At 47.8% G+C, this 143,078-nt stretch overlaps 2 protein-coding genes and 2 long non-coding RNA genes across 16 annotated transcripts; 1 reads left to right on the top strand and 3 right to left on the bottom strand.

Annotated features, from left to right (window-relative positions):
• Positions 1-17,538: 17,538 nt before the first annotated feature.
• On the bottom strand, positions 17,539-34,356 carry LOC136164547 (uncharacterized). 2 transcript variants are annotated; one of them, XR_010662375.1, is made up of 3 exons: positions 34,251-34,356; positions 19,267-19,336; positions 17,539-19,122 (listed from the first exon to the last, which is right to left on the bottom strand). It is a non-coding gene; the product is annotated as an uncharacterized lncRNA (long non-coding RNA). The 2 variants fall into 2 exon arrangements; XR_010662376.1 differs by lacking the exon at positions 34,251-34,356 and adding an exon at positions 26,299-26,595.
• On the bottom strand, positions 27,581-32,405 carry POU3F3 (POU class 3 homeobox 3). The gene has a single exon (XM_065929648.1). The coding sequence runs from the start codon at positions 32,366-32,368 to the stop codon at positions 30,866-30,868; it is 1,503 nt and encodes a 500-aa protein (XP_065785720.1). The 5' UTR covers positions 32,369-32,405; the 3' UTR covers positions 27,581-30,865.
• Positions 34,357-34,570: 214 nt separating the features above from the next.
• On the top strand, positions 34,571-102,705 carry LOC136164545 (uncharacterized). Of its 12 annotated transcripts, none has more exons than XR_010662365.1 (10): positions 35,910-36,344; positions 64,490-65,143; positions 67,816-68,051; positions 68,474-69,025; positions 72,647-72,793; positions 75,214-75,395; positions 76,084-76,478; positions 78,668-78,843; positions 85,852-86,153; positions 101,614-102,705. It is a non-coding gene; the product is annotated as an uncharacterized lncRNA (long non-coding RNA). The 12 variants fall into 12 exon arrangements; XR_010662366.1 differs by lacking the exon at positions 68,474-69,025 and adding an exon at positions 61,419-61,534 and having other exon boundaries at positions 101,614-102,703; XR_010662368.1 differs by lacking the exons at positions 35,910-36,344; positions 68,474-69,025 and adding an exon at positions 34,571-34,663 and having other exon boundaries at positions 101,614-102,702.
• On the bottom strand, positions 41,458-43,549 carry LOC136164544 (atherin-like). The gene is made up of 2 exons (XM_065929649.1): positions 43,314-43,549; positions 41,458-42,819 (listed from the first exon to the last, which is right to left on the bottom strand). Exons 1-2 carry the CDS (start codon positions 43,492-43,494, stop codon positions 42,197-42,199), a joined length of 804 nt encoding a protein of 267 aa, XP_065785721.1. The 5' UTR covers positions 43,495-43,549; the 3' UTR covers positions 41,458-42,196.
• Positions 102,706-143,078: the final 40,373 nt, after the last annotated feature.

A 143,078-nucleotide genomic window follows, 5' to 3' on the forward strand; every position in this document is an offset into this window, starting at 1 on the left:
TCTGGCAGGTAATCGCGGGGCAGACATTCAAGAAGGGGGTTTGGCAAATGGACAGTCAGCACCAGGAGGCCTGGACAGCAGGGAACTTGGAAGTGGAAGACAGTGGCCAAGAATAGGGCCGGAACAGGTACAAGGCGCTGTGTGGGGACAGTCTGGGCATCGCCGCCTCAGGACTCGGGATTTCTGGGCTGTCTGTCTCCCAGCCCTCCTGTGTTCCCATGCGGGTTAGACCCAGACCTGGCCGGGTAGGGGGACCCTGAATTCACTTGCTGCCTCAGCCCTGCATCTGGGGGGGTGGATTGCTGGTCCCTGTCACCCCCACACCCCCGCAGTTACTGCATTCTTCCCAGGCTGTGGCGTGGTCTGGGCAGCACAGCACAGTCCAGAAGTTTGGGGCCAGACCAGGTCCACTTCCAGCTGGACTAAGGGCCCTGTATGATCCTAAATCAAAGACCCCCATGGCCCCAGGAACTTGCGATGAAGACAGTGTGAGAGAAAGCTGGGTCTCTCCAAGTGCAGTCAATGGCAAGACACCTACATCATCCCCCCACTTCTGTACTGAGTGTTGTGTGTGGTGGTTGTTGTTTAGTCCCTAAGTCGTGTCCGACTCTTTGCGACCCTGTGGACTGTAGCCCTCTAGGCTCCTCTGTCCATGGGATTCTCCAGGCAAGAATACTGGAGTGGGTTGCCATTTCCTCCTCCAGGGGGATCTTCCTGACCCAGGGATTCAACCTGCGTCTCTTGCATCTCCTGCATTGGCAGACTGGTCCTTCACCACTAGCGCCATTTGGGAAGCCTGGTGTAAAGATAAAGTGCAGGTAAACCTCTCAAAGAAACCTGTTCTCTCTCTCTCTCTTTTTTTTTTAAGTGGGAGTATAATTGCTTTATAATGCTGTGTTAGTTTCTGCCGTACAACAACGTGAATCAGTTATATGTCTACATAGATCTCCTCTTTTTTGTATTGCCTTCCCATTTAGGTCACCAGAGATTGTTGATTAGAGTTCCCTGTGTGACATAGCAGGTTCTCACTAGTTATCTCCTTTATACATAGTATCAACTATGTGTATACACACACACACACACATACATCAATACCAATCTCCCAGTTCATCTCAGCTCCCTTCTTTCCCCCTTGGTGTCCATGCATTTGTTTTCTACATCTCTGTCCCTACTTCTACTTTGCAAATAAGTTCATCTATACCATTTTTCTAGATTCCATATACATGTGTTAATATACAGTATTTGTTTTGTTCTTTCTGACTTACTTCCCTCTGTATGATAGTCTCTAGGTCCATCCACTTCTCTGCGAGTGATCCGATTTCGTTCCTTTTTATGGCCAAGTAATATTCCTTTGCATATATGCACCACATAGAAGCCTGTCCTCTTCGACCTTCATCACCCACCTGCCAGCATATCAGTCTGAAGCTTGAGTCTGAGACAGCTGCATCTTCATTCACCACTGAGATCACTGAGAGCGCAGGTGACCTGAGGAGCTCGTGGGCTGCAGCTCCTCTAATTCAGTCCCAGACCAGGGGAAGCACCTGGGGAGGCATCTGGGTGTGAAGTGGGCTTTCTCGGTGCCCAGGGAGGTGAGTAGGCATTTTTAATGCCTCTCTCAGGGGGCCTGTCTTCACCACCGAACTTGACAGTGACAAGATGATGGAGTCAGAACACAGGACGTATGGCTCACTTGCCTGACCCTGAATCCTGCAGGTGCAGAGTCCGGGGTCCAGACCCCAGGAACCCCAGGGGAGGTTCGGGCTTCCTGCCCAGCCCCCGAGCCCAGGCTCACATCCTCCGTGGGTTTGCTCTGAGCGCATGTGTGGACTTGAGTCGCCTGCAGGGAAAATTTTGCTACTGATGTGTTTCTCTTTATTCCTCAGGAAGACTGTGTACTTCATGAACCATGTGCGTGATATGCTTTAGGCTGTGTCTAAATGATGTATTTCTCCAACCCCAAAGTGCAACATTTAGACGATTTGTACCATATTTTTGTATATTTAGAAACAGCTGGTTGATTGACTGAATTTTTAATTTTTCACAGAAATGTTTGATGTTGGGGAGACTGTGCCTTTTAAGTCCTCAGAGGAGAGAAAAGATTTGTATAAAGTTTATTTTTTCATAAATATTTATATTGTGATTAATGACTCTGAGCAGAAACTCCATGATGGACGAGACGATCCTGCCCCACACATCAACTAAAGGTTCATCTTGCAGAGTTCTGGTGCCCATGCCCACTTTGGGAGTCTGCCCCTAAATCCTTTAGATTTCAGTTGTCGTCAAACCCTTCCATCCCATTTTGGAATTGGTTTTCAAATTCATCTGCGGTCATTTGCTGCCATAATTTTAAATAAACTGTCCTGAATATTCCATTAGCTGAGCTGCAAAAGATACTCCATTACTGTTGTCCTTGCTTTACATGTAATAGACGCCCAATATTTACTCATTAGGTCGATCAATATTGAATATGTATTAATTTTAATGTACTAAAATATTAACATATATTGTGTTACATAGTGAAATACTATTCATGTAAATTAATATATATTTAATAATATAAAATATATTAAATTGAGTTGAATGCATCTCTCAAGACAAGTAGCTATGGAAAAGTAAAATGACTCCATGATCTACAAGACTCTGAATACTGAGTATGGCATGCATGTTCAGTCACTTCAGTTGAGTCCGACTCTTTGTGACACCATGGACTGTAGCCCGCCAGGCTCCTCTGTCCATGGAGATTCTCCAGGCAAGAATACTAGAGTGGGTTGCAGTGCCTTCCTCCAGGAGATCTTCCCAATCCAGGACTCGAACCCAAGTCTCTCATGCCTCCTGCACTGGCAGGCAGGTTCTTTACCACTAGCGCCACCTGGGAAGTCCCCGTTAAATATGCAGTAGGTGCCCAATGCTTCACTAAGGATCTCATTGTGATATCCACAAAAACATATCGGGTGGGGCCCCCACTCCAGCTTCCTGGAAGGACCCTAACAGCTCAGAGAGGGGGAGGAGCCCCCTCAAGTTTGCACAGCTCACAGCTGTGGGAGTCTGCAGGTTAAACCAGCCGGTCTGCATCCAGAGCCCACACCTTTACCCTCTTTGTGCTCCCTAGAATCTGCTCTCTTAGCCCTCTGGAAATTTCCCCGGAGGCCCACCTGGCTGGAGGGAGAATCGGAGCCAGGGCCTGGCCTCCTGTGGCCCATGGTGGGCAGGGCTCTGTCTGCCTCCCGCACCTGGCCATGGAAGGGCACACCAGATGGACTGTCTTTACACACGCGTCAAGGCCCAGGTTTGAAATGATGGGCTCAGAACTTCCCAGAGTTGTTGAAGAGCTGACTCAGCACAGCCAGAGAAAGAAGAGAGAATAGGTGTCTTCCACCAGGCCCCAGTGAGTTTAGACAGTTGGAGCAGGTGACCCCATTTCTTTCCCCAGGTGCTTGGGGAAACACGACCTCCTGGTTCTGGATGTGGAGTTGGGCTAATGAGGTCCCTCAGACATCTGACTGTGGCCACAGGCGGAAATGACAGAGAGTGGGTGTGAATCTTGGGCTGTGAGAGACCCGAGCATCAGCCACCAGGAAAACATGTGCAAGGAGTACCCCTTGAAAAACAGGGGTGAACCTGACTCAGGTGAGGATAGAGGGTTCCAGCACAAACCAGCTCCTGATCACACCTATGCTGGGCCCCCCACCCCCTTGTCCTGTGTGTGACTTCCCTATGGATTCTGATGTCAGTGAATAAGAAGAGAAAAGATGACTCAATAACATATGACCTATACATTGTTGTTGTTCAGTTGCTAAGTCGTGTCCAACTCTTTGTGATCCCATGGACCGCAGCATGCCAGGCTTCCCTGTCCTTCACTATCTCCCAGAGTTTGCTCAAACTCATGTCCATTGAGTTGGTGATGCCATCCAACCATCTCATCCTCTGTTGCCCCTTATTCCTCCTGCCTGCAGTCTTTCCCAACATAATGAGTCACCTTTTTGCATCAGGTGGTCAAAGTAAGTATTGCTATATATTAGGAGTGTCTATTCATTAGACATGTTAAACTTCTTCCTTGAATTAAAGACTCGGGAGTTTTGCAAAAATTGACAGCTAATTGAGTTTAATTGCATCTAGGTGCATTTCCTAGGCACTTGCTATGTACCCTGCATGGTGCCAGGTAGAAATAGCAAGGTGAGGAGGACTTACCTGCTGGATAATTGAACCACGATGGTGGTCCTTTCAGTGTGGGTCTTGGGCTCAGAATCCTGGCTCATCTTTCAGCTGAGGCCCTTATGGGAGGGGAGGGTCCACATGCCTCAAGAAGAAAGGGTCCTGGCTTCCAAGGGATACACCCTACAATATTCCTTCTGTTCATGGTTTTTGTTTTTGTTTTTTGGCCGCAAGGCATGTGGGCTCTTAGGTCCCCCACCAGGGATCAAACCCATACCCCTTGCATTGGAAGGTGGAGTCTTAACCTCTGGACTGCCAGGGAAGTCCTTTGACAGCTTTTTAAAAATAATTAATTAATTAATTAATTTTATTTGGAGGCTAATCACTTTATGATATTTTAGTGGTTTTTGCCATACATTCACATGAATCAGCCACGGGTGTACATGTGTCTCCCATCCTGAACGCCCCTCCTACCACCCTCCCCATCCCATCCCTCAGGGTCATCCCAGTGCACCAGCCCTGAGCATCCTGACAGCTTATTTTTAAAGAGCATTATCAAAATTTTGATGAAAGGTCACCGACTAGGACAACTGGAAACAAACATTTTAGGGCTCTGCAGCATTGATGCAGAAAGATTTTCCCCCTCTTTTCAGAGGCATCATTCGGGAAGCGCTGACTCAAAGTGTTTGGATGACACTTTCAGGAGAAAGGAGGTGGGGGGCGCTCAGCCAACAGTCGCAGGTGTTATATGGAAACCCCAAATTGGTTACTGTGACTCTCCTGAGCTCGGGGAAGGAAGTGGGTGGGTGGACGGGTGGGGAAATAGTGGCAAAACTGGGTTGGAAACCATGGGCTCCATCTGATGAATCTTAGCAAATATTCCTCTCTGTTTCCTTCCTTCTCCTGGGGGCGGGATTTGCATAAGCATTTTCTAGAGTCCAGATAACAAAACCATGCCTTGAGGGACGTTTCACTTTCTCGGCCCATAATCTAGGCCGATCCTTTCCAAGATGCAGAAATCTTTGATCAACAACAACAAAATATGTACTCACCCTGTTCAAGAAGCTTTCCAAATCGCGGCACAAAGGAGGGGCTGATGTTCGCCAACTGCCCGCCTGGCGTCCCAGCCGCCCTTTCATCCCTTCATCCTGGAATATTTTTCTCACAGCAGAAAGTACTTAGACTTTCCTCTTGGACCTTAACCCTTTGCAGAGTATTTAATGTTTGCCCCTGAGGGCGTGTAGACTTGTGCCATTCAGCACACAGGGCCAGGCTGCCCCCAGGAAGATGCAGGGGTGTGTTTATCATCAGAGAAGGTGTTTTTCCCCAAGACCAGCAATGTTTAGAGAACAGACAGGTTACCTCTGAAATGGATGCACTGTGACAGACAGCAAGTGCTGGCACCTCCTCAGTGTGGGGACTGCTCTGCCCTCTTAGGAAAACGGTGCTGTGTGCCAGCTACAAATTGGCACTTGCCATCTGCCTCTACGAAGATTAAATCACAAGCTGCCACGACCGCTGACCTTCAGCACCCCTGAAAGGAGTTCAGGCGGGAGATCAGGAATGAGGCACTCTGTGATCTGGGAAAAACTGGCAGAAGAGATCTTCAGATAGTTAGATGTTCTCAGGAGATTTTATGAGCCCTATTCTTGCATCTCCTCACATCTAGAAAAGCACTAAAATCCTTCACAGTGACATCTGCTCTTCAGACTAGCAATAACCTTCATGAGGTTAGCAGAAACCTTCTGCAAAAATGTATGAATTTCAATGAATATTCAGGGTTGATTTCCTTTAGGATGGACTGGTTGGATCTCCTTGCACTCTAAGGGACACTCAAGAGTCTTCTCCAATACCACAGGTCAAAAACATCAATTCTTTGGTGCTCAGCCTTCTTTACAGCTTCTCACATCCATATATGACTACTAGAAAAACCATAGCTTTGACTTATCTGACCTCATCAGAACCATCTTTCTGGGTGCAAAGAAGACCTGGATGCTTTTATTTATCCTTTTCTTCCTTCAGCCTCACCTGGTCTCTCCGTAGACAGGATATTGGAACTAAAATGGTGTTCGTCCTGACTTTTAAGATTCCACACATTGACGGTCTGAGTAATCCCGGGAGTTCCTCCATCCTCATCTGATATCCTGTGATTGAAACACTCAGAAATCTGGCTTCAGAAACAAATTCACACTCTTTAAGTGCTTTGAGAGTTACGTCCACCTTTTCACATGATTCTTTCCTCCTCTTTTTAAAATTGGAATTTAACTTTCTTCCTCTAGGAGGGGACCAAGAAGAAATATCACAGAATGAAATGATAGCTTTGCCAAGTGTATTTAGGACAAGAATGAAGACCAGAACAACAGGTGAAAATGACAGGCAGCAGAAAGAGAGAATACTGAGTATCAGAAAATAACAGCATTTAAAGGTAATTCTGAACCTGGCTAGGACCTGGGGAGGACATTATCCCCCCATCAGTTTCTGAGGCAAGGCCCTCACTGAGACGAGGGGTGACCAGAGTGGCTTCTTTGTGGAAGGCAGGTCTCTCCCTTGGAGAATTGCATGGATTACCCCCTAAATGGATTAAGCAGAAGTCCTGGAGGAAGAGTGCTTGCATCTTCTGACCCGCGTGCAGTGAGAGGCCCACCCGCAGTGGCCTGGGCAACAGAAGGGCAGGATGCCCCGGTGGCTAATGCACTAGTCACACAGAAGCCCAGAAGGAGCGCCTGCCCCCTGCCCATCGCAGCCTCGGCCTTGGGGCTTTGTGAGGCAGTTTAAGACCCCGGATTAACTTTGGGCCATGGAAGCTGCACACTGACAGGCCTGTATTTTCGCCTTCTAGTTGGGCATGGACACATGTTGTTCTGTCATTAGGCAGGGCTGGGGTGGGCCGGTCTTCCTCAGTGGGAGCTTTGTGTCACACGCTATCACTTGGAGAAGATCTGCCAGAGAAGAGTCAGAAAGGGTACCCAGCCGCTCTGGAGCTGCCGCAGCTCTTCATTCTTGGCCCAGCTCTCTTCTCTTAGCATCTGGAAGACTCTGACGCTGGGAAAGATTGAGGGCAGGAGGAGAAAAGGGACAACAGAAGATGGGATGGTTGGATGGCATCACTGACCCGATGGACATGAGTTTGAGAAAGCTCCAGGAGATGGTGAAGGGCAGGGAAGCCTGGCATGCTACAGCCCATGGGGTTGCAAAGAGTCGGACATGACTGAACGACTGAACAACAGTAAAAAAGACTTGAAAAATATACAAACAACCTTTCCTTCTGAAACCATGTAAATTGCTTAGAAACCTCCCTAACCGCAGATTTTATCTGCTCTCATCATCTTCTAGCGAGTCAATAGCTACCAATTATCATGGACAATAATAAGATATCAACTTGCTTCATTATTTTCCCTGAAAGTACTGATTTTATTTCTTCTCTCATTTTCAAAGAAGGAAGAAAAAGAAGAGCAGTGTAGAGGCCCAGTGGAGGGCAGGGGACAGTGACAGTCTAGAGACAGACATTCCAGTGGTGAGCCATGTCAGGGGATGTCCACCTAGCACTGACCGCCCATCAGAGGCGCCCCCAAGCCCTGTGGGACCCTCCACGTGAACCCACCCAAAAAACCACCATTGTCTAAAATTTGCATCAAGCTTATTTTGCTGAATTCAGGAAGATGATAGTTTTTATGGACACACTTAAGACTGTGTCAGAAGAAAGTAGAGGCAACCAGCTGAAACCAGTTTGAAAAAGTATAAAATATTTTATTTGTAGAGATCGCACTAAAGTCTATATGTATCATGTACATATACATGTACATATGTGAGACAGAGACAGAGACAGAAAGAGACAGGGCGCACGGAACTTCACTGTGACCATTGTATAGAGAAAAAGAGGACTGGATATGAATAAAATAATTATAAGTGTAATAACTAGATGTGAAATTAAAAGGTTATATGTGAAATACATTAGATGTCCTTTATCCTCTAAGAGTCTAAAGCTGCTAAGAAATAATATTTTCACTCTGTTCATGTAGTAATTTGCTTACGATACACTGTCCTTGCCTCATTGACTTTTCAGAGTGTTTGAATGATAACCCTGAGTCTAATTCCACAATCTCTGCTCAGGGCAGAGCACAGCCTTGTATTGGTTTATCTAGTGCAGTAGCACCCAAGCCATCCCTGACCAGACAGAGAAACTCTGTCCAAACCCTCGGCTGTGGGAAGAGGCAGGATTTGTGCCCTCTGGCATCGCTCTGGACCACAGCAACGGCCACAGGGTTTTCAGAGGATGCAGCCAGCCAAACGCACCCTGATGTTTAAGAGAAAAAAGGAGAACAGGGTGGAGAGGTTGTTCTTCTCTGGGTTCTGTACCCACTCCTTGGTTCAGAACAGAGAACAGATCAGACAGGAATGAATGGTGCTGCCCAAGAAACAGCAGCGAGTCATGCAGACACTTCTTAGGGAAGGAAGTGATGACACCGGCATCGCATACAAAGGCGATCAGAGACCCGGGCAGGGGGCTCGGTGGGGCACAGAGTGCGCCGTGGTGCAGGCGGGAAACGTGAAGGTGCAGGGCATGGGGGGAGGGGGACGCTGGGCTGCTGCCCCAGAACACGGTGCCCCTCCAGCCAGTCCCACAGAGTTAATCGCTGTACAGACTGTGCTCCGTCCAAGCAGAACCTGGAAGTGGAGCCAAGGGAGCTCTCTCCTCCCGTCACGTTGGAGGGCATTGTTGCAGGATGAAGGCGAGAAGCTGGCAGGAGGAATCTTTCCATCCTCCTGGCTGGGGAGTGAACAGGTGGCCCCAAATCTGTCTATGTGGAGGGGGGGGATGGAGGTGGGTGGGGAGAGGATGAATCTTAAAATATAATGTCCTGAAACTTCAATCCCAACCTCATAAAGGAAGGAGGGGATAAGCTGCAAGGCAGTATTCTCAAAAAATTTCCACCAAAATATCACTAATGTCAGAAGAAACTGCACGTGCCTTGAGCTGAAAGGAGGGCCAGGTCCCAAGCCACCGTCACCAATCACAAAATGCATCTGAAGTCTTGGTTTGGGGTTTTAAATCACAGGATGGTTCTGTATGCTGAGTTTGATGTAAAGGTATAGTTTGAAATTATCTCTCAGTTAAATGACCTGACTTGTCCCCTAAAGAATCACGTGGTACTCTGATGCTCCAGGAGGACATACGGCTGGTCTTGGGACCCCGATAAATCACCTGCAGCCTTGGCAGATGTGAAGTGAACCTTGGTGGCCACCAGACAGGACCCTGTGATCAACACAGGGCACAGAGGCTGTGGTGGCGGGAGGAGGCCCCGTGGACAGGAAGGGACCCGTGCCTCCTCCCTGAGGATGCCCCTCACTTCCTGACCTTTGCCACATTCTGCTCACCAAAGGCTAGGCAGTCATCTTGAAGTGTTCTGGCCCAAATGTGGGGAAAACTTCCTTTTGGGGATTTCTCTTAGCCTGGCTGAGATGCATAATGTGATTTTTCCCCCAAAAACATTTGAAAAAAATGAGAGAACAAATAGCAAATTATGTATAAGAAACACAAAAGGCCAAAGGGACTTCCCTGGCAGCCCAGTGGTTAAGACTCTGAGCTTCCACTGCAGGGGGCAAGGGTTCAATCCCTGGGCGGGGATCTAAGATCCCGCATGCCACGCAGTGCGGCCAAAACCCCAAACAAACAAAAGGCCAGCTTTCTCACCTCTTCTACTTGCTACTCACCTCAGATAACCACGCTTCATCTCAGAGGCCGGCGAGGCTGGGCAGTCACCTCACCCCCTCGCCAGCTCACATTCCCTTCAAGGATCCCATCTCCTGGACATCTAGGGGAGAAGGACCCCAGGGGTTGGGGCCCCAATGCAACTTAAGACACACACACATGTGTTTTATGTGTTGTGTGTGTGCATGTGTGCACTGTGTTGTGAGTGTGTGTACTGTGTGGTGTGTGTGTGTGTACTATGTGTTCTGTGTGCATGTGTGTGTTGTGTGTGCATGTGTGCACTGTTGTGTGTTTGTGTACTGTGTGTGTTGTGTGTGAATGTGTGTGTTGTGTGTGTACTGTGTGTGGTGTGTGTGTACTGTGTGTGGTGTGTATGCATGTGTGCACTATGTGTGTTGTGTGTGTGCACTGTGTGTGTTGTGTGTGCATGCGTGTAGTGTGTGTACATGTGTGCACTGTTGTTTGTGTACTATGTGTGTTGTGTGTGCATGTGTGTGTTGTGTGTGCATGTGTGCACTGTTGTGTGTTGTGTGTGAATGTGGGTGTTGTGTGTGTACTGTGTTTGGTGTGTGTGCACTGTGTGTTGTGTGTGTGTGCACTGTGTGTGTTGTGTGTGCATGTGTGCACTGTGTGTTTGTGGACTGTGTGTGTTGTGTGTGAATGTGTTGTGTGTGTACTATGTGTTGTGTGTGCATGTGTGTACTGTGTGTTCATGTGTGCACTGTTGCATGTTTGTGTACTGTGTGTTGTGTGTGAATGTGTGTACTGTGTGTATTGTGTGTGTACTGTGTGTGTTGTGTGTGTGTGGGTGTATTGTGTGCTGTGTTTGTGCACTGTGTGTTGTCTGTGCATGTGTGCACTGTTGTGTGTTTGTGTACTGTGTGTGTTGTGTGTGAATGTGTGTGTTGTGTGTGTACTGTGTGTTGTGCATGTATGCATGTACTGTGTGTGCACGTGTGCACTGTTGTGTGTTTGCGTACTGTGTGTGTTGTGTGTGCATGCGTGTACTGTATGTGCATGTGTGCACTGTTGTGTGTCTGTGTACTGTGTGTGTTGTGTGTGAATGTGTATACTGTGTGTACTGTGTGTGCTGTGTGTGTTGCATGTGTGTGGGTGTGCTGTGTGTTTGTGTACTGTGTGTTGTATGTGTGTGTTCTGTGTGTGGTGTAACACACACACAAATCATGGGACGCAGTGCAGTGAATCTTGTGCTCCAACAGAGCTCAAACCTGTCTTTTCCTCCCACCCCAGAACTCTCCCAGTCAGTAATTTGATCGGAGAGGTCTATTTTTCTTCAGGAGATGGTAAGGACAGAGTGACTGGCAGATTAAATAATCCCAACCCTTAGACGAGATGCCAACTCCTATATACAGCACTTGCCTCAGCCCTGTATTCTATCGAGTGTAAAAGAATGGATCCATGCACTAAATGCAGCCCTCACAGAATTCGAAGTGCAGAAGAGTTCCGGTGCAGCCTCATCAGAAAAGCAGAACGCAGAATAAAAGCACCAAGCTTCCACCCAGAGTATGAGAGAGGCTGAAAATAGTTTGGTGTGATTATTTCACCATGGTCCATACTGAGGTATAGGCAGGTAGACAATATTTATGTAACAAAATCGATGATATGTCTTAGGCTTTCTCAATACCACCAGGAAGAAATTGGAAGAGAGGGAAAAGAATCCACTTAGTTGGAAATCATTCATCCTTATTTCCAGACCAGATCTTACAAGCGAATCCAGTCTCTGAAATCAGGGTAAATCGCAGGATTTTGTTTTCACTCTGACCTTTGGAATCTGGCTCATTCAGGTTGGGTCTGTGAGCCCAGTGGACCATCCTCGTACTAAACTGACCTACTAGAACCCAGCCAGTTCAGCTGGACAACCAGCTACCAATCAGCCCGTGTCTGGTTAATTTTCACTGCTCATGAGTTTCCAGGGTTTTCAACAGCCTGCATGCAGGTGCCGAAGGGGACTTTTGCCTTTCTCTTTGTCCTGCCTGGTGGGGACAGGAAGAACAGCCTTCCGTGGGAAACACAGATGAGATTCAGTGACCGTAAGTGAGCCCCAAGGCCGTGGCCTCCCTGCCAAGCCACTGGCAGAGGGCATAGCCAGGGACTGCCCCGCTACACCAGGTACCCCTTCAGTCTCTCCGCTGAGGCTGGAACAGAATGTGGAGATGTGGGTGGCATTAGTGACATGGTGCCATCCGTGGAGATCGGGGATCGTAAAAAGAAGACACCCCAATTCCCCCACAAGTCCTGCCTGTGGTCTCAGGTATACAGGAAGGACACTCTGCGGGGTAACCGTGTGTTGAGGATGTACTTTGGCTGTCTCCCCTGGCAGGGTCATTGGAGGAAGAGCTCATCACTCAGTAAACAGAGAAGGGAGATGCTTATACTTAATAAGCCATTGCAAATGGAAAAAGCAGGCTCCTACCCAACGAGATTCTCTCTGAAAACAAATGGCTTGGATCCAAACACCACAAAGCCCTTTCAGAAGGCCTTCAGCCCCAGTAACCCCAGGACGTATAATCCCCTCGCATCTTCTCTTTCACACGGAAGCAGCTTTAACCAGGGAAGAGGGAACGACTATGTGTGCCTGAGTGTGGCACAGTCGTGATTTTTTTTCTTTTGTCTTAAGTTGCGGAGCCCCTGATGGGCAGTGCATCCTTCTCTCTGGGGAGCAGCCGCTCCAACTGAAGGAGAGGGCCAGATACAGTGACACCAGTGCCTGCACATCAGCCTTCCCAAAGGGTGTGCTCAGCCCCCATCCTCCACAAGCCCAGCATCACCACGGAGCTCTGGCCCTGCAGCAAGGCGCAGGGTTGGCCTGGCGGCAGAAGGCAAGTGGTGGTCTCTGCCAACACTGGCTGCTCTGGTTTCTCTCATCTGTGTCCTGGGCCAGACCTCCTGTTGGATAAAAGAGACAGTGTGGTTCGGTGGCCCAAGGTGGAGCGTGGGCCAGGAGCTGGGGCCTCTGACCCTGGTACCACAGTCCTTGCCACTGATTATCATATGCCCACGCTAGATATTTTCACTTAAAATGTGGGCAATAAAAATACTGACCTGTCTCCACAACCTGTAATGTTGAAAGGAAGCAGAGAGGAGGACGGGACACTTTCTAAATACGCCACAGATGACTTCTAAATAAGCCTGGCTGAGTGCACCAGCGACCAGGGCCGAGCAAGGCAGCGTAAGCAGAGGTTGCCCGGCAGGGAGACAGCTCCCAGCCCGGGGGTCGGGGAGGGCCAGCCGCCCCCTCCCCGTACACTAGCTATTTCTCAGCCCTCTTTCAGGAAAAAGGACTTCAGGGGTTTCTACCAGCCCCCACATGTGGCCAGCGTGGGGGACACTGGCGTCTCTTCCAAGTGGAATAAACCAAAGAATCCAGGAAGAAGACAAACACACTTTCTGTCTTCTCTCCTCTCGACTTAAGAGGTGCTGAATCTCTGGTCTCTTTCTGGAAACAAAGAAAAGAATAGGGCTCCCTCATACAATGGCCCTTCCATTTTTCCAGCTTGTGATTAGAAAGGGAGGTGATTAGAAATGATTATAAATGGTGTTAGGTCTGTGTGCCCCTCTCTCTTGGCCATTTTCTCCAGATTGTACAACTGGACTCAAAAATGAAAGAGCAGAGGTTTGAAATAGTCATCAGGGTGTTTCCACTCTGCTAAAATCCACAGCCAATTTTCCTTATTAGTATTACTTCATTAGATTTGCAAGTGTGCACGTGTGCTCACTTGCCCCAGCCCTGTTCAACTCTTTGTGACCTCATGGCTTATAGCCCGCCAGGCTCCTCTGCCCATGAGATTCTCCAGGCAAGAATACTGGAGTGGGTTGCCATGCCCTCTTCCAGGGTATCTTCCTGACCCAGGGATCGAACCTGTGTGTCCTGAGTCTCCTGCATTGCTGGCAGATTCTTGTCCCCTGAGCCACTGGAGTAGGCACCATAATCGAAAATGATTCAGCCTTAACAAGAATGAGTACTGACACAAGATACACCAGGTACATTACATTAAGTGAAATAAACCAGTCACAAAAGGACAAATACTGTATGCTTCCACTTATACGATGGACTCAAAAGTCATCAAATTTATGGAGACAGAAAGTAAAGGTGGGTGCCAGCGGCTGGGGGAGGGGGAGTTAGTGTTTAATGGGGACAGAGTTTCAGTTCTGGACAATGACAATGTCCTGTGGGTGGTGGTGATGCCTGTACAACAGTAGGAATGTCCTTAATGCCACTAAACTGCACACTTGAAAATGGTTAAGATGGAGAATTGCATGTGTCTTTTACCAGAATAAAAACTGTTGATCTGACATCATTTTCTACTCTTACTACATACTTGGGGGGTAGGGGTAGGGTGTGGGGGGACAGGCATTCCAGTCCCCAGGAAGGGTGGGAGAGTCCTCTCAGTCCTTCACCACCTCTGGGCTTAGACCCGAAGATCCTCTGCTTTTCCTGGGATCTAGATTCCAGCCCCTCTGGTCTCATCACCAAGGCCAAGCCAGGGGTCTCACTCAGGCTGCCCACCCCGCTTCCCGCCTCTGGCCCTTTGCTTCAAGGTATGGAGACAGGTCACCCACACTGGAAACATCCGGGCAGATGGCAGCTGCGGGGTCTGAGGAGAGGGCGGTTTGGGCCTTGACAGGCACTTCGGCTCCCTTCTTGTCCTCCCTTCGAAGCTGTCCAGGGACGCCAGCCCCTCTGCCAACTTCGAGACTCTGCGGAAATCCCCTGAGCGGACAGGAGCGCACGGCCACCACGCGTACCGCCCACATTCGGGGCCTCCACGGTGGCCTGGAACGCTCAGCCCACCTTCTGGGGTGCTGGCTGTCTCCCCTCGGTCGCTCTCTGTGCCCGGCTTCCCGCGCCCTCTCCAAAGGCCCCTGCAGGACTCCCCACTTGTTAAGTCTTCTCCAAACAGCAGCTCCCGAGAAGCAGCCGCCTGAAGCTCCCCGGAGGCCCTGCAGGACCAAATCGCCCTCAATGAGGCAATTTTGTTTTGTAGCCTTTATCCTCTCCCATCGCCCTTCCCCCATCCCTCTGGAAGCTTCTTCGGCTGCAGACCTCTTCATCATGTGGCTGTTTCTTTCCGGAACCTGGTGCTCCCTCCGGGGACTCCTTGGTACTTTCCATCGCTGGCCAAAAGGAGAATGAGAACGCGCGAAGGGCACCAGGGCCCTATAAGGCAGGTGCGAGACGATCTTCCGCCTCCTGTGGCCTGGGGCGCACAGAAGGGAGGACAAGGCGCAGGGGACGGTCCCGAGACCGCAGACGGCCGCTGCACCCCCGGCCCCCGCCGCCGGGAAGTGGGCTTCGCGGGGCTCCGGATTGCCGAGCGAGTGTGCGGTGCGCGCGCCGGAGGTGGCGTCCGGCCGGCGAGGGAGGAGGCGGGGAGCACCCGCCCGGGGCCGCGCGGCCAGTCCCCACCTCCGCTCGGCCTCAGCTGCGGCTGCTCCCGTTAGATGGCGCTCGAGGCTTTCCGACCGCTCGCGAAGGTGCGCCGGCCGGGCACACAAAGCCCCGCGGGCCGGGGGCGGACGCAACCTGCCGGCGAGGGCGCGCGAGGCCGGGCCCCCACGGCCGCACACAGGGCCCTGGGCGCTCCCGCGGGGACCTCGGCGCGCCGGCCTCAGCGTCCACCCCTTCAACCCTCCGCCCATTCGGGCTCGGCCCCGGGGCCCGGCTGCATTCCCGGGAGAGAAGCCGCGAGGCCGCCGCGGGCCTCGCGTCGCGGGGCGCGCGAGTGGGAGCTGGGGCCCAGACACTAGCCCCCAGATCGCCCAGGCCCGCTGCTCCCGGACAGGCCGGCCGGCTCTCCGTGAGTCCGGCCTCTGCTTCGCGGGGCAGCAGGCAGGTGCGGGGCTGGTGGTTGTTGGAACCGTCCGCTGAAATTGTGGTTAGAGAAGAGGTTTAATAAACTTCGTGCGTGCGCATCTCCAACAGCTCCGGGCAAACTTTCTTACTGCCCCCGTTGCCGGTGGATCCCGGGGAGGGAGCTCCAACAGCCTCCTTTAAAAAAAAAAAAAAGAAGAAGCAAGCCCCGGGGACTGGCGCGTAAGATGTTTCGGCCAATGTCTAAGTAACTGTAGGGGGGATCGGGGAGCGAGCTTTCTTTCCGCCAAGTTCAGCTCTCCTTCCACCCCCTCCAAGAAAAGTGACTCGATCGCGCTCTCCCATCCCCTAGGCCCCTCCTCGTGTCTCCTGAGCGAGCCCCGCCGTGGAGAGGGGTGCATTTCTCGGAGTCGGAACGCGCAGCGCCGAGACCTCCTTTGTGCCTGCCCTTGGCTGTGAACTTTCCCGCGCGGCGGGTTCTCCTTTAAGAAAATAGCAATCTCCATGAATATTTAATGCAGCGCGAGGGCCGTCCAGGCGGAGGGGAGCCCCGCGCCCGGGTCCCCACGGCCGCGACGGGGACCGGGGGGCCAGGGGCGCGAGCCCAGCCGGGGAGCGAGGCCCGGCGCGTTCATTTCCATAAGAAAGCCGGCGGCGCGGTCGGAGAGAGGATCTGGCCCCCGGCCGCCCTCCCCTGGGGACCCGGGTTTCTGCTAGAAGCGGGCTCGGGAGCTCAGAGTCCCAAGTGTGCGCTCTGGTCTTTGATGCTATCGACAAAGTGTGGTTTCAGATGTTGCCCCGGCTGAGGCCGGTTTCCTGTCTGTGTGTGGAGTGGATGGAAGGACCGCGCCGGGTGAGTCCAAAGCGGCAGGCCCGCGGACGGAGGTGGGGGCGGCGCCTGGCGGAGGAAGTTCTTCGGACCTCAGGGTTCTGAGAGGGGGACCAGGTGGAGACCTAGACCCCCGCACAGAGGAGCGTGTTGGGGGTGGTGGTGGAGGTGGGTGATGAGGGACGAGGGGTCGCGAAACCCCGCGCCCAGGCGGCCGCTGGTGGGAAGGCCTGGCGCGCCTCGCCGCCGGGTCCCTCTGCAAAGACCCAGGCAACTTTCCCTCGCCGCCGCTGACCCTCTTCCTGCGAAGGAATAAAGTGAACTTGCTCAGATCCCCGATTTTGCTGGAGGTTCAGTTGTTTCTGCTTTGGTATTGAGTTTGTTTCTGCCTTTCAGTATTAACAGCCATGTGTCCTCAATTCTCTAGTGTGTGTGTATATTTATATATTCTGTAGTGTGTGTGTATGAAACCTCCTAGGTACTTTATGATATATACATATATAATACACACATATATTCTGTAGTGTGTATATATATGTATTCTTTTGGTGTATATATATTCTATAATGTGTGTGTATATATGTATTTTATTGTGTATATATATTCTACAGTGTGTGTATATGTATATTCTATAGTGTGTGTGTATATATATATATACATATATATATATAACACACACATATATATGAAATCTCCTAGGTACTTGATGATCTCATCTGGATAAATTAAAACCCAGATCTGTAATGTTTATTCTTAGTTTACAAAAGGCAGGAAAAAAAATGTGTGAGACACATGTCTGCAAATATATCACAAGTACTTTCCTTCTGCCTGAAAAAGTTGCTGCAAATTCTCCTTTGCTGATCCTGGACCACTTCTACTGGGGGAAACTAAATCTGGTCACCAGTAAAGCCCCCATCTGATCAAGCAATTAAATACCAATTATGACTACTAATGACTGTATACTAATGACTGGAGTTGAGGACTCCAAACCCAGCTCCAGGTAATCAAGCCGTTTCAAAATTCTGCCACATCAGATCTTTACAGCACACCACCCCAGTAAAGGAGGTAAGAAGACAGATGATGTTCCCAAAGAGTTCTCCAAGGAGGTAGACCATGGTCAGAGTCAAATTTATTTCTTTCTGTAAAGTCGATGTTTACTGCTGGTAGATAACGAAGTCTTCATTTCTGGCCGAATGAAGTGATGCAAAGTGTAATTGATCGTGGTGTTTATTTGGTGAGGATGCAGAATTGGGGGGCAGGCTAGGAGGGGAGGGTGCATTCTCTCTCCAGTTACTCTGGTAAATGCTGAGAGCCCTGGACGATTTTAAGAAACAAGTGTTTTAAATCTTCAGCTGGGGTCATGGATATCAAGATGGCTGGGAGTTGAAGAAATGAGGGATGGTGAACTCAGGGGGCAAAGGAGAAATAAGGAACTTGGTCCTGGTTTCAGTTTTTCTTTTTGCTCATGGATTCGCATGGTTTTAGCCTGAGTGACTGTTCAAATGAAAAGTTGAGTGAGAGTCATCTGCTTGGTGAAAAAGCTACTGAGGCTGAGGATGGTTCACCAGCCTCCTTGCCTCTTTAATGGCACCCCCTTCTTATCCCAAATGGAAATCCATGCTCAGTTCTGGTATGGGAGGATGAGGCATGGATGGAGGGAGGGAGGGAACATATTGCTGTTGGGAATTCATAGTGAGAGGACAGGGCAGCTTGCAGGGGCCCTGACCAGCCACCATGAGGCAGGCAGGCTCAGCAAGGGGGCAGTTGGAAGTGTCCCTCCCCTCTGCTCCTTGCCAAGATTTCAGCCCTTCCAGCCAGCCTGTTGGGACTCTGGGAGAGTTGGGGCAGTGAATGTGTTAAGGACATCTCCCCAGCTCTTTGCTGGCTCCCGGTGAAAGCCAAAGCAGCAGCATACACCTGGTTCTGATGTCTTTACCAGGGTGGTATAATGCCCAGGCTGCACGCGGAAACTTGAGCTGCTCTTGACCAGCAGACTCCTCGGCTAAGGAGCATAAATGTGGGGATGGTTTGAGAGTGCCTGGCCGCCCCTGCTCTCCCTGTGAAGCATGTGACTCCGCCCCATTCTATTCTGTTAGAGTTAATTGCCCTGCAGTGAGGATATCTCACACCTCAACCTAGGAATACAGCAGAGAAAGGATCCCCCACAGGTAACTGGATGGTGCGGGGTCAGCTTGGACAACTGACGGGTCCCCAAACCACATCTGAATGAAGTGGGCCTGTGGCATGCCTCGCTGGGGGCTCCTTTTGCCCGGCTCAGGCTGTCAGCCACCCCCATGAGACCCTGTGGTTCCAAGGAGAGCTGCAACCACCCCTGGGAGTGGGCAGGTGATCCCAGAGGCAGACCTTAACAGGATAGCTCCCCTGTCAACAACTTATTCCCTGCTGACCCTGAGAATCCCACGGAAGAGGGGGCTAGAGGCTGGCATACAGCTCCCAGAAGCCGGGCAGTGTGGGCCGTGCCTACCACAGGGCCTGGCAGCTGGTAGCGAAGCAGGCCAGGGCTGGGGCAAAGGGCTCAGGAAATCTGCTGTTTCCTTTGCTGGGGTCGGCTGCACACAGGTCTGAAACAGCAAATATCTGTGAAGAGAGGCATGAGTGGAGGCTGGAGCTGGCCCTGTGTCCTGCCAGGGTCCCAGGGCTCCGTGCTGGAAGAAAGCTCCCCCAAAGGTGGCCTGGGCAGATTCCAGAGGCCTACCCCCACACCCATCACTCCCACCTTACCTCACAGAAGGCCGGCATCATCTAGGTCTGAGAGAACTTGCTTTCCCAGGAAACCTGGTGGTGGGGGATTCTGGTGAGAGTTGGAGGCAAGTTTATTCACTTAGAGATTGTTTTGAAAGTGACATAGAAAGAGGACAGTAAACACGTTACTCACATAGGGCTCCTTTGGTGTCAGAAAACTGCCCCCGCCATAAGCCTCCACTAAACGACCCAAACACATGGTTCAAGATAGGTTAGCCGGGGGGAAGGGGTTTGCTCTGTCTCCTCCCCCCAAGTCAATATAGTCGAATTTTGTTCTTGAAAACAGTGCTGGAAACTTTTCCCCGCCAGACCCACCTAAGTTTCATCAAGGTTTCTTGTCAGCCACTGTAACCCACTCCCATCTCCTTTTCCTTTCTTGTTTGTGGCTGGAAGTTGCATTTGAGGAGGGTTTATACAAATGTTGTTCATGTCAGCAAGCCTCCCCTTCGCCTCCTCTCTCACCCATCCCCCTGGGTGGAATGGAAGCTGGAAACCACACACACACACAGAAAACATTCTCTGTAAAATTTTCTGCTATTCTTCCCGACTAGAGGAGTTGACAAGACGTAGACACATTAAGTTGCAGAAAATACAGTGGACTGATCAGCCAAAATGCATCTCATTTGCACTTGTACGTAGCCAGGGGTAGGAGCCAGTGTCACTCACTGCCTCCAGCCCTCTCGCCATGCTGGGCTGACTGGCTGGAATTTCCGAGCAGGCCGCACTGCAGGGGCCGTTTGTGGGGTCGCAGCCCCAGCCCAGCCTAGGCCAGCGGGAGGAGGTGAGGGTGGTTTGGGGCATTTGGAGGCCTGGCCTGAGGGCTGCAGCCGACTCTGGCAGGTGCTCTGCTCTGGGCAGCTTGGGGGCTGGGAGGCCTGGAAAGATGGGTGCTGGCCATGGGGTGCTCAGGTCGGCAACCATTGCCAGTGAAGAGACGGCCACTGACCACATATCCACATATTACATCCCCTCCCACCTCTCTCCCAAGGTTCTGCCTTCATCACCCACTCTGTGCTCCCACGGTGCAGGGACGCCTCTGCCCGTGGTGGGTACTTCCACCTGCTTCTGTGTCCTCAACTGGGACCCTGAGCTTTTTGCTCTTTTCCTGCCTGTCTCATTCTAAGCCCCCCGAGTTCCCAGGGAAGTCAGTGGGGACAGTTAGGGTGAAGTCACAGAACTTGGAGGTATTCCCGCTCCCCAGCCACCCACCCACCCACTCTCCAGTGCTGCCTTGAACTGTTCCAGACCCTGGGGCTAGGGCACAGGTTGGCATCCCGTGTGTTCTGCCACCCCCACCCCCAGCAGCTGGAGGCCCAGGCCGCGCTGGCGTGCTGGGTCATGCCGGGCCTCGCCGCCTGGCATCCAGGCACCCCTAGGCCCCACCACAGCCCAGCACCTTCCCGGGACAACCAGGTGCTTGCTCAACAAGACCAGCGCTCGCCCGCCCGCCCGGGGATCAGCCCCGAGGTGGCCTGCAGGAAGGAGCACAGGGCCGAGGTGGAGAATCCGTGCGGCGGGCCCCGCACCACGTACAGCCCCGGCACGTCCACAGAGCCCCAGGGGCAATCAAGGGACTCCTGTCTCAGGAGCTGGGGACACGCCTGGAAGGTGTGCAATCCTCTGGCGATCCCTGGTGCTACTTTGGCACAAATCCTTTGTTACAGCTTCGGCAGCCTGCTTGCCTGTCAGCGGCTCCAGCTCCTGGGCCCACCACCTCCACCTCCCCCTGCTCCCTCCTGCAGAGAGGGCCCGGTGCAGGGGAGCTGCCGGATCAACTGTCCTGCTCCACATCCCCCCTGCCAAGTGCTGGTCCCCCGGGGGGTACGTCTCCCCTTGGTGCTTGGGGGCAAATGAGCACGGTTTGCACCACCTTCGCCTTTGGGGCGAGGTTCTCCCAGAAAAACAGGCTTTTTGGATGTGACCTCGGGCGGCAGCAGGCCACCTCCCGCTGCTGGTGAAAGAGCTGCTCTACTGCCCCAGGCCAAGGTGACCGGGTGCGCACCGCAGGACCGTGGGCAGGGGCTAACCTGCTCTCCCACAGTCAGGATTTGAGGATTCTGATCAAAAGGGCGGGGTGAGGATAACACAGCTGGGACCTAGGTTGGCTCCTAAGGGCTCCAGGGCCGCCAGGGTCTGGATGTTCCTAGGTAGGAAGGTTCTCCTCCAGCCTCCAGATTAGGCACAAGTTCTCTTCAGCCAGAATACAGCTAGAGGCAGGGTGTTTAAAGGATGCTCCAGCACAGGCACAGAGGAGGTGCAAGCTATGACTGTTTCCATGCACATGGGCTTGCATGCATCATCGTACGTGGTCACACTTTTCCCATCTCTCACAGTTGTTCCATTTAATCTGTCTTCATTCCTTTTTTCTAGGCCTTTCTGCCTACACATAGTCACCTGGGTGAGGGCCTATCCCCACAGAAAGTTCTATGCGTTATATAACACACGCACACAGGGATTCCTTTGGTTACCAATTTGCTCCAGTCCACTAGCACTTGGCTTTCTGGCTGGGATGGGGGTGATGTAAATAAAGGTGGAGACTTCGTTCCCTGGGGGGGCTTCCCAGTCCCCCCCCCCACCCCAACCCCCACCCTTGAAGCCCCAGTTCAGGCCCAGGGACAAAAGGGTAGGTAAGTGATCCATCTTTGGTCTCTCTCTTCACTTCCACCCGCCTCGCTTACAGACCTGCAGGCCTTGCCTTTTGATAAACAGAGGACAGCCTATGAATTCAGGTACACATGTAGGGAGTGCTGAGCTGTGAGGCACTTCCCAGCATTGAAAATCAAAACTCCCATTTTAGGTGTGGGCTGCAGGCTTGAGCCTTGAGTCTCCACCACCTCCTCTCCCCTCACTGGACCTAAGGCTATTTGCTTAGCCTCCCTCTCTCGTTAAAATAGTTCCTGGAAGAGCTAAAGACATCAGGTTCGAAGCATTTTAAAGCCCTGTTGGGAAAAAATCTTGTAGGGGTATAAAACACAATCAGTAAGATAGCCTGAGCAAGTTTGAAAGATTTTTTTCCCCAAATGTTAATGAAAAATTGTTTCTAGGTGGTGTTTCGTTCACAGATTGTTGTAACCTATACAGCCTCAAACCCAAGTTCGTAAGATGTTTGTTTTCATATTGTTCGTTTCTGGGTGATACTGTACTTACTAATTAGACCTAATTTATTTTTCATTTTAAACTCTGCTAGAGAGTTTTCAACCTTGGAAACAGGAATGAAGAATAGACTGTCTCCCTCCGAGACTGTCACAGGGGCAGAGTGGAAGGACCCCTTCACACCTCCAAGCTGGCCTGCTTGAACCTGGGTGGACTGAGGGTGGCAGGTGTGTGCACCTGATATTTCAGTGCGAGTATCTCTTCTATTTCAGTCTGCAGTGTTCCAGTCAACTAAATGGACTTGCCTTCAGCCAGGAGGGAGCCAGTTCTGCCGGACAGAACTAATATTGGATCTCCCAGGAAGCTCTTCATCAAAACAGCCCTGGTCTTTTTGTTTTTGTTTCTGAATTAAAAAGATGCGTTTGCCTTCCTCTCAGTATTCATCCCCTTATTTTGTAGCTACAATGAAAAGTGGAAATCACTTCTTGTTCTTTATGTCCTCTGTTAATGTCTCATTTGGGGGGCCTCAGGAAGCTCCAAACCTACCTGTGCTTCTGACGGTTACTCACTACTCCCTGGGTCACCCGGGGAACTCACACTGGGTTCATCCTCCCCTTGGGTATCACCTCTCTCCTGAAGGATGCTCCTCTCCCAGTTCGCTGGGGAAGGAGCTCCCTTAGAGAAAGCATCCCCAATTAATGAAGACTAGACACAGCTCTCCAAGGAAATGACACTGGCTTACACCAGGGATAAGAAAACTGAGAACCAGCACCATCCCCAGGTATGACTCTGGTCAGGAAGGATCGAGGGCAGCAGGCACATTGCCACAGACATTTCTAAAACTCTGGCAACTAAGTGAGGTTTACAGTCAGATTTTGCTATATTCTCAGCCAGCTCAAGTTATTTAAAGTTTAGTTTTGTTCACAAGCGCATGCGTGCACACACACCTCCAACTAGGGTTAAGTTACCAGTGCAGTTTCACTGGGCAACTCTGGTGACAGAAACCACTGCCAACAAACTTAATTTTCTGAAGAGTAAAAAACGCATACACACAAAGGCCTCCCCATGTCTTTTAAAAGATATTTTATACTATTTAACATCTCTACAGACAGGAATTGGCCCAGACACTATTGCTTCTTTTCCTAGGAACAGGTAAACTAACCATTCTTCCTCCCCTCCCCAGACCCAGATATTTTTAAAAGCTAAAATTTCTCTTTCCAAAGGCAGGAGAAGGAACAAATTCCATTAATGAATTACGTACAAGGAATGTGGCTTGTCGAGGGCAATTATATTTGTAAATAAATGGCTTCCTGTTTATTATGTACGTTTTCCTGAGGACTCTGATGCCTCTGGGCACTTAATATAGCAAATATTCAACTTTTGGTTTAATTTCCACTTTTCAAAAATATTCATTAGAAAGAAATCGGGTTAAATTGAGGCAGCTGTGATCCTGCAGGGTCCAGGAAAAGTGATCTCTCAGTTCTCACTTTCGCTAAAGTGCGATGGGGAGGGGGGATAGCTCCCTGGGAATGCTGCTGGAATTAATATGGGGAGTTTCACTTTTGCCCACCCCGCTCCCCGGTCGCCCCCCATCTTTTTAGAGCTGACCACTGCCTCCTGCGGCAGCTTCAGAGGCGAAGGCGGCGCGATCCTCCTGGCTGGCGGCCTGGACACCCATCCGCCGCCCAGCATCCCCTGTTTCCCGGCACCGCGCTCTCCCACCGCCCGTTCTGGGTCGCCGCGCTGGCCCGGGACCCTCCGCCCCGGGAGGGGGCCGCGACGGGGCTGACCCCAGCCTTCGTGGAGCGCTTGCCTTCCCCACTCCCGGCCAGGCCTGGCGGCCCAAACTCTACCAAGCCTCGGCCTCCCGCCCAGCATCCTGCGCCCCGGGACCGCCCCGCTGACCTCTGCTCCCCCTCCTTCCTCGAACTGCAGCCCGGGGCTGGACCCTGTGCATCCCCTCCGTAGGAGACACCCTTCGGGAAGGCACACACCGTGCCTACAATGGAAACCCCAGGCCCTGCTCTCCGGCGCAGGCCCAGTCCTTGGAGACCCGGGGTTCAGCTGCGTCTTTACTTTTCCTCCAGGGCCCTTGGGCGCGGGGACTGGAGAGGGTCGGTCAGCAGGCCCTGCGCTCAGCCCTCTCAGCTCCACGGTCACCGAATTCTGGGCAGAAGAGGCCGGGCCCAGAAGGGAAAATCCGCAAACCTGCAGGACAGGGATTCAGACCTTCCTTTCCATCCCGTGCCTTCCCAGACGCGGTGTCCAGGCTCCCGCAGCCTGAGCCACGTTGAGCTCAGAAGCCCCCAGCCCTCCCAGGGAACTTCCACAAGTTCATATTTCTCTTGGTCCTCAAGTTCTCAGGTTTTCGCCAGCTACTGGTTTTGTCGATTGCTCGGCCAACTGTCCTTCGTCTCAAGGGCTCCTGAGGCCCGAGTTGGTCCTGAATTATGATATTAATTGTTATTATCTGGCTGGGGATGGAGCGCAGCATCAGAGGATGGGGCTAGGGAGAGAGCAGAAATGTTGCTGAAGTGGGATATTTCGACCTGTTTCCAAAAGTTTCAGATGACAATGATCAGTAACCCCGATAGACAACTCCATTAAAAAAAAAAAAAAAAGAATTTACTACTGCTCTTGAAAAGCCGTTATTTTTTACATCGCTTTTAGGAAGATAGATGAACAAAACATCGCGTTTCAAGCCATTTTGATCTGTAATTAAATGGCAGGATCGGTTTGTATTCTCCTACGGCTTTTACAGAAGTTGCAGTGATCCAAAGTCGGGCTGCTGTGTCAGAGTGGCATTTTTATTAATGAGAATACAAAAAGCTTGCATATTCTTAGCCCTGCTTGAATTTAGTTGCTAAGCAACCGGTGTATGGTAATTCATCCGCGAAATTTAAATCTTTGAGAAAGGATCGTGCGTTTTGCTGAATGGTCGCCACGAGGAAAACAGCTTGTGGGACTGTCCGCAGCTGTTACGGCCGGACCGCCGCGCAGAGCCGGGCCGGGCAGGGTCGGGCCAGCCCCCGCCCCACGAGCGCCCCCGCCCCACCCGGGCGCCGGGCCCCCGCGCTGCGTTCCCGGGGGACTCTGGGCGTCTGAAGCCGGAGGCCTTGGGCCGGGCCTCACCCTCCTGCGCTCCTCCGAGCCCCACCTCCACCTGCGGCCGGTCCTAGATGCCAGGGTGGAGAGGCCGGGTGGCCGCCGCGCAGCCCCCTCCCCGCGGCCGCACCCCGGGGCCCGCGGCCCGCGCACACCCGGCCGCCGCGGCGCTGCCAGTTGCCCTCTTCCCAGACCCCTCTGAGGTCACTTCCAGACGGACTCTTCCTCGAGGAAGCCCCGACTTAGAAAGAACGCGGCCCGGAGCCCTCCAGAAGGCCAGGCGGCCGCCGCCGGCCGGCAGTGACATCACTGGTTCCTGCTCGCCACGCTCGCGCCCACATTTTAGGAGACAGGAACAAACACGGATGTGAAATCAAGAATGAAAGAGAGAGTAATCTAATTAATAGGCCATGAGCCAGGCTAACAAAATCAAAGAATCTTATTACACAAGTAGCCCTCTCGCTATCTCCGCCGCCCCCGCCCCCACCGTCTCTTCCAGCCTCCGCACTGCTTCCTCTCCTAGTCTGGAAAGTTCTGGAGGCAAACCCAGAGCCCCCCGATTTCCTCGGAACGGCCGCCCTGAGCAACTGAGATGACCAAGCCACCGAGAGAACGTGGACAGCTGAGGGATGCCCCCACACTTCCTGCAAGTATCACTCTCACAACGCAACAACAGCAACGCCGGCTGCAACCACCAACACCATCACCACACCTGTACTGAGACTCGGGGAGAGAGAGTCTGCACTCAAAAACACTTTAAGAGGATCTATTTACAAAACAAAACACATAACAAAATTCCTTTTTCTACGTCACCTTGCTTCTGATCACCGGGAACTTAAGAGCTTTTAACTTTCCTTCAATGTCCTTCCCCACCACAGGCGTCTGAGCACAGTCAGGTACTAGGTTTTATCACTGAAACATCGCATCTGTTCTAATAGGTCCAGTCAGCCACGTGCATTCATGAAAGAACTGGATTCTCTCATTTCTATCCTTCTGCCTTGAAAAAAACCAGGTCCACCTCCTAAATAATTAATTTCAAGTCTGCATCCAGTGCCAATACTTGTTGCATGCATTTTAGAGTTTGATTAATTACCCTGGAACTTGGGCAAACTAAACTCCATGTGGAGAGAATGTTTCTTCCTTCAATTTAGTCCTGAGAGCTACAAGTTATTGATGGATCTCACTCTATTTACATACAAATTGGTGCAAATATGCCCATCTCTTAAAATGCATTTTGTATAAATATATAAAAGTGTCATTTTTGATTTAGCTTGAAGAGGTTGATCATTTATTATAAAAATAAACGAATAAATACAACAATATATTGTTGCTTCCAACAGGATAAATACTTTACAAATATATAATTTAAAAAACAAATTTAATTGTTAAAATTATTTAAAATATTACACTTATCGATAAAACTATCAATAGCATATACTGCATTTAATATTAGAACCGATTATTCTCTGAATGTTGAAAACCATTCATACAAAACAGATTATGAGCATGGTGATGAGCAAACACTGTGAGCTACAGGAAAGCAGAGGGAATCTCTAAGATCAATAATGAATAGTTCTGTTTTGGAACAAAGAAGTAGTCCTTGGGTAAGTACTTAAAGCAAAAAAAAAAAAAAAAAAAAGGCAAAGCAACAACAGCAAAGTGACTATTTTAAATACACCTTGAATGATTTATCGCCCATACTTGCAGGGGAAGATGGCTGGGTGAATGAGATGGCTGTGGCTTGGACAACTGATCAGAAACCACAGGAGACTGCAAACTATAAATGGGCCTAGCTCAGGATTAGCCAGATTGATGGAACAGAACTTTGTCACTCCTCTGGGTTGGAAGGGGAGGTGGGGGTGGGTTGAAATGGAGGAAACAAATGGACACTTGAGAAGCACAAGACACTTGCGCTACAAAGGAACACAATGACCAAATTCATTAAAAAGATCTGGTGATATATAACAATGTTTTCATTATTTACATGTGTAACAATATAAGCCTTAGCACAAAACTGATCAGTTGTATCTGCCCTCTTTTGTTTTCCAACCACGAATTTCATTTTGTAAATACATTCAAAAGGTTGATTTAAAAAAAAAAAAATATGGAGTGCAAGCATGAGCTCACTTTAAAAAAATACAAAATAATGAAATAAAATGGACTATCATTCCCAGCTTCTCTGAATTCTTCTACCTCTACATCAGAGCTTCTTCCAAAGTAAACAGCAATGGTTACTTTTTAATAGAAAACAGTGTGAAATTCAATGTTAGTTCTTTTGTTGTCAGCCAAATCAAGTAAGCAAATGCCTCCTAACCTTTGAAATAGACCCATTCTCTGTCTGATCAACCACTACCAGTCCTGAAGGGAAAATAGGATTTCACCTCATGGGCCAGCAGCCTCCACCCAATATAAACAACCACACCCAACCCTCAGCTTTCCAATAAGGCCTTCTGTGCTTGCCCCTGCACACAGACCCTCAAAAATTGATGAAGTTTGTGCCCCCCCCACGTCTCCCCCAGGTTGTAAATCTGCTGGGCACAGAGATTACAATAGCAAGAGAAATAGGAACCAAGAAGGCAAAGAAAAGTAAATTGTGGTTTCTTGTTTTCATTTTTTCCTTGCCCTCTGTTTAATAAATATGGCCTTTTTCAGATTTCACAAATCAAAATGATTGTGATTTTTAGTACGATTTGGTGTTTAAAATAATGCAACCCAATACACGGCCATCTGGCTGGGCTTGATTTATGAAAGTGACACAGGGTCTGTCTGGAAGAAATAACTATTCCTTGTTGCTCACACAGTTTTCTGTTTTTTTTTTTTTTTTAAACTCGTGCATCGATGTTACAGGGAGACGGAGTAGATGAGAGAAGAAAAAGTGAGTGACAGCTCAATGAGATTAGGGGGAAATTAATCTATACAAATCACTGCTTTATCACCCCCAAATACTTGTTTTTAAAAATACGCTACAAAAGGACTCAACAGAGACTTCTTCGTCTTGTTCCTTACAACCTGAGGCATTACACTTTCATTTTCCCATGTTGTAAATATTGATATGTTAACTTGATAAATGTGACCACTGGCAGGATGTATCTAGAGAATGAGCAGGAAGTGAAAACCCCCAGCACCAGTAAAGAAAGTATAGAATCATACTGGGGAAAGGCCAAAACACAGAAATCTAGACTCTGAAGTCTAAGCTGGTACTCACACTGAGGGTAACGCAGTGTGGACCATAATCAGGATGTTAGAGCAATATTCTTCCATCATTAAGAAAAACAAAGCAAAACCCTCCCCAAACGGCTTAATAATTTATAATTAATTACATATAGTTATTCATGGGAAGTAAGTTATATAAAAATATTTCATCAACTTGTAAGCTATTCTTCACAACTGTTAGTCTTCAGAAAAAAGAGGAAAGAGATGTAGTAATATGGTGGGGTGGTGGGGGGGAGGAAATGAGTGGAAAAAGAAAGGCTAAACTTTGGTGGTATGGGGCAGACTCTGTATTAACCATTAATAACCAATTGGCACATTTTTTACTGGGGATGTAGTCCAACATTCTGCTAAAGATGATAAAAGACACAGGTATCTCTGGGCAAAAGGACTAGCATTTAGACAATTTCACCTAAAAAAAACCCCAAACAAACACTAAAAACACTCACTAAAATTAAGTGAGGGGGAATATTGTGAAATTAACAGGCTAACAAGGAGGGACTACTATGTCAATGACTATCTGTTTCTGTCATCGTCTTTTATTCTAGATTTGCAAATATGCCTTAGGTGGAACAGACTCTGCTCCCTCAGCGCTATCCCTTAAGGAGTTGCATTAGTAAAAAAATATTTTCTAAAGGACTTTTTCTTTCCCACACAGTGTTTATGCATCAGACACAGACTATTTCATTCTAACAAATTTATTTTCTCGATCAGCTCTTACGGAATCACTACTCAAATTAAATTACAATCAAATAATCACATCAAAAGATACCCTTATTACCTAGCAACTGTCCATATTTTCATTTCATTTTGATTTGTGCTCGTCTGAAAAAAACACGTAATACAAGATCTGGGGAAAAATAAATTACCGTTTTGCAGCAGTTCATAAGTATTCTGAATAAAATATTAAAAGAAGTCATTTAATGAAAATATAAAGCAAATATTTTTAGATCAACAACGGATCTAACAATTCTCTATTGCCGTCTTTTGAAAAGTCTGTTTATTAAAACCTACCAAAAACACTGCATGGAAACGGCAGTATGTATCAGCACGTCCACAGCGCCCACTCAATCAGAGTCGGCGACGGGTGAAGGCGGGAGTCCCGACAAGTGCTGTCTCTCTAAATCCCTCCATCTGAGTCAGTCCAGAAATAAAAAATAAAAAATATTAATAAAAAAAATATTAGCGGTGGCATCTTTAGGCGTCGTCCACCGGAGCGGCAGCAGATAAGGCCGGAGTTGGTGGCCAGGCCTCGCTTGGCGGCCAGTCCGCCCGGCCGGGCCGGGATGCGCCGGGGCCTCTCTCACTGGCCGGTGGGCATCTCCTGCTCCCTCGCCCGTCCCTGTCCCTCTGCTCTCTCTTGATACTTTTATTTCCAAGGTTACTTTGACGATAGGTATTGTTTTTCTTTTGGCTTTACTATCAGTTTGTTAATTTCAGAAGCTGTGAATACATGTGTGTGTGTATATATATATATATATATATATTTCTTGTCTTCTGTAGTGTTCTTTTTTTTCGCCTTCCCATTTCATAGTCAATTTGTTTGTCCCCAAATGACTTTAATATGGACAAGAATCACGGGGTTCGGGAGCACAGAGTCACCTCTGATTAAACCCGGTGCCCCTGCAGGCCTTCAGGTCGCTCTCAGGAAACAAAGTTATGGTGGATCTCTCCAGGCTGGAGGGGGCCCTTTGGAGAGAGGGGGTGGAAGGGAAGGGTATGCTTTAAAAAAAAAAAAAAAAAAATTTTTTTTTTTTAAGAGGAGAGGACGAGGCAGGTGCTAAGTGCTATCCACCGTCGCCGTGTAGGACTTCTCAGGGTGGGAAAAACCTCGAGAGTGCAGTTTTGGTGCGCTTGGCATCTCCACCCTTCTTTAAAAAGAAAACCAAGAAAACGAACCACCACCACAGTAGAAAGAGACCTCAGGATCGCCCCTTTTTCTCTCGGTTTTGCCATCTACGTGTATATAAAACTGTCAGGGCATTCGTAGGCTTTGTTCGCTTGCTTCGCCCCTCCTTCCTTGGACTTCAAACAGCGTCTCCTCGGTGCGCCCCTCTCTGTTCCCCCGAGAGCGGGCAGGCCTGTCTTTGGGCGGAGGGGAGGGCGGCCCGGCCCGGCCCGGCCCGGCGCAGCGGGCGCGGCGGGGGTGACAGCGGCGGCGCCCGGGCCTTCACTGCACGCTGGTCTGCAGCCCGTGGTGCGGCGGCGGCGTGTCGGCACTCACCGGGCCCACCTGCGAGTACACGTCGTCGGGCGTCTGCTGCTGGATCCCCGGCGGCGTCATGCGCTTCTCCTTCTGCCTCCGGTTGCAGAACCACACCCGCACCACCTCCTTCTCGAGCTGCAGGCTGTCGGCCAGGTTTGTGATCTCCTGCGCAGAGGGCTTGGGGCACTTGAGGAAGTGGCTCTCCAGTGCGCCCTTGACGCTCACCTCGATGGAGGTCCGCTTCTTGCGCTTGCGGCCCTGCGCCGCTATCTTGTCGATGCTCGTGGGGCTGCCGGTACTCGAGTCCGCCTCCTCCAGCCACTTGTTGAGCAGTGGTTTGAGCTTGCACATGTTCTTGAAGCTCAGCTGCAGGGCCTCGAAGCGGCAGATGGTAGTCTGCGAGAACACGTTGCCGTACAGCGTGCCCAGTGCCAGCCCCACGTCGGCCTGCGTGAAGCCCAGCTTGATGCGCCGCTGCTTGAACTGCTTGGCGAACTGCTCCAGGTCGTCGGACGTCGGCGTGTCCTCGTCCGAGTGCGGGTCGTGGCTGTTGAGTCCGGGCCCCGCGCCGCCGCCGCCGCCGTGGTGGGGGGGCCCCTGCGCGTGGTGCGGGTGCGGCGGGTGCGGGTGCGCGTGGTGGTGGTGGTGGTGATGGTGCTCGGCCAACTCGGGCGTGTCCCCGCGCACCAGCCCTGGGTGCACCAGGCTCTGCGCGCCACCGCCGCCCGCGCCGCCCGCGCCGCCGCCGCCGCCCGGGCCCGGGGGCGCGCTCAGCATGCCGTTCACCGTGAAGCCCCCGGGCTGCGAGTAAAGCAGACTCTGCGGCGGTGGCTGCTGGCCGCCGGCCATGGACGGGAGATGCGCGGCGGCGGCGGCGGCAGCGGCGGCGGCGGCGGCGGCGGCAGCGGCCCCCCAGCCCCCGGGGTGGCCCTGGTGCGGCGGCGGCGGCGGCGGCCCGAGGTGCGGGGGCCCGCGGTGGTGCAGGGCGGTGCCCGCGTGCAGGTCCTCGCGCCCCGCGCCGCCCTTCACGTCGGGGCCCTGCGGCGGCGGCGGCGGCGGCGGCTGCTGGGGGCTGCCGGCCATGCCCACCGCGCTGCCAGACCACGGCGAGCTGGCCTCCACGGCGGCGGCGGCTGCTGCCGCGGCGGCGGCGGCGGCGTGGGGCAGCGCGGTGACCCACTGGTGCGCGTGGCTCAGCATATGGCCACCGTTGCTGGCGGCCATGGCCCCCTGCATGAAGTCGCTCTGCACCATCTTGACGGAGGCCGGGTCCCCTCGGTAGGCGCCCGAGGTCACGGCCGCGCTGCCCGGCTGCATGCCGCCCCCGCCGCCCCCAGCCCCGCCGCCCCCGCCCCCAGCCCCGCCGCCCCCGCCGCCGCCGGCCCCCGCCGCGTCCGAGTGGACGATGGAGCCGGCCGCTAGCAAGCTGTTCCCCGGCAGGTAGGGGTTAGAAGCCGCCGTGGCCATGCCGCTCCGCTCCCGCCACCCCACCGCCGCCACCGCCGCCGCCGCCGCGCCCCCCCGCCTCCCGCCGCCTCCCCCCGCTCCGCCCCCGCCCCCGCCCCGGGCCCCCGCCGGCCCCGCCGCCGCCGCCGCCGCGGCCGCCGGGTGCAGCTGCAAGGCCGCTGGGCAGGGCGCGGGGGTCGTTGGCCGGCCTTGGTCAGCAGCCGCCGCCGCAGGAGCCGCGCTCCGGGGAGGGGGGCTCGCTTCTCGGCGGGGCGCGCTCCGTGGCCGCCCCCCTCAGGGGGGGTCGTGGCCGCCCCCCAGCCCCGGCGCGAGCGGCTCGCTCCAGCGGGGCTCTCCGGGAGGGGCGCGGGCCTGCGCCGGGGCTCTTCGGGCCGGGCGCACCGACCGGCGCTCCTCCTTCTCCGGTCCTCGGGCGAGCGCGGACTCTGCCCGGGGCGCAGGGCCCGGTCCACCTGCTAAGTGGCGACTTCACCGGAGGCAACAAAGAAAAGAAGCCGCTCCTTTCTGCTGGACCACAGCGCGGACGATCGGCCGCTCCTCGCCGCCTCCTCGGGAACGCCCTTCACTCGTCTCCCCTTGGAGGAGGAAAACTTTTTTTGTCCTTGAAGGCGTGGTGGTGCTGGCCGCTCGCGTGCCGAGCGGAGACGCGGGCTCCCGCTCTCCCCCTCCGGTCCTCTCGGCTCGACTTTGCTCTGTCCTAGGAAAACTTCTCGCGCTGGTGCATTGCTCTGAAGTTGCTATTGCCGGAGCTCTCGGTTGCCTCTGAAACAAGAGTCCTCTTTCATTCTCCTCACGACAGTCACAGTCTGATGGGACATCTTTCCTTTTGGGCAGAGAGTAGGAGGCAAATATAACAAGGAAAAGGCTGCACAGGCGAAAACACGAGGTCGCGTTTCTCTGTTACCTTGCTGCTGACGGTTGGGGTTGGTGTTTTATTTTTTTCCCAGCAGAGGTCTGGAGGAGGATGAGGAGGAAGAAGAAGAAGAAGAAGAGTGCATTGGTGGAGGTGGAGGTGTGTGTGTGCATATAGGGGATCCTTGATACACAACCAACTCCAGTGGGCACGACGCACGGCGCGGAGGCTGCACCGACGGCGCGCGCGCTGGCCGTGCCGGAGCGGAGTTGCCGGGGGAGCTCGCCGTGCGCCCCGGTTCGCGCGCTCTCCCTCGCTCCTTCCCTCTCCCTCCCTCTCTCTCTCTCTCTCTCTTTCTCCCTCTCTCGCCCGCCGGCTCGGCTCCGATCTGACAGTCCTCTCTCTGTCCCTCCCTCTCCGAGTGGGGACTGTCGAATGTTTACCCTCCGCCGCGAGCGCGCACCCACCACCACACTTTCCCAAACACAAGGAAGTCGAGCACCGGGGCCCCCGCTGATTGGCTACCCGCTGGGTGACTGGCAGCCCCGGAATGACTGGCTCAGGACGCGCGGCCCCCCTTCCGGCGGTTCCGATTGGTTGCTTTTTAATTTAGGCAGAGCGTCGTAGAAGCTGGAAATCTGTCGTTCCCCCTCCCTTACCCTCCCCAAGCCACCTCCCTCCCGCTCGCCACTTTCTCCTCCCCGCCCCTCCCCCGCCGCCCCCTCCGCCACATCTTAACTCTTAGTGTCCGGCCGAGACGTTGGCCATCCCTCCTGGGCTGTGGGCAGCGCGATAGGTCTGGGAAGGCGGGGGGGGGGGGGGAGAAGAAAAGGGAGAGACGGCGGGGGTGAGGTAGGGGGGCCAGGCAGGGGAGGGAGGGAGTCACAAGGAGATCGTAGAGAGAAAAATCGCGAAAAATAGCAACCTCCACAGTCCACCTGGCACTGCCTTGTGCCGCCCTCCCCTTCCCCCACCGCATCCCGGAGATTGGTACCGCGCGCGGCAAGGACGCGCCATTCACGCTAATACCTATAGGCAGCCGTGTCCCCAGCGGTTTCAAAGTTCCCTTCTCCCTCCACTGGCCGTCTCCCGTCCCTACCGAGGCGGGGGTGGGAAGAGGGAGCTCGCGGCGCCGAAAGCCCGGGTCGCAGCCACGCTCCTTGGAAATCAGCCACCGCGACTTTCCGCAGCCGCTTCGCGCCGGCGGCGGCGGCCCCCTTTGTTTAAGGTCTCGGATGCCATCGCCTGGGAGACCGGCAGCCCGGGACCGGCGCGGGGCCCGCGCGTGCGAGACGGACCGCAGCCCGCCGCGCGCTCCCCACCCCCGCCTCTCCTCCCCCGCCCCTCCGCCGGGATTCCTGCGAGGAGCGCGCGTGCCCTTGCGAGTCGGGGGTGCCCACGGGCGGCGGAGAGATCGGCCGACCTTCCCCCCTAGACACACCGTAAGTGTGTCCCCCCACCCGCCCCGAGGCGTCGGGGAGCCCGCCGCAGCGGGAGCGGCCTAGGGGAGCGGGCCGCCAGGCGCGCCCTCCACCGCTCTCATCGGGCGCGGGTGCGGGTGTGCGTTTCTTTATTTCGGTGCGGTGGCTTTTAGTGGTATTTCGCCTGGGCTCACTATTCTTAGGCACGGTGGGGGCTTTCTCTGTTTCTCCGGCCTCGGATGGTCTGCTGCGCGGCTGGGGCTGGCGGCGGGGAGCGCGATCGCAGTCTAGCCCGGCGGAAAGAGTTAAGGGGGCCGGGAGGAGGGGAGCGCGCGGGGTGGGCGGGAGGAGCGGGGGTGGGGGACGCGGCCGAGCGGAAACGCTGCACAGAGGAGCCTCAGCGAACCAAGAAAAAAGAGAAAGTGGCAACGAAAACAAGGGCAAATTGAACCCTCCTCGGGGATTTCCAGTGAACTAACCCGACTCGGACATTCAATAAATACATCGTCCCTAATGAGTGTGCGTGCGCGTGCACCCCGCACCCGGCCGCCCTGGACGCAGACGTTGAGCTGATGGGGTGCTGGGGGCTGCCCTTCTCCGGCGAATAATTCCTCTGCCGCGCGCAGTTAGTTCCGGGGGGGTGGGGGGGTGGGTGGGTGCGTTGCTCGGTTAGGTCTGGAGCTCCCCAGCTTAGCCGCAGCCTTGAAGCCCTTGCGAGGTCTCGTGATGAATGGTGGGCGCGGAGCACTTGTGTGTGATGTGGTCCCTCTCCTGCGTGCAGGGGGAGAGATGCCCTCCTAGGTGGGTTTTAGGGGATCCATTATTGCAAAGGTATAGATCTGAAGGGCAGCGGTAACCAAACCCCAGACAGAACGGATTTTTACCTCTGCGTGCCCTTAAGGTTCCCTTTCCTATTTATGTATGCGTGTATGTATATATGGAAGATGGAACACAGATTTCATTCAATAAATCTGAGATCTCCAGGTGCAGGCGTTTGAATAGTCGGTGCCAGCACCCCGTGTTTTCCTTTCCTGCCGATTTTGCTTGGATCCGACTCAAAATCCGAGAGAGTCTCGTGGTTTTGTTTACACTGAATGGGGAGGGTAGGAACAGAGCCACGGGGCCCCTTTCATTAATATACAGTGAGGATTTTGTCTAAATTACCGCTATGAATTTCACAGTACACGCTTTCAAAAGCAGTCTCAGGTGGCCTGATGAAACGGGAGAGCGCCTCCGCAAACACATCCACTTCTTTCTTTTCAAGGAGGGTGTGTGCGCGTACGGGAAGCCCCCCAAAACGCCGTGCTCCTCGAAATCAGAAATGCACTTCTGTTGCGAGCTGGGTCCCCTCGGTCCTCCGCCTCCGCGTACTTAGTTCTCCAGTCGCTCCCCAGCCCCACCCATCCGCCCCCTCCCTCTGCCGAGTGTGATTGTTTTGTCTGGAAAAAAAAAATCCAAAGTATATAACAAGGGGAGAACAGTTAGTGCTGACTTTCATTTGCATACATTTTCATATATTTTGGTGAAAATAATAGACGAGTGGAGAGCCGGGCTTAGAGGAGTCAGAGGAAAGAGAAGGCTGAGGAGGTACCGCTTCTGGGGAGTTGAGAATATGTCTTTTCCCCCCACCAGTCACCTTATTTATTTTTTTAAAATAAAACTTCTTCCTTTATTTTAAAATGTAATCCTGGAAGTTTGCTCGGTAAGTGTTTTTCATTTTCTTTCCCTGCGTTCTCGTTTCTGCCCCTCCTTTTCGTTTTCGGTAGGCTCTCGTAGGCTTGGGGGCTTATTTTCAGGGCTTGGGACGAGAGAGGGCTCGCGGGCAGCTGTTTTGAAGGAAGGAAGAGGAACAGTGTTGGGGGGAGAGTTCAAAAACCCAGCCCTCCGAAAATATTACATAAAAGGTGGACTCCTTCCAGGGATCGCCACACCAAGGCACTTTACTTTTTTTTTTTCCTGGGGAGGAGGAGGAGAGTGTTATTAATTTTAATTGTTGATTGTTAGGGAAACAGGAAGGCCCCAGAAAAGAAGTGATGATGAAGCACGCAGTAGTATACATATTTCTTGCTTTTGAATTTCTCCCCCCCCCCCCCCCCCCCCCCCCCCCGGTCCCCCAAAGAATCTGGACTAGAGGGGAAGAAGCCCCTTTTCTGTAGCTGATGCTGAGGTGTTGAACTACGTGTGCCTGCCTGGGATTGGGGTGGGGGACTCCTGCTGGGAGAAGAGGGGTGGAGTGAGGAGGGGGGGCTTGGCAAAGGGAGGGCAGAGAGGTGGAGAAGAAGGAGCAGGGGAGGAAGAGGAGGCAGGAAGTCGGTGCCCCCTTGGTTATCGCCGCGTCTGGCGAGCAGGCGGCAAACTGCAGCCTTTCCACTCGGCAGTGAAAGTCCATCAGAAAGAGGGTGATCAATCAAAACTAACCGGGACACCCTACACTTTATTCCCAAAGGAGGCTGGAGCTTTAGTGGTTTACTGTGTTTGCTATTCTTGACAGCTGCCCTTGCTTCCCCCCACCCCACCCCCTTGCCTCTGGCCCCTGGCTTTTAGTAAAAATGAAGGGTACAGTTACTTGCTAGTTGCAGATAATTAGAGAAAATTGGATGGTGGAATTAGCTAGGCCAAGTCCAAGCCCGTGTGAGCACCTTACTTTAGTGAAATGGGCTGGAGAGGATGCTAAAGATTCTTGGTTTTGTTCTTTTTAGAGGAAGTCGAGCCTCTGGAGTGGTGATGGTGGTGGGGTAGTAGCATCAAATAGCTGGAATATGATTGCACTTTTGTCTCCAGAACACCTTGCAATTGGAAATTTGTAATTTCTCTGGAAACAGTTGATGCCAAATCAATGAAATGGCTTGTCAGGAGGGAGGAAGAGGTTTCAGTTGGGGAGGGGTAAGGATCGCCAGTTTTCCACTCCCTGTTTGCGTGCTTGGCAGCGTCGCTTTTGACTGAGGTTAACTCTCTGTGCTCCATTGGACCAGATGCCATATAGAGCTGCTCCCTGAAGATCATTTGTTTCCTTGATGGGGAACATTTCTGAGCAGAGCATATTGGTTGCCATAGAGAGAGAAAGAAAAGGAAGAACACTGGCCACATTAAGCTATATGTTTGTGCACTGGGCTTTAGATAAAAGGACCGTGGCTCAGCCAAAGAGAAGAAGCCAAGCTAGAGATTTCTAGCGCCACCAAAACTAGCTTTATTTTGTTTTGGACTTTTACAGTTGAAACATATAAGCTAATTTTATTGGTTGTTGTTAATTTTATATGACACGGTTTACTGAACAAAATAAACTTTGGAAGTGCTCAGGAGTCGAAGTCTTGACTTGTCAGCAGGGGGCGCGCTGACTCGTCTTAGCAGGTACGCTGTAAAATGTAGCTGTTTTCAAAAGCTAAGCTTGCCAAATGCACAAATGGTCCCTACCTTTCTATGCATATTCACAACCAGGAGCGAGTTCAGTGCATAACACAGGGCCTTAAAATAGGGGGACAATGACTGCCCCATCTCCCACTCAGCCCCATCTGTGAAATGGCCTGGGAAAGGAAAACCGGCTTAAAACAGTATTCCTCCATGTCTTTCTGTGAAGAGGATATAAGTATGGAAAACAGAGTTGGGCAGTGAAAGCCGAAACGCTGCGCAAAATTCTTAGGGGTAGGCGGTAAACCCACTCCATAGGTTACCTTTCAGGCTGTATCTTTGGGGAAACAGTCAAGAAGAGAAAGATGTATTCTAAAGGTATTATCTATTAAACCGTCAACAGTCTTCAACTTGAGGCAGGCTTTGACTTCTAAATAAGACCCCAGCTCCTGGAGACTTAGTCCAGGCTTCCTGGATCTCTTTTACTCCATTCGGTATATAAAGGCATCTTTAAATCTTGGCACCTCCTCTGATTGTGGCAAGACTCTGAATTTATCCTTGAAAGGGCTTGTTAGGGAAAAGGAAATATGAAATAGCCGACGGTAAGAGGTCACTGTGGGCTTGAAACTTTTTAGCACAATACGACTTAATGCAGTTGCAGAAAAGTTTTCACAGAACTCAGGGTTTCCGCCTTAGAGATTTTTAGATATGGCCAAGGAAGACTGAACTTTATTGTGGTGAAGGATGAAAAGATTCAAGGAAAACTTCCTAAATTAGTGAAGGGCAAATGCTACCCGGTTCTGAGGAATTAGTCAGTTTGTCACTAACAGTTTTCCCAAGGAGATTTGGAAAGCTTGACTCAGAAAGGGGAGCTGTGAGTGACTGGAAGTGAGAAGCTGGTTTCCACGGTTCAGCAGCTCCGGGCACCTGTGTGTCTCGGAGCCTGGAGGAAGGGCCCTGGGCTGGGGGCTCTGCAGGAGGGGGAAAGACACCTTATTCTTTCGAACTTGACTCTAAGCCAGCCAGCATCCAGCCAGAAGTTTTTCTTTGAAACTAACTTGCGAAAGTCAAGGTTTGGATGTAAGTGGTATTTCATCTAGGAGGGTTGGAGATTATGTGAGTAACATATGCAAGGGAGCACTTTGAAAAAGATTTTAATTCCAGGATTTTTATCCGCCAGCTCTCACATTTAGAGTCAGGAAATGTACAGACAGGTTTGTGCAAACAGCACAAAGTAGAAAATGGAAGAAACGTGTAATCTGAACCCAAACATTGCTTTTTCTTCAGCTCTCTGGACATTTCAGACAAAAGATTTCTGGGGGAGATCCACAGGCACTAGACCAGTGCTTCAAAGCTCTAGGTCACTTTGCATGCCCTGAGCTGCTGAATGCATTTTTTAAATTACTAAGGAAAAAGGCAAGTTTTCTATTTAGCCGGGCATTTTGCAAAACAATGGTTAAGGACTCTACATATTTGGAGTGTGATTTTCGGTATCACTTTTCAGGAGATCTGGGATCGTTCCTATCTTGGCTGCTGCGTACGTTCCTTTTTTGCAAAGTTACTTTTTAAAAAAGCCTGTAAGAAAAGAAAAGCTTGTTTTTCATGATATCTGCATTCTTAAGGTTATCTAAAGTAAAGGAAATAGAAAATAATAATTCTGGGTAAAGCAACAAGTTAATTCGAGAACTGACATATTATAGAGACCGTGTTAACATTCCGTAACAATTTGGAGGTGAAAACAATCAAGATGGATATGAATTAAGATCCAAAGAGCCGGGCCAAGCCACAGACTTTTAATTATTGGGGATGGTGAATTTGCTTTTGCCAAATGAGAGAATGAAGAACACTACCTGGGTCAAGTGTACAAAATACAAGCAAGCTCTCGCTTGCTCCCATTTGAGAGCAATAAAGTGCTTCTTCGGATACCGTGGCAGTGTAGAAGCACACTGCCATTAGCATTTACAAATTAAAACGTTCTACACACTCTCTACCCACACTGTGTGCCGTATACAAAGGGAAGGGTTCTTCAACAGTAGCTTTTGGGTGGAGACAGCATTTGTCGCCTGGCTTGGCGGTGGGTGAGTTATTTCTCCGTCTTGCTAAGTTTTTGGAAGCGTCCCAATGGCTCCCCCTCGTTCTTCTTCGTATCACTTTGATAATGACTGATCTGATCCGTAGGAAAGGAGCAAGCACTTGGTTTTCTTAGACGGTCTGGAAGGAGCAATGATCACGTCAGACACGTGCTCTCTCACCCTAAAGCAAGAAGCTTTACTTCTGATGCCTGTAGGAAAGCTTTAAACTACAGACTATCGCAGATTGTGGGACCTAAGTTAAGAAGGCGTGATAAGTTGGCACTTGAGTGTATGCTTTAAAAACAGCCCATTTCCCACAGTTTGCCCATGGTAGCTGCATTCACGCACCTGACAAGTCTGGTAATGAAAGCTACCAATCGCTACGGAAGCCGTGGCTGACACGACATGATGGACTATTCTGGCCTGTCCCCCTTCATCCCCCGCCCCCACAATGTTCTTCTTAGAATTTAAATTCGAAGGGCTAGGTAACTGAGGGCCCAGCTGATGGATTGGAATGACGATGATGATATATTAACAAAAACATGTGGGTAGGTCTAGCTAGAAAAATATTCCAAGGTCAACTTGGTGTTTTTCTGTCTGTGTTTTGAAAAACAAAATATTAACTCGGCTTTGTCAGGGGGGTGGTTGGATTCCCGCTCCCCCCAAGCTTGTGGCCTTAACAGAAATAATTCTCTTTCTTGAGGACACCCTTGGCTCAGAACCCCCCAGATTCCCTATACAACTTCTCCTGAGTTGGAACTAGGTAGTCCCCTGATGGATGAGTCTTTGTGGCACACTAGGAAACAATTCTTACACTTGGGTGCCTCTGGGTGGTTTTTTTTGTGTGTGTGTTTTTTAATTCGATTTTTTGACACTTGAACTTAGCTATTGTCTGAGGAGCTGGGTGCAGATCACAGCTCATCAGGCTGGAGGCTGCTCTTTTGGGCACTTTCCCCAAATGCTGCTTCTATAGCATGTTCTCTCCTGTGAATATGAAAACTCCCACTTCACTGCCCTGCTCCCTCCCTACCCTGGACCACCAGCCCTAGGGGGTCTTCAAGAAAGGTCGGCTGTTTTGTTCACTTTCAGAATACAGTTCCAGTCATCATTGCTATCTGTTATTTCAGATACTCCTTGGTTTGCAGCAATATCATTTCAGCACTGAAATATCTGGCAAAGAGACTTTGGCAGTAGAACTTGCTCACCGTAGCTTCATGCAAACTGGGGCTGGTTAGTCCCCAGTTAAAAGTTTTGTGTCTGCTTACAGTTTTGAAGGCCCACCTCCTCCCCCCAGATTTTGAAGTAGGGAGCTTGGTTGCCCAGTAGAGCCTAAGGGGAGGATCCCAAGCTTACAGTGCTGCTGGTCAGACGTCAGATTTTAATATTATATCAGAGTGCAGAAAACCTCTGGAAGTCAAGACATGTATTGTCCAAATGGCTTAGGCTGTGTTCCTTTTATTTGAAATTCACATCGCAGAAATGAAACAAGTAAAAATTCACTTGGAAAAACAGTGACTACTAAAATCTTCTAAACCTGAAAAACTCTAGGATGTCAGCGCTGGGATCTGGCAAGCGATTCCTTTCCAGGGTTAGGAAGCCAGACTGGGGCGTTCCCTAGGAACGTTCGCCTTGGGGGCCTCTCTTCCCCTGCCCGCCTCCTGCTGTGATGTGCGACCCTGCGAAGCCCGTTCTCTGGCAAGGGCAGCGGTTTGTGGGGTTCCCAAGGCCGAGCTCCGCTTCCTTAGACTGCATTTTATATTATTGAGAGCACCGTTTGCATAATAAAATGAAGGGGACCCACTACTCCCCTTGTCTCCATAAACACTGTCCTCAAGGAATTTGAGACTGTCATCTGAACACCCAGAGCGATCTTCAGAAGTTGAATTAGCCTTCCTTTTCTAGGGAAAAAGAAAAATGGAAAGCGATTAAAAGCAAAAGGGCCGGGGAGAAAGAGTAGGGTAGAAGAGTGGGTGGGGGAGAAAGCGGGAGGGACGGAGAAGAGCCGGTCCAGCAGTACTGGGGGGAGGGCGACCAGAGCGGGTGCGGGATGGAGAGCAGGGAAACGCTGAGTCACCCTAACCGGCCACCGGGGACACCGCGGCGACCTGCCGCAGCTCGGGGAGGGCTGGGCATCTCCTTAGAGGCCTCCTTCCCGCCGCCGCCGCCGGACCCTGGCCGTGGAGCTCGGCGCCGCCCGCCCGCCTTTGTCACCGGCTCGGTGCGCGGCCGCGAGCTCCCGCGGTGGGCTTTGTTCTGGCGGAGCAGGGTAGGACCCCTCGCCCCGCCGCGCCCCCGCCCTCCGCGAGCTGGGGACGGTGGGGGTGGGGACCGGGCGCCGGGGACCGGGACCCGAGGAGCGTCGGCGGGCGCCTCGGAGCCCATGATTTCTTCCTGCGCTCCTTTCGTAATTGAGCTGTTCTTCGGGGCGGGGGCCGGGCGGCGCCGGAGGAAGGGGAACGGGAAGGGGGCGCCCGCTCTCGGCCAGCCGCAGCGGCGAGCGCAGGTCCCCGCGCATCCGCATTATGTGCGTGTGTGCACGGCCGGAGGGGTGCGGGCGTCTTTGAGGAGGGGAGCCGCTGAGGCTCGGCCCCGGGTTCCAGGTTTCTGGCAGCGGCGGGGCGCCTCGGGTCGGCGCCTGGTTCTCCCCTAAGATTTGCTCTCGAAGTGCTTGGGGGCCGCGCGTGGGCGCTGTGGACGCACCCTGGGTCCAGGGGCTGCCCACGCTGAGTGCGCAGATTCCCCGGTCGCCGAGGCCTGTGGCTGGGGACAAAGAGGCAGACGGTCGGAGCGAGCAGAGGGCGGGCGCGCACAGGATCCAGGCGCGCACCCATCGAGGGTACCTCTCCAGGAGCCCCCGCGCCTCGGAGCCCCGGGGCTTTGCGTCTGGAAAGTTCGCCCCTCACAGAGCCCGCTCCCTCCTCTCACCCTTGCACTTAGCAAACGGCGTGGGATCGCGTGTTACCTTCTTCCTAGCCGCCCCCGAAGGTGTGGGCCAGATTGCAAGAGTTGCTGCTGTTATTGTTTGTCAAACAGGCCCTTTCTCCTGGGAGAGGGGCGAGGGGCATGTGGCGGATCCTGGGCCAGGATTACATTAATCAAAGCATTATTTCCCCAGAGAAGCCCAGCACAAATGAGAGTAAATCCTAATAAAATTGGATCGCGGAGAAATGGTACGCTTTAAGTAATCTGGGCCGTCTGATAACAATCTCACATTTATAAGATGTGGGTGGGTCTTTAAAAAAAAATCTGCACACCTCTGGCCTTGGCTGCTGGGTCTAGATCGGGACGGGGGACAGTCCTCACCCCGAGCTCAGCTGAACATCTGGAGTGAGAAAGGGACGTGGGCAGCCCTGGAGTTCGAGGTTCCGCTCCGAAGGCACTCTCGGCCCGAGTGCCCCCCTGGAGCATCTGCAGGGGCCCTGGACCTCCCCCCATCCCCGTGCCCTGCGAGGACGCGGCTCCGTTCCTCTGGATCGTGACCCCGCTGTCGGTTTCCAGCGACCCCGCAGGGTGCGCGTTTCCCGCGGGTCGCGGCGCGGAGCCCACCAGGCGGTCGGCGGGACAGCCAGTTTTCTCCGGCTCCCGGTCCAGGGCCCGCCAGGCCAGGGAAGGGGGTGACTGCCGGGGACGCCGGGGGTGCTGCTGGTTGGCGACGCTTCTGGTGCTTTCCGGTTGTCCCAGCCTGGCAGCAGGCTCGCGCTTCTTCCGCCTCCGTCCTCCGTGTGGTAGAAAACTTTCCGAAGCCCCCGCGCGGCCAAGCCGGAGAGACGAGCTCCCCTTCCCACCCCGAGCTCCAAGCAGGCAGGTGGAGCCCACCGGCTAGGAGGCGGGCTCCCCGGGAGCGCCCATGCCCCCTCCTGCCGCGGGACCCGACCGAGAGCGGGCTAGGCGGTGACAAGTGTGAGAGCGCCGTCACCAGCCCGTGGGCGAGCACCAGCCTCCCGGCTCCGCGCACCTTCCGGGGACGCGGGGCCGAGCCTGCTTCGGCGCCTGCAACCCGGCCCCTCCTCCGCGCCCGAGGCCAAGGCCCCGCGAGCGGCGCCCCCTGCAGGCCGGCGCCGGACGAGCCCGGGAGGCCCGGCCGCGTGGGGTTCACGCGCTGCCCACGGCAGCGCCGGGCCCGGCGGCCGCGGAGGGGTAGAGGGCAGGAGGACGGCGGGGGGCGCGCCCGGCCGCTCTTCCCCGGCCCTTCCTCCCGGCTCCCGGCCCCTCTACGGTCGGCGCCTGGCAACCCCCACTGGAACCCGCGGCGCAGCGCCTTGTTCCCGGCCCGCTGGGTCCGGAGTCCAGAGAGCATCGCTGTCCCCTCGCGAGGCAGTGCCAGGCACCTGGGGGCCTCCCTGCGGAGGAGAGCGGCTCGGAGCGGCGTGCGGGCGGGTGTGCGTGCGTGCGAGGGATCGGTATGTGTGTCTGAGTATGTGTGTGTGTGAGTGCGGTGTGCGCCCCTGTGTGCGTGTGCGGGGTGTGTGTCCGGGTGTGTGTGTCAGGGTCTGAATGTGTGGGTGCGTGATCGGTGTGTGTGTCGGGGGTGTGTGCAGCGTGTGTGTGCGCGGTGGGGGTGTGTGCGCTCGTGCGGAGTGTGTGTCCGGGTCAGTAGGTGTGCGCGCCGCATGCGTGATCGGTGCGTGTGTATGTGTGTGTCTGTGCGCGCGACGTGTGCGTTGGGGGTGTGTGCGCGCGTGTGCGCGCTTGCGGGCTGTGCGTGTGCGCGGGCGGCGTGCGTGGGCGTGCGGTGCGCGCGCAGGGCAGGGCAGGGCAGGAGGTGGTGAAGAATGCGCCGGTGCAGCCTGGAGATGTATATCTGCCACCTAGAGCTCCCCCGCCCCCACGCAGGTGTCTCCACCCTCGCCTTCATCCCTTCTGAGACTCGAGAGATCCCTCTTGGGGTCCCGGGACGTTCACGGATCCCCGGACTCACGTGAGCCGGGGGAGCCCCAAAGGGACAGTGCTCGCTGAGAAGTGCGGCCGACATCCTTCCCAGGCTCCCGCTTGCCCTTGAGATTGGATTTCAGGGGCTTGGGTATCTGCTTCCTCTCGGGTCTTGGCCTTGAAGAGGGCTTGCGTGGAGGTTGTTTTTATGTTTGGAAGCATAGAGTAGAAGTAGGAACCAGTTGAAAAATCACTTTTTAAACCGGCCAGTTTCCTGGCTCCTTTCTAGTGATGGGAAAATTTTTGGGGGGGGGGTGGTGAGGAGTGAAGACAACCACACCTTTTCAGTTCTGAAATAATGACTCCCTCTTCCTCCAATCTCTGATTTCCATAATTTCATACAAAACAGGGCTGTCAGTTATCTCTTATTAGAAAAGAGAAAAGCAGACTAATAGAAGAAAACTTGGGCCAAATGAAATTCCTCCTACTTACGACGTTAACCAGCCCCATCCAGATTGTTCAACTCTCAAGGGAGAGCGCAAGGCAGGAAGAATTCAGAAAAAGGCTAAATATTTCTCTCCATCATTGAGAATATGAACCCAATTGCCCGACTGTGTTTTTGATAACGTGACTTTCGGAGGATCCTAAAAATAAACTTTATGAATACTTTTTAGTGTCCTCTTATTGTCCTAAATGTTTGCATCTAAGGATTTTCAATAATTTGGGAATACTGGTGGTATATATTTTTTGTTTCTTGGATTTAGGTGGGCATTAGGTGGTTTAACGCTCAGCGGCAATTCATTGTAAGACCTCCTGTTCTGGAGAAAGTCCCTAAGTAAAATTTGCACACACTTAACCTGCAAAGACCCTCACCTACCAGTAGCGTCATACTATTTGTCACTCCTTTTTATAAGATATTGTATAGACAGCTAAATTTTAGTAAAGAATGTTAATAGTAAGATGTTAGTGTTTAACTAGATGAACTTTGTTTTTTGGAATCAAAGTTTAGCTTTTCTTTGAATTATTTATCAAGATGTTTGCCCATAGGCCTTCCTAAGAGAAGGACAAGGTAGCGGGTGGGCAACCACTAATTTATTTAAAGCATATGTAGACGTAAGATTAAAAAACTAGCCTTTTGGAAAACAGTAATAACTAAACCATGTCTATAAACACCCACCTTGGGGACTGTGAAAAAAGGAAACCTAATTACTCTCATAGAAAACAGCCTCAGTGAACAGTTAACTAAAATATTGTATGGCAGTCCCCCGAAAGCTCCTCCTCCCCTTCAGTATAAGACCCTTTGGTAATATACACATATTTATACATGATGTAAATATACATATGCACAAGGGTAGATGTTTATGTACATAACATAACAAAATATATACATACCCCAACTGAATACATTTGCATATAACATGCCCATGTGTAATATACCAAACTTCTATGATTAACAATACATTCTATCACAGATAGTCCTAAAATAAAAGAAAGAGCAAATCTTATCCCTATTGAAAACAAATTTAAAATTTCTTTTGAAATCTTTATTGTGCCAGCCCTAGATGACACCATAAGAGTCAGTAGAAAAAAATCCATGCACTATATTAATATTTTCAGCATGCTCCCTTTTAAAATACTACAAACAACTCATTTTACATAAATAAAAAAGGCATCATACTTAAGAATTTAAAATATAAACATTCTATCTAAGTTCAGGTACTTTTCATCTTTTTTCCCCTGCAAATGAAATGCTATTGTCTTATGACAAAAATTAAATTCAGCATGCAGTGAAAAAGAACATTAGTTTTATTTTTCATTCTGCTGTAAAGAAAACATTTTTAAAGTAGTTTAGTTCTGTAGCCCTTTCTATCATTAAAAGACTTTCACTAGTCTAGTGATAATTCGAAATGGGAAAGCAAGTTGGAGGCACATATTTATCCTTGAGATGATTTGTGTAATATGGGATGGCATGTTGCTTATTTGCTTCTTTTTAGATATTGTTTTGAATTTTTGTATTTTCAAAGACTTTTTTTTTATTAAAATGAATACATTGGCAAGACTCCAAGTGCTCCTTCACACTGAGCAAATGTAAAGAAACATTATACATTAATGTTATGGTTGAAGAGTTATTTGTTCTCATTGATAAAAAGAATCAGAATGATAAAGTTTTGAAATTTTCTTGAAGACCATGATAGAAGGAGCTCTTTCATGTGAGTTATTTTTACTGACATTACAAATTATTTTATCAGCTTTTCTATGTTTATGTAAATGTGTATTTCTTTACTGAAAATATATATACGGTGTTTATGATGGCATTTATTCCCACATGTAATTTATTGCTTGTTTATTTCAGAGTATTTCAAAGATTGATGCCTCATCCGTGGCATCTAAATATTAGTGATGAGCTTGTGAAAATAAAAAAATCAGTTTAGCCCAAGTGCTATTTTGAGGTTTGCTTTTTAATCTGTTAAAATTTGAAGTTAAAATGATGGAAATACCATAAATGAAAAAAAATTTTTTTTAAGAATATTCTTGAAAAAAGTAAAAGAATTTTACTCTAGATGGGGTTTTAAATCAACTGTAAGCGTAAGTTAGGCTTTTATTTTAGAAAGATTTCTACATGATAGTGTGGTTTGGTAGGAAAAGACACATGCTATATAATGATCTAAAATTGAACAATGTGTATTCAAAATTTTGGATAAAGAGTCTTTCACTCCAAAAGTGTAAAAGCATCTTTTCTGTCGATTTAATTAATGAAGTGAGTAAAGGACTGTTTTAGTAAGCTCAAGTTACACATATAGAAAGATTTGTAAGAATAAATACTTTGGTGTTCTGTGGCCGGAAAGCAGGCAGAACTATAACATAGCAAATACAACTCCCCAGAAGGTAGGCATCCAAGATGCAATTTTTAAAAAATTTGTCAGTTACAGCAAAGAAGGAAAATAGCTTATTAACTCAGGGCAACTATAAAATGTTGACAGATATCAAGTTTCATAGCCAACCAGGCTCTTAGAAAACTGCTTGGATATTGGTGGAGACCAACTTATTCTGTGAAAGCAGTTTTCGAAGTGAATTATTTTCTTAATAGTCTCATACTGAAACTCCAGCTTCATGGACTAGCCATCTTCTTCCTCCCTCTCTGCCTTTCCTTTCCCTCTCCCCCACTTCGCTTTTTTTTAAGTCTGTAAGCAGTTGGGTGAGTCTGCTTTAGTGAGGTTCTGAGAGGCCTCTGCAGGGAGGCGGGGGTTCAGGTACTCAGCCTCACTGTTTAGACAGCATCAGTGATACATGTTGAGGTGAGGTGCATCTATGCTTTCTCAAAACCTTATTCTCTTTCCTCATCCAACTGCTCTCATCTTTTAAAGAGAGAACTAGGCAATGTCTACCAAAGGCAAAATAAGTGAGAGAATTTAACTAATTATTTGAAGAATTCAGGCATTGCTGCACACCCTTCTGCCTAGCTATTAAAAAAAGAAAGAAAGAAGAGAGAGTGAAATTTGAACAGTCTAGACTGGCTATCTATAGTGATTAAATTTGTAAGCTAGCAACAGATTCTAGAAGATCTTGCCTGATTCTTCATTGTACTGATTAGGAGTGATAGAACACACCTGAATGGACCTCAAGGTGAGATAGTTACTAGATAAATAAATAAAAAGAGAGGAGGGGCCTGACTTACCAGGTTTGGTGGAGTGCATTGATGGAAGTTATTAGATAATTGTTCACCTTTCTACTTAGCCCCGTGAGAGGAGACACACACATGTATTATAAAATACATTAAATTAATGTTAAATAGCCCAACTGGGATTGCTGAAGTTATTTACATTTAGCAGTGGATTAAAATGTTAGCATTATACATTTAATGAATTAGAATCCTGTATGCTTGGACTTGGAAACATGTGCTCAACACATTTTCAAGGGTCTTATAGGGAGGACAATTTTCTCAGTGTAATTTTAATTCAAAGGTGCAGTTTCTTTACCCTTATGTGAGGGACAAAAATATGGCAGGGCAATATTGTACATTGTAGGTGGTAATTAGGCCCATAGACTATTTTAAAGTAGTCTTTGGTAAAGTAGGATAAGGTTGAGCATGATTTGGGTTCAGCTTAAAGAACATTAGTAAATCTTAATGATGGGCAATGTTTAAAAAGATTTCTAGTGGCAAGTATTATTTTAAAAACAACACCTAGAATTTGTATTCATAAACTTTGCTTTCTTTCTCAAAAGTTTCTGGAAAATTATGGAGCTACTTTTTTTTGCATTCATCTAATTAAACTACTGAAGTATTATTATTCTAACACATAAAGCTACTCCAAGAACAAATAATGTGTGCTAGGCGGAAAAAAAATATCACTGATTTCGTATTTGCTATAATGTCAGGATGGAGTGGCTAGGTGAAAACTATGGGCAAGTAATACTTAATATTTATTTATAAAGTTGTTTTATTACACAAATAGAAATTGTTTATTAATGTTAATCCTAGAAAAAGTGTGATCATCTTTTGAAATTTTTCATGTTTCCTATTTCCAGATGCACATAAAAATAAGGACATACTTAGAGCGTTAATGTTTGCTTGCACAAAAATTAAGCATCTAGAAAAATTTAATGAATTAATGAAGGAGATGTAGCAACTGGACAGTTAAACCCAAGGTGTACTTGTGCTATTTCCAGTTACTAGTCATCCTACCCTTTTTTTCCCCCTTGAGCCTCCCAAAACTTACACAACGTGGAATTGTTGCAGAATCACTAATTAGTCTTTACCGCAGACCCCTTTCAATAAAATGATGCCATCCACCAAAGATTTATGGCAAAACAAGATAATAGACTTATTATTAGGAAGTTCTCCTGTCATAAGAATTTACAAGATTTTTTTGGGAAATAATACCTCTAGGGATGGCTCTTTTGCTTCTTTCTTTTCTCATTTTAGAGCCAGGGCCTAATTCTCCACGTTGGCCATTGATCACGGTGCAGGCTGCTGAGAGGTAGCCATGTAATTTCTTTATCTTTCACCTGCAAATTACACACATTATTTTGCAGCTCAAAATAAGCATTCCCAACGAGCTGCATTCAGTAAATGTCTTTCACAGCATTAGTACAGAACTGAGGTACAAAAGAATATTAATCTAATACATTCCAAAATTCAAATACTTGTGATTAATAAGCATTATTATCTATAAATAAGGCCCTAATGATACTTTGGCAGTGTTGTAAACACAAGAATCAGAGGCAATTATTGTCATTATTGTTCGGCAAGTACTTCCCATGAATACCAAGCGGGTATCGCTGTCCAGCTCCTTGGCAAGTAAGGTTCCCATAAAGAAACAGCTGTTGGCCAATCAGGACTGGCTACTATTTACTGCCCTTAACCCAAAATGCGGGGTCCTCAAAGAAAGGAAAAGAAAAAAAAAAAACAAAACCAAGACATCCAAAGAGTTTTGACGCGATTAAAAAATAAATACACTTTCTAATAAATATAAAAGCATCTTGAAAATAGTGCTATTGTGAAACTCTGACTTTGGTGAGTTGGATACATTAGCCACCATGTGTTCGCCGGAAGGAAAGGTCTCATTTGTGAGGCACTAGGCCCAGGGTGGTGGACTGCCCTGGAAGCAAAATCAGTGGACAACAAAACATAAATGCAGAAACACGAATTATCCTTTTTTTTTTTTAACCTTCCTCAGGCTGCACAGAGCTTACCCCTGTCTATTAAACAGCATCACCCCACCAGACCTAGCTGTCACATGTGTGTGTGTGCGTGTGTGTGTGTGGGGACCCCTTGTTGTACAAGTAAAGCAAATTTCTCATGCTCATAGGAAACGGCACATTTTCCCACGTGCTCTCTGCCCTCTGGGCCTCAGCAGGCAATGCTGGACCAGCTTGGGCTGTGTGCACGAACTACTTCTAGCTTGCAGTCTCAGTCAATTTAAAAGCATTGGTGAGCAGCTAAACTGGTTTTTCTGAGAGGGGCGAAAAGTTTCATATAGATTTTCCTAAGGGATACACGCATTAAGCATCAAATATAGAGTTGTCTATTTTTAAATTTTCTTTTGCCAAGCCTTATGCTTTAAAGATGTGAAAGGTACCCAGTAGGGGTTGGAAAGCATTGAGCTGGCTCCCCAGGGCATTGGGGAAACCCAGGAGTGTTGGGGTGGCAGTGGGCAGGGGATGCCGGGAAGGAACCCTTGTTGGCTGCCCAGTGGTGGGCAGACGTGGTCTTCGGGGAGCGCACTGAAGCAGGGTGCGGTTTTAGAGTACAGGCTCCCCCACACCCAACCTGACAGACCCCTCGCTGCCATCACTTCAAGGGGGATGGGGTTTTCCCCTCTTGTTCTCAGGGAACTGAGACAGCAGTAGGAATGCCATCGTTCTCCCCCTTTTCCTGGGCCATGGAGAGTGACCACCTCTGAGATGTCCCTCTGACTCCCTCTGAAAATATTCTTGCCACCCGTGGCCTGGGCTTTGTCATGGAAGCGAGGTACCCACGCTTGCAGAGCCACTGCTGGTGGGAGACGATGGATTCTAACCCAGGCCTTGGGCACCTTCTTCCCTCTCTTCCATTTTGAACTCCTCTGCATGGCCTGGAGGGTGGATCGTCCACCAGGATTCAGCAGCCATGTGCTTAACCTCTGAGTTAGGGAAGATGAGAGGAAAGTCAAATCTTTTCTCATTTCCAAGCATAAAGACTCAAAAGAGAATTTCCATGACAACAACACAGCAGTAATAATAACGACCACATTTTACCATGGGCTTACCATGTACCAAGTATTGAAACACGTGTCTTGTGTGCGTTGTCCTGGTTAAGCCTGTAAACTCCCCATGAAGTGTACCGTGTATCCCAGTTTGACAGGTGAGCCAGCTGAGGCTTCCAGGGGCTGAGTCACCTGCTGAATGTCCCAAGTGGTGGTACCCAGGTCTGAACTTCAGTCACCTGTCTTGGAGAGAGTGTGTGTTTTTTACCAGTGATGCTTTACTGCTTTGCAAATTCTGAGACCCTGCTGCATTCTCCCCTTTTTGAAGATCCCCAGCTGTCCCCCCCCCGCCCCCCCATTTAGGGCCACCTCTGTGCTTGCAAAGCAGCTTTGTGATAATTGTGAGTGCAGCACCCCCAGGAGTCTCACATCACAATGAGGATGCTCACGACCTCTGTGTGCACCAGTACCAGCCAGCCGTCTCCCAGCCCTCCATGATTGTGAGAGCAGAATAAGGCTCCACAGAGCTCTGTGGATCAAGCAGAAATGAGTATTACGAGTTAGGTTGGATGCTCCATTTATACTGAGGTGTAACAAGTTAAAGGGCCTCAGAAGGTGCATAAGTGTGTGTCTATAAGCCTTGCGCTGAGTAGACAACAGTGGTGTGTCTGTTGCTCTGTATCCAGGCACCCAGGGGAGGAGGCTGACCTGCGGATGAGAAGCATCGTCTCTAGGCGTCTCTGCTTTCCAGGCTGATGGAGGAGCCGGTGGGTTGGTTCCGCTCCTCTCTGTGCTCCGCTCGCAAACACCCTTGTAGGGAGCGTGTGGATGCCTCGCAGCCACAGGCAGAGCCACTGTCTTTAACCTTCTCACTGGTCCCAGCACCATTCAGAAACAATGGAGCTTTTCTAGGCAACCCGGGGATCAATCAGCGAGGCTGGACTGTGTGCCCCTCGGGGAGTGCCTTGAATCTGGGCCACGGAGCAGAGTGTGCAAGCCTGATTCCCAGCGAGAGGGAAAAGATGGGGTTTCATTTGGGGCCTGAGAGGAAAGAGAGTCGGCTGTGGAGCACTGAGAAACACCAGTGCTCCACGAGAGACCAAGACACCAACGCTGAAAAAACCTCCGTAATGATTTCATTCTAAATGAAATCTTCCTTGCTGCCACTGGTCCCCAAAGGGCGAAATGTTATTTGTAAAGGTCAAAGTGAAAAGGTTACTTGGCTTTCAGAAAATGACTTTCACCAAATAATTAATTAGTTATTAGTTAATTAATATGCTGCCTCATTCCAAGAAAGAATTAAAAGCAGTTTATAAAAAATATGTGACAGAGGAAACTAATTTGGGGAAAATGAGCCAGGTGAAGTCAGCATATATATACTTGTGCACACCCTCAAATGCTCACTCTGCTTAGAGATGTTAGAAAGTCACATAAATGACAAGAGATAGGGTTTGCTTTCCCCCCAGCAAAGAGAGAGAAAAATAATAAAAAGAGTTTTACAATAAGGATCTATCTGTGTTAACTTTTATTTAAAAAAGCACTCTTTTCGAGATGGACAGTCAATTACGTATGCCTTGAATGTATTTCTTTAACATCTTTGATATAATATTTAACCTCCAAGAAAATGTTCTGAAAAGAATTCACTATTATATCTTTTGTTTTAAAAGTAGAAAAAGCTAATCTTGAGTCCATTAGAATTTTATATTGGAGGAATAGTGTTATGATATTCTTTGACAGTTTTTAATCCTAGCACTTGGCACTCACGTCCTATATTTACTTCCCATAAGATAATTTGACAGTTTGCGGCATATAGATCACGTCTGCTTCTTCCCAGTAAGTCACAGGAAATCAATAAGTGATATATGTTTTACTGTTCCTTCTATTTTTTGTTTAGGTAGTCAAGAAGCAGATTGTATAAAGAGTTCAGCAAGGTTCCTTATATTTAAGAGTATAGAAATTCATGCACGAAGCCGCAAGTAGGTTGCTGATGTGGTTGCCGCATGTCACCCTTCTGGTCTCAGTTTCTCGTCTCTTAAATCAGGGGATGGGATTTAGTTGATCTCTGAGCTGCCTTCTAGTCATAAAATTCTGTGTTTTGAATTTTCTGTCATCTAGAGAATCCATTAATGTACGCATGATTTTTAAATATCTAGTTATATTTCAATTGGTAAAGAACTTGCAGGGAAAGGAGATTACAGGGCATGCTATTATGCAGTGTAAATCAATAAAATGAGAATGTATCCATTGACAACATTTGTATTTTCACCTATTACAGAGCTGTGCCATCTCTTTGAATACAATACACTTTTATGCCCCATTAAAGCATGCCTGACATAGCTTTCAACTACTTGCAAATGCTGAGAAGTTGAAAAACATAACATTTACAAAAGATACATCTGGTGCATATTTATATAACTTGGAATAAGGAATCATTTAAATACTGCTGAGCCATCTCCATATTAGGAGAAACGATATTCCAGGTCCATATGTGAAATCGCTAGTAAAATACGTGTAGGTTTAAATTTCTCTTACGCATTTTTTTTTTATTTAACACACGCTAGAAGTATGGAAATATTGATTAGGGCTTAATTCAATTGGAATTTCTTTCCCCCTGAATTTTATAGGTTGCATCATTAACTCTAGTTTCTGTTCTAAAAGAGATTAGTTTTGAAAATAGTGTTTTCTACTTAGGAAACTTGCTTCCTTGGTTATGTTAGTTCTTAACTCAGGGACCATGGGCCCAGTAACATTCAGAGTTAAGCTTCAGGGGCTCTGTGACGCTCCTGAGTTGACATTCAAACACTAGGAAGTGTAGATAAGCAGATAACTTTCCCCCGAAAGAGATCTAACTTACGTCTGTATCTCAGAGAGGCTAATTGTCCTGGTGGAGTGGAAAGACTTGAAATCATAAGAAATACTTGGGGCTACCCCTTACTAGTCATTGAACCCACCTCCTGCAGGACTTATCTGTGAAGCAAAAGGATTGTAGTAGGTAACCTCAGATGCCCCACCCAGCACCTGCATTCTCCAGCCAGAAACTTACCTCTATCTATCTACATGCTTAAGCCACCAATGCCCTCAGCATTTGTTCTACCCACTGCATCCATTTTTAGGTTGCTCTTGTGGAGTTTCTGCATGAGGCTAGGCTGAAGAGCAAGCAGGGCTGCGTACATAGCAAGTTGAGGGGGGAAAAAAGCACACCTAAAAATTGTACAGTTCTTCTAGAATACCATGTGGCACAGCATATGAAATATAACTTTTACCCTCCAGCTCACACACACACACACTTTAATTAATGTTATGGGCTGTGCTTTAAACTGAGAGAAGTGAGAAAACCAAGGTTAAGGATGCTCTGTTCTTCACTGTGTAGAAGGAAGAAAGAGACAGCTATGTAAATGAAGGCTTTCGCATCTCCTTGTCAATTTCTTATCTGTTGTCAGTTTGAATGATTTTTAAATCAGAAGAATGCTGAAGATCTGTTTTCCCATCAGTTTTTGAGCCCAAGGAATTTGGAGCTGAAGTTCTGAGCCAGGAAACAGTCCTGTTTTGAATTCAGAGGCTCTATTGCTGAGCGCAGATGCCAGGCTAATGATAAATTCCAAGAGGTTCGGCTTGATATTTCAACCCCAAGGTCAGAGAGAATTCCTTCCTTGGAGTTGGGCAAATGAAGAAAGCCAGGGTGGCCGGGGCCTGTCCAGTGGTTACCCTGGGAGAGGAGCACAGCGCCAGGCTGCAGGGACATGGTCAGCTAGGCGAGACGGACCTTTCCTAAGTAGAATATTGTGGTAATGGGCACTCCTGGCCTCAGGAAATACAGTAACTCTCAATTTCTATATATTTCACATGATGTAGCTCTGACATCCGCAAGGCTTTCTAAAATTTTCACTTTATAGTTAGTTATGGCGGTGTCATAGAGCCCCAACCTCTGACACTGACATGATCTATTGTGCAAAAATTCTTAATTTGAAAGGTGTTTATTGGACAGATTCTCTCCGATTTAGTTACTAATGAACCCTTGAGATGGATCATGCCGGGGTGGGCTAACTCTACACACATGTCGCAAGCTAGATTCCAACCTCAGAGGCTGGCACCCACTCTATCTTTCTTTCTTCTCATTCCCCACATACTTTTCTATATTGCAGATTTATTAAAAACTCATTCAGTACAACAGAGGTGATAACTTTTTCTGAGTTCAAGCCCCCACGGAGACAGTTTTTTCTGGGGGAGGGTCCTCTATGGAGATGTCTGTGGTCACGAACTTCGTACCAATTCTGACAAATCGTATACATCATGACGTGTCCTGATGACACCAGGAAATCTGAGAACATAGGGATTTATTTATTATTAATTCTTCTTTCTAACGGCTGACAGAACTTTTCATGACCAACTGAGATGATCAAAAAAGAGACGTGATTAAGTATTGAAATATCACAGGCCAAATTTTGATGAGGAAAGAAACAAAACTGTATTTTTTCCCCTAAAAGACCATAACTGTAATGTTCCAAAGCCTTGTCCAAAGAAGAACTACGTCTTACACTGAATGTTTCCTGAAGCAACTGAGTAATGAACCTGCTTCTTCCCGTTGTTCACCTTGATGGAAAGAAACTCTGGTTTAGCCTGTGTTTCAGGCAACCCCAGGAAAGGGGAGGTCTGAGCCAATTTGGTTAATGATGCCACGTTCTCATCTTTGGAAGGAAGTGAGGTAGAAGACTGCCAACATTCAGTGGCATTTGTCTACGTTAGAGGAGATTTGAGTGACCAAGTTTTGTACCCTGAAGCTCCATATCTGGCTGCCTCTGATTCTCCCTCCCCACCCCCCTACTCATCCCTAGGGAAGAACAGCCACTCTGGGCTTTAAATGACATTTGAGCTTTCTACCTCAGAATATTCTCAGGGGAAACTCTCTGTGTACATGGATAAAGCAACCAAAATAAAATTGAATGGCATGCCGTGGGTGATTTAGGCTTAGGTGAACCATCACCCCTTCCATCAACAATGTATCTGTTTATTCATAGGCGTTAATGCTATTTGACTTCCAAGAAGAACTGAAATAAATTACGTCCAGAGCGCCTTAGAAGAAATACCCTTACAGGTTGAAAGTATCATTACCTCCACAGTGACTTCCTAGTTGCCCTCTGCAGAAGATCATTAAGACATCCCAGGAAATGGAAGGTGATGGAGAAGAAACCAATGAAAAAAGATCTCTGCCACTCCTGCCAGGCACCTTATCTAGACTTTCCTATGTCCTTTCCCTAAGGCTTGGGTGGTTCCTCCATACTTAAGTACATTCCTTATTCGAATTTGGAAACCTCATTTGTCCATCATGGTAATTTGGGGGCTGGATAGCACAATTCAGAACTGGGGGTAGAGTTCCACCAGGGAAAAGTTATGCATTGGCACAGGTGGGAACTGAGACCCCCCTGGTTGGTTTCTAGTCTGGGGTCTGTGCCTAGGGAACATTTTCTTCTGTCTCTTGAACTTCTGTATTTATTTATTTATTTATTTATGTGAATTCCAGAGCAGTTTTGCTGAGTAAATATGAAACAGGCATCGGGATGGAGAGAAAAATCAGCTGCTCAGCTCCCTCTCTGCTCTCCAGTGCAGGCACTGACGCTGGAAATCTCTACAACTCTTCTCCAGGTGTGATTTAGAAAACAGGACCATGACTTTGCAAAAATGGCTGGGACGCTTGCCTAAACTATATGTTTACCTTCTGAGATGGAATGTATTGTCATTTTAAATATAGAAACATTTCCTTTATTGACTAGTCATTTTAAGAATACTACACAAGTTCTCAAATTTCCATTTTTCCTTATATTATCAATTGGAAGGCTTTTTTTTTATTCTGATGAGAAAAATGATTAAAAGAGATAAGGTAATGTGCTTTTTAAAAGTATGAGTCTCCATAGGAAAAGGCATGGGCTACTAAATTATGTAGATCAAGTGGCCTGGCTTATAAAACTATTCCTTCAACCTTGGGAATTCATGGGTATTTGCTGTGTCATACTGAGGGTTCCTCTTGTAGATCCAGAATTTAAGAAAAACCATTTTGTCAATGATCTGCTGCAAGGGAGCAGTGCAAATTAATTACTATTGAGGAAAGTACATCATGTGTCTATATTCTTAAACAGCTGGGCTGTTTAGACCAAAATGAGTGATAATTCATCTATAAATTCCAGTTAAGTTGGTGAACCAGTTAACTCAGTAAACAAATTAAGTAGAGCTAAATTAAAAAAATAAATTGGATGGTTCAAGGAGATCAAAATCAAAGAATGCACTAAAGGAGTCTGGACGTGTTTTTCCAAGTGAGGAATTTCTTGTGATGCCATTTGCAAAGAAGTGAAGAAAGAGCTTGCAAAGATTTTTTTTTTTTTTGTCAATTATTGGAGATGAATGTGTACATCTTGGGGTACATAAAGTAGGAAAGCAAGTAGAGAAAAAGGCTTAGCTAGAAACCTGGAGTTTTGCAACCAAAATATTATTTAGAAACCTGCATATGTTTTGAATATTAGAAGGCTTCCCTTTCTCTTCTTTCAGTTATGCTGTTTAGAGTAGCTCATGGTTTTTATCAGCTTTCTTAACCTGAGTCAGATGAATTGGCCTTTGCTGATGTTTCTGGTGCCTTGGATACCTTTTCAACTTGTTTTCTAAGGAGACTGTGTATATACTCTTTTTGCAGAAATCATTTTGGCCATTTCAAACCTCTAGTTTTTTTTTTTTTCCCCTTCCATTTTGCTGTGGGTTTTCTTCCCTTTGGTCCTTACCCCCTTTCAATATTTCCTGGGCTTCCCTGATGGCTCAGATGGTAAAGAATCCCCCTGCCAATGCAAGAGACCTGGGTTCGATCCCTGGGTCAGAAAGATCCCCTGGAGAAGGGAATGACTACACACTCCAGTACTCTTGCCTGGAAAATCCCATGGACAGAGGAGCCTGGTGGGTTATAGTCCATAGGGTGATAAAGAGCTGGACACGACTGAGCGACTAACACTTTCACTTCACTTTCACGTTCCTTTAATGCTTAAAATCAAACATTTCAGGCCCACACGTGCTATTCTTTGCTTTGCTCCAAGGGTCCTTGCTTTCCCAGTGATGTTGCTGTTATTTCTTTTCTGACCCACCACCAAGTTTCCCTCTCAAAGTCCTTCATGCATCTATTGACCACCCTTTATCCCTGCATCCTTATCTTTTCCTGTTCTCTCTGCTTTTAAGGACATGGTCTGTTGTCTTCTTCCACTAGAGTTGTCCCAAGCTATCGGACATTTCAAACCTGTCTATGTTGACAGGCAACTAATTTTCATGCGATTTTCTTTTGGACTTGCTCCCTCATTTTTTCTTTTATGAAGTTGCTCAATCCTGCCCTCTTCTCATGGGCGCAGACCCTGTCTGTTCTTCCTCACTTGCCTTCCTGGGTTCTTTGTCTGGTGGACTTTGGGTCCATCCAAGAGACTCTAGGTGAAGAGTTCTGATGAGCCCACTTCGCAGGGGCAGTTTAGGACAGCCTCTTGATGGCTGAATAAATGGTGCATCCACACCCATCCTTTTGAAACAGACTTGGCTGGTCCCAGGAGGACCCCCAGGTGGAATGTTGCTCTATGTAAGCATTGAATCAAGGTAGAGGAAGGCAGGTTCTGACTGGGTCTCTCCCCTTGTCACTGTTGGTTTCACCCTGGGGAACACTGGATTCTCTGCACCTCTCTGCATTCTTGGAGATTCCAACACCCAACTCTTAGAGTTTTTGTGTGAGCTGTGCGCTGGGATGTTTCCAGTGAATGTGAGTTTGCCCTGCACTTAGAGACTGCAGAACGTTTAAAGCTTATGTCAGACGCAGTAGACCCGGGAGATGTGATGGGAGAAATAATGCTGTGAATGTAGCGCTTCTAGTGTTTCAAGAGTATGCAGATCGTCCGTCTTGCTTCATATTTACGATGATCCTGGGGGCTGCTGAGGACTCTGGGCCCCTCAACAGTGACCCATTTGGGACCACTGCTGCCATGCAGTTCACTTGGGAGGGAAGAAATGCGCACTGAAAAGCCATGTGGATATTATGAAGGCAGTGGGGACGAAGAGGTCCTCCCGAGTGTAGAAAATTGGAGCCATTCAGCCCGTTAGAAGAGAGGAGTTTTATGTTTCAATCCCAAGTTCAGAGAAAAGAAAACCTTTCCTTTTCTTTCCTCTTTGCTGTTGTTGGCAAGACTCTGTGAGACGGCGACTCACATAGAAGACACACACTGGGCCAAATTTTCAAAGAGCCTCTATGCTTTGCATGTGTTAGATTTTTCATGCAGAGCTGAAGCTCTGGGTGGTGGGGAAGTCTGAAGGGTGGAGGGGAGGGTGGGCACAGATGGCTTTTCACATTTGCCACCTCACTTTGAATGTGGAAATGTACTAATTTTGTGAGACTTGGTTTTCTTAAAAGTAGAGTTCCTTAAAGGAGGCTTATATCTTGAGCAGTGCCGTCTTTAAGTGAACAGTTCTGCAGATGAGGAGGAATCTGTCTGCTGGACAGTGGTGAGAAGGTGCTTTATTGTTGGAAATAAAATTCATCCAAGGAGATGCCAAATTACCTTGCCGTCCGAGTGGGTTATGGTGACTTCCAGTTGCTTGCAGGTCATGTCAAACCTTTTTCCTGAGCACTTTTTGTCTCAAATAGACCTTCGCTAGGGAACGATTAAATGTCTCGGAGTTAGCAATTTGATTACAGAGTCTTTTTGAGGATTTGGTCCATTCTCAGAAAGATTCTTTCTTTCCCATGTGACCACTGATTTTCAACTGACTTTCAACTCTCTTATTTTGGCTCTTTGCCAGTTGTATCTGTTCGGGTGGAGAAGGTTATGCTGTGAAAATAGAAAATAACCATCAAAATCTCAGTGACTTACAATAACAAGTTTGCTCCTTGATCCCATTTCTTGTCCATTGTTGGTTGCAAGAGTGTCCTTCAATCGTAGACATTTATGGATGCAGAATGGCGGGGTTTCTGCTGTACCTGATTCCACACTCACCACAGCAGGAGGTAATGGGACCTGGGGAAGCTTGCCCTGACTTCTATAGCTTCTGTCCTGAAGTGACACCTGTCATTCCTCATATCTTATTGGTCAAAAAGTCACATGATCACACCTGACTACACAGTAGTCTGGTCCATTCAATCCTACTCTGAGCCCAGAAGGTGGGGGAAGAGAAATGCAAATAAACTGCCTATGAGGATCTCATCCTCAGTTACACAAAACTGTACAGGACAAGGATTTCTCTCTATTTATTGTAATAGGCATTTACAGGGCACATTTCTCTGTCCTAGACATTTTCAACCCTGAATATTCATTGGAAGGGTTGATACTGAAGCTGAAACTCCAATATTTTGGTCACCTGATGCAAAGAGCCGATTCATTGGAAAAGACCCTGGTGCTTGGAAAGATTGAGGGCAGGAGGAGAAAGGGGTGACAGAGGAAGAGATGGTTGGATGACATCACTGACTCAATGGACATGAGTTTGAGCAAGCTCTGGGAGATGGTGAAGGACAGGGAAGCCCGGCGTTCTGGCAGTCCATGGGGTCACAAAGAGTCAGACATGACTGAGTGACTGAAAAACACCAAGACATTTTTGAACCTCACTAACACAGTGTCTCATGTCTCCACGACAGTCTCCAGGAACTGGCTGTTTGGCCTCCTTGGATGCCTATAATACTCTGCAATGCTTTCAGTGCCCACGATTAGGATGAAAATAATAATGAAGAACAGAAACTCACTGGCAGAGAGAAACACACCTCTTAAACAGCTGTATCAGCTCCTCTTCTTTCCTTTCTCTTGAAAGCGCTTTTCAAGTTTTCATCGAAGAACATCTTTGTGATCAGATTAACCAAATATTGACCCCAATAAGGAAGCTAAGACTGAGAGAAGATCAGTAGAGACCTTTCAAGCCTCTAATATGTGAGTTCAAGTGTTTAATTCATTTTTTGGGGAAATGACTAATCCCCAACACCATCTTCACCACCACCATCATCATCACCGCCTCCACTTCCATCATCACAGTCACCATTGCCAGCATCACTATTATCACTGTCTGTCACACTCGTGTTACCCCTATGATGTTTCTCTTACACCATCATGGAGATCATAACACTGGTAAGATTTTTAGTAATTACAAGGCAATTTTTTGCTCAGACGGTAAAGCATCTGTCTACAATGCGGGAGACCTGGGTTCGATCCCTGGGTCGGGAAGATTCCCTGGAGAAGGCAATGGCAACCCACTCCAGTACTCTTGCCTAGAAAATCCCAGGGACCGAGGGGCATGGTGTCCATGGGGTCGCAAAGAGTCAGACACGACTGAGTGACTACACTTTCTTTGTTTTATTCCTTCATAAATCTAGGAATTAAAAGGTCATGGAAGAAAGTAACAACTCAGAACTGTGTTTGGGATTGAGTTTGGATTAAACCTGTCATCCTCTTCAATTTGAATGCTTTTTTCCTTTTCATTTTCTTCCTGTGCTACTTTATCCCCTCATTTAAACTTGAAAGAGCTAAAAAAAAAAAAAAAAAGAAAGAAAAATGACACACTCCATGACCTCCAGGTTCCAGGAAAGGGCAGAATTTACTGAGGCACCAACTGAATTCCTTTACCACACGCTTCACTCAGGTATGTTTTTTTGAAGTGCACAAGTGTGGCCGGGATTTCCAAAGCCAAAGCTGTTGTTTTTTTTTTTTTTCCCTGCCAAACTCTGCTCAGCAACCAGCAGGGGAAGCTAGAAGGACCAGTCTGAAGGAAAGCGGCACAATTAGCCCGTGAATCAGAATGCTTTGGCAGAATTGTGGCAATTGGCAGGTTTCTCTTCACGAGGTCACCCATCTGCTCTGAATCGGGTGTGATGCTCAGGGCCTCTGGGGACAGTGGTCAGAGTGGGCTTTCTTTGGACGTGTTCCCATTGCCCACTGAAGTGAGGAGATCAAGGTTCCCTCGTCGCTTTGGCTTACGTGGGAAGGATGGCATCTTGAACCCCTGCCCGAGGCCTGTGATTTAACAATCCTTTGTGAGGCCCCTGGGATTTGTGTCTTTAAACACTGTTGCTGGTTGAGGTAATGGTGGGGAGTAGAAGGAATCTAGCCCAAAGCTAAAGCCCTGGGGCTTTACCCCACTCCCAAATATTAACAAAACAAGGATGTTATTAAATTACCAATCCTGGCCCCAATTGAATCGATGCCAAGAATTCCATGCTCCCACCTCACATAATATGTTTTATTTTTCTTCTGGGGATTTGTTTTCTGAATCAGTTTACTTCTTTGTGGTCCAATAATCACCAAATGGAATTCTCCCCATCTTTCATCCTTCATCATTAGGACAAAAATACAGTATCATTTTCTGGCAAGAAGTAAGTATCTCAAAATTAAAGACAATATTTTGTGACCAAAAAAAAAAAATCCCTCGAGTACTATTTTTCTGATGAATCAGAACTGGAAGTGATTAAGGGCTCAGTACCTTAAAACAATGTGCCCTCATGTTGTTCCTCCATGTTTGTTAGAACATCAAACATCCTCTGTTAAGTTAGTGAAGGGGGGGTGCTTAACAAATCTTCTAAGCGAGCCATAGATAAGTGCGTTGGCATGGTTTGAGGAAATGCATAGAAGAAATTAAAAATATTTATTTTATTGAGCTAATATTCCCTGCTGGAGATTAGAGTAGCAAATGGAGCCCACAGCTGTAAGAGAGATACTATTCATCAATTTAGTTTCTATTTATTTAGTCCCTAACTGTCAACTTGAACTTGAGTAGAAGTTTTTAAATTGTAACTTACTAAATGCTTATAAGACTGTTCCTCAAATATAGAATCTCAGATTGTATTTTCATAACAATATACTTAGACTGATTTTATTTGAATTGAAACTTTTTTTTAAGGCATTCAGAATTCAAAATTTCTGAGAATCTTTAGGCTGACTATGATTTTGGTATGTTGTAGAGAATTACGATTTTAAGATCGTGCATTTTGATCATGCCAGTTTGGAAAATTCCTGATGCCATTTATAGCGCATTTCAGAAGGAAACATTTTTAAAGGCATTGTTTAAAAATCAGGGCTAGCTGTTTTCAGTGCAGGCTGCTGCCTCTTAGTTGTTGGAATCAGAGCACACTCGTTGCAAGTGACTGTGGTCAGTCTAATCACCAGTGTCTTCTTTGTGGATGTACAGCTATGGTTGTCATACAACTTAATTCTTGTTTTAGATTTACAAAGGGAAGGGTGTCTGGGATGCAGATATAGGCCCTGAGGTGGTCAGGAGGCACATAGTAGCTACAATAGTTAAGTTTCTTTAAACAATTTAAAAATTATCTATTCATTTTTAAAATTTGAATTAAAATTTTATAATTTTTATTTCTTTTTTTAATAATTATTATTTCTAATTGTAATTGCTTTCCAAGTTGTGTTAGTCTCTGCTATACAACAAAGTGAATTGTGTATATATATATATATCCCCTCCCTCTTGAACCTTTCCCTCCCACCCCCAATCCCAGCCCTCTGGGTCGTCACAGAGAACCAGACTGAACTCCCTTCACACACGACAATGTATATGCGTCAATCCTCATCTTCCAGTTCACCCCACCCTCCCCTTCCCCTTGTGTCTGCATGTCCATTCTCGACATCCGCATCTCTACTCCTGCCCTGAGAATAGGTTCATCTGTACCGTTTTTCTAGATCCCATGAATATGCATTAATATATGATATTTGCTTTTCTCATGGACCTTGAGCCTGTCATGCAGGGTGAAGTAAGTTAGAAATGGTTAAGTTTCAGCGAGGAGTTACTGTGTTCCAGGCACTCGACTAAAGAATTCGATGTCCTTTATTCCATGTGGAGACAGTGACTATTTTGCAGTAACTATGACTATCATCATTTTACAGGTGAGGAAATGATCAGCTCGAAGCAGATACTGACTTTCCCTGCCCCTCACCCCCACCCCAGGGAGCTGGCCCGCGGTGGAGGCAGTGCATGGCAGAGCTGGGCTGCTCCTAAGAGGTCAGTCTTCTCCACTGGACGCCTGGGTGCGGTGGGGCTTCTCCTGCGGTGGGAACAAACCTGAGCGTTTAAAGATGGTCTTTCAAGCTCATCAGGCAAAAGGTGGTAAGTGCAGATGACTGACTTAGCCTCCTCTCCCCCATCATAGAAATTCTCCTGCAAACATCCATGCATTTCCGAGCAGGCTTTTCCATGGACGAGTTCGCGTGGGCATGTGTTCAATTCAAGTGTGCTTTCCTCCAGGGGTCTCTTCCACAAGATTACAAAGACTGGGAACCTCGCCCATGATTATTAATATTTTTAAAAAATTTCTTCTGGCTTCTACGGGGCCCTATCAGTTTCAAAGATCGCTGTCAGGGGTGGGAGCGACTGAAGTTGAAATGGCCTGAAAGCGGAAACTTCTCTTCAGAGCTGTGCAGCCGGTGGAATATTCATAGGGACGTAATCTGACACAGGATACAGAGTTGGTGTTGAAACTCAGCTCCAAGCCATAGTCGCTATTTGTAAAACTGGCCCCTCAGGGACCGGCTGGGGATAAGGTAAACGGAGGTGAGGGGGTGGGAGGGGGGCTGACTGAGCTGCAGAGGACTGACACAGGCCCGGAGGAGGGGCTCTGGCCACTGGGATTAGGGTTCTGTGGGGTGGAGGGGGGCAGGAGGGCCCAGCCCTTCGCGTATGGGAAGGACCACCTCTCCCTCAGATGGGAGAACCCTTTCCCTCATGCCTCCTGTGTTTGAAGCTTGAACTTTGGAGGAATCGCTACAGAATCCTTATGCAGTTTGGCCAAATGGGGAAGTGACACCATTTGCTCTTTTTCCCTGACAGTCTTCTGGCCAGGATATTGATGAAAAAAAAAACCAAAATATGGCACCGTGGATCCCGATGAGTGTCACCTTCCGATGCTGAAATTCAATCTTAAAACGAACCAAAGGGACCATCTACTGATGACCCACGTTTCCTTTAAAGAATGCACACATCTCTCTCATTTCTTTTTCCCCGCTAGGAACTCTACTCATCTGTAGTTAATCTAAGAATTAACATTTAGCAAAGTACTGCCTCAGTGCCTTAATGAGGTATGTGCCATGTGGCTCTGTTGCTGAGAGCCCTGTGCTAATGAGGTCATGAGTTCAGTCCCCAGGAGGGCTGATTCACTTGTCCATGGTCCCCCTGTGGACCCCCTGAGGGTCACTGGTCACCAGTGACCTTCTGGGGAAGAATCAACACAAATTCTTCACTGTTTGTGGGAAAAAAACAACTCACAGCAGATGCCTTGAGTTGACTTGGACCATGGCAGTGGTCCCAGGGGGTGACAAAATGGTACCCCAGAGGCTGCAAGGACTTCCTGCAGACTGTGACCGTGCTGTGCTTCCTGGGGTGGCCTCTGTGCTGGGAGAGCCTGCGTCGGTGTGGGGAGAGGGGGCTCCATCCTGCAAGGAAAGGGGAATGTCTTCTAGAAACAGTCGGAGATGGCAATGCCTATTCAAGAGGCAGATGGAGAGAATGCTTGAGGAGAATTTGGTTGAGTTTTCATGCATGCTAAGTCACTTCAGTCATGTCGGACTCTTTGTGACCCCATGGACTGTAGCCTGCCAGGCTCCTCGGTCCACGGGGTTCTCCAGGCAAGAATGGCAAGTTATCGATCAGAGCAGTACCACCAATACATCCTCCTACCTTTGAGAGGTTAAAGGATCTGGCCAATGTCCTCCCTTGTTGAACAGAGTATTGTTCATCCTTAGAAATATTTGCTCTTCCATAGGCAAAAAGTATAGCAATGTTACTATACTGTGTATTCCTTTCACTAACAGCAAAACTGACTATTTTTATGTGACCATTTTAACATCTTTAGCAAATTTCATGTTAATGTTCTTAAGACCCATATATTTGAGAGGCCAGTATATGTAACCCTCTCTACTTTATGGGCTATTGCAAGAACTGGTTGAAATAAACTCCTTGAATATGTTTGAAACCTACACAGCAGTTCCCAGCTGTGTTGACCAAGTTTGTGGTCTGTAGGGTGAGAGTCAGAGGGAATGGCCACCTGGAGACAGCTGGGCTGAGTCGATGGGCACCCAATGAAGGTATGGGAGGCTCTCTCCGAGGACTGGAGGGCAGAGGCACCTGAGAGGAAGTCAATGAAGCCTTGACCTTGAGATTTGTTCCTGAGAGAAGGCTGCTGGAAATAGACAAGGTCAGAGGCAATACAGGGGCTGGCAACTTGAAATGGGAGCCAGTTAGAAATGGAAGCGATAAAAAAAAAGAAAAAAGAAATGGAACGGAGCACCGTGGGCTGGGGAGTTAAAGGAAGTCAAGGAGATGGTGACCAGGGCCGGTCTGGACCTCCCCAAGTTGGGGATGGGGCAGGCACCTCTTCAGATGTCCTGAAACCATCATCCGAGAGCAAACACCAGCAGTGTCACTTCTCTGAAAACGCATCTGAATCCCAGTGTGACCAAGGCAGGTATGTTTCCGAAGAGAAGGGGAAACTGGCACCGCTGCACACAGCTGTGGTCCTGTGTGGTCCCACCCATCTTCTCAGAAAGTCCCTGGAGTAGCCACACCTAAGAAGGGCAAGTAACATACATAGATAAGCAGCCATTGAGTGAAGATGCGATCCTGCAGTAAAGTCCCCCAGCATATACACAGCCCCACTGATGTGAAATTCTATATATTCGTTATCTTGTTATGAGCTTCCCAGGTGGCTCAGTGGTAAAGAACCTGTCTGCCAGTGCAGGAGATGCAGGAGATGCGGATTTGATCCCTGGATTGGGAAGATTCTCTGGAGAAGGAAATGGCAACCCACTCCAGTATTCTTGCCTGGGGAATTCCATGGACAGAGGAGCCTGACAGGCTACAGTCTATGGGGTCGAAAAGAGTGAGATATAACTGAAAGGCTGAACAAAAACAACAGCAAATATATAATTATATATACATGTGTTATACTTAGGTATGTATACGTAAGTTATAATTATGTTATACTGAAGTTGTACTCCAGTTGGACACAACTGAAGTGACTTAACACATACACATGTTAAGTATAAATATACGTAATATACATTATATCATTTTGTATATAACACAGGGATATAGGCGTACGCATGCCTGCCTCTGGTAATCTTCAGAGAGTGGTAGTGAGGTGTGATGGGGAGAAAGAATTAGCTTTGCTTTTACTCCATTTCTAAGTGTTGTTTCCCTTGTTATAATTATTATATAGTCCTTCTTTAATTTGGAAGTGATCCAATCAAGAAAACAAAACACTCCACCCCGCATCAGGGTCAGCAATTTAGGAGGTGATGGGAGCTGAGTTCTGGGATGCTGCTGACTTGGACAGAGGAGCCCCTGCAGCCCCTGAGAGCCACACCTGGCCCCTCGGACGCTGAACTCGTGGCCGCCTAGCACTCAGATGACGGGGGAGCTGTGCCTCCTTGGCAGGCAGGACCCGGCCAACAGGTAAGACTTCCTGGCCTGGGAGTAAACACAGGCATCCCTTCCAGATCAGGTGTGCATGTCTGTCTGGCGGACAGGAGGCAGGGATCAATTGCAGGGGAAAGAACTTGAGCTTGTGCGGGAGGAAAAGGGAGAGCTTTTCTTCCTCAGTTCAAGAGCTGCCTCAGCAGCCAATGACAGAGTATCTGCCTGGCGTTTTATGTTATTTTACACCAGGTAAACCTGCTTTCAGCCAACGATATTCCCTGTGCCAGGGACTGTGCACAGACTGGGAGATGAATTGGGGGACAGACTGTGATGATCTCTGACCTTCTGGAGGCTCAGCTGAGCTGGGGAGATGGATGCTTCATGAGGGACTAAGCTAACAGAGGAAATGATGCTCTGAAGGAAGTGGAAATCAGGGCTGGACTGTTTTGGATTTGAAGGCAATGCAAGCACTTTCTGAGGAGAGTACCTTTAAACCAAATTAACAATTGTGGTGCTGGAGAAGACTCTTGAAAGTCACTTGGACTGCAAGGAGATCCAACCAGTTAATCCTAAAAGAAGTCAAACCTGAACATTCGTTGGAAGGGCCAATGCTGAAGCTCCAATACTTTGGCCACCTGATGCAAAGAGCCGACTCGTTGGAAAAGGTCCTGATACTGGGAAAGATTGAGGGCAGGTGGAGAAGGGGGCAACAAAGGATGAGAAAGTTGGATGACATCACTGACTCAATGGATATGAGTTTAAGAACACCCTGGGAGATGGTGAAGGACAGGAAAGCCTGGCGTGCTGCAGCTCATGGGATTGCAGAGTCAGATGTGTTCAGTCGATCCTGAACAACAAGAGCAACAATGAGGAGACAGGACCAGCGGGTGGAGGAAGGCAGAGGCACCTCAGCCTCTCCACAGAGTGAACTGCAGAGCAGTGAGCCGTCAGGATGAGGTCTGAGAGGCCGGCAGGCATCAGATCACATCTGGCCACATACATGCTTTATGGTTTGTGTTTTTTTAATCTTTTTAAAATTAATTTTTATGAGAGTATAGTTGCTTTACAATGTCATTAGTTTCTGGGTATCTCCTTTTTGGATTTCCTTCCCATTTAAGTCACCACGGAGCATTCCCTGTGCTCTATAGTAGGTTCTCATCAGCTATGGTACCGTTATCAATAGTGTATATGCATCAGTCCTAATCTCCCAATTCATCTCACCCTCCCTGCGCTTCAGATTTGGAAGTTTGATTTTACCCTAAATGTCAAGGCAAGGTAAAGCGTGCTCAGAAATCCAACATCTTAGCACCTCGCTGAAGCACTTCCAACTCAGCCCATATAAAGATCTGTTGACTGAGCACAAAATAAACAGATTGATGTTCTATGAGTGGAAATCATCCTGTTTTACTTTATTCTATTTTTAAACTTTTGTTTTGACCCCAATTACATGAAAAATCATTCCCGTTTAGATCCATTTTTGTTAAAAGACCAAGCTTACAGTGATGAAAATACAAAGGCTGATGTTGAGAAACCGGCCTGAAGTGAAAGGAAAGGTTGATGAGACACTGTCTGCAGGACCTGGATTGTGTGAAGCACTTTCAGAAACCATCACCTGTCATATAGGTGAAAGGCTTGGTGAGGCCACACCCCCATGTGAGGTCCCAGGAACGTGTATCTCTGTTCCAGGGAACTTTCCTGGTTGTTGTTTAGCTGCTCACTTGTGTCCGACTCTTGAGACTCCATGGACTGTAGCCCACCAGGCTCCTCTGTCCATGAGATTTTCCAGGCAAGGATACTGGAGTGGGTTGCCATTTCCTTCTCCAGGGCATCTTTCCAACCTAGGGATCAAACCCCGGTCTCCTGCCCTGCAGGCAGATTCTTTACCAACTGACCTACAGGGAATTTAAGGCTTCCCTAGTGGCTCCGATGATAAAGAATCCACCTGCAATGCAGGAGGCCTGGGTTCAATCCCCAGCCCCCTCCCTGCCCCTGCCCAGCTCAGGAAGATCCCCTGGAGGAGGAAATGGCAACCCACTCCAGTATTCTTTCCTGGAGAATCCCATGGACAGAGGAGCCTGGAGGATTACAGTCCATGGGGTCGCAGAGTGGGACATGACTGAATGACTAAGCACACACACCCTCAATAATTTAATAAACCCTTCCAAAAATAGAACTTCCTTCAGAGTAGAATCCTACCCATTTTTGGTTGATGGACTATCCAAAAGGACCCCGGATCCCTTTATTTGACTCTTGGTAAGTTGACTTTGCACTTTAAAAAGGAAAAAGGGGAAACCTGTAGTCCTTCAAACAATGACCCCTTTTAAAACCTACTTTGGATTCCGATTTCAAAGAATATTCTTATTAACATAGTTCCTTACAAATGGAGTGCCACTCATCAAATATTTATAAGGAGTAGCCTGAGAAGCCAGCGTAGCGCTTGGCGAGCCTGGGGACATTTCCCACATGCGCTGTGGGGTGGCATAGGCAGGGGACACCCTTTAATTTTGTGGCATGGTTTGGGGGCTCCAGCGTGCGCTGGTCTTGGCATGGTTTCTCCCGGCTCTGGGCCTGATCCGACCCCGTTCAGGACTCCCATGTAGCTCGGCCTCGCAGGCAACTCACTTTGAAGTCCACAGGGGCTCTTTGAATAGAAAACATACACAACGGGGCGCTGATGCAAATAGGAATCTAGGCCTGATGTACGAGGGGAATAAAGGTGCTTCTCACCCCAAATATTAGCTCTTTAGCCAGGAAACGGCGGTTTGATCATTAAATAAAAGAGCCCCTCCTTACCTCAAAAACTCCACAATCTACCACTAAAGCTTCTCCATCCATTTGCTCAGAAATGATAAACCTGCTAATTACCTGCGAGTTTTAATTAAGCAACAGATACAGGCAGTGCAGGGTTGACTGGTTTGGCTTCAAGCATATCAATAAAATAAACATTCTCAATTCCAGGGCAACTTGCTCAGTAATAAAGAAACAAAAAACAAAAAACTAAACATCACTATCTTTTGAAATATCACTCATTGAGTGTGATCATTTAGAAAAATATCTCTATTAGAGATAGTTAGAGATGTTTTTTGGTTGAAAAATGTGATCGCCGATGGAGTGCAAAGCTGTGATTTGTAGACAGGCTAAGTAAATTAAATCACTCACTGTCTTTTTTCCTTTTTCTTTTTTTTTTCCAATGGCTTTAAAAGTTAAAGGTAATTTGCAAGGAAAACGCTCCGTTTGAATTGGTTTGTAATATCTGTTAATGATCTTTAAAAAATCCACTTATTCACAATTCTGCCCCTGAGGGAATAGCGGTGTGCTATCAGAAAAATTTCTAAAGTCTGAAATGTCATTAGCGAGTGATTTCTTTGAAGTAAAAAGCCCCGAAAAAATAAATTATATAAGGTATACAAGTGCGCAGGACAATCACTTTGATGAATAATATCTGTGTTTTTCATGCCGAAAAATACAACAATTGAGATCCAGGCTGCTAAATTACAGAGCCGTCTTTTGAATTACCTCCGTGTAGGCATACCTGCTCTGTTTATTTCACACGTATATTGAGTTCTCCCATATATTTATAGACTGTTGATGTAAAAACAGTAGTGTTAGGACCAATTTTGATTATATTCCTCGTGTTTACTTTTTTGAAACACAAAGTGTTGCCTAAATACAAGGCTACAGGTGTGCCATCCAGGAGGAAGACAATGGCTTGTTTGAGCGCAGCACCCTGGATGGAAGAGCCAGGTGTCCAAATGGAGGTGCAAATGCCAGGCAGTGCCTGGATGGTTCACTACTAGATAACAGAGCTGTGAAATCCCACACCAAAGGGAAAATTTCCTTCCTGACCCCAGCTGGCTATCAGTTTTTTTTTTTTCCTTTTGCCTGGAAGCAGAGGCGTCTTTGTAATATAATAGCAGTCAGTGTAACTGCGGATGCTGTTTCGGCTGCTATAAATAGCTAATCTTTTTTTTTTTTTAAGGGAGGAGTTGGATTTTACTAAAGCATTGGCTAGAGGTTAATTATCCATTTCGTAAGAAAGTATTTCCTCCTAGACAGCCTCAATTTGTTACCTTTTAATCCCGCTTTACATAATAAGGCTGGAAATACAAGCGTCTCCTCCAGGTCCTTCATTGTTGACATAATTTCATACAACGGCTCTTTCATTTTTTTTTCCCCTTATACATTCCTCACCTCTTTGCTCAACTGCAGAGGGTCCCAGTTTTATTCATGGTTCCTCAGGGAAAGGCATTCACTTTTCCCGATCCAACTGACCTATAGTCACAGGTGTGTATGTGTGGTCCTTTCCACTTTCTACTCTGGAGCCAACATCAGGAGGGCACATTGAACCCAGGTAACTGCAAACTACTATTTTTTCAAACATATTTTGTTTATTTATTTGGCTGTGCCGGGTCTAAGCTGTGGCCCTCAGCATCTTCGATCTTCACCGGGGCATGTGAGATTTTTAGTTGTACCATGTTACTCTCAGTTTTGGCATGTGGGATCTAGTTCCCTGACCATGGATCAAATGCAGATCCCCTGCATTGGGAGCATTAAGTCTTAGCCATTGGACCACCAAGAAAGTCCCAAGATTGGTTTTAAAAAAAGATCTTCTACACTATTTTCTGTGTTAGTCCCTCCATGTGCTTCACTGAAGAAATCAACACTTGAAAATTTTGGGGATTCTTTATTGAGGTTCCACATATGGAAGCTGCAAAGAGCAGAAACACGTGACTCCACGGATTATCCTGGTGGGAATGCATCCCAGTAACCACCGCCAGGTAAGAAAAAGAACCAATCCGTTGTCCCCGATGGCCCCAGGTGATGGTGTCCCTTCTTCCTCCTCAGAGATAGCCACCGTCCTAATATCTGATCCCACAGATTGCTTTTCTCTTTTCTTGAGTAACACTCTATAAATGGAATCATATGGTATCTGTTCTTTTGTGTCTGTCTTTATCCTTTCAACATCATGTTTGTGAGCTGTGTCTGTGTTGTTGGGTGTAATTATAGTATTTTTCCCCCTGTTGTATTTCCTTCCATTCTCATAGTTACATAGCATAGCTTACTATTTTATAATAGTAGTTTATTATTTTACTCCTGATCAGTGTTTGGGTCGTTTCAGTTCTAGGCTAATTCAGAGAGGGCTGCTGTGGGCTTTCTTGCGGATGTCTTTGGTGGGTGTGTGCGTGCATTTCTGTTGCATGTGTGGGGAACTACTACGTTGCGGGGCATGGCTTTAATAAGTCAGTTTTGCAAAGGATTTTGTCAGTTTCTATTCCCACCAGCAAGTGGGAGGGTTATGCTGCTCTTCTTCCTCATTCATATTTGGTTCTGTTAGTCTTTTTGATTTTGGGCTCTTTGGGGGGTACGTAGTTGAATTTCATTGTGGTTTTAATTTGATTTACCAGATTTACTAATAAGTTGAACATCTTTTCATGTACACTGGCTATTTGGGTATCTTGAGAATGGGTTTTTGCAAATGTCCTGCTGATTTTCCTGTTGTATTGTTCATCTTTTCTTTCAGATTTATAAGTACCTTACTGAGATACTTATATTCTGAATTTGATCCTTTTTTTTGGTTTATGTATATTGCAAATATCTTATACTACCCTGAGCTTGACTTTTCACTCACTTTATGGTGTCTTTGGTTGAGTGGAAGATTTTAATATTACTGTACTTTAACTTACCAATATTTTCCTTTATAGTTAATGCTTCCTGTGTCCTATTTAAGAAAACTTTGCTTTCCTGATAGTCATGAAAATACTCTTGTGTATTATCTTCTGGAAACTTCATATCAATAATTTCACCTTTCTCATTTAGATCTGTAATCTACATGGTAGTGACTTTCACATATGGTGTGATATTGGGATCAAGTCTGTTTATTCCTCCATCATATCCACTTACCTTGCACCATTAATAGAAAGAACGTCTTTTCTCCAGTACTCTGAAACATTTTTGTCATAAATTAAGTGCTCACTTGTTTATAGGCTGATCCTATGTTTTTCCCGTTTATTCTGTTAATGTGATGAACTATACAAGAAGTTTTTGAATGTCAAACCAGCCTTGCATTTCTGGACTAAACTGAATTTGGTTATGACATTTATTTTTATGTATTAACACATGTTTTGATAATTTTTACAATATGTATAAAAGAAATTTACCTGTAATTTTTTTTAGTGTAATATCCCTGCCAGGTATGCTACCAAGATTTAGCTAGCTCATAAAACAAATTGAGAAGCGTTCTGATTATGTTCTTTAAAAACTTAAAACATGAATGCATGTGTGTGTGCTCTTTTGTGTCTGACTTTTTACAATACCATGGACGGTAGCTCACCAGGCTCCTCTGTCCATGTGATTTCCCAGGCAAGAATACTGGAATGGGTTTCCATTTCCTCCTAATCTAATATGGTGATTATATATAATTTGTCCTAGCATCAATCCTGGGTCAGGAAGATCTCCTGGAGAAGGGAATGGCTACCCACTTCAGTACTCTTGCCTGGAGAATTCCATGAACAGGGGAGCCTGGCAGGATACAGTCCATGGGGTCACAAAGATTCAGATATGACTGAGCAACTAATACCTGTCCTGAGTATACTACTCAGGTTTCTCCAGAGAAACGAACCAATTGCATATCTGCAGATATATATATATACACATATATATATATATATATATATATATATATATATATATATATATATATATATGTAAGAGCAGACCTACTATAGGAATTGGCTAGCACAGTTACAGAGGCCAAGAAGTCGCTTGATCTGCTGTCAGCAAACGGGGAGCCAGGGAAGCTAATGGTGTAACCCTGTCCAAATCTGAAGGCCTGACTACGGGGGGTGGGTTGAGGACTGGGGGGTGGGCTGTGGTATAAGTTCTGGGTGGATTCTTTTTAAATTGAAGTGGAGTTGATTTACAGTATTATATTGGTTTCAGGCATACAGCACAGTGATTCAGTATTTTTATAGAGTATGCTCCATGAAAAGTTATTATAAGATAATGGAATACACCTGTGCTATACATAGAGTTGCAAAGAGTTGGACACGACTGAAGTGACTGAACATGAGCATACACCTGGTTGGATTCTGAAGGCCCGAGCACTGGGAGCTCCCATGTCCAAGGGCAGGAGAAGACGGGTGTCCCAGGTGAAGCAGAAAGAAAACTCACCCTTCCTCTGTCTTTCTGTCTTGTGCAGACGCTCAGTGGATGGGATGCTTCTCACTGCAACGTTGAGGGTGATCCTTTTAACTCCATCCAGCCATTCGAAGGCCAGTCTCCTCCAGAAACACCCTCAACAGACACACCAGAAATATGTTTCAACAGCTCTCTGGGCCTCCCTTAGCCCCATCAAGTTAACCCATCATGCCAACCATCATAGTAAGTATTCATCACAATTATATTTCATTCCAGGTTTCTCTATATTTCGAATTAGACTTTTGGCAGAAAACTGGTTTCATGTGAGTTTTGCACCTGCATGCATGCTCAGTCTTGTCCAACTCTTTGGGACACCATGGACTATAGCCCCAAAGGCTCCTCTATCCATGGGATTTTCCAGGCAAGCATCCTGGAGTGGGTTGTCATGCCCTCCTCCAGGTCATCTTCCTGACCTATCTCCTGTGTCTCCTGCATTACAGGCAGATTCTTTACTGATAAGCCATCTGGGGAGCCCATGGGAAGGTCAATAGGAGTTAAACTGTTTTCTAGGAGCTCTTACATGGCACTTGGCAGTAAGCTTACTTACTCCAGGCTGAGCTTTGTCACTGAGTCTCAATCCTGGGACCCATTGTCAAGGTCCATCTTGGGTTTGAAGAGGAACCTGTGAGAGGACAACTTTCTGGACACAGGGCAAGCATTCAGATAAACACCTGATCCCAGTGAGAATCTTCAAAACCAATTTCATCTCCTCCTTTTGACCCTTCGATCACTGCTCCACCAGCCTGTTCTTTTTAATCTCGTTCAGTACTGTGCCTCTCATAGCTCACCCATCTCTCCACACCTACTTGCTGTGGTCCTCTGGGCTATGGCATTTCTAGTACACCCAGTCTTCATTTCATCCTCTTCTCAGACATGCAAGTGCTCACTCCAAAATGGAAAGCGGGTGGGGCTTCCCTGGTGGCTCAGTGGTAAAGGCAGGAGACACGGATTCAGTCCCTGGTCCAGGAAGATCCCACATGCCACAGAGCAACTAAATTCATGCGCCACAACCATTGAATCTGTGCTCTAGAGCTGCAACTACTGAGCCCATGTACCCCAGAGCCCGTGCACCCCAGCAAGAGAAGCCGCGGCAGTGAGAAGCCCAAGCACTGCAACTGCAGAGGAGCCTCTGCTCATCACAGCTAGAGAAAAAAGCCCGGGGAGCAGTGAAGATTCAGCACAGCCAGAGAACAACAGCAACCAGAAAACAGCATAGAAAGCTGGCCCCCTCAGCCCTCGTAGAGAGCTCCGCGGTGGCTTTGCAAGGTGAAGTGCAGGCTCACGCACATGCACATGGAGCCGCTCTGGCCGGGCTCTTCTGATCTCCCCTCCCCTGCAGCACCTCCAGCTGCCCTTGGTTCCTGGTGTGCATGTGGGGTCCTTTCACACCAACCTTTGTCTGTGTTGCTCTTCATACCAGGCATGGACTGTCCATGGCTTCCTCCTGGACAACCCACCGTTTAGCCATCAGCTCAGACCAGAACCCTTGAGCCCTCCCAGCTGGGGCTTGTGTGGTCTCCTGGCCGGTGCCTCATCTCTGTGATGAGATGGTGAGCTCTTGGCAGGCAGGGTCCAGGTCTCAGCCTGGTGGAGAGCAGGTGCTCAATAAACATGTATAAATTCAAACAGAAGGGGCGACACTGACTAGGAGACTGGCTTCCATTTCATTTCAACTTTATTCATTTACTTACTTGGCTGTCTTGGCTCCTGGTTGCGGCACTCAGGATATTCCTTGCATCGTATGGGATCTTTTAAAAAATTTATTTATTTTTAACTAGAGGATAGTTACTTTATGTTTTTGTGTTGGCTTCTGTGACATAGCGATATGAATCAGCCATAGGCATACACACCTCCCCTCCCTCTAAAACTGTCCTGTTCCTTCCTCCTACCACACCGCTCTGGTCATCACAGACTGCCGGCCTGAGCCCCCCGTGTTACACGGCGGCTCCTGCCGGCTCTGTCTTACACACGGTGTGTATATGTCAGTGCCGCTCTCCCAGTTTGTCCCACCCTCTCCTTTCCCCACCGCGTCCCCAGGTCTGTTCTCTATGTCTGTGTCTCCATTGCTGCCCTGAAAATGGGTTCATCAGTACTATCTTTCTAAATTACAATATATGTGTTCATATACACTAGTTGTTTTTCTCTTTCTGACATTTTGCTCTGTATAATAGGCTGAATTATCTTTCTAGATTCCATATCTGTGCGTTAGCATACCATATCTGTTTTCCTCTGACTTACTTCACTCTGTATAATAGGCTCTAGGTTCATCCACCTTACTAGAATCTTGTGTTGAGGCACATGAACTTTCTTTTGCAGTGCAAATGGGCTTAGTTGCTACAAGGCATGTGGGATCTTAGTTCCCCGACCAGGCATTGAACTCATGTTCCTTGCAAGGTAGATTGTTAACTCCTGGACCACCAGGGAATTCCCTTATTTCATCTTTTTGGAAGCCTGAGGTGGACTAGGATGGCCCAAATGCCATGCCCAGAAGGGAGGCAAGAAGGCCCAGGCGATGGAAAATCTGCTGATGCAATCTCTTCCTCGGACTAAATTCGACTCAAGTAGTGAAAACTCTCTTCCAATAGCATCCGCTTTATGTAGAATGGATTAGCAGCAAGGATTTCCTATACAGATTTTTCCAGAGTAACAAATTCAAACCACCTACTCTAAGAATTTTAATGAAAAAAAAAAATCCTGTTTAAAAGGCATCTGACCAAGATCCTTCCCCTTTTCTCTTATTAATAAAAGAGTTTACACAGAAACTCTGTAAGAGATTGTGTAAGAGGTTCGCAAGGATTGCTGAAGTCTCCACTAGGTGTGTACTTTCACTTTGTGAAATTGGCTACACCCTCCAAATGGTATCACACAGAAATGGACTTTCTGGGGCTCGTCTCTATGAATGGGTTTTAGCTGCACAGTGGTACCATTCATTTTATTTGGCCCACGTATTGCCAGTCCATTCTAAATTTGGCCTTAATTATTTTTCCTTTCACAAAAATATTTTGTGGGATCTTTTTGAACCCCGACGACTTCCTTCTTGTCCCTTAAACCAGAATCCAGGAGTGTTATTTTTGTTCTCCTCTAATTAAAATAATTGCTTGCTTCTTTTTAACTAGATTCATGCAGTTATTAGCCTAATACATGGATGGGTGCCACGCGGTGCTTAAGAGACAGAATGAGAAGTGATCGTGTAACTTCACATGAAAAAGATTCCCTAGTGCCAAGGAGCATTTTCCCCTTTCAGCTGGCGTTTTAGAAGAGCCTTTAATAAATTTGCCCCCCCCCACACCCCACCACTCCCTTACTAAAAGACGATTAACTGAAAGAATAGTTCTATTTTCTTCGTTAGGTACACAGCTCACCCAGGACAATTTGAAGAGGGGCACTTGATATGCTGGGTAGGGTACAAAGACCTGGGCTCTGGTTTTAATTTCTGCCCCTGTTTTGTCTTCCAGAATAACTGTGTGTGAAGGGTGAAAGCCCCATGTCTCTGAAGCCAGTGGGTGTTCACGAGAGGATTATGGGAACAGGGACAGAAGTGCCTGGATGTACTGTTCAGAGCTGGCAGGACCCGGCCTCTAAAAGGAAGACTTAAAATGTTTTTGACATCAGCACTTTCCCTAAAGTTGATGTAAGTCCTGGGGTTTTGGCAAAGGCCCACAGGCTACCTCTGACCTCTTGTCTCTCTTTTTTAAAAAATTATTTATTAATTTATTTTTGGCTGCACTGGGTCTTTGTTGCTACACAGACTTTTCTCTAGATGCAGTGAGGAGGGGCTACTCTCTACTTGCGGTGCACGGCCTGCTCATCTCGGTGGCTTCTCTTGCTACAGAGCACGGGCTCTATGGTGTGCGGGCTTCAGTAGTTGTGGTACATAGCCTCAGTCGTTGCAGCTGGGGCACATGGGCTTAGTTGCTGCATGGCATGTGGGATCTTATTTCCTGGACCAGGGATCACCTGCATTGGCAGGCAAATTCTTAACTGCTGGACCACCAGGGAAGTCCCCGTTGCCTCCTTTTGTAAGTTAAGCTTCATGGGATCACCCCGGCCATAGCCATTTGTGGATGTTTTGTCTAGGGCTGCTTTTGGACACAACGTGGAGAAGTGTCGACAAAGACCACATTGTCTACAAAGCCTCAAAGATTTGCTACCTGGTTCTTTGCAGAAAAATTTTGCTGACTCTTGATTTGGTCCATCTGATTCGCTGAGCATCTGCTAAAAGTCTACTCCATGTTGAGAAATGTGTTTATAGGAATGTGATTAGTGTTCTTCCTTTGGTGAGATGCTGAGGGCCTTTGGTGATGTGCTTTTGTCTCTGGTGATCAGTACAGGTGCATCGGTAGCAGGAAGTGAGAAGGATGCAGGGCAAGAGGTCATGGTTTGAGAGTAGGTTCTGCCACAATTGTCTTGGTGGCAGGCAGTGAATCATGGCTGGACTTTCCTTTGTCTGCTACCTGGAGGGGGAGGTGTTGATGACTTAGAGTGTACCTTTATTAGCCACTTCAAGACCTATGTGTGCATGTGCGCTTTGTTGCTCTGTCATATCTGACTCTTTGCGATCCCATGGACTGTAGCCCTCCAGGCCTCTCTGTCCATGGGGATTCTCTAGGCAAGAATACTGGAGTGGGTTGCCATGCCCTCCTTGAGGGGATCTTCCCAACCCAGGGATTGAACTTAGATCTCCCACATTGCAGGTGGATTCTCCTCCAGAAGATCTTCCTGACTCAGGGATTGAACCCATGTCTCCTGCGCTGCAGGCGGATTTGTTACCACTAAGCCCCCCGGAAACCCTGCAGGTGGATTCTTTACAGTCTGAGCCACCAAGGAAGTCCATCAAGACCTGTAATCACCTTCAATTAAAAAAAACAAACGCCTAGGGCATCATGTGAACTTCTGCTTCAGGCCGAAAGATGGGCCCCTCTGCCACCAGTGGGGGGTGGGTGAGTCAAGTGAAGAACTGCAGTAGGGGTCAGATGTTTCCTCAGTCATAAGATACTATGTATAGAAGTGTCTTATACTATGTGGCATAGATACTATGCATAAAAGCAGTGAATAAGTGTTATCTCTATTTGCTATGTGAAGAAATGAGAGTCAGTTTATTTGAGATCTAGTAAGGGGATGCAACTTCCCTGACGGCTCAGATGGTAAAGCGTCTGCCTACAATGCTGGAGACTCAGGTTCAAACCCTGGGTCGAGAAGATCTCCTGGAGAAGGAAATGGCACCCCACTCCAGTATTCTTGCCTGGAAAATCCCATGGATGGAGGAGCCTGGTAGGCTACAGTCCATGGGGTCGCCAAGAGTTGGACACGACTGAGCGACTTCACTCACTTTACTCACTCAAGGGGATGACAGAGGATGAGATAGTTGGATGGCATCACCGACTCAATGGACATGAGTTTGAGTAAACTCAGGGAGTTGGTGATAGACAGGGAAGCCTGGCATGCTGCAGTCCATGGGATCGCAACGAGTCAGACACGACTGAGTGACTGAACTGAACTGAAGCCAGTAGAAGCGCCAGAAGCTGTTTGCTGGTTTTCCAGGGCTCCATGTGCGTCTGTATGTCATCCTTTGGCCACGGTTTCAGGCGTGTTCAGTTCTTCAGTTAGTTTGTCTCTTCCTCCTTCCCCTCCTCTTTCTTTCCTTCACTATTCAGCAATACTTATTCATCTGCTATTAGCTAGAAAAAGGGCTGAATCTTTCAGGGAGAGTGATGACTATTTAAAGAAGAGTTGGAAGACTCTTTGGATGGTTTTGTTCTTGGACTCCTATGGCTGGAGTCCTCCAGAAGTAGATTCCCTCACAGTTTCTCTTTAGTTGCCCAAGGGCTTGGTCCTTATCTGTGACATAAAGAGAGAAATGGGGTGGGGAGGGGAGAGTAGTCCTGTCACTCAACAGTGTGTCGCTGGAGGCATTGTTTTAGGTTGTGTGTGTGTATGCTCACATATATGTGTGTTCATGTGCACACATGCATATGTGCATAGGGCACATAACATATATGTGCACAATGCATGTAAGTATGCATGTATGTGTACATGTATGCATACCTGCACACATGTGTGTACATATGTATATACATGTGCACGTGTGAATATGTGTATATATATGTGTATGTATATATGCATGTGTATGTTTACATATCAAGAAAGAAAAGGGGAACAGAGATGAAATATTGCTAGCAGATTTCACCAACAGCTACAGGATGGAGACAATCTAGGTTTGGAAAATTTGAAAGTCATGATTTTGTACATGAAGTCCCAGGAAATCCCCATCAGAGACATTTTCAAATATGAATCATTCACTTAGATGATGTCTATTAAATAGGCCAGATGTGGACTTACTTGGCCTTACTGTCCCATACAGTCGTCAGTCACATTGTAGTCCTTCAGTAATGTGTCTTGTAACTTTTGACATGATGATTATCAAATAGGTGAGGAGGAAGCAGCTCGAACCGGAATACTGAATGTGTTGTGTCCCAGTAGGAGATTTGCCAGTATTTTCCCTGATAGTCATAGTCAATCTTGTTGGCTACTTACGCTCTTCAGGTAGGCTTGCATCTAAAAGTCACATGATTCTCTGAAACAATGGTGCAAATAAAGTTGCCTCATAAAAACAGAACAAAGTGAACCCTCCAGAATCTTTCATGGTACAGCGGTCAACTGCACAGACCTCTGGGAAGTACAGTAGAAAATCCTTCTCATTCTCCTCTTTCTCCCACATCAGTGACTCACAGTCCTGCTGTCTGAATTTGGAGGAGGGGCATCTGATCCTGCAATCCAGCATTTAAACCAGGCTGTTGCTGTTCAGTCGCTCAGTTCTGTCCAACTCTTTGCGACCCCATGAACTTCAGCAAACCAGGCTTCCCTGTCCTTCACAATCTCCTGGAGCTCACTCAAACTCATGTCCATTGAGTCAGTGATGCCATCCAAACATCTCATCCTCTGTCGCCCCCTTCTCCCCTTGCCCTCTTGAAGCTGTGCTGCTCTTCCAGTATTCCTAGGACCCAGGATGGTGCTGTTCTCAGAAACGTAATTTGTTTCAGCACAAAAAGCATATTCATTTCAGGATTTAACACTGATACAGATAACACGTTTCCTCTCTAAGAAATTGGTAAGCATTAACCAATTTATTTAACTTCCCTGCCATGAAGTGAATTCACTTCCATTTGCTGTGGGAAAACCCTTCTTTTTCTAATTCTAATCTTATAGCAGGTATTCTACTGAGAAATTGTCACCACGCAGGAAACGTTTTGTAGGGGGGGAATAAATCTTTCAACACAGTGTAAAATTCCACCAAAATAGATGACCTCCATTTCCATAGCGTCTAAGCCTATTTTTAAGCGATTTAGCAATGCTCCCGAAAAAAGTAAAATCTCATTGAAAATGGTGGGAACTATTATTGTTACTACTGCCGTTACTCCCATTGCTGTGTGCAAAGTTCTTGATGATTTATGTGCATTATTTTGAGTTCCTCAGAAAGGACAGCTTGAGGAAAAGCTCACACGCTGTCTGTTCTGTGGAGGTTCGATCCAGGAATAGGATGTGATGAAGGATCTTGAGATGGAGAGTTACCTTGAATAATCTGTGTGTGTGCTCAGTCACGTCCGACTCTTCAGTGACCACATGGACTGTAGCCCGCCAGGCTCCTCTGTCCATGGGACTTCCCAGGCAAGAATACTGGAGTGGGTTGCCATTTCCTCCTCCAGGGGATCTTCTTGACCCGGGGATTGAACCTGCGTCTCCTGCATTGGCAGGAGGGTTCTTTACCTCTAGAGCCACCTGGAAAACCCTGGATTATCTGCATAGGTCCTAAATCCAGTTGTAACTGTCCTTTTAATAAGAAGAGGCAGAGACAGAGGCAGATTCAATACACAGAAGAGAAGAAGGCAGTGTGACCGCGAGGCAGAGGCTGCAGTAATGGTGTGACCACCAGCTAAGGGATGTGGGCCTCACCAGGTGCTCAAAGAGGCAAGGAAGGGACCCTCCCCTGCAGTCCCCCGAGGGAGTACGGCCCCTGCCGACAGCTCCACGTGGGCCAGTGGCGCTGGTTGCAGGCTGTGAGAGCCGCCAAGTTTGGGGTAGCTTGTCACAGCAGCCGCAGGGCAGTAATGCAGGTGCATTCTCCCAGAGCACAAACTCTGATGTCTCAGGGGAGACTGATCTGGAGGAGCGAGGGGAGGAAGAAAGTTTATCTGCAGTTCTCACCTCTGATTGGTCAACCACTTCCCTGAAGGGACACCAGACGCATGTGTGCTCAGTCACTTCAGTCCTGTCTGACTCTGCAACTCCCGGACTGTAGCCCGCCGGGCTCCTCTGTCCATGGGATTCTCCAGGCAAGAGTACTAGAGCGGGTTGCCATTTCCTTCTCCAGGGGATCGTCCGGGCCCAGGGATTGAACTCGCATCTCTTATGTCTCTTGCATTGGCACTACTTTACCAGTTTTGCCACCTGGGAAGCCTATATCATTTGCAATCACATCTTATTTCTTTTGCTCAGTTCTAACAGTTTGCCTATTGATAATGGTGATCATCATCTTCCTCCCTGCAGTCATCACACCAGCAGATCGCCTTACCCTGGAAAGGCTTCTCATGACAGTTGCTTTCACTCTACTGCTCAGAAGACTCGTCTTTCAATGAGCTTCCCCCCAGGCATTATGCTGAAATCATATTTCCAGGGGACAGAGATAGATGTGGTGTACTTATCTGATTAAACTGCCTGTTGTTTTAAATCTATTTTCACAGAGGTTCTTTCCTCCAGAAGACAATCAGTGACACGACGCATTAAAAACTATATCTGTATCAGTGGTTTCCTCTGTGGTATTTATGTGGTGTGTGCACGTGTGTGTGCACACATGTGTGTGTGCACGTGTGGGAGCATGTGGTAACCCCGTTGGTCCCTTGTTAGGATGGATACGCATGTGACAGTTATGAAACAGTTGCAGCTAAAACAATCAAGTTTGGTTACATACGTGATTTATCTTTATCTACAGTGAATACATTTACTGTCTTCCAAAAATCATTGTCTAGAACTATGGGAATACAAGAAAAGATATTTGCAGTCAGATGTCTGGAGGTCAAAAGCCAGTGCGGTTCATAAAGGGAGGGAAATCAAAGATTCCAAACCCACATGAAAAATTCTTCCTAACAGATGTTAGAGCTTTTGAGTCAGAAAATTTGTGTTTTCAAGCACATTGTGGAGGAGCGAGGATTTATTTTTATTTTGTAAAGATTTATTTGTTTGTTTTAGTTTTGGCTGCACTGGGTCTGCACCGTTCTGCTCGGGCTTTTCTCTGGTTGCGGCGATCAGGGGCTGCTCTTGGCTGTGGTGTGAGGGCTTCTCCTGGCGGTGGCCCTTTTTGCAGAGCACAGGTTCAGGGTGCGCCGGCTTCAGCAGCTGCAGCACGCATGCCGGCAGTGGCAGCTTCCAGGCTCAGTAGTTGTGGATCGAGGACTCTCCAGGGCTAGCTCAGTACTTCTGACCCCCGGGCTCTAGAGCACAGACTCAGTAGTTGTGGCTCGAGGGCTTAGTTGTTCACGGACCAGGGATCAAACCCATGCCCCCTGCATTGGCAGGCTGATTCCTAAACACTGGACCACCAGCGAAGCCCTCAAGGATTTAGGATTAACATTGATTCATTGTTACTGAATGTTTATAACATCACTTTGACTAGAGAGGTACATGATATGAAGTACAGTCAAAAGTTAATACATTAAATTGTTACATGGATGCGTACTTTATTGACCAGCTAAAAAATGATGGAATTGTGTGAAATGCCAAATACATGAATTACATTAAAATGTAACAAGAAAGCCCTCCTCACCCAGTGAATGGCAGACCCACCACTGTCACGGGCAGGTCAGCTGCAGGCCTCTCCTCGACTATTTTCCTAATATTTCTGCGTTTCAGCAGGGCCTGGGGACCATGATGTCGGATATCCCAGCCCTTGGCACTGCCCACATTAGAACCTTCATTAATCTTTGAGTTCTTTGCCTCCCCCCATCTTACCCAAAGAATAATGCCTCCCCCAGAATTACACAAAAATCAATGGCCAAGTTAATTGAAATCTGGATCTCTTAATGTTTTCCCCTTTCTTAAGTGATTGCTTGGTTTCTGAAGAGTGAAGTTGAACTCAGAGGATGGCTTTAACTGGTGGGGAGGGAGATGAATTCGTAAGAGAAGGGATAGATCGTTTTCCAAGTGACTGACAGACATATAGGATTTCATTTCAAATTTTACATGGAGGCTTTAGGAATGTTGGGTTCCCTGGTAGTTCAGACAGTAAAGAATCTGCCTGCAATACAGGGGACCCGGGTTTGATCCTTGGGTCGGGAAGATCCTCTGGAGAAGGGAATAGTAACCCACTCTGGAGGATCCCATGGACAGAGGAGCCTGGTGGGCTATAGTCCATGGGGTCACAAAGAGTCAGACACGACCGAACAACTAACACTTTCAACACTTGTGGGTTACAGACTGCTATAAAATATAAAAAGTATGACAGGAGGGAGCCAAATTACAGGCCAAACACCTACGATACGAAGACTCCAATTATCAGGAAAGTGAGAATCCTTAAAATAAAGAAGCTGGACACCTTTCTAGTGGTCAGTCACCTCCATCACCTTCTTTCTTCCTTCTTCCTTCCCAGGTTCTCTGGGAGGAGGAAAGAGAGGAAGTCGACCTCCTTCAGAGCATCTCCGCCCTTTAAGGAATCAGCAGAGCCTGAAGCTGGGCCATGGAAATGCCATGGTCACTAGTTCCATCCAGTAACAGTCCTGAAAACTCTTAGTTGCTCCGTTGTGTCCGACTCCTTGCGACCCAATGGACTGCAGTCTGCCAGGCTCCTCTGTCCATGGGATTTCCCAGGCAGGAATACTGGAGGGAGTTGCCATTTCCTTCTCCTGAGGATCTTCCCACCCAGGGATTGAACCTGGGTCTCCTGTGTCACAGGTGGGTTCTTTACCGGTCTGAGCCACTAGGGAAGCCCAGAACACACAAAGTAAATGCTGCTTCGCTGGATCCTCACAGCAATTTGCTGAGGCAAGAGGGACCACTATTTTGATCTCTGCCTTGTAGAGGAAGAAGCAGAGGGTCCAATGAGTTGGAATTTGTCCAAGATGACCCAACCAGTGATGAGGGTCAGGAGACATGGGTCTTCAGGCTTTTAGGGGAAGAGAGAGGAAGTGGAGGGCCAGGCACTTACCTTCTTGGCGCTCCGGATGGCAGGGGGTCAGCAAGGCTCATCTTCAGCCAGTTGGGACCCCCGTGCTTGCTCGATGCCAAGCAGGCCACTGGGTGCTGTGGCTCAGAATTCTGGTTTCCACCCTCGTTGGTGTCTGCAGCTTCCAGAACACTCAGACGAAGGGCTCTGAAAAGCATCTGGTCAAGCTTTGCAAAGGGAGAAAGCTTATCCTCCCATTCCTGAAGCCCCGAAGTCAGGGATTTGATTATGCTTATCATGATCTCAGCTTCCACTGCTCCAAATGCGATTAGTTTTGTAATTAGTTAATGTCATTACCTGTCATCAAATCCAGACAACGTTGGGCTCCAAAACCTCCCGTGGCAGAGAAACCCACAACCTGACATCTTTCCACTGCTCAACACAGAGTTTCTTTAATAATCCTGGCAACCGCCCCCTTCTTCCTAGACCACAGGTCCGAAAGTTAGGAGAAAGACGTACTTCTTGTATTTTTTTTTTAAAGGCTATTTAAAATTCTTTGGTCCCTTTCCCCCAAACTTTTCTTCACTCCAAGCAAAGCATAAATATAATCTTTTCAGCAACTCTTCTATGCTTTTCCATTTCACTTCTTATATATGTCGGCTGTGTTTTGCTCTGGGCAGAATGGTCAAAGTAAGAACTGGTTTACCGTAGGGAAACACCCTGTTAAGGACTATTTTTACCTTTTATAAAATGCTGCCTGTTACCTACTTGCTGTAAGTCCTGGGCGAGTGGTTTTCTTCTTTGCTCCTCTGCAGGCGTTCGGTAAATACTCTCTGAGTGCCCACTGTGTGTGGGCACTTGTGGGCACTTGGGACCCAGCAGGGGATAGACTGTATCCTGGTCCTCTGGGAGCTAAGGCCTGGTGGGAAAAGAAGGTGAAAGGAAAGTCGGCCCTGTGGGGGCTGGACATCTTCCACGTGCCCCTCTGGACCCCTTGCTTTACCCCCCTGTCATGTGGGAAGGGACACCGGAAATGTATCAGGAGCCTCTTTGCCCCCGGGGTTTGCCCCTAAACTGGGGAGCAGAATGGTAGGTTCAGTGTGATGATGGCGTCATCCCCTCTTACGGCCTGAGGGTGACATGGTCACTTTTCTGTTGGTTAGGAATCCATCCTCCCAAGGTTGCTTCCAGCCCAGGGTGATAACTGCTCATCCCAAGAACCCTTCCATAAACAGACTGCTTGTTAGGGTCAAGCAGTCTTGACCCTGGTCACCTGCTTGAAGGCTGCTCTTGTCCCCAGGGCATGCTGGGGTCAGAAGGCAGTGCTGTGGGACCCACATCTCTTCCGTGCCCAGGGCATCACCTTGTCACCTGCACATTTTTGGACTAAAGGTCCACAGGTTTAAGGCTCCATTGTTCCCTGTGACTCAACGACTCATTCCTAAGGCACATGATGGTGCATCACCACTATACGTGTATTACTGTATGTGATGAAATAAACACGTGTTTATTTCATGTGTCCTCTGACCCTGCTTGGCCAGCTCTCGGTGCCATCCAGATTCTGGGGGGCGACGAGGACCGGCCCATCCACAGGCCAGTTCAGCAGGGCCTCCATGGCCTGCACGAATGTGTCCCGCACCTCAATGTGGCCGTGGAGACCCTCCTCCACCCCTGGCCCTGCTTCCTGCCCTGCCGGGTGAGGCTTTATCTTTTTTTAAAGGTTGTCATTTTAATTTTTTATTGTCCTGCTACTGCTGCTGAGTCGCTTCAGTCGTGTCCGACTCTGTGACCCCATAGATGGCAGCCCACCAGGCTCCCCCGTCCCTGGGATTCTCCAGGCAAGAACACTGGAATGGGTTGCCATTTCCTTCTCCAATGCCTGAAAGTGAAAAGTGAAAGTGAAGTAGTTGTAAAAAAATACGCCTTTATGAAAAAACCATTGTTGTTGTTATTCAGTCACTAAGTTGTGTCTGACTCTTTGTGACCTCATGGACCGTAGCCCATCAGGCTCCTCTGTCCATGGGATTTTTCCAGGCAAGGATACTGGAGTGGGTTGCCATTTCCTTCTGCAGGGAATCTTCCCAACCCAGGGATCAAACTTGAGTCTCCTGCATTGGCAGGCAGATTCTTTACCACTGAGCCACCAGAGAAGCCCAAGGAAAAAACCATAGAGAACATAAAACACAGAAGCGAAGTTAAAAACTATGTCTCGCTGACATACAGAAGCACCATGAACGTTTGGGATATATTAAGGGGGCATTGTGTTTAGCTTCGGGGTGGGGAGCACTTTTATCTCTGGCCAGGCCACCTCTGCTGACCAGGGTCTGTCTTTTCTGAAGTTTTATAGATTCTCAGGCTCTTCAGCCTGCCCAGTTCACACTGGGCTGAACTGTCCACTTCAGCCAAACCAAGTATTTTCCTTGTCTGGATTTAAGCTTTTGTTTGTATTTCGGGGAGTGAATCTGGGCTCTGAGCTCTGCAGTTCGTGGCGTCGTCTCTTCTGGAAACAAGGTCCAAGGGCTCAGACGGCCGGGAGCACGCCCACCTAGGTGGGTGGTTTATGTGCTTAGGAAGCCCCGATGGATGCCATCCGGGTCAACTCTGAGGCTCTGCCCAAGGTTTTCAGGGTTACTCCGTACTTCCCCCAGGGACCTCAGCGTGTGTTAAAGCCACGCCAGGATTTCCTGTGCAAAAAGCCCTTGAAATATGAAGTTCCCCATTCCTCCTGATGATAAAAGGGATGCAGAAAGAAAAAAAAAATAACAGCTTCGTTACCTGATGGTACTTATTAGTTAGCTTCTCACAGAAAGAGTGATGAGAGATTTCCTATGGATTTTGGTTTATACTCTGGAGAATTTGTCTGTAAAAAAGTTACGGAGTGGCTGCTGTTCCTGTGGATGTGTTTTTTGTCTGTGACAAATGAAACAAGGATAATGCTCTTCGTTGGGTGATGCACTCAAGAATCATTCAGTAGAAGTTTCGGTTTAAAGCTCTTTTAGTTTCCAACTGCTTATTAAAAAACACACTCCAGTCTGGCTAAAAAATATCCTCAGGAAACCAGGTTGGAAGAAGAGGGGGTGAGGCAGGAATGAGCTATTTAGCTTTTCTTGGAAAATGGCATAATTCTCGGAGGAATGAAAGGCCGAACATTCCCCGGATTTTTCTCAGGCACACGTGCCAGTCCACAAAGCGCTGAAACCCCAGACACAGAACCTGGATTGATTTCACTCTCAGTCACTTAGGTGTTGGTGGCCCAGAATAAACACCACCCAGAACTCAGTGCCTGGAATTGCCGGAAGTTCCCGGGTGCAGCATCATTTTAGGCAGCACTTTCGGCTTCTTCCTTGGGATAGTAAGGCAGTCATTCCATCCACATGAGCAGAAGATTTCACTCTGTAAAAAAGAAATCTGAAACCAACTGATGTCTGGGACGAATCTGCTGAGTGAATTTATTGAGGTGGCTGAAATTTTGTTCAGGTTTTTCTGTAACATCTGACTCTTTGCAACTTCACGGACTGTAGCCCACCAGGCTCCTCTGTCCATAGGATTTCCCAGGCAAGAATACTGGAGTGGGTTGCCATTTCCTCCTCCAGGGGATCGTCCCGACCCAGGAATCAAACCCGGGACTCCTGCACTGCAGGCAGATTCTTTACTCTCTGAGTCACCAGGGACGCCCCCAAGATCTTTCCCTGCATGAAGTAATTGAATTCTAATCATAGCCATGTGACCGGTTGTCTTCACTCCCATTCTAAAGGTGAGCAAAATGAATCTTAAGGATATTAATTTGCTCCAGATCACAGGGATGGAAGCTGCTAAACTAGGATTGTCGTGGGGACATAGAAGCATCCTCTCTATTTGTTGTTGTTCAGTCACGAATTTATGTCCAACTCTTTGCAACCCCATGGGCTGTAGCATGACAGACTTCCCTGTCCTTCACTATATCCCAGAGTTTGCTCAAACTAATACCCATGGAAATGGTGATGCCATCCAACCATCTCACCCTCTGTTGCCCTCTTGTCCTCCTACCCTCAATCTTTCCCAGCATCAGGGTCTTTTCCAATGATTCAGCTCTTTGCATCAGGTGGCCAGAGTGTTGGAGCTTCAGCTTCAGCATCAGTCCTTCCAATGAACATTCAGGGTTGATTTTCTTTAGGACAGGCTGGTCTGATCTCATTGCAGTTCAAGGGACTCTCAAGAGTCTTCTCCAGCACCACAATTTGAAAGTATTTCCCTCCCTTTAAATTAGTGCATTGGGCTCTGGGGTTACCTGCTGTTTGCATATTCTTACATGGTGAGTGAAGAGCTGAATGGGAAAATTTAGGTGTGAAAACAGAAACGCACCTGGGTATTTTCTGAGCTTCAGAGCTGATAAGGAAGGGGAGGGAGGAGCATGTTGATTTCCCCTGCAGTGAGGCCCCACAGCCTGAAGTCCTGCTGACCCTGCAGCTCCCCAGAGCTCTGTTACGTGGCCAGGGATCCTTGGGGGTGCATCGCTGTCCTCTGATCAAAGACAGTCTGCACATGTGCTCTGTTCCCCATGGACAAGCACCAGGATGTTTTCTGCTCAGAGGGGAGTCTAGGAGCCTGCAGCAGATGGCTAGTTTTCTCCAAATCTGTCTTCCTTTCTCCCTGGATGTGAAGTCACTCATCTAGAGACTTTACCTCCCACCTTCTCCTCAGGACAAACCACTACATTTTTGCCCATAAAATGTGGGCCAAAGCATTGTGAGCAGCCTCTGTTCCCTGCCTTCACCGGGCATCGCTCTTCCTTCCCTCCTCATCTTTCTCTCTGTGGACTGGAACCTGGAGGGGCTGGGACCACACTGAACCAAGCAGTGCACAGTGCCTGGCAGGACAGTGGAATGACAACAGCAAAGAATCTGGATCTCTTCATTGCCATGTGAAACAGAGCATCCTGCATGCCTGGACTGTCCAGTCCAGAGAGTTATGTGAAAGAGAAAATGATTTGATCCTGTGAGCCACTATATTTGGGGATCTGTTTAATCTAAGAGCTGAGATTTTTACCCTGAATAATATACAACATTACTGGGTGAGGAAGTAAGAGCCTTGATTTCAAGTCAATATTTTGTCTTCCTTCAGGTTTTTCTTCTTTCCTTCCGTCCACAAATATTCATTGCTGTTGTTGTTTAGTCGTTCAGTCATGTCCAACTCTTTTGTGACTCCATGGACTGTGGCCATCCAGGCTTCTCTGTCCGTGGGATTTCTCAAGCAAGAATACTGGAATGGGTTACCATTTCCTTCTCAAGAGGGTCTTCCTGACCCAGGGATTGAACTCAAATCTTCTGCATTGACAAGTAGATTCTTTAACTGCCGAGCCACCAAGGAAGCCCCACAAATATTTACTGAGCACCTCTTGTGTACCAGCAGTGTGCAAGTTACCGGTGATGCTAAGAGATCTGTGCCTGTATCTTCCTGAATTCTGGCCTTCTTGTAGTGGAGATTGACCACAGCAAATAGATGGATGTTAAATTAAGACTATCCACTTACAGACTGGACTATGGAGGATGTAGCCTTGGGGCTGGGGAGAGAGAAATGGGTGAGAAAAAGCTACTTTAACTAGCACTGCTCTGTGCTGAGACCTCAAGCTGTCGGGAAGCCAGGCAAGCAGGCAGAGCGGAGCATGTGCAAAGGCCCTGGGGCAGGGAAGAATCTGAGCTCAAGGGACTGAAGATGGGGTGGAGGAGGGTAGAATGCACTAGAAGATGGGTCATACCCTTGGGGCTGGGGCTGGGTTTCACTCTCTGTGTCCTGGAAGCTGTTGAGTTCACAAGAAGTGTCTGTGTATGTGTGGGGGTCGGGTGGGGGACAGAGAGATCACCTGATTATTTTATGAAGTCACTTCTGCTGCTTTATGGATAAAGGACTTTGAAAAGACAAGATTCCTCACCATTGCCACGGGCTGTTGTGGTCCTGGCAGTGGTGGTTGAGAAAAGTTATTCAAAAAATCGTGGAAGAATTTCTCTAATCATGTAATATTTGAATTCCTTAAAAAAAATATGCCCAAGCCAGTTGTTTGAAGAAATAAGTTGCAAGAGAGTTTCTTTCTTCTTCTTTTTTTAAAAGTCTTTATTGAATTTGTTTCTGTTTCATGTTTTGATTTTCGGCTGCAAGACATGTGGAATCTTAGCTTCCTGACCAGGGTTCGAACCTAGATCCCCTGCATTAGAAGGTGAAGTTCTAACCACTGGACCAGCAGAGAAGTCCTGCGGGAGGGTTTCTTGGACCATAAGCTGTCCAGTTGCAAGCAGGCTGGGAAAAACTGGCCGTGGTTCTGCGATGCTATTCTCCTGACCACATTTGTCATTTGGGGTTGTGGGTGAGGCTTGAGGAGGGGGTTGGAGGAGCTGTGATGGGGTTTTTGAAAGCTTCTTAGGGGCCTGGTCTTTGGAATTTCTGCCTCTGGTTTAGAGACAGCAAAGGAGGAAATGGAAATGTTAATTTTTAAAACCTTCCTGGACCACCGCAACCCATTTTTCTCAAGCAAGTGAAATCTGTGTTTAAGGACCATCCTTTCCTTCCAAAATTAATTTTTAAGTGCAGTTTGACCTCTTAAAGATCAACATCCTGACTCCTTTAGAAATAACTCTGAACAAGTAAGTTATTTCAGGAAGGAGATGACAGAGCTCTCGAACACACTGGTGTCTGTGCAGTGACTATGGGGATTTTCTTTCGAAGGTTTTCTTTTCTCCCCTGATTTACTGAGATAAATGGACCTCATGTTGTGTAACTTTAGGTTTACCACGTGTGGATTTGATACATGTGTATTGCAAATTTCTATTTTTTTTAAACACTGTCCTCAAAAATAGGAAATTGATTTCTCTCAAATTCATTTTAATTTGTTTTATTTTATTTTGACTTCTATTTCTTAGAGGGGTGATATAAGGATCTGAAATAGTCTGTGTTAAGTATACCGTCAGACTCCTTTGTGGGGTTCATGTTTGCATATCTGAAACATCTAAAGAGAAAGGAAGTCCAGGTTTCAACTTCTGCACATCAGGAAATAGTTACGTGTCCCAGCCTGGCCTTGCAGATGGGCTGGTGTGGCGGGCTGGCCTGCTTTCTCCCCACCCCCATCCTTTCCATCTCTCACCCCAAGGCATTTCTGGGTATGCTTGACTGCCCTGGAGAATGGCTGGTGGTCAGCATAGCTGCTCCATGGGAATCAGCCTTGGAGCTGGGCTCTCCAGGGGGCGGGACAAGGGGCCAGGGAAGTGGGGTCAAGCACACCTGGGTTTCCTGGCATAAGCTTTCCCCGAGTGCGTCCCTGGGAGAGGCCTGGGGAGTCAGATCAGACGGTCTGGCTCAGAGCCTCAGCTGGGCTTCTCTGGGCCTGGGTCCCAGGACAGGGAAGGCTGATGAGATGGACATGGCAAACGCCGAGGGCTTCTGAGAAAGAAGAGCCTGCTCTGCGCTGTCCCCTGGGAGTACACCGTCAGGCCCCCCAGCTGGGGACGGATGATTGAGCTTTCCTCCAGGAAGACCTGATTGTCTCCATCAGACAGTTCACAAGTAGCCTGTATTCAAGGCTAGTCACCACTCAGCACACAGCCGCTGAGTCAGGAATCAAGAAAACATCCCATTTTATTTTGGTTCTGACTTTGCATAAGCTTCACCCAACCCTTGTCACCTTTCCAAACCAGGATTCCAGGACTTCCCCAGCAGTCCAGTGGTTCAGACTTCACCTTCCAATGCAGGGGTGCGGGTTTCATCCTTGGTCAGGGAGCTAAGCTCCTATGTGTCTCATGACCAAAAAGCCATAACACAAAACACAATAAATATTGTAAAAAATTCAATAAAGACTTTAAAAGTGATCCACATAAAAAAGTTAATCTTGAAAACACCCCAGATATACAGGATTCCTATCTGGAAAGGATTGGTCTTTTCATTCCAAGAAGAAGTTAAGTCTGTGTTGAACTGTGATAAAACGGACATAGTTAAGAATCAAAACCAAATAGAGCAGAAAGATGAGATTCTTCTTTGGTTGGAGGGTTTTTTTTTTTTTAGAAAATACTCCTGAGAAAAGGCAAGACAGAAATGTGTACGTATATGTGTGTTTATGAGTATATTTTTAAAAAATGAACTCTAAGTGGAAAGAAGAGAAGAACGAAGAAATTTGGGTGAATCTATGAGATTGCCACAATTTATGAGAGTTTAAAAAGGCAATTTCTTTTTCAGGAGCCAATTCCTAATTTCCCACATAAAAGTATGGGAATTGAATGGTAAATCCTTCTCTGCTGACAAGACCCCTGAAAAGAGTTGGGAGAAAGAGTTACTGTTCCGTTTCCATTCATGTGTCTTGAAAGCCCGTGGCTGCGAAACTGCCCGGGACCCACAGAGGCCCGGGTTTCAAAGCTGCCCGATGACTTTTCAGAAATGATCTATTGTGGGCCTTTGTTTCGTCCGGGTCGCCCTCGTTTTGTTCTGCTCGGCCTGTATCAGTCTTCTGCCGCTGCCATTAATCCACCCTGTCTCTCCTCCCCATTCAGAGGCGCATTTTAACCCTGCCCCGCACAGGGCGCCGGCTTGAAAGGCTGAAAGGCTGAGCATCACTGCGGGTAGGGGGACGGGAAGGCAGGCGGTGGGAGTGAGGGAGGGTGGAGGGAGGGGTGGAGGGAGGGGGCGCGGGGCGGGGAGAGGCGGTGGGTGGGGGTCCTGGGTGCGCAGGCTCACCTGGGGCCAGGGTTTCCAGGAAGCAAAGAACAGGGGAGCCTGTGGTATCAGCCGGCTCTGTCTGTCTGCTGGGAGACGGGCAGAAACTTTTTTTCTCACAGGGTCACCATCTGGCTAAGCTCCCTGTTCGGGCACTGGGAACTCGAGCTCCTGGAGCCTGCAGATGAGGCGGCCCTTATTTTTCTGTTTTGGTTTGACATCCTTGCTTGTAGTTACCAGGATCCTTGTAGCTCGAGGGTTGTCAGACTGGGATTAGGTGGCAAGAGAGACAGTGATTCATATTAATAAAAAAGAAGAATTAAATCAGAAACCTATTGTTTAGTTAGTCCTCCTGGAAGTCTGATTATATTCAGCCATATCCTAAGTAGAGGAGAAGCTCCAGTTTTACCTCCTCCTATGCTGCATGTCACCCATTTTTAATGGTGCATGGGGATCGTCCGAAAGTCCCAAGGGCCCTGAGAGATGCTGGGTTATAAAGTAGAAACAAACATTCCCCAAGTGCCCTCTGCGTCACATCATCTGTGGTTCTGACGACACAGCCAGTGGGAGTCAGCAAGGGGCCCTGCTCCTCCTGGTCCTTCAGGGACCCCTGGCGGTGGAGAGTCAGTCTCCACCTGTGCACCCAACATCCCCACGGACTGAAGAAGTCATCTTTCAAATCTTTCACCACCGCGATGAAATCTCCAGCTCAGATGAGCCTTCCCCAGCACTTAGTCCAAAGGCTGCAGCCAACAACCAGCCCTGGGGGTTCTGTCTCTGGGGCCCAGGAGAAGGAAGAGGTAAACCAGCCACCCGCCAGCCAGGACATATCCTGCATAAGCTCTCCGGGATGAGGGGAGGGATATACCTGCCAAAACAAACAAACAAACAAAAAACAGGGCAGCAAAGTATATTCAAAGTTTTGGTGTTGGTGGTTTAGTTGCTAAGTTATGTCCAACTTTTTGTGACAACATGGACTGTAGCCTGCCAGGCTCCTCTGTCCATGGGATTTCCTCCAGGCAAGAATACTGGAGTGGGGTGCTATCTCCTTCTCCAGGGGAATCTTCCCAACCGAGGGATCAAACTCTGGTCTCCTCCGTTGCAGGCATATTCTTTGCTGACTGAGACACCAGGGAAGCCCAAATGTTTTTACTGAATAGGAAAGTCAAGGATTAGTGATTTCAGGACTTCCCACGTGGCTCTTGGACTTCCCAGGTGGGGCTAGTGGTAAAGAACCCACCTGCCAATGTAGGGGATGCAAGAGACTCAGATTCAATCCCTGGGTTAGGAAGATCCTCTGCAGAAGGAAATGGCAACCCACTCCAGTATTCTTGCCTGGGAAATCCCATGGACAGAGGAACCTGGCTGGCTGTAGTCCATGCTGAAGCTCCAATACTGTGGCCACCTGATATGTAGAGCTACACATTGGAAAAGACCCTGATGCTCGGAAAGATTGAGGGCAGGAGGAGAAGGGGGTGACATAGTATGAGATGGTTGGTTGGCATCAATGACTCAGTGGACTTGAGTTTGAGCAAACTCCAGGAGATAGTAAAGGTCAGGGAATTGTGTCGTGCTGCAGTCCATGGGGTCACAAAGAGTTGGACATGACTGAGCGACTGAACAACAAATGATTTGATGATAACATACTTCATTATAGCTCCCACTATCATTTGGGCTGCATGACCTCAGGCAAATCACTATCCCATGGGGCATCCATTTCATCCTAGACAGAGGTTCAGCGGGTCTGGATCTGTGGTTCTCAAACCCGAATGGGCTTTAGATCAGGGCAGGACTTAGTAAAGCATTAATGCAAGACCTCAGCTCTAGCATCTCTGATTCAGCAGGTTGGGGGAGGCAGGAGGCAGGACTCTGCATTTCTAACAAGTTTCCAAGTGATGCTAATGCCGCTGGTCCAGAGAACACACTTTCAGATGGTCTCTAGCTGAACTGGAGAGTCGGACATAGCTAGAAAACCCAGCCTTTCCTGCATGGGATGAGGTAGAATCAGGTGAGGGAAGTGACTGCTGGCGACAGGAGAATTTTCACGTGGAAATTTGACTGGAAAGCGATTCGTCGGAGCATCACTAACCTTTAACCTTTTCTGAGAGCGCATTTGCATGCTGGGTTGACACATCGCATTTAAAGACACATCTCAATTACAATATGTGGTCCAGACGGCTGCCCTTGTGGGGACAGAGGCGGCCACTAAACTCTGAGCAATTACTTAAAATTAGACTTGTCAGATTTGTTTAGGGTGACCAGGCAAGTACATACATTGACCCAGTGTCACTCTTCCTGGAGAGACGTTCTAATGATTTTGTATATCAGTCAAACTGTTCAAATACTAATGCTGTCTTCATGCTTTAATCACCATTCTAGTCAGATGTCATTTTTAGAAGCCCTTAGGGATTTGCATGCCTTAATGATTCTTCAATACCCAAACCAAGCATTCTTTAATTGGTGTAAATTGAGCAGTGTTCCAATGCAAACAAGGAGGGGCCACACTGATCAATGATGCTGTGCGTGTCTGGCTATTGGAAAGCCATTGCTGTTAGCTCAAGTAACAAATCCTCAGCTCCATCCGCCTTGGAGGAAAACCAGCTCGTGGAGCCGACAGATACTGTTGCTTGTTGTCATCATGATTTGGAAGCACAGAACAATTTGAGATCCCCAACCTCATCTTTTAGGAAAAGGGATCAAAAAATCCATCATAAAACACTTTCTGTTCCAGTGTCAGAAACTGCATTCAGAATCTGCCTGCCAACGCAGGAGGCACAAGAGATGCACATTCGATCCCTGTGTCGGGGAGGTCACCTGGAGGAAGAAATGGCAACCCACTCCAGTATTCTTGCTTGGGAGATCCCATGGATTGAGGAGTGTGGTGGGCTACAGTCCATGGGGTCGCAAAGGGTCGGACATGACTGAGAATGTACATACTGTGAGTTCAACGAGAAACAGTATCTCTATCTTCTGGTGATTTGTGTCTACCTCTCTTCCTCTATTTGTAAATTGCAAACAATATACAATTCTTGTTAACTTGACAAGTCATCTTTTTCCATGATTTTTGTTTTTTGGTCCCAATGGTACATGGTCCATCTAATCATCCGAGCCGTGGTCGGGAAACCTGAAACAGGTGTTCATTCCCTGCTACCTCTAGTAAGATTGAAAAAACTCCAGGCTTTATACTTAAGAAACCCAGGACAAATCCTTCTCATAAATGTGTCAAGCCCACTTTTCACTCCTGTCTTTTTCCATCAGCTCTCTCAAATTGAGTATTTATTACTGGGGTGGGAAGAAAAGGCGGCAGCAGGCCCATGACAGCCCCTCGGCTCAGGCCTGCCAGCCTCCTGCTCCCTCTGCTCGGCTTGGACACTACGGGTCTGGTGGCTGCCTGCATTCATTTTTAATCTCTGGTTTTTGACAGAATGTGCTGGTTCTTGTGGGGGAGTCTCTCAAGTTGATTTAAGGTTGAGTTTTAAAGCAGTCCAGTGCTTCAGATGAGTGGCGAGGAGGAGTAAGAGGCTATCGGCATCCTTGACGACTGCACTTAGGAGCTTGGATGTAGAGAGGAGCTTTGGGTGGCTCAGACGGTAAGGAATCTCCCTGCAACGAAGGAGACCTGGGTTTGATCCCTGGCTGGGGGAAGATCCCCTGGAAAAGGGAATGGCTAACTACTTCAGTATCCTTGCCTGGAGAAGCTCATGGACAGAGGAGCCTGGCGGGATGATGTAATCCACGTGAATCTCCCCAGAGGGTGTACTGATTCCATTCTGATGCTCTCGCCAAAGGGATCTGAGGGCCTTGGGGTAAACCTTATGCACGTATCCTAGACTCCGGGGTTCACTTACAGGCTCGTCTGGAGGAATGAGACAGAAGGACACCTGATAGCCCCCTTCCTGTGCCGGAAGGTCTCATTGACCAGAACATCGCCCTCAGAACAAAAGCACATTCATGCTGGGGAAGCCAAAGGGGGTCAGCATTTCTTTATCTGCATCAACTTGGAGGGTATCAAAGAGCAGACTTGGAAAGGACTGTAGAAATAACCTGCTCCCCACATTTTTGGGGTACCCCTGGGTCTTCAGTGCCGTGGCCCCCTGTCCTACGTGTCCTACCCTTTTTCTTACACTGCTCCCTGCCTTTCTTCAGCCCTGCGGCGGGCATAGAGAACCTGTGACTAAAATTCTTGGTTTCAGTTCTGGCTTCTTCCCTGAGCTTCCTCCCTTCACGTGACCTCTCTGGCTTCCCGTTTCATCATCCCTAAATGAAAGAGTCGAATGAGATGGACTGTAAGATCCCTTTGGGGCTTCCTACGTGCCTCAGTGGTAAAGAACGCAGGAGACGAGGGTTTGATCCTTGGGTTGGGAAGATCCCCTGGAGGAGGAAATGGCAAGCCACTCCAGTATTCTTGTCTGGGAAATCCCATGGACAGAGGAGCCTGGTGGGCTACAGTCCGTGGGGGTCTCAAAGAATCTGACATGAGTGAGCAACTGAACAACAAGATCCCTTTGAGTTCTAACAGTTGAGGAATTATTTTCTCCAACATCAGCTCACATGAAAGTCAGGGGAAGACGTACGTGTCTTGGAGCCCCTGGTTTGACCGTTTTTCACGGAAACAAACATCTAAACCAGTTCTTCCCCAACTTGCATGTGCATTCAAATTGCCTGGGGTTGGTGTCTGGCTCAGGGGGTCTGGGGCGGAGGCTGGGCTCCTATTTCCCTGGCTGCTCTCAGTGCCTGGGAGCCAGGCTGAGTAACGAGGCCTCAGACCAGAGGCTCAGCGAGGGCCAGGGCTTGTCTGCTCTGCTCCTTGGTGGCCCCCACACCGCCTGGCTCAGAGCGCACGGTGACTCGAGGTTTGGATACGTACATCATGGGGGGCGGTGTTCAGAGAGAAGTCTGAGCCGTGGACCACTGGCTCCTGAGCCACGTCTCAGCCTCACATCCTCCACTTGACTTCCTATGGGATTGGAAGGTTTCAGGCTCACCGGGCGCTGCACTGGGGGTAGCAGCAGGGGACAGACTGAGCCTGGGGGAGGCGCTGGAGGGGAGAAGCAGGCGGCCCTGCCCCCTGCATCCTGGCTCCTAGCCAGCTGCCCAGGACTGCAGCTCTCAAGATTATGCTTTGTGTGCTTTCTTTTCCCCTTTAGTTCTTTCCTCTCTCTTTTTAAAAACTTTATGTTGTGTTGGGGCATGGCTGATGAACAACGTTGTGATAGTTTCAGGGGACAAGGGAAGGGTCTCAGCCATACGTATCCATGTGTCCATTCTCCCCCAGCCTGCTTCCCATCCAGGCTGCCGTGTAACATGGAGCAGAGCTCCCTGTACTATGCAGTCTGTCCTTGCTGGTACTTATTTATTTTTACTTGCTAGAGACAGTACATTGAACATCACAGCAATTAAGACTTGATGCATATAAATCTATTTGGAAACATGGGCTTCAGTTTGTGTGTGCATGTGTATATGTGTGTGGGCACACTTGCGTCTATGCACACACACACATGCGTGTGTGTGTATGTGTGCATTTGTGCATGTGTGTCTGAATGTAAGGTCTTTGGAGAGCATTATATCCAGTGGAGGATGTGGGCACAGCCCATGTCCCCTTTAAGGCAGATTCAGGGTATGAATACACCAAGTAAGGACATGAGCTCTCTCTCCTGAAGGACAGACCCTTTCTACTTGTAGTCCGCTTTTTCTTCCGAAAGGAGCAGCACGGGGTACGGAGGCCAACGGGAAGAGCACAGACGAGTCTGATCAAAGTTGCCATTTGGCAAGCAACTCTCCGATCACCACTCGAGACTTCGGAGGCTCTCGCCTTCATTTTCCTGTCTTTCTGGAACTTGTCTGCCTCTTCTGCTCCTTTGTGAGCAAAGGGCTTCCTGGTGGCTCAGACAGTAAAGGATGCCTGCCATGCAGGAGACCTGGGTTCGATCCCTGGGTGGGGGAGATCCCCTGAAGAAAGGAATGACTACCCATTCCAGTATTCTTGCCTGGAGAATCCCACGGACAGAGGAGCCTGGCGGGCTACAATTCAGGGAGTCTCGAAGAATCGGACATGACTGAATGCCTCTTTTACTTTCTGCTCCTTCATAATCTGTTCCACCTGGTGAGTCTGCCCCTGCTTGCCTAGCTCCGCCTTTATTTTGATTTCTCCTCTCCTGCCATCCTGCTGGTTTGGTTCAAAAGGCAATGGGCGTCCCCTAAAGCATGGTGTTCTTGGTCCTACTCTCAAATACAGGAGTTTATTAAAGGGTGGATTGCCAGGCTTTCTGGAATGTTCATTCTAATCACTAAAATATTTTGAGCACAAACTCCCAATATACACGTGCCAATTTATTATTTCTTATTTCTTGTGCACGGATACTATTGTATTAATAGATGAAATACAAATAAATGTGAAAATTAAAAATGATGAGTATTTTAAAGAGGTGTAGACTTTCTAATATTCTTTTCCCTTGTCCCACACAGTCCCTTTGGTGACCATGGACAAGAGGTGGAAAAGACTTTTGCAGTCTAACTTTAGGGGCCCCAAGGATGCTACAAACTCCTTGCCCCTTCTCAAGGCAACCCTTCCTTCCACAGCCTCCTGCCACCTCAGCCGCCCACTGGCCTCCTGGGAGCCACAGGGTGGAAGTCGCTGCTGCAAGTGACCTGAGCTGTTTCTCCTCTCGGTTTCCTTCCATCCCTGCCCTGGCTTGCAGGTCTCACTGCAGCTCTTGGAGCCATAGCTGTCTCCTCCGTCCTGTGTTGCCTTTCTTGGGGAGCACCCATCCTCGGCCAGCCGAGCCCTTCACTCCGTGGGAAGCTCTGGCCCCTCTCTGCTGCCTGTGGGCCAAGCCCTGTTTGGACTTGGACAGCGGCCTTCCAACTGTACAAACACCTGCTTGTTATCACCAAGGGTGGATGGTCTAGGATTGGTCCAAGGTCTCAATCAACTCTTAAAAGGCACAGAAAAGCGAGGATGGGAGACATACAACATGGATTGTGTCTGTGTGACAGAGTGGAGCCTAGCGAATGGGTGCCTCCAAGATGCAAGTTCTTAGGAGCGGAGATGCCCTGACCCCTCTCCACACGCGGCATCTGGAGCCACGGCTGTTCAGAGGAAAAGGCTGAATGAATGAATGGGACATGATATGCATTTGACTTTGACTTGCTGATAACTCGGAAGCTTCTTCCACTGCTTGCTCTGGTTTGGGATCTGACAGCACACTGTCATCCTCACTCAGGTTGTTTTCCTTCCAAACCGGGAAGATGAGACTCAGCTTCTGAGTATAATCTCAGTGATTAATTCAAACCAGAAACTGTGAGCTTAGGGCAAGAAATGTCCTTCTGTGGTTTCCAGCATCTCCTCGGCCCTGTGGCCTTGCAGCCTCGACAGTCCCCAGTGGGAGGCCTGGCTTCTTACTAGAAATTGATTTCACCATCATACTTTTTTTTTTTTCCTTCTGTATCCAGACATTTTTTTCCTGGCCAGCTTTTTAAAACCCTTGGCCTCAAAATCTTAGTTCCCCACAAAATCTTAGTTCCCCGGCTCCCCCACCTCACCCCACAAATAAACTGTCACTTGCTCTGGGCTTTCTTTCCAGTGCAACCATCCCTGCTTTGTAAAAGAAATGACAAATTAAACAATTAAAAAAAACTGTATGATTCCTTTTATTTATTAATTGAAGTACAGTTGATTTACAATGTTGTGTTAATTACTGCTATATAGCAAAGGGATTCAAAGGTATATATCTGAATATCTATCTATACACATGCTTTGTTTTTCAATATTCTTTTCCATTATGGTTTGTCATAGGATTTAAAAAAAATATTTACTGAATTTGTTACAATATTGTTTCTGTTTTATGTTTTGGTTTTTGACCTTGGGCATCTGGGATCTTAGTTCCCTGGCCAAGGATCAAACCTTCACCCCCTGCTTTGAAAGGCAAAGTCTTAACCACTGGACCCCCAGAGAAGTCCTTAGTGCAGGATATTGGATACAGTTCTCTTTGCTGTACGGTGGAATCTTGATGTTTAACAGTTTTTTTTTAATTGTAATAAAAAAGCACAACATACAATTTATCATCTTTACCATTTTTAATTGTACAGTTCAGTAGCATTGAGCATACTCACATTGTTGTGAAAAAAAGCTTTAGAACTTGCTAATCGGAAAGTCTGTCTCCGTGAAAGGACAACTCCACTTTCCTCCCTTCCCCAGATGTCTGGTACCACTTTCTCTTGTTATGAGTTTGGTTATTCTAGATACGGCATACGAGTGGAATCATACAATATTTGTCTTTTTGTGACTGGCTTATTTCGCTTGGTGTAATGTCTTTAAGTTTCATCTACATTGTATAGTATCTTATGGGATTTACTTCTTCTTTAGAGCTGAATAATATATAATTGTATGTACACACTGTATTTTCTTCATCTATTCATTTTTTGATGGACATTTGGGTTTCTTCTACCTCTTGCTGCTGCCATTCAATCACTCAGTCGTGTCTGACTCTTTGTGACCCCGCTGACTCTAGCCCACCAGGCTCCCCTGTCCATGGGGTTTCCCCGACCAGAATACTGGAATGGGTTGCCATTTCCTCCTCCAGGGGATCTTCCTGACCCAGGGATTGAACCCAGGTCTCCTGCATCTCCTGCATTGCAGGAGGATTCTTTACTTGCTGAGTCACTGGGGAAGCCCCTATTTTAGTTATATATTACAGGAATTTTAATTAAAATGACACATTGAAAAGGAAAGATTTACATAAAGCTTTCTATTGAAGGGTCATGAAGACAGCTGAAAAAAAAACCAATTTGGACATTTTCTAATTATAGGTAATTGGCGATGGAATTTTATTAATCTTTTTTTTTTTTGAGTTTTTTTCGTGCCAAAAGCTTTCCCCCTTATTAAAGTAATAAACAAGTGTTTGCCTAAAGGTATTATTTTATGGGTCAAATAGCTCCATCTTTGTACCAGTATCATAAAATTCTGGTTTTAATAATTCAAAGTTATGGGGCCTATCTAGAATTTCTTATGAGAAACACACAGAAATCTAGGATCTTATAAAATGATTTATCTTTCATTCATGTTTTAATCCTACTTTTAGTAAAACTTAAATGTTAGTAGATACAGCTGGTATTGTGAAGCCTTGGTCAGTAGGTAATAAGTAAGTTATCATTATCCACAGCATTAGAAGGGCTTCCCTGGTGGCTCAGTGGTAAAGAATCTGCCTGCAATGCAGGAGACCTGGATTTGACCCCTGGGTTGGGAAGATCCCCTGGAGGAGGGCATGGCAACCCACTCCAGTGTTCTTGCCTGGAGGATCCCGTGGACAGAGGAGCCTGGTGGGCTGCAGTCCATAGGATCTCAGAGAGCTGGACTAAGCTGAAGCTGCTCAGCTGTAGCAGCACAGAACTAGAAACTCCTTAAAAATGAAACTGCCAAGCAAGTAGGAATTGCCTGAACCTCTGAGGCATCCCACTGAATCCATTTTAGTCCCTCAGATCTTCTGTCCTTAGACCATGGTTGGGGTCTCCTGAGACCTCTGAGGAGCTTCAAGCATGACATCCCCTGTCAAAAGATTACTGTATACCTTCTCTTATGCAGTTAAGCCATCAGAGTATCACATTTACCTCTAACATCTTTGCTCTGTGGTTTTAAAAACCCCAAAGAAGACTTCTTCTGGAATAGATCTGTCAAGAGTCTGAGCTTGGGCTCTCTGATTCCCCAGGGCTATTTGTGGCTGGTTCATCTCTCTTAGGGTGAGAGGTTCTGTCTTACTTCACTTGAGGTTCAAGTTTTCCCTGACAGCAGATGGTGTGATCATCGCCACTGTGCTCTCCTTGAGGGAGAGCACAATAGATGGGATGTAAGAGAAAGAGAAGGGCAAACTCAGTAAGTATGATCACCTACAGGACATCACTCATATGCAGAATCTAAAAAGAAATGATACAAATGAACTTATTTATGAAACAGAAACAGACTCACAGACTTTAAGAAAGAATGTACAGTTACCATAAGTAAACCATGGGGATGGGGCGGGGGGGTCGTTGGGACGGACACGTACACATCCTTATGCTTAAAAGGATGGATAACCACCAGGGACCTCCTGTAGAGCAGTGGGAACTCTGCTCAATGTCACGTGGCAGCCTGGTTGGGAGGGGAGTTTGGGAGAGAATGGCTACATGTGTAAGTATGGCTGCGTCCTTTTGCTGTCCACCTGCAATTATCACGATGGTGTTAATTGGCTGTACTCCAGTGGGTTTCCCAGGTGGCACTGGCGGTCAGTACAGAAGACTAAAGAGACGCAGTTTCTCTTGTGAAGACCCCTGGAGGAGGGCACGGTACCCCACCCCAGTATTCTCATCTGGAGAACCCCCTTGGACAGGAACCTGGCAGACTACAGTCCATAGTGTCCCAAAGAGTCAGACACGTCTGAAGCAACTTAGCATGCATGCGGAATATAAAATAAGAAGTTAAAGAAAGGGAAGTAGAAGGACAAACTAAAATATATAGGTGTGATCCAGAGGGGAAAACAAACAAGCCAGTATATGAAGTGTTGTAAGAGTAACATGAATTTAAAAAGCTACACTGAAAGGTAGTGACACAGGCTTGTTGTCCTGACGACTTCGGGGTCGTGCTGCTTAGAAAGAGGGAGCAGGGGGATGCGTGGGGAGCCCTGGGAGCCCTGGGGGCCCTTGTCACGCTCTTGTCCAATATCTGTGCAATCAGCACCATCCTTAAGGACTTCTGTACACAGAGGATGGAGTGAGTGAGGGTGGTCAGCTCCCTGCTGCCTCTGGAACACTGTCCACACGTCCCCTGACCATCACTGTCTGGAAGACAGCATAAAGCCAGTAGAGGAGGGCTTGCTCCATCACCTGGCAACTCACCCAATTCAGGAACTGGTTGAGTGTCCTGGAGGGACTGGTGCGTGGACATCCAGGCATCTCCCTCATCTCTTTCCTGGCAGCTGGGTTCCCCAAATACAAATGTTGGGCCACCCTCTCTGCTCCACTGGAAGGGAACAGCTGGGGAGGGTTCTCTGGAGGTTGGAGGAGACCATCAGGCTTGGCACACTGGGCTGATGAGATGTTGAAATATTTATTTTTTTGAAGTTCCAAAGTCCTTGTCTGCCTAGGCTGAAGTCTGTGGACATGAGAGGAATTCTTAATCAGAGGGGGCCTACTTTCACTTACTGATGACCTTGGCATGCAGCAGGCAGAAGGCAAGCGGTGATCTCTGCCTACATGATCTGTCGAGTGGTTTTTTCCCTAATAAAACAGAAAGTCTGGGAAACAAAAGAAAGCAATCGAAAAAACTCGCCTGTTCGGTGGCCTCTCGTTTGTGCTTGGATGAAATATTTTCTCACTTGGGTGAAAACAGAAGCAAATAACTTTGCTGTTTTACTTATTTTTATTAAAAAAAAAAATTGTTTGGGGGCTGCAGTGGGTCTCTTTTGCTGCACGCAGGATTCCTCCAGTTGCGGCCAGCGGGGGCTACTCTCTAGCTGTGGTGTGTGGGCTTCTCGCTGCGGTGACTTCGCTTGTTGCGGAGCATGGACTCCAGAGCACAGGCAAAATAGTTGTCGTGCACGGGCTTAGTTGCTCTGCAGTGTGCGGGACCTTCCTGGACCAGGGATTGAATATATGTCCTCTGCACTGGCAACTGGATTCTTAACCTCTGGGCCACCAGGGAAGTCCCCACTTTGCTATTTTCAAGTAGACTTTTTATAAGAAACATGTTTAATCTTAAAGATGCTTGTTTCTTAATTCTTTTGAGCATCTACTAAAAGCGAAAGAAGAATTGTGGGATTTTTCAGATAATTCAGACACAAATGCTGATTTCACTTTAAGTGTGTAGACAGTGGGAGAAAAGTGTAGCTACATCTGCCCTGTGCGTTTGGAATACTCTTTTGGCCTTACCCTCAAGCCAAGTCGCCCATCAGTGGAAACACATTCGTTATTTGTTATAAAAATGGGCCTCAGCTTTCGGCCTACAGTGAACAACTGTTTTTCTTTGGTGTTCACAGTAGTGAGTAATTTGGTATTTACACGTTTCGATCCATCATACTCAACACTGATCACAGAGAAAGATGGAGGTCCCCATCTGGGTATCAGGTGACTCCTGCTTGCGGGTCTCTCTACCTGTCCAGTTCCAGCACCTCCGTTCCCCAAGGGACCCCATACCGCAGGGAAACTTCCTCTGTGTTCTCAAACCCGGCTGGCTCACCACCTCCTCCCCGTCCTCCTCCCGGGTTTTATATCAACTATGCGCTCCTGACTCTCTCCTGACTGCTCTGCAGACAGCAGCCTTCCTGGGTCCTCATGGGAGCCCCCTCCATCCTCATCTCCTCCTTGCCTCCTTTCTGACTCATCCACCTTCTACCCTATCCCATGCTGAGAAGGGCATCTCTCCTTTGGGCTCTCATTTCCTCCTCTTCACGTCTCTTAAACACCACCTTTTTCTTTCAAGGACACAGATATTCACAGAGCCTCAACTGGGATTAGTCCCTGCCGGGATCGTGAGAAAACATAGTCCCAGCCCTGGTGGGGCTCACGTTCTAGTGGAGGAGAAACTAACAATCATGCATATAAAAGGATACCGGGTGGAGTGGTTAGAAAAATATGCAGGGGTTTTCCTGTCCGACTTTCCCAACACTCTGTGAATCCTGAGAACAGGTCCTGGGGGACCCAGCACAGGGTGTTCTCAAGGCAGTAGATTGTGAAGGAATGAACAGTTACAAGGAGCGCTCACTGGACGTCTGAACTTCATCCCAGTCTTTCCAGCACTAGAGGATGTAAAAGGAATAAGAGCTAATTTTACTTGTCTTTCCCGATGGAAAGTTTTCTCTCCTTGAAGAACATCTCAGTGGCATTTTCAGAGATGAAATGAAATCTTCCCTCTGATTGGAAAATCAGTGTTTGTTCATACAGACAGGCACATCCCTATAAATGTCTTTTGTCTGCCGATGACCCCCCATTTACGTCGATTGCCCACCAGATACGTGGAAAGTGACGGTTCTGTACTACAGGTTTTCATTCCTATTAAGTGCTACGGCATGTGATCTTGAACAAACATTTGTAGTCAATGTTTGATCAAAAGCCTGATTCGATCAAGTAAATAGAGCATTAGAAAAAATAATTTCCTTCCTTTTGCTAAACTAAACCCATTAAGATGCTAACACAAGTAAGGCTGAGGACAAGGGACGTTGAAAACAACACAAAACAAGAGAGACCCATCGCACATTTGCATTCGGAAATTAATTGTTGCCCTAATTACTTGCTGGTGGAAACATAAATTAAGCAAATATAACTTAGAGGAAGCTTTTTGACACCTAGAGGACTCTCCCCTCTAGAGGAAATTGTCATAATGGTTCGGTGTGAGGGTTTCCTTTTGCTGTCTTCCTGTGATGGAGGGAAGACAGAGGTTGAAGCAGAGCCCATGGAATTGAAACAGACTCCAGAGGAGGAGACAGATACTTCCCAGGTGGCTCAGTCTGTAGAGAATCTGCCTGCCAATGCAGGAGATGTGGGTTCAGTCCCTGGCTCGGGAAGATCCCCTGGAGAAGGAAATGACAACCCATTCCAGTATTCTTGCCTGAGAAATCCCAGGGACAGAGGAGCCTGGCGGGCTACAGTTCGCGGGGTTGCAAAGAGTTGGATATGACTGAACGACTAAACCACCACGACCACCAGGGAAGAAAACAGATGCAGGTGTTTGCTCGTAGTTTTTCCCTGTAAACTGTCCAATGCAGCATGGTGGGACCAGGAGCAGCTTTGAAGTATTACTATTAAGTGGGACTCCACCACCCCAACTTGGAACCAAAAGGTTAAAGATGCAGTTAGTGTGGAGCTGTATTCATCTTGATGACATAAATAGGATTGAATGGTTGGAGTGCCGGGTCTATCAGCTTTCCGGAACACTGTGTCCGTAGAGCTAGAGGTTTCTGGCTTCGGCTGGAGTATTTCTTGCTGTTGTATAATTAGGCATATATTATCGATGACCTCTCTCAAAAGCTTAGGAAGCAGCACAATGATGCTAAACAACAAAGAGCTCCAGATTTCAATGACTTACATCATTAAGGCCCAGTTCTGGGGCTTTGGGTCAGCTGTGGCTGGGCTAATGTGGGCTGGGTTCGCTTGGGAGGCTCTCCTCCAGGTTTTGGGACCAGTTGGGACAACTTTGTTTCAGGCTGTAGCTAGCTGGAGCTCAAGTTTGTTTCACCAGCCTTTCATTCTGCAAGGATCATCTGAGGGCTTAGAACTGTATGGACTGTGATCTTTCCAAGGTGGAGGCAGATGCTCTCAGAGGAGTGAGTGCAAACACACATGTATTAAGGCCCAGACTCCAAACTGCATTCCATATGTGTGCCCACATTGTATCGGCTAAAGGAGGTCCCGTGGTCAAGCTCAACGTCTGTGGGATATAAATTCAGGAAGTAAATTCAGGATGTAAATTCAGGAAGTAAATTTAGGGCTTCCTTTGTGATCCAGTGGCTAAGACTCTGAGCTACCAGTGCACCGGACCTGGGTTCCTTCTAGTTTCCTGGGCAGGGAGCTAGATCCCACATGCCACAACTAAAAATCCTGAGTGTTGCATTGAAGATTGAAGATCCTGTGTGCTGCAAATAAGGCCTGGCACAGCCAAACAAATAAATAAATATTTTAAAAAAGAAAGTAAATGCATGCCATGGAAGTCAGTATTGTATGTGTTTGGGACATACAGTGAATGTTTGCTGAACAGTAATTTAATCTACCACGACTACACGCATGCTTAGTCGTGCCCGACTCTTTGTGACCCCGTGGACTATAGCCTGCCAGGTTCCTCTGTCCATGGAATTTCCAAGGCAAGAATACTGGAGTGGGTTGCCATGCCCTCCTCCAGGGGATTTTCCCAACCCAGGGACGGAACCTGCATCTCTTGCATTGGCAGGCAGATTCTTTACCATTGAGCCATCTGGGAAGCCAACCTATCATGAATACCTGTATGTAAAAGAAGACCTTCATTTTCCGATTGAGGTCTTTCACAGAAACTGCCTAAAGTTTGCTCCTTTATCTTTTCTGATGAGTTTGTTAGTTATAAGTGCGTGCGACTAGTGAGAAAGACCTTCTTTCAGTAGGACAGAGAATGTAGAAAGAAACATGGGCCAACCTCCAGCAACAGTGGCCTGGGGTGACATGGTTGACTCTGCATCCTGCTGATGGGATGTGGGCGTGCAGGCCTTACTCGGCCTGGGGCAGTGCATGGAGCTGTTGGGCTCAGTCTGGCCAGGCAGGAATCTGGCCGGGCAGGAATCCCACCTCAGCGGCTGTGAGGCTCCCATCCCCTGCTCCGATGACAGCACCTCCTCTTCCCTGTCACCAACTGGCAACCCGCAGCAAAGGATGTTTTTCTGATCATTTTGCACTCATTAAATGCAGCTGTCACAACACGGGATGCGAGGATGCATGCAAAACTTTTCTGCCACGTCAAAATAAAGCTGAAGAGCATTTAAAAAAGGAGCTGAACTCTTTGAAGCTGATTCTCAAGGAATATAGGAAATTTCGCCTTTTGTTGTTGACAATTGAAAGTGTTCCCTTGCAACACAAATTAAACCTCGGCCTGAGCAAAAAAGGCATCATCATTCATGAAAAATCTGCAGCAGGAGCCATTTGGCCAAGCGGTAGGCCAAGTGCGATTGTGCTGCTCCTGAGTCTCCACGACCCAGAGTCTTGATGTTCATGGGCCTGGCTGATCCCTGACAATGGTTCAAGGGGCCGAGTGGTTCCTTGACCCTTGAAGAAATGTTATAAGAATGAAATCACCATATGCCTATTGCATACCCCATTAGAGAACAAAGCCAAGGGAATGGATTCTGGGAGCACAGCACACACTGACTGAATTGGACTGCCCGGGTGTAGGTGAGGGTCTCCCATGAACTTGCTGTGGTCATCAGAATCCCCTTCTGATGAGCCTGCATGCAAACAAGTGTAAAGGGTTGTGTGCTCACTAATGTGCTTCCTGATGCAGTTGTGTGTGTGTGTGTGTGTGTGTGTGTGTGTGTGTTCAGTTGTGTCTGACTCTTTGTGACTCCATGGACGGTAGCCCTGGAGAAGGAAATGGCAACCATGCCAGTATTCTTGTCTGAAAAATTCCATGGATAGAGGAGCCTGGTGGGCTGCAGTCCATGGGGTCGCAAAGAGTCAGACATGACTGAGCAATTAAGTGCGCACGCTTGGACTGTAGCCCACTGGCTCCTCTGCCCACGGGATCCTCCAGTCAAGAGTACTGGAGTGCATTGCGACTTCCTTCACCAGGGATCTCCCCGACCCATGGATCGAACCTGAATTTCTTTCATTTCCTGCATTGACAGGCGGGTTCTTAACAACTTTGCCAGTTGATGCCTCTTAAATTTCTTGTTTTCTAAGTGTCAATCTTTTTCTTAAATATTTGATTGTGCTGGATCTTCGATGCTGCGCGTGGGCTTTCTCTAGTTGTGGTGAGTGAGCGTCTCATTGCGATGACTTCTCTTCCTGTGGAGGCCGGACTCTAGGCCCTCAGACTTCAGTAGTTGTGCACGGGCTTAGTCGCTCCATGGCATGTTGGATCCTCCCAGACTGGGGATCAAACCTGTGTCTCCTGCACTGACAGGAAGAAGCTTAAACAACTGGACCAACAAGGAAGTCCCCAAGTATCAGTCTTAACTTTGGACCAGCTCAAAAGTTGACCCTGGGTTTTGCTCCTCGGAGAAATCTCTCCCCTTGAGACAAGAGGAGAGTGTCCTGCCAGCTGAAACGGGCCAGATCCGTAACACCCGATGCAGCGGGTCCTCTCTCTTAGTGCTTCCTCTCTTTCTTCATTGTGCTGTGCATACAGAAAGGCCCAGAACACATCCTCGAGGTACAGATTTTTATTCGCAATTTTGAAAGTCTATTTTAATAAAAGCTTTCTTTGCAGTTAAAAATGAATGTGGCTCTTTGTACTTTGAAGTATTGCCCCAAATGTGAGTATATTTATCCTCGTAACTCCATCATGGCTGGTTAATTTTGCAGAGAAATTAGAAACCACAACCATACACGCGCTCTCAATGCATCATACAGTGTGATATATCTATCTTTTGTTTTTTTCCTATAAACTTCATCAATATAATATTTTGGAGCAAAACAAAACAAAACAAAACAAACAAACTGTGTGGGCTGGGTAAGGCCCACTGGCTGTTCTCCCTCTGTGGAACCCTGGTCCACCTGGACGTGATCACTGTTGCGATGACTCTGCTCAGGGGTGTTTATCTGGCATCCCCACTAGACTGAAATTTGTGGAGTAAGACTGGGGTTATCACGTGTGTAGCCCTGATGGTGTGATGTAGGGCTGGTTCTGAAACCTGGTGGAGAGCAGAGGGGAGAAAGGAAGGAAGAAGGCGGCTTCTAGGGGTGGGCACATGGCCACATCAGGAGACACAGATACAGATGTTCAGCCCCTCGCTGTCCCCTCCTTCACCTCTAGGCACACACCCCAGCCTCCTGGCACATAGGCAGGAGTTATCGAGAAATAAGAGCTGCACTTACGTCGTGGGTCTTCGTGGGTCTCGGTCAGAGTCCAGCCAGGAAACCCCCCCTACCTAGACATCGCTTATCTTTCAGGGCCCACCTAAGATCCCCTCGGATAGATCCTAAAGGGGGCAGGAGGGTGGGGTGGGTGGGCTGAGTCCCAGCCCCATGGCCCTGGAGCAGAGAGAGAAGGGCGGGTATACTGCCTGGTGACCGTGATAGCGCAGCTGGACACATGAGCTGTGGGCTCTGATGGCTGCGTGCTTTGGGATGACCTCAATGGGGACCCCAAGGAAGAAAACGTAAGAAATGCAGGTGCCGGCTTCACTGTGCTGCCTCACGGGTGAGGAAACCCATAGCCTGGAGAGAGACGATGAGTGTAAAGGAGTCGTGGGTGGGAAGCCAGCATTCTCTAGTGTTGTGGTTGTCGTGCTGGGCACTGAGCAGAGATCAGAAAGGAGATGTCAAGGGGGAGGTGGAGGATGGGAATGTGCAGAGTCTGGGGTGTGGCCCTATCCCAGGTGACCTGTGAGGGACCAGAGGCCCTCCATCCTCCTATGAAGTGAGGAACCTACCTGCTGCCTGCTTTGTTTGTACGAAAGCATATTTTGGCTAGATTTGACTTGAGGTTAGTAGAATCTACCAGGGGCTTCCCCACTGGCTCAGCAGGTAGAGAATCTGCCCGCAGCACAGGAGACACGGAAGTCACCTGTTCAATCCCTGTCTCAGAAAGATCCCCTGGAGGAAGACATGGCAACCCACTCCAGTATTCTTGCCTGGAGAATCCCATGGACAGAGGAGCCTAGAGGGCTACAGTCCATGGGGTCACAGAGAGTCGGACTTGGCCGAAGCGACTAAGCACAGCACACAGAATCTGTCCGATTTGAATTTATCTAAGCTGGTTCATTGACTCTTGGAGAGGCAAGCTTGGCTGTTTTTCCTGCGTGCAAGAGGCCCCTTCCAGGATCACCTTCCTCCCTGCTGACTGCCCCTCTTTTCTTTCTGCACCCCCACCCCCATGGAAACCCCCTTCCTGGAGGCTGTCCCTGGAGATCCAGCTTGAAGTTGGTCTCTCCCATCGATCATGTACTGTCTTAGGCTCCTGCTGTGTTCCCTGCTAACACGAATTACAGTTTGTAATTAGCTTGCGTCCCTATTTCATTATTTGCTTGCCTCCTCCAGGAGGACATGGTGATGCTCAGAAAGGGAGTGCCGAGGCTGGTGTTTAATGGAACTGACACAAGAATATGGCTGAGTGGATATCACAGCACGTCGTATAGAGCTGAGTAAGATCCATTCCTTTTCTCCAAGACTTCAGAATATCGGGAGGAGCCACACAAGCAGATAAGGATCAGGACGTGGCAGGACAGTTCCAATCTTGAGTGATACCACAGAGCGCTTGCGGAAAGGGCTGTGTGGCATGGGCTGGTGTGTGGGGAGGGTCTGCTCTTCCTCAGGTGAGAAGGGCCAGTGGAGAAGCAGGGCCGGTTCGTGGTGTCAACAGAAAGAGGATCAGCCTCCACCCCCAGCTGAGAGATGCTCTGCCTGCTCTGTATTCTGACCCCAGTTATGTTGTGTGTACACATGCATGTGTGTGCATGTTGTGCATGCACACGTGCACGCATGTGTATGTGTGCATGCATGTGCACACGTGTGCGTGTGTTTGCATGTGTGTCTGCGTGTGTGTGTGTGCACCCTGAGCCTGGAGGAGCAGGTGACTTTGGTGTCGTGGGCAGGTGCCAGCCTGTTGGTGGGTTGCCCTGGTATCTTCTGGTCTGTCTCCTGCTTCTGGCCCATCTGTTCCTCCCTGAAATCAAGCTGACTCTGCCATGTCCTTCTCTATGGGGACCCACATGCCTGTTATTCCCTAGGGAGTGACAGTCACTGACACCCAGTCCAGAGGCCGCCCTGCCAGTATTCACCCGTATTAGCCATGCCTCTCTTAATGAGGCTGTGTATATACCTTTCATTTCAATAAGGAAACATTCACAATTTGGTATAATGGGGACCTTTTCTGAGTATTCCTGAAAACTGTGGAGGATAATTCAGAGAGCTTCGGGATTTGCTGAAACCACGAGTGTGTCTCAGAGGGTTAACAGCGCTGGCCTGGAAAGGGACACCGACACGGCAGCTCCCGGGAAAGGACCCAGCCTGACCCCAGGATTTAGGGCTCTTTAGCACAGGGAGGACCACCCTGGCCTTGGGAAGTGCTAGCATTGATTCCTTCATTACTGAGCGCTTCAGAAAACACAGTGTCCCTGATTCCCTTCTTGGAAAGATGGAAACTTTAATGTGCAGTTAATTAAATGTTGTGTTGATTTGCAAGCCCTGAGCTCTCAGAGGCCCCGGGGAGGTGGAGGCAAGTTGAGAAATCAAACAACGGAGGACTGCCTGTCCCCATCTGACCACAGAGAGGGCGGCACTGTTTGCTCCCGACGCCCAGGGGGCGACGGAGGCACCCGGTGAGGGGGACCGCACTCCAGGCACGGGGCTCCCACTCTGTTTACAGTGGAGACAGAGAGGGGCAGGCAGAGCCCTAGGGGAAGGAGGCTGGTTCGACCCTGCCTCTCTCTCTGCTGCTTGCTTTCAGAGGCATTCTTTTTTTCTCCCCCCTTAGTGCTTCAGCACTTCTTTGTACTGAGCAGAGCTGTGTCAGGCTGGAATCTTTTCACACAAACTGAAGAACCCAGCTGTGGCTCTGGATCAGCCTGCAGAGATGCAAGCCTCTTGTGGCACTGCAGTTTCTGGGGGCGGATCGGCCGCCCAGGTGGGTTCGCAATGTCCAATGTGGTGCTAGGTGCCTGGGTGGCCGGGATGCTGCGCATGGGTGGGTACCAGTGGGTCTGCGAGGAGAGGGAGAGGGGGGAGGGCTTGCTGGAAATCTGAGCCCCCAGGATGGGAGGCGGCATGGGGCAGGCCCCCAGAGCCCACTTTTCCTTCCCTGCCCTACCCAGCATTTTAGGGATGGGGGCATGCAGGCAAGAGATTCAGTGGCTCGATTTCTCAAGAGAAAGCATGGTTTGCTCCAAAGAACGAGCACCTGTTAACAGTGACAAGCTTATCATCCGCTTGGCCCTGGCGAAAGGCACAACTTCTGTAGTTACCAAATGACAACTTGCAGGGTGATCTGCCGCCAGAGCCGGCTTTCCTGAACCCCACGCCTGGCAAGAATCAGGCGCCAGGACCCCAGGCCCATACGCTTGTCTGGTATTTGGGTGTCCCAAGCCCTCACCTGCTTCCCTTTCTTGTGGTCCTCTTGTTTGAGATGCCCCAGAGAGCCGCCCAAGCTTCTGGGCCTGACTTTGGAAAGGGTTGGCAATGTGACTATATTCTTATTATGAATAAAAATTTTAAACCCAAGCTGATAAACATATTTTTTTTTCACACTGAATTCATCAGGAATACATTAACATTTTCTAAAAGGTAAAGACAGAAGAAATGAAAGAATTGTAAGGAGTACATTAGGAGGTACTTGGCCATTAGGATCCCCGTTGCCATCAGCTCCTGTGCGCACGCCAGACCGTCACCCCGCAGAACTCGGCGCTCAGGGAATTAGCCCGTGGAATAATTATCACCCCGGATGAACACACCAAGAGCTGGTTCCCGTGTGCGGCGAGCCATTCATCCTAAGAAAGAAATCTGGAGTGAAAGCTCACAGCATATTTTACACAGGTTCTGTAAAAGGATCCAGGCAAAACAGGCTTTGCAACATTAGTTATGAGCATATATGGGAAAAGCAGTTACTTTCTGTGCTGACATATGGCTGACTTGGTACCATGCCCAGGAATCTCAATGTTCCCCCCCCACCCCCGCCCAAGAAGGGTGAGCCCAGGCTTCCTCCTTCGCCCCGTTGTCTCTGGGACCCACAGCACAGGCAGCTTGTGGCTAGATCACCGGAGAAGTAAAATCGCATCCACGCGTGCCAAGACCAGGCTGCTGTGGGCACCGGCAGTTGGCAGGTGCCACCATCCCCGTCTGCGATAATGATTTTTCCTAAATCAGGGAAATTATGAATGGAGCCCAAACCCATCTGCTTAACATTCAAGCACGGTGACGGGCCCTAGTAAACAACAGCACAAAAGCACAAGAACGCTTTTGTCCTGGGGCTGCTTCCAACCTCCGAGGATGGAAGGTTGATCTCCGTCTGATAATATTCCATAACCCATGTAGACACACCTCCAGAGTGTCTAGCGTGGCGAAGCGCACACTTGGGGTTTTGTTTTGGGAGAGGCAGGGGCACGTGGCCACCGGAGGTCAGGTGCTCATCCATTCGCTCGCTCGTGCATCTGAGCTTCACTTGGTTCACTCCCTGCGAGCCGGTTCTGTCCTCACCACGGGGACACAGAATGACCTGTGTCTCTAAGGAATCAGTCTTAAAAAAATAACCTATTTATGTATTTATCTGTGGCTGTGCTGTGTCTCCGTTGCTGCCTGGGTTTTCTCTAGTTGTGCAGATTGGGCGCTCTTCTCTAGCTGTGGTGCGCAGGCTTCTCACTGCATGGTGCACGTGGGCCTCAGGAGTTGTAGCACGTGGGCTGAGGAGTTGCAGCACGTGGCCTCAGGAGTTGCAGCCCATGGGCTGAGGAGTTGCAGCACGTGGCCTCAGGAGTTGCAGCATGTGGGCTGAGGAGTTGCAGCACGTGGCCTCAGGAGTTGTAGCACGTGGGCTGAGGAGTTACAGCACGTGGCCTCAGGAGTTGTAGCACGTGGGCTGAGGAGTTGAGGCTCCTGGGCTCGAGAGCACAGACTCAGTAGTTGTGGTGCAAGGGCTTAGTTGCTCTGCAGCACATGGGATCTTCTCAGATCAGGGATTGAACCCCTGTCCCCCTGCATTGGCAGGTGGATTCTTTCCCACTGAGCCACCAGGGAAGCCCAGGGATCAATCTTGCGGGGAGGACAGACACCACAAAGCCACCAGGTGATGCATGATCCATTTGTGCAGAGTCCTCAGAGGGAGTGAGAACCCTTTTGAGATTGGGAGGCTTCCTCCCTACCTGGGAAGGCAGGAGGCACTCAAACCTTCTGAGTGAGGCTGAATGGAGGTGGAGAGGGCCATGCCTCTTGGTCAGGGCCCACCTGGCTGAGCCCCCAGGTTAGGACGCTTCCTATCTGCCTCCAAATGAGGGACCCCCCTACTTCAAATCTTGGTTTCCTCGCTTGTAAATCCAAGATGGTGATCCTTCTTCCTGGGGATGTTCTGGGGCTTTAGTGGGGAACTTTGTGCAAAGACCTTCATGGGGCCCCAGTGGTGGTGGATGCAGATGGGGGTAGTTGGTGTTACTGCGGGAAAAGGAGCCCCTGGTGTGTGGAGTCCTGGATGGTCTTCAGCATGAGGAAGACCCTCTGAGATCTTTGTTTTGTGAAGGATGCTTGGGGGTCATTTATGACCTGGATTAGGAAAGAGAGGCATGGAGGGCATGAGCTGAGGCAGCAAGAGTAGGAAGGGATGCTGAGGCCACTGGACTCATGCTCATGAAGCCTCTCTGCGCCAGGGAGGGGGTGGGGAGGAAATGGATTGGAGATGCATTTGAAAAGTGAAATAGACCAGGTTGAGAAAACAGACAGAGAGAGAAGAAGAGAGGGAGAGAGACACAGAGACAGAGGCAGAGGAGGAGAGGTGGGGGGATTTTCATGGTGGGGTTGATGGTGATGACATAGAGTGAGATGAAGAGGAAGGCAAGGAGCAAACAGGGTGGGAAGTCGTGAAGAGGGGCTCCCCCCTCTGCCCCAGGCTGACAGCCGCTGTCCAGACAGTTGGTGCTCTTGCCCCCAATCCTGCATTCCTCTGAGCTCCCACGCCTTCCTGAGTGCGGCCTCAGAGATGAGACAAGGCCCCTGCACGTCCTGGTCTGGCTGCTGCATGCCCTGGAGTGGAGACCAGTGCTCTCCGGAGTCTGTGTGACTCAGGAGGTGCCCCTTCATCCTCTGTTATCAGCATCCTCCAACACTTTGGGCACGGCAGGTGGAGGGGCTTTTAAACCGTGACCTTTGGATTCTGATGACACAGCTCATTATATTATGGCCTGTTGCCTCTTCCAGGCTTCCTGATTTGCAAAGATTTTCTTTCCACTCTTGTTGGGCACACAGGCAATGGAATAGGGCCTTCCCTGGTGGCTCAGATGGTAAAGAATCTGCCAGAAAATGCAGGAGACCTGGATTCGATGCCTGGCTTGGGAAGATCTCCTGGAGAAGGGAAATTCTGGCCTGGAGAACTCCATGGACAGAGGAGCCTGGTTAGCGACAGTCCACAGGGTTGCAAAGAGTCAGACATGACTGAGCGACTAGCACATAGGGAAGAGGTACTAGGTGCATAGAGGTTGGTCCTAGATTCATGGGCTATTTGTAAACCAAATGAACCTTCTTCTCAGGGTCAGGTTCCTTCCCTCCATGTACCTGGAGCACTGTCTTCTTAACAGTGACGAGCAGCACGCAGCCCTCAAGCTGGAGCAAGGTACTCTCGATGGAGTAATTTCAGGAAAAATAACTTAGATCAGATTGTTGGTCCTTATGCACACTCACCCGTTCATGTTGGAGCTGTAGCTGGCCCTCCAGCTACCACCAGCCCCAGCGAGCTCTGGACAGGACCTAACCCAGAGACGGGACATCAAGGCTAAGTGCAGGTATTGCCCCAGTTTGGGATAAAGAGTCAAAGAGACACAGGACCTTTCTCATTTCAATACATTTGCCTAAGGAAGGGCCCAGCAAGATGTTCCCTTTCCATTATTTTACAAGTAGTCGATGTAGAGGGAAACCCCATCTAGGGACCATTTGGCTCCCTTCTGTCCCTGTGCTGTCCAAGACCTTGGAGTGCTCCTAACACTCCAAGACAGGGTGGTCCCCTCTGTCTCCTCCGCTTCCCCAGGAACTAGAAACCATCATGGATCTGTGTCTCTGTGTCCCTGCCCTGGAGGTGGGTTGTGGTGCTTATCTGTCTCTAATTTGTTTCTTCTTTAGTGTTTATCAAGAGACAGGCCATTCCTCTCCAACATCCTTCTGTCTACCCATCCGCTTCACTAATTCTCCGTGCACAAGGATGTGTTCAAAACATGGAATTTTTCAGATTCTGTTTTTCATGCTACCTTTAGCTAAATTGCCTTCCCCTCTGCAAAAGCAGCTCACAAATCCTTCATGAATGGGGCGATAGTAAAAGAGGACTTGAAGCTCAAGGATATTTGTAGATACTGAAAAATGCTCTATGTGTACAATGTACGTAACTCATAAAGTATGCAGACCACAAACATTTTTATTTTTCCTGAAGTGTATTTTGTGCAAAAGCACATTATACTTTAAGTTCTTAATGACAAGAGTTAGAAGAGTGACTGGTGAAGAAAGCTCACTTCACACGGCCTCCACCCCTGGCAGGAGGTGGACGGTTATACTTGGATCTTAGACAACATGGCGAGCCTGCAGCTATGGATTAAGGGGCTGTGGAGGGCTGTCCCCACCCATCCTCCCCCCATCCCCGGCATGGGAGCTGTGCCCTGTGCTGATGGAAGAAGGTTCTTTGTCATCTCAGGGTCCTGGGTTTCATGTGACTGGAAGACACCAGTGATTGTGATAGTGATGGTCTAAGGTCTGTCTAGTCAAAGCTGTGGTTTTTCCAGGAGTCATGCATGGATGTGAGAGTTGGACTATAAAGAAAGCTGAGTGCCGAAGAATTGATGCTTTTGAACTGTGGTGTTGGAGAAGACTTTTGAGAGTCCCTTGGACTGAAAGGAGGTCCAAGCAGTCCATCCTAAAGGAGATCAGTCCTGAGTGTTCATTGGAAGGACTGATGTTGAAGCTGAAACTCCAATACTTTGGCCACCTGATGTGAAGAGCTGACTCATTGGAAAAGACCCTGATGCTGGGAAAGATTGAAGGTGGGAGGAAAAGGGGACGACAGAGGATGAGATGGTTAGATGGCATCACCAACTCAATGGACATGAGTTTGAGTGGACTCTGGGAGTTGGTGATGGACAGGGAGGCCTGGCATGCTGCAGTCCGTGGGGTCTCAAAGAGTCGGACACAACAGCGACTGAACTGAACTGAACTGAACAGAGGTGCTGACTTAAAAAAGATTCACAAATGTGAGAGCTGTGAGTTAAGTTTTACCTGGGGCAAAATGAGGACAGCAGCCTGGGAAACAGCATTTCAGATATCTCTGAGAAACTTCTCCAAAAGGGCAGAGAGGGCAGTCTGTATATAGGTGATTTTGGAGAAGGGGGGATACAGGCCATCATACTTTTTTGCAGGTTTTTGCGGTCATGAAGTCATTGCCATGAAGTATTTTAGTGCTTTTCTAGATATAAGGAGGTACAAGAATTTGGCTCATAAAATTGTCTTCTGGAAATATCTAGCTATCTAAAGGCCTGTTCTACCAGAGGACAGAGTGCCTCATTTCTGCTCTGCACCCTGAACTCCTTTCAGGGGGTGTTGAAGGTCAGCAGCTGCAGCAGCAGCTGATTCAGTCCTTGCAGAGGTAGATGGCAAGCACCCATGGCACGGGCCAGTGTGTAGTGGACAGGGGCGACCTTGATCAGCTTTCTCCTTGGGTCCACTCTCAAGAGGGCAGCAGCCAGTCTCTTCCCCCTTCCCCATTGGCATTCAGTCAGTTCTCCTCCAGACACCATCTTAGCTCTGAGATCAGATCCTGAAAATCATTCTTATAGAACTGACTCCTGCCACCTTCTCCCATTTCTGACAACTTCAATGAGTTATCCTGGCCCGAGGCCATGAAGTCAAGTTCAAAGGAAAATCACAGATGACGAAAGATATACAGATATTTTTGTCATCACGATTGTAGCTTTCAGTCCGTGATCTGAGGGGTTGTTGAGAAGAAGCGAGGAAAGTGCTCAAAGGGAAGTGGGTGGTGAGGTCTGGGGGGCTGGCTTGGGCTTGTCTTGGGTTTGAGAGGTGCTTGCATCAGAATTTGCCTGTCGAGGGACTTCCCTGGTGGTCCAGGGCTAAGATTCCGGGCTCCCAATGCAGGGGGCCTGGGTTCGATGCCTGGTCAGGGAACTAGATCCCACATGCTGCAACTGAGACCTGGTGCAGAGTAGTAATTAAATAAATATTAAAAAAAAAAAAACAGAGTTTGCCAGGGGCTCACTCTAACCCACCCTCTCCAGGCGGGTGTGAAGACCTGATGGTTCTGCCAGGCTTCTCTGAAGAGAGGATGCCAAGGGGCTTGACCCAGGAAGACAGGGTGGGGGAATCACTGACATGGTTAGAGTGAAGGGCTCGTGAGGGTCTTGGTGGATGGACGCTGAGGCCACACTGCCTGAGATCATTGCTCAAGGACATGGTGGATTTTCTTAGAACCTTGGTTGTTCACAATGGGCCAGGTGCTACTTTGGCCTTTGAATTACATATTTGAACAACTTAACCCATTCCTCATATATGGGAAAAAACTGCAATTTAGACCTAAAGACCTGGAGACTTTATTATCAGTCACTCTTCAGGTCTTTAATCTCCTGGGAGTCAGGGATTGTGACCCTCAATCGGGGCGTTTCCCACAGCATCTGGCAAGGACCAAGACCTACAGGAGGCCCACGTGCCCGTGAGCTCAGTCCCTCAGTCCTGTCTGACTCTTTGTGAGCCAACAAACTGTAGTCCACCAGGGTCCTCCGTGGGAATTTCCCGGGCAAAAAAACTGGAGTGGGTTGCCATTTCCTTCTCCAGGGGATCCTCCCACCCCAGGGATTGAACCCAAGTCTCCTGCATTTCCTGCCTTGGCAGGGAGGTTCTTTACCACTGAGCCACCTGGGAAGCCCCACAGGAGGCCCACACTCATGGGCATTGCAGGCCTACTTTTCCCTTCGCTGTAAGCCTGGGAGGGATGGACATTATAACCATGTTTACTGTGAGGCTGAAAACTGGAGACCGAGGGCAAATATGTGCCTGTCCCAAGATTTCACAGCTGGCAAGAGGCTGAGCTGGCCCTGGGCCCCTGAGGTCCCTCCCTTGAAGCACTGTCCTCCTGGGAAGATGTGGGAGGCAGGGACTGGAGGAACGGATTACTCTCCTCTTGGGTGGACTCCTTGGAGAGGCTGCGGTGGGTCAGCCGGCCCAGACAGATGAGGGTCTGCAGGAATGGTGACGCCCTCCAGGAAGGACACACCTCCCCCCTTAGCAGCCTCCACACCACCATCCTAACCTCCTCATTGGCAGGCCACCTTTCTTCCTATTGAACTCACACCCTTCTCAAGTTTAAGCCACTGGCTTCTCATTTCCTCCTAGATGTTGGTAAAGAACAGCTGGTTGCAATATTCTGTGTGTAAATTCTCAGTTCTTTGAGGGATGAACACACACACACACACACACCCATACACACCCATACACACCCATACAGATCCCAACCAGCCCAGTTCCTCTATATGCCTTCATAGCAACCATCCAAAGCTCAGATTAGGATTTTTTCCCCCCCTTTGGAAAGCATCCCTCAAATTAATTATAAATTAACCTTCAATTTCTCTACAATAATTTTTCTTAGCTGATACCATTTCCATAAGTACATTTTACAGTGAAATACTGGGTCCTTAACTTATGGAGTTTTATGAACTTACCGGTTGCCAGGTGGGAAGCTCAGGGGGAAGGGACAGTTAAGGAGTTTGGGATGGATGTGTACACGCTGCTGTATTTAAGATGGATCACCAGCGGGGACCTACTGTACAGCATAGGGGACTGCTCACGTTATGTAGCAGCCTGGCTGGGAGGGGAGTTTGGGGGAGACTGGATACATGTGCAGGTATGGCTGAGTCCTTTTGCTGTCTGCCTGAAACTATTCAACACTGTTAATCAGCTATACTCCAATACAAAATAAAACATTTAAAAAACGTAATAACCATAAAAATTATGGAGTTTTAAAGTCTTGCCAATAAACTTTTGAGGTTACAAACTAGAGCATCTTCTTATAGAAATATATGCTGTAGATAATATGTTTTTTGGAAAGAAAGTGTCCATGAACTGAAGAGTTAGGTGATATTGTCTCTCTAATCTTAAGGCATCAGGACCTAGGTTTTATTTTTTATTTTTAAAATGAATTTTATTTATTTATTTATTTAGTCCTGCCACTGGGCATGCAGGATCTTAGTTCCCTGACCTGGAATCAAACCTACACCCCCAGCAGTGGAACCACTGGACCACCAGGGAAATCTAGATTTTTAACCTTGGGAAAATATAGGCCCCATCACAGTTTCTACCACCTAAGAGAAGAGGCTTCCACGTTTGTGCGATTTTTATTTCCATTGTGGGTTACTTTTGTGCATTTTTAGGAGATTCTATTCATCTGGACTTCCCTGGTGACTCAGCACGTGAAGAATCTGCCTGCAACACAGGAGACGCGGGTTTGATCCTTGGGTCGGAAAGATACCTCGAGAAGGAAATGGCAACCTACTCCAGTATTCTTGCCTGGGAAATCCCATGGACAGAGGAGCCTGGCGGGCTACAGCTATGGGATCGCCAAGAGTTGGCCACCACTGAGTGACTGAGCAAACACTTGTACCAGGCTGAGCCAGGCGCAGACACGTGTTCCAGGTCTAAGATGCTGTGATGTGAATGCCGAGCTGTCATGTTTTTCTAGAACAGACACTTCTGATCCGTGTTTTGCTGGAGGAGAAGCATCTTGTCTCACGCAGACTGTACTTGTGTTTTCGGCTGTTGCGTTTCCCCAGGCGGGTAAGGTATGGGAGGTCCCCTCATCGGCCTCTCCCCGCCCAGGCGTCACCTGTTTTTGCTCCACCGAGTTTGTGAGGTGCTTGCTTGTCTTTAAGTCACACAGAACCACTTGCAGGAAGAGCTCCAGAGAATTTAAGGAAGAAGGGAGGGAGGAGAGACAGAGGTATGTCTGTTTTCAAGAAGCAAGAAAGCATAAGGAAAATAAAGGCTTTCCCAAGTGTGTCCTCTGCACTTTGTCAGGAGATGTTTTCCTGGGTGGTTTTGCTCAGTCGTTCCTCATCTTTCTTTTTTTTTTTTTAGGTCAACTTTTATTGGAGTATAGTTGCTCCAATATAGTAAAAATGTTCTGTTCGTTCTGTACAGAAAGTGCATCAGCCATATGTGTACCTGTATCTCCTCTTTCTGGACTTCCTTCCTATTTAGGGCTCCACAGGGCACAGAGCGGAGTTCCCCAGGCTGTACACTGAGTTCTCATTAGTTATCTATTTTATACATAGTATCAAAAGTGTGTATATGTCAATCCCAAGCTCCTAATTCATCCCCTGCTTGATGTCCATGTGTTTGTTTTCTACATCTGTGTCTCTATTTCTGCTTTGCACACGAGAACATCTATGCCATCTTTCTAGATTCCACATATATATGTATATATATGTTAATATATGATATTCGAAAGAGAACATTCTAACTAACTTCACTCTGTATGACAGTCTTCATTTGTTAGCATCTCTTGGGAACAGGGCCATGAACATGAAGTCAGAAGCAGGTCAGAGTCAGGAAGAGGGTTCTGGGCCTTTTGTCCAGTGGCCTTGCTCCGCCTGTGTGTCTGAGTCTTCTCCGGGGGCAGGAGCTGCGGGTTCATCACTTCAGTCACATCACCAGCTCCTGAAGGACAGCACCACCCCTTCCTTCATCCGTTTACATTTCAAACCGATGCTGAGGGCTCTGGATTCATTATTCAGGAACGCTGGTCACCTGCAAACATGTCTGAGCTCATATCTCATGTAAAAGGCCCATCCCTTTTTACCCACAACGCCTCTCGTCGAGTCCTTGTATAGTTTTCTAAATGAAATGCTGTAAATTTCTTCTGAGGCCCTGGTGGCACACGAAGCTTTGACTTCCTCACTTATGCTTGCCTGGACAATCCATTCCCAGGAGCAGAAGCCACCTGCCTCTGACCTTGGCCGCCCCTCTCTTAGGAGCTCCACTTTTGAATAAGTAAATAAGAGGCTTTTCTGGACTTCCCTTGTGGCTAAGCTGGTAAAGAATCCACCTGCAATGCAGGAGACCCGCGTTCGATCCCTAGGTTGGGAAGATACCCTGGAGAAGGGAAAGGCTACCCCCTGCACTATTCTGGCCTAGAGAATTCCAAGGACTGTATAGTCTATGGAGTTGCAAAGAGTTAGATACAACTGAATGCTTTTCACTTTCACTTTTCAAGGTATTTTCTATGTTTAAGGATGGAATCATGAGATATAGGGTAAAGGACACAGACTTTGGAATTTAAGACAATTTGGCACATCTCCCTGGGCTTCAGCACTTGTGGATTTGTGTAGATACTATGTGAGTTACGTGCTCTTGTGAGTTCAACTTTCTTTGTCTCTACAATGGGTATGAACGTGGATGGGTGGGAGGGTGTTGGGGGATGCACAAGAAAGACCCCCACCAGCCACAGAGAGAGTGCACAGCAAGGTACATGGTGCACCAAGGATTTAGCCTAGACCCTCCCAAACAGTGCAAATATGGCGGTTGGCACTGAATTAACTGTCCAGGACAGTTAGGTTTGGGACCTCCCTGGGTTCCAGTGGTTAAGACTTTGCCTTCCAATGCAGGGGGTGAAGGTTCAATCCCTGTTACTGCAGCTAAGATCCCACATGGTTTGTGGTCAACAAAGCAAAACATAAAAGAGAAACAATACTGTAACAAATTAAATAAAGACAAAAAATGGTCCACATCAAAAAAAAAAAAAAAAGAAAAGAAAAGAAAAAAGAACAATTAAGTTTATTATATACTGTTAACTTTGCCCTGTGTAAGAGCCTTCCCAACACTGACATGGGTCGCAGGAAGACTAAAAACACCCCAGCTCTCAGAGGTGCTGACCTGGGCTTTGTCCTTCTAACTTTTGAATTTCAGCTCTAACCCTTACAAGTTGTCTGATTTTAGAAAAATTGTTATTTTTCCCCCAGACCTCAGCTTCATCATCTGTAAAACGGTTCCATTGGAACCCACCTTGGGGAGAGTTTAGCAAAAAATTGAATGCTAACATAGTCAACTCCTGGCACAGAGTGGGAATTCAACAAACAATTCTGTTCTGTTTTCTAATTTGACTGCTCCTGTGCGGCCTGTGGGATCTTAGTTCCCCTACCAGGGATCAAACCCATGAGACCTTGCACTGGAAGCATGGAGTCTTAACCACTGGACCACCAGAGAAGTCTCCAATTCTGCTTTCTTAACATGATAAATGAAGGCCTGTTCATAAGTAAGCTCTGATCACTTTTCTAAAAAAATCAAGGACGATTCAGTTTTTCCTACTTTGTTACCCAAAGTATTATTAGATTTTAAAGAAAACAGAGCACAGTCTTCATCCCATAAGAAGACTGAATTTACTGTTTCTTGGCAAAAGAGAAAAAGGCATAAACACAACTGACATCAATTTTCCATGCATATTGCGTTGTCTCCCTGGTTTACAGTTTTTGAAAACTGAAAGTCCATCTGTCGCTAACGACCTTTCAAGTTTCTAGAAAATGCTTTCTAGATGTGGTCGTGCTGCTTAATCTGGCTGACTTAGAGGTGCCTCACATGAGTGCCTCCTGCTGGCACGTGTGGCCAGGATGCTGACTTTCAGCCACCTCTGCCCTGGAGGGGTAACCCCAGCACCGGACCCCCATTCTGTTCACTTAATCACAACCTCCCCCTGGTTTTTTGGTGCTGACGTTGCAGCAGAGGCAAGCATGCGGCTTGACGCATGGTGCTTGCTTATGCCCACCTGGAAAGAACAGCCAGGATGCCCTGGACCCCACAGCACTCACCTTTGTGGTGTTCACACCACCCCACACTTGGGCCACAAGCTACCCCTCCATTAAGATTGTTACCTACACACACACTATATTCCCTGATGGAGAGTCTTGTGCTTGAAAACAGTAAAAATTTGACTTATTCTTTCAGCCCAGGCTTTTTTGGTCCCCCTTTTCTCATAACTTCTAAATGATACACTTGCTGTTTTAGTGCAAATGTTCTCTTATTCTGTAAGAGGCAGAGAGAGCAGACTCTCATACATTTTGGCCATTTGTGGCATTTACCACTTGTACTGTAGAGAAAGAACAGAAGAAATTCTTCCTATTCTCCATCTTTAATGATAAAGCCATCAAATGACCAAAGTAAGGGAGATTGAATTCAAATTTCAAGCAATTTCTGGGCCCTGAGAGGGGCAGGAAGGTGATGCGTCATCCCCAGGTCTGTCCTATGTGGGGTTGACCCCACCTGTGAAGACTGAGCCTCCACCCCGAGGTCAGAAGGCAGGAGGCAGGAGGAAGGCAGAGTGGAGGGGGAGAAAAGCCGCTGCAGACTCCTCCCCCGAGGTTTGCATCACAGCTCCCCAAGCTCACCTGTCCTGCTACCCCTGGGCAAGGGCCCAGGTGAAGGCCAGTCTTCCTACACACACGCTTCCCTTGTGTTGTGGTTGGCAACACTCCTCCGTCTGAAACACCAAGAGTACCATCTTTCATGGCTGCTCTCTACAAGCTGTTATGACGAGGAGACTCAATAGTACCTGCTAAGGCTGGTAAAAGAAGAAAAGAGTGTAACTGTGCTATTTACAAAAATCGTTGCCAATTAAACAATAGATGAGTTGGAATCCCTGGACAATCTAGGGGTGCCCAGCGGCCATAGTCATAGGGAGTGGGGGGCTGACCCCTGTCAGATGACCTCCCATCAGTCTCAGAGGATAATGGCATGTGGACCAGCTGGGTGTCAAGGGTCACCTGGATGGAGCTATTCCCCACCACTTTCTTCCAGGCTCCTTCGCTAGCCTGGGTGTGTCAGCACTCGTATCTCGATAGACCTGGCGTCCTGGGCAGAGCACACTGTGAAAGTGTGAGGCGGGTCCCACCCTCCTGGCTCCTGTCTCTCTTGAAGTTTTGGTGGCTGGAGGGCTACAGAGAAGTGAATCTGTATCTCCAGTAAGAGAGAGAGGGCATGATGGCTGGTGAGGAAAGAGGCTTGACCGCCCCATGGGCCTCAGGGTTTTCTCTCTGTCCTATATAAATATTTTTTTTTTAACGGAATTTAAAAAATATTTTATTAATTTATTTTTTGGCTCTGCTGGGTCTTCATTGCCGTGCAGGCTTTACTCGAGTTGCAGGGCGCGGGAGCCCTCTCCAGTTGAGGTGTGCACGCTTCTCATTGCAGGGGCTTCTCTTGTTGCAGAGCATGGGCTCTGGGGCCTCGGGCTTCAGTGATCGAGGCACACGGGCTCGACAGTTGCAGCCCCTGGGCTCTGGAGCACAGGCTCAACAGTTCTGGTGCAGGGGCTTACTTGGGCTTCTCTGGTGGCTCCGTGGTAAAGAATCTGCCTGCAATGCAGGATTTGTGGGTTTGATCTCTGGGCTGGGGAGATCCCCTGGAGGAGGAAATGGCAACCCACTCCAGTATTCTTGCCTGGAGAATCCCATGGACAGAGGAACCTAGTGGGCTACAGTCCACGGGGTCACAAAAAATCAGACATGACTGAGCAACTAACCAGCAACAAAACATGGGCTTAATTGCTCTGCAGCATGTGGAATCTTCCTGGATCGGGCATCAGGCCCGTGTCTCCTGCTCTAGCAGGTGTATTCTTTACCACTGAGCCACCACAGAAGCTCTTCTCTGTCCTGCATTCTCTGATGCTGTTCCTGTGGGCAAGGACATTCCAGCCACAGAGGGGCAGCTGGTTGCATTTGGAGGCATCCACTCTAGTGATGAATGCAAACTGCTGCCCACTCACTTGTGGTGCGTTTAGAGACCCCCTTGATAGAGAGGGACACACCAAGGAATGCTGGGCTAGAGAATGTTCTTCATTAAAAAGGAAAACTCTTTCTAACTGCTGGACAAACAGCCAGGGGCTCTGTCTCACTAAATGCCACCTTTCTCAGCTGATTTTCGGAATTTCATTTTCAAAGAAGACGACTGTCCTGAGCTGACACCTAGTAGAGAGGTAAAGGCTGGTTTGCAGCCCTTGACAAGGAGTGTCAGGCTCTGTATGTGGATTCGGTGACCCTGTCTGTGGCAGATGAACGTTCATGGGACCCAGGGGTTGTGACATTCATTTTCCGGGTGGGCAGGCTGGAAATGAGACATTTACTTGTCTTATTGAGAAAAGAGAGCAAAAAAAAAAAAAAAATCTTTCCCCTTTTTCTCTACCTGGGAAGAGTCCCAAGTGCCTGACTCGGAAGAGCAGCCGCCTGTGCGTGAGCCTGTGACCCTGGAAAATTTCCTCTTCTTTCTGTAATATCTTGTGACGGCCACATTTTCCACTCGCGTGACTTCCTCTCAGCTTTTGAAATGGTTGACTAGAAACTAAAGTTACTCTAGCACTGACTGTGTGGTCTTGGGGTTCCCACGAGTTTTCCTGCAGATGGGCACTGGAAAGAGTTTGGCAGTGAGCTCTGTGTCGGGGAAGGAGCACTGGAGGAGGAGTCAAAAGATGTCATAAACTGGGGCAAGTCCTTCCCTCCCTGAATCTCAGCCTCCTCAACCGTAGGGAGGAAGGCAGACTGCACACGCGCCTAATACCAGATCGGATAAATCCTAAGAGAGCAGAACACGCATATGGGAAAACGCGCATTTGTCCACTCTCGACGCGTGACTTTGTAGACTCGTTTGGAAGAGCTCTGAATTACTGAGTGACTACACTATCTTTATTTCACACAAAGACAGTTTCAATGACTTGACAATAAGACCTGCACACTGGCTGGCCTCTAGCCTTCTCCCAACAAAGTAGATTGATTAATCCAGACAATTACTGTCAGGCCTCCACATCACAAAGCAAAGGAGAGAGGCTGGAAATTTTCTGAGAAATTTGGTTTTTGTATAGCTGATATGGTTAATATGAGAGACCTCAGTGGAATATTTTCATTAAGGATTTTGGTAGCTATTGTATTTAGATAGTACTGGTTGGGTAGAAATCTATTAAAATTATTGTGTTTGTCAATTTATCAATGGGAAGAGAAGCATCATTTTAGCCATCCTTTTTTTTTTTTTTTTTCTTTCTAGCTCCATAGCAATTCGAGGAATTATATCACGAAACTGGGCTTGTAAACTCAGCCAATCACAGTCCAAAAGTAGTTAAGAATTAAACCATTAAAACCATCCCCAAATCAAACAGAGGCTTATTGGAACCTAAATAGCACATTTATGAAGTAAAATAGGATATAAAATTTCCATCTACAAAATCCCTCAGCAAGGGCTTTTCCTATGTATGTCTCCGTTACCTTGATAAAACTGAGAATGGACCAGCAGCTTGCTAAATTTAGAACAAATATGGAGAATTAGGTCCCCAGGGTACCTACTCATAACTCCCTTACTCAGTTTAGATTCATAATTTTAGATTTTTCTTTATATTTTCATGTTTATGGTCCTTAGGGGAGGCTGAATACTGCTTTTTAACAGAGGATCTGGAAAACCTACAATTCTAATTCTATAAAATCTTTCTTGACCATAGACATGTCTTAGTTTTTCCATTGATTACCATTCCATTGGTCATCCTCTTTTGATGGAAAATACGCTTTATGGAAAGGTCAATCCCCAAATTTTGTGTTATTGAGGTGCTTTTCACATGTTCAAGTTATGGATGGCTTACTTTATGTACTTTATCCCCAAATGAAAATTCTGGCCTTCTCATTATCCTGCTCACAAAGCAAGCCCTTTAAAGCTTCCCAGCACATGTGAAAACCAAATTTTATGAGGCTCCAAGACCAGCCAGGAAACTTTAACAAAGACTAGATTTCAGAGAAGCAATCTTGAGTTGTGTAAAGGACATTGGGTTGGAAGGTATCCCCATCTACCTAGTTCTGTTTATGAAGCTGCATATGTGCTTTGCAACTCCATTTAGATCCAGCTCCATCAGCTGGAGATGGAAACCATATGTGTATCTAGGGCCCGTATGTTTGGGTTTGGAGAGCCTTCGACTTTTTTGATTCCCAGCTCAGCATCATTTGCAGATTCAGAGGCAACCTGACCACATTCTTGACCCCTCTGTCTCACGCAGCAATATTTTTATTATCTAACAGTTTTCTTCTGAGATGAATCCCATTTCCATATGCTTAGAAAGGTGTGGCCTTTCATTCGCAAAAGGTTGTTCTAAGTGAAACGGAGATTTGTGGTAAATAGGTGAAAACTTCAGGCTCGCAGTCTTGTACTTGGGTAAAATACCGTTTTGTTTATTGTTTATTTGAACTCATTAGATCTTCTTTCCTTGATTTCTTGCAGCTTTTGTGTAGGGCAGATTCCTGCTCCACATTCTCGTAACCAAGAATTGTGGGTATATCCTGGTGTGAAGGTGGTTGGCTGCTCACCAAATCTATTTTCCTGTTCTTCCAAGGTGATAATCTAGCTGTAGGTGTGTGTGTGGCCTCTGGACTTGGGACTGTATTTTAAGTTTCACTCTTGTGTTTAGGTTCTTGCCAATGCAATGTGATCAGAAGAGATGGGAGACATTTCTAGGTCTATGCCCTATACAAAGCCTTTCTCTTTGTGTGTGTTCTCAGTCGTGTCTGTCTCTTTGCGACCCCATGGACTGTCGCCAACCAGGTTCCTCTATCCATGGAATTCTACAGGCAAGAATACTGGAGTGGGTTGCCATGCCCTTTTCCAGGGGATCTTCCCAACCCAGAGATCAAACCTGAGTCTCTTATGTCTCCTGCATTGGCAGGTGGGTTCTTTACCACTAGCGCCACCTGGAAAGCCCACGCTCATTTCAACTACTGTCAAACAGGAGTGCAAGAGAGAGGTGAGGTGCACCATTGTTGCCAGACTCTTCTGAGTCTGTTCACCTCTAGAATGTGGGATTTCCTCCTGATATCTTCTGGGCCATCATGATTTTTTCACTAGGCTCCTGTCCTAGGAAATCTCATCCATTTCAGTGGTTTCTGTTTCACTTATATTCTAGACCTGCTCCCTTTTGTGGGGAGCTTTCCCCTAAAATTCAGATGCATCTTCAGAGTCCCTTCTTTATTAAGATCTTCATTTGAATGTCTCATGAGCCCTCAAATTCAGGGTCTAAATCTCACTTTATCACTTTATTTTTCGCCTCTCCCTTCTAAACCCACACCTTCAACAGTGCTCCTTCTCTGTCTAGGCAGCCAAGAGTTCCCTTCTCCCAACTCCCCACAGTCAGTCAATAGATGGATCAGCCGTGTATCAGTTAGATCCCGGTCTCCCCTGAGACCACTTTGTTTCAGGCCGCCATCATTACCACCTGGCCTTTCCTTAAAGTCCCCCACTTCTCCTCTTGCTGGATGATTCAGGCAACCCTCCAGCCTGGACTTTCCCTCCATAGCATTTACCTTGGTTTATAATCATAAACTTGGTGCTAATCTCTTTCTGTAAGCATGGGATCCTGAGGGCAGGAACTGGGCCCATTTTGATTCTCATTGTCTGGTTATCTGGCATAGAGTAGAAATTAACTTTGTTGGAGGAGTAATTGAATTAGTTTGACTTCTTGCTATGGCCTAATAGCCCATCTCTCTCTGGGGTCTTGCTCGTCTTTTAAAATTTTTTTATTAAATATTTTTTTATTTTAAAAATTTCATTATAAAGGAGGGTCTTGCTCTTCTTTTTAAATTTATTATTTTTAATTTGTTTTTAATTTTTAAAAATTCATTATAAGGGAGGGTCTTGCTCTTTTTAAATTTTTAAAATCTTTTAATTTGAAAAATTTTGTTCTCAAGGAGAGTCTTGCCCTTCTTGACCCTATTTGCCATTTTGCAAAACAGAATGAGCTTTTGAAGCGCATCTAAGCTTGGCCTGTCCTTCTGAACCATCCATCAATGTATGGTGGAGTCTGAACCTCTCATGGTTTGGAGCCCACCGGTGTCTCCGGCCTCATTTCTTTTATTTTTGTGGCTGACCTCTTTCCCGTCTAAGCCTCCCAGTCTTAGAACCTTAGAACCTTCCCTGCGTCTTCCAGGTCCACCTGAGTATCACCCTCCAGGAATCTTTTCTTGACTTTCCAAGGTGCTTCCCAACCCTGCTTTGTGTCTCTACCGTAATTCACGTGTGTGCCAGTACGTTGGAGGATGATTTTGGTCTGTTATGTGTCTCTCTCCCCACTTTACACTTGAGGGTGGAGTGCAGGTCTGGGAAAAAGTAGGCAATCAGCACGTTACCAAGTAAATAACAGATGGATGCCTGGCTCTTCGCAACAAGGTGCCTGGTGCTCGGGTAGCTGAGGGCTCTGCCTGGGAGGAGCTCAGTTAGGCTAGTGTAGACTTGTGGCCGCCTTGAGTCAGTGGGTCTTGGAAAGGTTCTCTCAACCTAAGTGGGTTCTCCTGATTCTGCTAGGACCCCTACTTTAATAAATTAATGAGAAAGGATGTGGAGTGAGGGTAGGTAATCAGTGCTGGAAGGGGAGTGGGGGTGGAGCCCAGATAAAAATACACAGCCACAGGAGAGGAGACAGTGATAAGGAGCCAGGGGGGTCATCGCCCCTTAGAGTCTGGGTGATTTGTGACCCAAATTGTCCCACCTTGAGAGCACGGCTGTGTGACAGCATTCTCCAACTGTGTGTTATAGGGATGGGACCGCGAGATGGAAGTGGCAAAATTCTTTGTTACATTTGGGAATAAGGATCTCAATTCCAATTATTATTCTAATTCTTAATTCTAATTCTGGCAAATCACAGAACGGCCCGCTGCCTCCGTTCCTGCTTTTTCACAGACGGGCTTAATTAGAGTTGGGTTTGCAGCAATAACTTGCCCTTCTGGTTCTCAGGTTAATTTTCAGAAAAGCTCAAGCTTGGTTAATATTTAAAAATTTAAAGTAACAGGTAGCAGAACTCCTGTTCTCACTTCTTGGTAACTTTTAGGAATTTGTTCCACTTGACTGACACTTCCATGCTTGGCCACAGACCAAACTAACACAGTTTTTAGGAAATACAGAGTAGCCTTAAATATTACATAAGACTAAAGACTTGTCTAGTGTCATATAGCTAGATAGCAACAACACCAAAAGTAAATGGAGATCTAACCCCTTGCACAAAATCTTCCTTTATGTATATACCATGTTGATAAAGTGTGTGTGTTTATCCTGAGATCAAGAGACAACCTCAAAATTCATCTATGATAGAAAATAACTAAGCTGTCTATTTTTTTCTGAAGCAGATATCTGATGACAGTACTGACTAATAAAACAATATATGTTTTAATTTGTAAAACAATTTAAGTCTTATAAAACTGGTTAACTCAGAAAAATTAAGTTGGTAAAACAGTTTTTTAGGAAATCAAGAATTCACCATTGGGAAAAAAAAGAATTCACCAATTTCAGATACTTTTTAGTTACCTTGAAGAGGGATAGCATTTGTGATTTACTAACATTTCAGGGAACGCCCTGTATCCCCTCCCCTCCCCACTCCCCTCAGTCTCCCCAACTAGTCTCCTCCACTAGAAACATCTTGCATTAATGTGGTGATCTGTTACCATTGAAGAGCCAATATTGATTGATTCAGTAATATTGATAATATTAGTGATATTATTAACTAAAATCCACAGTTTACATCAGGGTTCACTCTTCAGGTTGTTCATTCTTTATGTTCTGAAAGATGCATAGTGACCTGTTGTTTGGTTTTTTTTTTGAGATTTTCAAAGCAAAGGAAAAAAACCCCTCCACGATATTTACAGTGATGCTTGCCCTCTGCCATTCCAATGCCACGGCTGTTGCTGAACCCCGCTTCATGCCCACGTAGCCCGCAGCCCCACCTATCACAGACCAGAATCCCAGGGCCTGTGACAGCACAGGCATCCTCACTGCCATCTGACTGGCTGGTCATCCAGCTCCCAGGTCTTCTTCTGAGCATCAGCTCTCCAGGGCTGCCCTGTCACCCACGGGCCATCCCAGCTAAACCAAAGCCAGAGGCCGATATGAGAGTTCTTTCTGGGAGCAGGATTGGGAGGTGTGGGGAGAGAGGTCTGGTAGGGGGAGAAAGAGCTCCCACCAGCAGCGAAGGCTCCAGGACCTCAGGAGATGCAGGACCTCAGAACTGGATGACTCTGACCCGGGGTGGTCAGTGCTCTCGGCTTCTCAGTTGCATATGGCGAGTGCTGAACCGGGTTCTGTGGGCCCCCCTTGCAGCCTCAGGGAGGGCCTGGGGGCCAGAGGTCAGAGGTGTGAGGAGCAGGAGTGAAGCGCTGCAACCACGTTGGGCTGGTATGGGGATGCTGCGGATGCTCACGGGGTGGTGTACAGTCAGCAGGCAAGTGCTCAAAGGTCAGAACACTGACTCTAAAGCAGCAGTCCCCAACGTGTTTGGCACCAGGGATGGGCTTCATGGAAGACAGTTTTTCCATGGTTCAGGACAGGGATGTGATGGTTGTGGGGGGGATGGTTTTGAGATGATTCAAATGCACTACATTTCCTGTGCACTGTATTTCTATGATCATTACATCAGCCCCACCTCCGATTACCAGGCATTAGATCCTGGGAGTTGGGGACCCATGCTCTACAGGAATGTTAGCTGTGATGGTGATAATGAAGGTGTGGTCACTATCAATACCTGGAGCAGAAAGACCCAAGTGTCACTGGACAGACTGTGTGCATGTTCCTCCCCTGGGAGGTGGTCACACACTCTGGAAGTATCCTGGGTGCTGCTTCCCAATGTCAGCCAGTTGGGCAGTCCCTAGTCTGAGTGCCATCCCCACTCCAGGTCAGATTTGTGAAATATGTGACTCTGAACCTGCACGGTCCTATCTACAGCACACATGAGGTTCTCTGGCCTTATGAATGCTTCCCTCGTTTGCCCTTAAAGGTCATGTACACTGATCACATCCACAGGTCACATTGGGTGTCCACTGCTGGTTGTGTAGAAGAGTTAAAGCTCACGTTGTCTGGGGTTGCCCATGCACCACGTGATTCTGAGTGCAGCTCAGGGGCCTGGGGCGGTCACCACAACACCCTTCCTCCAGCCTGTGTTTAGGTTCGAGCCTCTGAGCCGAGTCTGGGTCCCCTGGGTGGGGAGCTGTTCCCGGCCTGTGCTCTAGGGGGCGCCATGCACGCTAGACGTCAGGTGAGGGGCGCCTCGGGAGGCCAGCGGTGGCCGGCCTGGGCAGGTGGCAGGGAGAGCTGCGTTTTCCTGGTCCCCTGGGTCTTGCCCGCAGGACTCAGCGGCCCCCTGTGCCTTCTGGTTTGTTTTGTTTTGCTTTTTTCTGTCAGAAGCCAAAGAGGCTTGTGCTGCCATTTCAAGGGAAGGACAGTGGGGTGTTTTTTTGGGGGTTACTGCTGTGTGGGCCTTTCTCCAGAGCAGGAGCTCCTCTAGTTGCCGTGTGCGGGCTTCTCGTTGTGGGGGCTGCGCTTCTTGCGGAGCACGGGCCCTGGGGCGTGTGGGCCTGGGTAGTTGTTGATCACAGACTCAGTAGTTGCAGCTCCCAGGCTCTAGCTCAGTCCTTGCGGCGCATGGGCTTGGTTGCTCCCTGGCATGTGGAAGCTTTCCGGACCAGGGGTGTAACCGGAGCCTCCTGCATCGGCAGGCAGATTCTTTACCACGAGCCATCAGTGAAGCCTTGCTTCTGCTGATTTTGCTCTTTCAAGGTCTTCACTTTGATGGCAAGTGGTTAGCTCCAACCCCTCGTTATAGACAGTCTTCTGTTTCTCTTGGGTGAGTGAATTCTGGTATTCTGTGCTGTGGTAAGTTTTCGTTTATCAGAGAAAGACCGAGATTGGAAAACCTCGGTTTTCCAAATTTATTTTGGAAAATTTATTCCAAATTTACTCCAAATTTATTCCAAATTTCCAAAATTATTACTGAGTCTTTTTATTTTGGCTTAATGACATGCAGGAGCTAACTTATTGGTAAAAACTTTTAAAAGAATATTTTCAAATATTTTCTAATTTTCTTATTACTATCTTAATCTACTGGATTGCTTTTTTAAAATTAAGTTTATGAAGAAATAAAAACATGTCATGGTTCACCACTGTAGGCATTAGTTCAGTTCAGTTCAATTGCTCAGTTGTGTCCGACTCTTTGCAACCTCATGAACCTCAGCACGCCAGGCCTCCCTGTCCATCACCAACTTCTGGAGTCCACCCAAACTCATGTCCATTGAGTCGGTGATGCCATCCAACAATCTCATCCTCTGTCGTCCCCTTCTCCTCCCCCCTTCAATCTTTCCCAGTATCAGGGTCTTTTCCAATGAGTCAGTTCTTCACATCAGGTGGCCAAAGTACTGGAGTTTCAGCTTCAGCATCAGTTCCTCCAATGAACACCCAGGACTGATCTCCTTTAGGATGGACTGGTTGGATCTCCTTGCAGTCCAAGGGACTCTCAAGAGTCTTCTCCAACACCACAGTTCAAAAGCACCAATTCTTCGGTGCTCAGCTTTCTTTATAGTCCAACTCCACATCCATACATGACTACTGGAAAAACCATATCCTTGACTAGATGAACCTTTGTTGGCAAAGTAATGTCTTTGTTTTTTAATACACTGTCTAGGTTGGTCATAACTTTCCTTTTAAGAAGTAAGTGTCTTTTAGTTTCATGGCCGCAGTCACCATCAACAGTGATTTTGGAGCCCAGAAAAATAAAGTCTGCCACTGTTTCCCCATCTATTTGCCACGAAGTGATGGTTAAATTCAAATGATAGGAGTTTAAAGATTAAATACAGATTGTAGGAACTTAAGATGTATGTGCTCACAGTACATTTTAAAGATATAAGATATAAAGCGTGATATAAGATAATTTGATTTTAGATCATATTGTCTAGATCAGTTAGAAATCGTCTTTGCTTGTGTTATAAGAGTTGCCAGGAAAATAGATATCTTCTGCCTATTTCACCAAAATACTGTTTCTTTTTTTTCTGTTAAAGAAAAGAAGGAAATACTTTTGTTAGCTATAATGAGTTTTAAAGAGGGTCTGTAAGTGCGGGTGTGCCTCAAATTAAGAAAGTCAGACATTTAAATAGTTGACCTAGCAGAGCACGTAAATTAGAGGGTAATTACTTAAATGGTCTTCAGTTTGTGAAAGGATTTACAACAGGTTTCCTCTAAATAGCTAACTCTCTAGTGAATTTAAATTATTAGTGTGTTTTTAAAAATTAATTCCTTTTTCCTTTTTTAAAGGAACACACCTGTTGCATTAGACAAGGTGTGTCAGAATGAAGAACAGCAGAGGGGTTTGTCAAGCACATTTGTAGACTGAGTTATAACTCACTTTACTAAGCTTCCTTTGGGAAGGGAGGGTTTCTCAGCAATAAACTGTAAAAGCTGAGCTCACCTTGGCTCTGGCTTCTTAATTGATGGGGGGGGGGGGATATGTGGGGCCTCCAGGTACATATGGGTGGTGGGGCTGCCCTGACTTCCTGCTTTGGACTGGGGCGAGGGGAGGGTGAATGTCTGTGGACGCCGGGCCACCCCAGGCTGATCTTTTCCATCCTGAAGTGGGAGGGAGTGTGGGGTGAGCGTGATGCCAGATGGTGAAGAGCAAGAGGAGGAGAAATCTTGATTGACTCTGACTCTGTGACCTGGGACAGAACGGTCACCCCACCTGGCCTTGGTATGGTTGTTGTTCAGTTGCTCAGTAGTATCTGACTCTTTGCAACCCCATGGACTGCAGCACGCCAGGCTTCCCTGTCGTTTGCTATCTCTCAGAGTTTGCTCAAACTCATGTGCATTGAGTCAATGATGCCATCCAACCATCTCATCCTCCAACCATTTCATCACCCCTTCTTCTACCCTCAATCTTTCCCATCATCAGGGTCTTTTCCAATGAGTCGGCTCTTCACATCAGGTGGCCACAATATTGGAGCTTCAGCTTCAGCATCAGTCCTTCCAGTGAGTATTCAGGGTTGATTTCCTTTAGGATTGACTGGTTTGATCTCCTCAAAGTTCAAGGAATTCTCGAGTCTTCTCCATCTTGGAGAAGACTTCAAAATGACATAGTCCTTCAAAATGACATAAAAATTCAGCTAAGATGAGAATTTCAGCCACAGTCTTTCTTTTAAGACTGTGTTTATCAATATGTGCACCTAGATGTGCATTTCATCTAAAGATGAAATTCCACGAACGTTATTCCTCAGTCTTGGCATATTCCTGCCCTCGATACCTTGCAGATGGTTCCTGGGTGTGCCTGTGAGATGTGTGTCTAAGTTGAGGCTCTGTGACACCATGGATTTAGTCCACCATGCATGCATTCAGCTGGACCAGTTCTGTCCTTTTGGTCCTAAAGAATGATTTCGGCTGTGTAGCACAGGAAACTCTTCTCAGTGCTCTGTGGTGACCTAAATGGGAAAGAAATTCAAAAAGAGAGGGCACATATATATACTTACTGCTGATTCACTTTGCTGTGCAGCAGAAACTAATGCAACATTGTAAAACAATTATATTCCAGTAAAAATTTAAAAAATGAGATGGAGAAAGAAAATAAAATCACACCATTTTATGTACAGCATAAGAACTTCGTACTTGAATAATCATCATTAAAACAAAAGCATGACTTCAGGTTGAGGCCCAAGATCAATGTTTTGAGCTTTCATCTGTTGCTAATTACCAACCCAAGGTAATGTGCTTGTCACTCATTCATTTGAGGAACGTTTCTATGTCTCCTACTTTATGTTCCTGCCTGTTGTTGCCACGGGGTATCCAGCAGTCAGTCAGAGACAGAATACCTGTTCTAGCTAGGGTAATAGGTGATGGTAAATAAAGCCAGCAGACATAGACTTGTTCTTGGCAAAGTTAGAAAAATAATGAGAATGTAGTGTTTTTTATACAGCTATAGGAAATTAAGGTAAAATATTGCTTACATATCATTATTATATTTTAGCATTTTATAATTAGTTTCATCTATATTTATGAAGCAACTGTGACATCAGAGAGTCATAAAAGATTCAGCAAAATGATAAGTTGGTGTGCTTGCCAGGCTCTTGGACTGCCTGTGATGAGCCCCACCTCTTGTTGGTGCTCCAGGCTTGTGGAGAGTTGGTGTCAGGGTGGGTCAGCATGAGCAACAGACCCCAGCAGAGTGACAGTGGCCAATTCTGAGACTTGTGTCTAAGACACTGTGGGTTCCGTCTTGGTCACCTGCTCTTTCTTGGATCATCGGATGGGGTGTGAAGCCAGCGGCTCTGTTGCCAGTCGTCCTGTAGGGAAGGCCAGTCAGTGTGGCCCTGAGGCCTCTGTGAACAGCCAGGGGACGACTTGGGCCCACAGAACCTGGGTGTGCATGGGAGCTGGTCCTCTGCCCCAGACAAGCCATCAGTGGACGCAGCAACTGTGTCCTCATGAGAGATCTGGAGCCAGACCTGGCCGGTCCACTCACTCCTGGATGCCTGAGCCTGTGAGATGATCAGTGCTTGTGGGACAAAACCATAATTCGAAAAGATCCATGTACCTCTGTGTTCAGAGCAGCACTGCTCACAGTAGCCAAGACATGGAAGCAGCTTAAATGTCCATCGACAGAGGAGTGGACGTGGCACAAAGATGGGTACATATATACAGTGAAATATTACTCTGCCATAGAAATGAAACAGTGCCATTTGCGGCAACACGGATGCACCTAGAGATTATCACACTAAGAGAAACGAGTCAGCGAAAGATAAACACCACATGATGTTGCTTATCTGTGGAATCTAAAATATGACAAAGTGAAACAGACTCACAGACATAGAGGACGGCCTTGTGGTTGCCAAGGAGGGGTGGAGTGGGAGGTTGGGCTGAGCAGATGCAAACCATTACATATAGGATGGATAAACAACGAGGTCTAACCGGAGAGCACAGGAAACTATATCAGTATTTTGTGATAAACTGTAATGGAAAAGAATATAAAAAAGAATGTACATGATAACTGAATTACTTTGCTCTACAGCAGAAATTAACATCGTAGATCAACTGCACTTTACTTAAGGATAAAAGAAGAGAAGAAGATTTGCTGAGAGGGTCCTAGGTTGGCAGAGTAATAAAGGTAAGGAAGGTGGAGGCAGGCTTAGCTTGGCTGTATGTTTTAGGAAGGCTCACCTAAGGAATTCATCTATGAAATTTTAGCGAGAATAAAAATTTCCTCTGAGCTTATCAAGGCAGACATGCTCAGGTTGAAGGATCGATGGAGCTATTTCCAACTAGGACAGAAGGCAGTTGGTTCAACTCAACCCCTAATTGGTAGTTCAGACAGTAAAGAATCTGCCAGCCGTGAAGGAGACCCAGGTTTGACTGGAAGAGCACCTGGAGAAGGGAATGGGTACCCACTCCAGTATTTCTTGCCTGGAAAATCTCATGGACAGAGGAGCCTGGTGGACTACAGTCTATGGGGCTGCAAAGAGTTGTACATGACTGAGTGGTATGTACATGACTGAGTCATGTACATAAAGTACATGACTTTAGGCTTGTACATGACAAGCCTAAAGGTATTGAAAGGTATTGAAATAATATTTAGTTATGAATTGATATATTGCTATGTAATTGAGAGAGCAAGTAATATCTAGAACTGTTAAATTGGATAATTAAGTGTAGTTACAATTAGAATGGGCTTCCCTGGTGACTCAGTGGTAAATAATCCACCTGCCAATGCAGGAGATGCAGGTTTGATCCCTGGGCTGGGAAGATCCCCTGGAGAAGGAAATGGCAACTCACTCCAGTATTCTTGCCTGGGAAATCCCATGGACACAGGTGCCTGATGGGCTACAGTCGGTGGGATTGCAAATAATCAGACATGACTTAGCAACTAAACAACAACTATTAATATTAGATTATTGCTCTATGATCATGTTATTTTTTCTGGAAGATTAGTCCTTTTCACCTACCTTTCTGCCTTTCATTTTAATTAGGTTTTTGATTGTGTTAACTTCTATATTCATTTAAGATCATCCACAGAATCCCAAGTCACTTTACCATATGCTAATTAAAATAAACATTATAGGATATGTTATATCTATGGAAAATACATTTAGAAATGTTCATGTGTTTTAAGTAATGCTATGCCCGGAGAATCCCAGCGATGGCGGAGCCTGGTGGGCTGCCGTCTATGGGGTCGCAGAGTCGGACACGACTGAAGCGACTTAGCAGCAGCAGCATATACCATGAACACTTTCTGTAGGGTATAAAGTCTTTATTAAAAGAAACTTCTTGCTGTATACCACAGGAAGCTCAGCTCAGTGCTCTGTGAGACCTAGATGCTAGGAGGTGGGGCGGGGCGTGGTGGGGGAGGGAGGCCCAAGAGGGAGGGACAAATGTGTGCAAATAGCTGATTCACAGCAGAAACAATCACAACAGTGCAACCTAATTTTGTTGTTATTTAGTTGCTCAGTCATGTCTGACTCTGTAATCCCACAGACTGTAGCCCGCCAGGCTCCTGTCCGTGGGATTCTCCAGGCAAGAATACTGGAGTGGGTTGCTATGCCCTTCTCCAGGGGATCTTTCCAACCCACGGATCGAGCCCACATCCCCTGCATTGGTCCATGGGTTCTTTACCAGTGAGCCACCAGGCAAACCCCAATTATCTTCCAATTAAAAATTTTAAAAATAAAAATTTAAATAAGACCAGAAAATGAAAGAAACTTTTGAAGCATAGAAAACTCAGCTGTGTCTTAATTTCTGAGATCTTAAATTTCATTGAAATAACATACGATGCCATTTGTTCAGGTCAGATTCCCTGTCAACACGACCTTGTGCCCTGGGACGATCTGTCCAGTTAAACGACTCTACTAGTTTCTCTGTTT

The sequence above is a fragment of the Muntiacus reevesi genome, chromosome 3 (assembly GCF_963930625.1).
Source record: "Muntiacus reevesi chromosome 3, mMunRee1.1, whole genome shotgun sequence".
NCBI classification, from domain to species: Eukaryota; Metazoa; Chordata; class Mammalia; order Artiodactyla; family Cervidae; genus Muntiacus; species Muntiacus reevesi.

Coding starts and splice junctions, on each gene's coding strand:
- POU3F3 (XM_065929648.1), bottom strand. CDS start 32,368: ATGGCCACGGCGGCTTCTAACCCCTACCTGCCGGGGAACAGCTTGCTA.
- LOC136164544 (XM_065929649.1), bottom strand. CDS start 43,494: ATGGGGGGAGGTCCAGGGCCCCTGCAGATGCTCCAGGGGGGCACTCGG. Junction 42,820..43,313: donor CCCAGCAGCCAAGGCCAGAG/GTGTGCAGATTT, acceptor CTTTGTCCCCAG/CCACAGGCCTCGGCGACCGG.